Source organism: Ochotona curzoniae, unplaced genomic scaffold (genome assembly GCF_017591425.1).
Source record: "Ochotona curzoniae isolate NIBS_2020 unplaced genomic scaffold, NIBS_Ocur_1.0 contig_430, whole genome shotgun sequence".
Lineage (NCBI taxonomy): Eukaryota > Metazoa > Chordata > Mammalia > Lagomorpha > Ochotonidae > Ochotona > Ochotona curzoniae.
In genome coordinates this window covers 15,517,371-15,658,086 of record NW_024466219.1, presented here as the reverse complement: position 1 = coordinate 15,658,086, position 140,716 = coordinate 15,517,371, and the positions used below count along the sequence as shown (strand labels likewise).

The following is a 140,716-nucleotide window of genomic DNA, read 5'->3' as shown; positions in this document are numbered from 1 at the left end:
TAGCACTCTGATATGGGGTACCAGTGTCCACACATGGCGGCTTACTCCACACAGCCTGAAGCTGGCCATCTAGCCCAACAGGCGGCCATGCAAATAGGCCAGTGGGCCTAAAAGGTGCAGGGGTGGGAGGAGTTCAGGAGTGTGGTCTCTGGTCCTCTTCCACAGGGTCTCAGTCTCAGAGAAGGGCGCCCTTGACCTCATGCTGCAGGTGAACATGACTCCAGGCCACTCCTCAGCTCCCCCAAAAGAGACCAGCATTGGCATCCTGGCAGCTGCCCTCAGTCGGTGAGCAACTCCTGCCCCTCTGTGCCCAACCCAGCATGCAAGACCTGACACTGTCCTGTTTTGAGTTTGAGGGGGTCATGCCTCCTGGCTTGAAGCTATACTGTACCCAGGCAAGGGCTGAGCTCAGAAATGGATCCATCAGTGCATCCATCCAAGGCAGCCAAGGGCCAGGAAACAAAAGCTAGGTCTTGGGCAAGGAGCCCAGAGCCCAGACAAGCAGCCAGAACTTACAGGTTGGCAATGGCTGGTGGAGTTGTCCAAAGCCTCTGCCTCCCCTGGCCAACCTTCTCAAAATTTCCTCCTATCCCCCTCGTTCCTCCTCTTCGGGTCACTGGTGTTTGATTGGGGTTGGCTAAGTTCTAAGAGCTCCACTTCTCTTCCAGACTGGAACAGACACCAATGCCAAACCTGTTTGGGAGAGGGATATTGAAGATGACATTGCAGCAACTGGCAAATGAGGTATGGGCTCACATAGTGCTGGTCAGCTAAGGAAGAGGAGCAGGAGGGTGGCAAAGAAGTGATGGCTGAGCAGTAAAAGGGCCGACATGCTGCCCAGTGTCCTGCCCAGTCACTTCTGTTCCTGCTCAGTGGCTGAGCCATATTGCATGACTCTGGCTTATTGTCTGGAGCTACTGGGGCTATATGTGGGCCAAATATAAGACACACCCAGGTAATCTTGGGGAGCTAACTGTCACTCCTCAAGGTTGCTCAGCAAGTGTCAATCAGAGAAGCCCTGCCAGGCAGTCATTGCACCCAGCGCTCACCTCCTGGAAGAGACTGGTTTTGCCAAACTTGGTCTGCACTCCTCACAGCTGAGGCAGATCCAGAGAGGGCACGACCCAGGCCTCAGAAGCAAGGACCCTGTTGTGGTGATCTTGACTTTGTGTTTTTTTGTTTTTCAGTTTCCCTTCCCCCACAATATATTGTTGAGCAACCTATGGCTCTTCCAGCCCCTTGTAAGCAGGTAATGGACTAGCTTCCCTTCCTTGGCACCATGCATCCCCAACCTACCCGCTCCCTTGTCCCCTGTTCCTGGCTTAACTGTGCCATTCTCAGCCACCAAACGCTATATCTGGTGCTCTGACGAAGTCTCTAAGATCTCTAAAGTTCAGGGAAGTGAGTGATCCTTCCAGCCTTTTCTTTCTCACCAGTGGACGGTCCTGCCTAACATCTGACCTTAGTCCTCCTGCTGTAGGTTTTTGGAGAGAAATCCTATAACCAATGCGATGATCAGGACTACTACAGCTATCACTAAGTTCGAAGCAGGGATAAAGGTAATGACACCTGCTTCCTCCCACAACATCTTTTCCTTGTTGCCCTCTTGCCTCTGTGTCCTGGATCCTTTTCATTCCTCTACTTGCATTTGGAATAATGGGAAGGACCATTGCTAAACTGTCCTGGGCCATCAGTGGGGTCAACATCAACAGCAAGGGATCCAGCTGTCTGCAAGCCCTATGACTTGCTGGGCAAATCCATACGTGTGCATTTCAGTGAGGGGAGTCCATGACATTCTCAGATTCCTTGGGCTGCCAAAAGATCCAGCCATTACAGTGAGTGGGAAAGGGGGTTGGGAGATTTGAATTATTTTAATCTGTACCAATATATTTCACCTTTACCAAGCTCTGTCCCTATGAACTAAGAATTCAAACTTTTCTATGAATGAGTATCATTTTTTCTTTTCCATGTTTGAAAGATGTATCTTTTTAACAACCATTACGTGATTAATGTGTTTTCCTCAGGGTTCCGCTGAATTGAGAGAAAATCAGCTGCCATTTATAAAACCTATGATAAACAACACAGCAGCATTTGAAGTGAATGCACTGTCACCTTCCCAGAGCTACTAAAGATTGGGAAACAAAAATTAGCAAATATACATTTTTTAAAGACTCATTTAATTTATCTTAAAGGCAAAGTGACAGAAAAGGAGAAACCGAGAGAAAGAGATCTTCCATTTACTGATTCATTCCCCAAGTGGCCACAATAGCCAGAGCTGGGACAGGACCAAACCAAGAGCCAGGAATTCCATCCAGATCTCCTATGTGGGTGACAGGGGCCCAAACACGCAGGCCATCTTTCCCTGCTTTCCCAGTCACATTAGCAGGGAGCTGGACCAGAAATGAAGCATCTGGAACTCGAACCTATCCTCATTTGGGATGCTGAAGTTACAGGTGGTGGCTTAACACATTGTGCCACAGTGCCAGCCCCAAGCAAGCATGAATTCTATGTGAAATTTACTGTTATAGAAATAAGTTATACTTTGGTAAATTCAGACTTTGATAAATTCTTAATCCCAAGAATTGGGGTTAAAATAGGTCTACTTGGTGATGGCATGATAACCCAACAGGCTAATCTTCTGCCTGCAAACACAGGCATCCTATGTGGACATCAGTTTGTGTCCTGGCTGCTCCACTTCCCATCCAGCTCCCTGCTTGTGACCTCGAAAATCAGTGGAGGATGGCCCGAGTCCTTTGGACCCTGCACCGACGTGGGAGACGTAGGAGAGGCTCTGGCTTCTGGCTTCTGGCTTCAGATCAGCTGGCTATTGCAGCTATTTGGGGAATGAACCAACAGATGAAAGATATTTGTCTCTCCTTTCTGTAAATCTGTCTTTCCAATAAAAATAAATAATTTTTTAAAAGATTTTATTTTTATTTTTTTTTATTGGAAAGGCGGATATACAGAGAGGAGAGACAGAGAGGAAGATCTTCCGTCCGATGATTCACTCCCCAAGTGAGTGCAACGGCCAATACTATGCCAATCCGAAGCCAGGAGCCTCTTCCGGGTCTCCCACGCGGGTGCAAGGTCCCAAAGCTTTGGGCTGTCCTCGACTGCTTTCCCGGGCCACAGGCAGGGAGCTGGATGGGAAGTGGGGCTGCTGGGATAGAACTGGCACCTATATGGGATCCCAGGCGTGCAAGGCAAGGACCTTAACCACTTGCGCCACCGCGCCGGGCCCAAAAATAAATAAATCTTTAACCAAAAAAAAAATTGGTCTACATCCAGTTGGACTGGCCAGTAAGGGCATTTCTGTTCACTGGACCAAGCCCAGCCATGCTGCAGCATAGGCCTGTCTATAAGCTTTGTATGACCAACTCCAGAGGTGCCGTTCACCTGGAGTACAGTATGGCCTTATATGCAGCCAGACTGGATATGGCTACCTCAGAATCTGTGTTGCAGGTGTTACTAGCCAGAGTGCCCAGTGTACCCACTGGAGCCAAGCTACCTTCCCTCTCTTCCAACCCACATAATATCTTATCTTTGTATTTTGAATGACACTTTCATCTCCCCAGAAGAGGGTCACATTTGTTGTTCTGATTGCTCCTTCTAAGAGCCCTAGAAGTGTTTATTGCCCCAGCTGCCAGGAGAAGACACAAAGGCACAAGGAGATTGCAGTTATTTAAAATCCCACAGCCCATTAGTGCCAGCCTAGTTCTCCTGTCCCAAGTCCAGCTTTTTTTGGCAAGGGAAGGGGAGGATCACACAATTTTTAAGAAGAATACACAGGTAGAAAGACTCATCTCCTAGCTTCCAAGGGGAAAATCCTTTCATAGCCTAACTCTCCCCTCTAATAGTCATGGATTCTCCCTGGACAGGCCAAAAACAGAATCAGAGTTCATGTGGATGTGGAAACCACTGCCGCTGTCATCACCCTCAGAGTCACAGTTGCCTTGATGGGAGACTCTGGGGCTGCAGGGATGCCCTGGGCATCCCAGGAACCAAAATACAAGGCCCAAACAGATGTCTGGGCCATCACAGTGTCTTGCTACTGTGTCCTGCTCTGTGTCCTGCTCCAGGACCAACAAGTACAAAGACCTGGCCCGAAGCAGACACTCCTGTAGCCCTAAAGGTAACCCCAGGTCTGGGCCACAGAAGACAAGACTGAAACCATAGGTCCTTAAGGAGTCTGCTTCCTCCCATCCTGCTGCTAGATGGCATTTTCTGGACAGGGAGCAGCTGGGGGAAGACATGGGGTGAGCTCAGACCGGTGTTTGTGTTCCCTCCCCAGGGAAATGTCATCCCGCCCTTTGCCCAGGCCGTAGTCAACTTCCGAATTCACCATGCGCAGACAGTCCAAGAGGTACGTGCGTGTATTCCAGACAATTCATTCAGCCTCAAGGAGGTGTGGCTCTCAGGACCTGGCATCCACTAAAACCTGGGGCTAGCCCACTGTCATTTGTATAACCAACATATTTCAAAGGCAGCCTCTATAATTGATACTTGGCTGGGTTAGGAGCTCTCTGATTCGGAGGAACTTGGAGCCTGGGGGTAGGGAGAGATGGATACATAAAAATGATGGTAACAGTAGCAAGCACACTACATGGGTTCACAGTATGTTTGGCATCATTCTAAGGTCCACATAGGTATAAGTGCACAGGTGGGAACTGCATTCTCCTCTGGATACCCAGAGCTCCTGAGCAGCTAAGCTACTTAGCCATAACTGCACATCAGCCTGGCCAGAGACTGTGCATTGAGTCACAAAACTACACTGTGTGTGCAACCACTAGGGCCGGACAAATTACCATCCATTAGACTACAGAGAAGAGGACTGATTCTACTTCTGCCCATGAAAATGTGAGCTGGACCTTATACGGCAAATGGGACTTTACTAAATGTGTGCACCATGCATTGTGAATAAAGAGAAGGATAAACTGAGGAGAAACAGGAGTCAGTGAAAATGGATGAGGAGTTGTGGTTTGGATACCCAGACCTTTAGATACCAGTGCTGAGTTTGAGGGTTTTTTTTTTTTAAAGAACCAGAGTTACAGAGCCAGGAGAAGAGACAGAGAGGTCTTCCATCTGCTGGTTCACTCCCCAAATGGCCGCAACAGCTGGAGCTAGGTCAAAGCCAGGAGCCTGAAGCGTATGGATCTCCCATGTGGATGCATGGACCCAAGTACTGCAGCTATTCTCTGCTGCCTTCCCAACCACATTAGCAGGGAGCTAGATCTGAAATGGAGCAGCAAGGACTTGAACAGGCACCCATATGGAGTGCTGGCACTGCAGGTGGCGGCTTTACTTGCTGTGCCACAGCATTGACCCCAGAGTTTGGATTCTAATCCATTAATAGGAAGAAACAGGCCAACAGTACACTCAGGTTGGCTCTGAGGGAGAGAATGCTGCTGGCACAGAGAAGTGCTGAAGTTGAGACAGGAAGCCATTGCCACATCTCAGCACATGTGAGGGCTGAATCAAGGTCATGGCCATGGAGTAGTAGCAAAGAGGGCATCTACCTGTTAGAGATGTGAGTGTATGAAAGAGATGAATTCATCAGTACATGGTGTACTCGTGTACAATGGCTTAGAAGTTTGAGAATCTTCTGTCAACAGGCAGTTGTAAGTATGTCAGATCTGGACAGTGACATGAGTTAGAGATACAGGCTGGAGTGTTGGGAACATGAGACAAGCCCTCCCGAGTCCATTCACTGCCCGGGTAGGGTGTATAGAGGCAGGGGAGGAAGGAGTTAAGCCAGTGCCTCACAATATTTACTAAGGAACAGCAGGTTAAAAACGGTGCAGATCTGTAATGACAAATGGCGAGAGAGCCATGCTGAAAAGGAACTTGGTGCCATCAAAGATCACAACAAGTCACCAGACCTTGGCTGAGGCAGCCCGAAGCTGAGGGTGAGGGGAAGTGACAGAGAACAACGGGCACAGTGACAGCCTATTCAGACAGCAGCCTGAGCTGCAAAGAAGTCCAAAACCAAACCTGATCTTTTAAAAACTGATCCGAAAAGGCAGGGCAGCAAGCCTTGGAGGAGCAGTACTTCAGAGTCCTGCAGGTTCCACACCCCTGGGGTCCTTTCTCCTAGTTCTTCCCCCACAGAGACCCCCTTCTGTCCTCACGCAGGGAGGGAGAAGGCCTGCCAGGGAGCCACCAGCACGGGGTACAGCAGGAAGCTGGCCCTGTGTGAGCCCTGGGCCCTGCAGCTTTTCATCCAGTGCCAACCTTTGTCCCCTCCCTGGGGGGCTCCGGCAGCCAGGAAGTCGCTGAATTTGCCCTTCGTGAGCTGCTTTCCAGCAGGGTTTTTCCAGCCTTGTTCCCACTCCATGCCCTTTCCGAGGGCTGTTTTCCACCCGCCCCAGGGCTTTCATCTCCCCAGGTCCTGGCACTCGTCCCCTGCAATGGCCTGCTGTTCCTCTGCACCTGATGGAAGTGTCCCCACCATGCCCCTTCCTCGTGCCTGCAGTCCACATGCCAGGGATGCTCGCTGGGGATCTGCAGGTCGCTGATCCCACGGGAACATGGGCATCCTCTTGGTCTTCAGCTGCTCTCTCCCATGTTCCAGTGTGGGTGGGTCTCCAGCAGCCACCTGTGAGGAACAAAGCCCTTCAGAAAGTCCATCAGCCACCATGCAGAGAGGCAGGTTCCTTCTGAATGGGCCTCAGAGAGCAGAAATGAGGCCACAGGGGAGTGTGTTTCATGGAGTCTCCAGTCAGCCGTGCCCCTATGGGATGCTGGCGCTGCACGTGGAGGCTTTCCCTGTAGCACTGCTCCAAATAAGGTCCTTAAGGAAAAGTTTTGAATTGCACCATCTTGGACCTCAGAAAGGGCTCAGCTGGAGACGCCTTCCTTCCTTCATTTGTTCAGTCACTGTTGTCTTGAGTGGCTCCTAAGCACCGGGATGACAGTGAACCAGGTAGATCCCCCACTGCAATGATGTTTGTGCTGCAGAGGAAAGACACAGCAAGAAGCAGGGAATGACATAAATGAACTAGGTGATTCTGAAGTGACAGAGTCCCACAAGACAGCAGGTTGCTGTGACATAACATGAGTGTGGAGTGGGTGGAGGAGACAGTGATGCCCCCTCGGAGGGGGCATTTCCATTGAGACCAGGAAATGAGGGGGGCCCAGACAAGAGGTGGAAGTGCACACAGTGGGCAGGCATGGCACCCTCCAACTTGGTCAAGGTGAAGTTCTTGCCAGGTGTTGGCGATGTGCCAGCACTGCATCATACGTTATGGAGGATGTACGATGACAAGACAAGGGGATCAGTGTCATGGGAAGTCAAGTCGTAGTTCACTCTAGGGAAGATGGTCATACCCGAGTTGTCCATGGCTAAGGTGAGCTACAGCATGTGGTGGTGGTGAGCTTTTCACTGCCGGGAGTGCTAGGGGACAGCCTGTCGGGGATTCTCGAGTGAGCAGGCTTACAACAGGATAGAAATGGGACTCATTAGTCCTAAAAACCTTCCCAAGTTTTAGTATCCATTGTCCTTTTCCTCAACAAATGTAACACTCACGTGAGAGGAAAATAGTTCTTCCTATAAAATGGAAAACAATACAGTGGTGTGGGCATGTGCTGGAAGGAATGTTGGAGATCAGAGAAATAAAAAACCAGCATGCCCTAGAGTAACCTTTGAGGTTTCGCGCAGCAACGACAGATCCCTCTCCTCGTGCCAGCCTTGCGTTTCTCTGATCATTGCCCACAGTGCTCCCTGAAGTCTATTCGGGCAAGTTATAGTTGAGGTTTGTTGAGTGCTTGTTGTATGCCAGCACTAGCCTGACCCCACTGCATCTGTTTTCTGCGTGGTGTCATGGCCGCCTTTCAAGACAGGTGCTATTGTTGCCCCTTCAGCCCACTGAAGTCAGACTCCCCAGCCCCATCATGCTGACTTGTAGGAGCGTAGGTAAGTTCCCAAAGGAGACAGCTCCCATTGTTTTAGTCCGCTTACATCTTTCAAATCCCATGCATCCATCATAAAATACCTGTCTTTCAGGTGCCAAAGACTGGACATACAGGTCAGGGCCTGGCCCTGCAGGCTGGGCAACTTGGGCCCTGAAATCCAAACTGTTTGCCTTCATGTCTTGGCAGCAGGAACTTTTTTTTAAGCAACTCGTTACTTTTTTTTTTATTATTAACGTTTCATGTTGAAATAGTCATGTTTTAGGACAAACTGAATTCAAAATATTAAAAAAAATCAATTTAATCTGTTTCTTAGTACAGTTTTAAGTGTCTCTGGAAAATGTTACCTATGTGACTAGCATGTTTGGGCTTTTAAATTTTATTTTATGTTTTTTTACACTGCTTGTACTTTATTTTGCACATATTTCTTTAACTATTACTCAAATGTGAGGGCAACCCTTTTTAATTTTATTTTTAATGATGTTTATACACAGTTGCTTAGGGTGGGAAGGGTTGAGGAGTAGGGGACAGCAGGTGAGACCACCATTTCCACAACTTCCTTATCTTCTTCCTATATCTGAGGGGAAGGGAGCCGACAAGGAGAGAAGTCACACTCAGCCTCCCAACCATCTCAGTACCCAGGGATGGGGAATGGCTACCTAATGTTATCCCAGGGTCCCCCATGTGGAGGGTTCTGTTCAAGTGTTTTCGATAGTTCTGAAATGCTGTTGATCTCGCAGATCCAAGAATGAGGAAATCCTTCCAAGGTTCGTCGGTTGACACAGTCCACCCGAGTCTCAAATTCATCCAGAAATTTGGGCAGCAGGAACTTCTAAAAAACTTGAGAAGGGGTGGCCATGTGCATCCCTCATGGCTTTAGGAACTTGCAGAGGGTCAAGGCTATATCAGAGCTCTGCATTAATCTTTTTTAAAGATTTATTTATTTATTGGAAAGTCAGATATACAGAGAGGAAGATCTTCTGTCCGATGATTCACTCCTCAAGTGAGCACAACAGCCGATGCTATGCCGATCCAAAGCCAGGAGCCAGGAACTTCTTCCAGGCATCCCATACGGGTGCAGGGTCCCAAGGCTTTGGGCCGTCCTCAACTGCTTTCCCAGGCCACAAGCAGGGAGCTGGATGGGAAGTGGAGCTGCTGGGATTAGAACCAGCGCCCATATGGGATCCCGGCGTGTTCAAGGTGAGGACTTTAGCTGCTAGGCCACGCCGCCGGGCCCCATTAATCTTTACAGTTGAATATTCGGGTCATAATAGAACAAAAATCAACTCTGATGACCCCCTCACCCATCCAGCAGAAATTACTTGGTTGGACTCAAAAAACTAGCAGTGGGTCCCCTCCCTGCCTCTCTATCTCAGCTCCCATCCTGCTTCCAGGGAAAATGATCCTAAAGCGAGAACTTTTGAGAAAATGTCCTCAAGCCATTCAATAGGTTGAGACTAGTGCTGCTGCTTTGCTGGGGGGACTGGGTGGATTCCCAGCCTTCCATATGACCTAATGCCCAGGGTCTGGCCTGTATCCTTCCTGGGAGCAAGAATTTTTGCTGTTTTCCCTCTAATCACTTCATTTGGAAGTTTCTACACGTTCCATCAGTTTCCTTCCTGAGGAAAGGAGGCCAAGAGAGAAAACTTGAGCACTTAACATCCCAGTTCCTGGCTTGGGGTCTGTGTTGAGCTCATCTTCCTGGCCCCAGCGCAGTTGTTACAAACAGGAAGAGGGATGCCCAGAGAGCGGAAAGAGAAATGCATGACCCTCTCATCACCTGTCTGAAAGTCTCCCAGCAGGAGCAGTCATCAAGCACTCTGTCCTTCACCTGGGGCTGGCTGAGATTTCCCCTTCTACTCTCTTCATTCACATGTTCACCTAGCCTGGGGCTCACAATCCAAGGGAAAAGACATAACTGCCTGATTACCCAATTTCCCCACCCAACTCCAAGCTGTCAGAAACACTTCCCCAACACTGAGCCGCAATCCGTTGCTTTCCAGAAAAGGCCCAGTCATCACAGACACCCAGCCAAAACTGAGATTCCCAATGAGGAAGAAAAAAAAAAATGAGTAAAGCGCAAAACTCTGCTTGTAATACTCAATTGCCTATGACCCAGGAATAGAAGAAAAGTAAGAAATCTAATCCTTTCTGTTTCCTCTCTGGAGGTCTTTGAATTTGTCAAGAACACTGTGGCCGATGACCGGGTTCAGCTGCAGGTGCTCAGAGCCTTTGAGCCCCTGCCACTCAGCCCCTCTGACAGCCAGTCCCTGGGCTACCAGCTGCTCAGCCAGACCATCCAATCCGTCTTCCCGGAAGTCAACATTATCACCCCAGGTAATGACTTCATCATCCGGGGCTCGAGAGAGGTGGGGACTGGAACTGTTTCCTAGTCAGTATCTACTGCCCCGCACCCACCCCAGCTGCTCAGCCTGGAAACAGCTGGCTGCTTCCCCTCCTTCTGGGTTTGGACCTGTATTTTCCCTTCAGGGTGGAAGTGAGAAAGCAAACAGGAAAGGAGTACAAACAATTTGGTCAGAGAAGCCTGGGTCCTGACTTCACCCAGACCCAACTCCGGCTGAGGGAGGAGGCGTGACCTCCTCTTGGGGGGTGTTACAGGGGACAGTCAGATCCTCTTAGGTTGTGTCTGGTCCGTTCTAGAACAACAGCTCAGCAGAAGGGTTCAGAATCCTCAGCCCAGTCAAACTTCCTGGCCTATCTGGTCTCTACTAAGCCTATCTCAAACTTCCTGGCCTATCTGGTCTCTACTAAGCCTATCTACCTCTCCAGCCCAGCCTGGCCCGGCCCAGCCCAGCCCAGCCCACAACTCCTCTTCATGCCTCTCCCTCGAGTCTTCTAACAAAAGCATGCACGTCTATGCCAGGTCTGCTGTGCTTCTTAGACCTAAGAGTGGCAGAGAGGACTAGCACTGTGATGTTGCAGCTAAAATTGCCACCTGCAGCACTGGTGTCCCATATGGGCGCTACTTCAAGTCTCAGCTGCTCCACTTCCAGTCCAGCTCTGTGCTAATGTGCCTAGGAAAGCAGCTGAAAATGGCCCCAAGTGCTTGGGCCTCTGCACACACATGGGAACCCCTGAAGAAGCTTTGTTCTTGAATAAGCAGATGAAAAATCTCTCTCTCTCTCTTACTCTCATCTCTCTCTCTGTCTATGTGTGTGTATCTAAAACTATGGCTTTCAACTAAATAGTAAAAAAAAAATAGAGTGGGGTAGGTGCAATTCTTCAATGGCTAATTCCTCACCTTGTACGCACAGGGATCCCATTCCATACAGACACTGGTTCGTGTCCCAGTGCTCAACTCCCATCTAGCTGCCTGCTTATGGCCTGGGAAAGCAGTAGAGGGTGGCCCAAATCGTTGGGACCCTGCACCCACGTGGAAGACCCAGAAGAAGCTCCTGGTTCCTGGCTTCAGATCAGCTCAGTTCTGGCTGTTATGGCCATTTGGGGAGTAAACCAGTAGATGGAAGATCTTCGTTTTTTCTCTCTGTAAAATCTGACCTGCCTTTCCAATAAACAGAGTGATAGTTGTTAAAACTCAGACTGCTTGGGCCCACTCCTGTGAGTCAGTTCTGACTAGGATACTGGAATCTGCCTTCACTCGCAGCCCCAGGGAATTCTAACACAAGCTGCTGGTGAGCCCAGTTTTGGTGTTCTCCCTTCCATGAAGTGAGGGGTCAAGGCTCTATGAGTAAGGCCTGGATCCAGTTCCCTTCTTATTTAGGTATGATCATGGTTTCATCTAAAAAACCTGCCCACCCTCCCCAGTGCCCAACTCTCCTCTTTTGATTCTCAGATGTTCCCCCACATTACTCAATCCCTTGTAAGGCTTTTAAAGGAAAAAGATGGGCAGTGAGTGGCATCATGGTACAGTAGTTAAGCCACTGTTTGCGATACCAGTAACCCAAATCGGAGAGCTGGTTTGAGTCCCCACTGCTCCACTTCCAGTCCAGTTCCCTGCTAATGCACCTGGGAAGGCAGTGAATGATGGCCCATGTACTTGGGCCCTTGCCACCCATGTGGGAGACCTAAGTGGATACCTGGGTCCTGGTTTTTTGCTGGCCCAGCCCTGTCTGTTGCAGACATTTGGGGAGCAAACCAACAGACAAAGATCTCTTCCTCCCTCCCTCTGAGTCCTTATCTCTACCACTATCTTTCAAATAAATACAATAAAATAATCTTTAAAGGAAAAAAAAAGGTAGACAGAAACCAACTGGCAGGCCAGTATTGTGGTACAGCATGTTAAGCTGCCGCTTGTGACACTAGCATCCCACATCAGAGCGCCAGTTCAAGTGCAAGCTGCTCCATTTTTGATCCAGCTCCCTGCAAATGCACCCAGGAAGACAATGGATGATGACTAGATTACTTGGGCACTGGAGACCCAAATGGGGTTCCTGGTTCTTGGTTTTGGCCTAACCCATATGTGGCTGTTGTAGACATTTAAGGAATAAACTAGTAGATGGAAAATCTTTTGCCCTTCTTATTGCTCTGCATTTCAAACAAATAAATATACCTTAAAAGAAAAAAAAAAAAAAAAAACGGAAAAGGGAAGAAATCAATTGGCAGAAACCCACAAAGCAAGGATTTGTGAACAGCCTGGCTACCCATTCAAAACCAGGAGAGAAAAAGAACAAAACACAAATTTCCATCTCAGATCATCCGACTGCACTTGAACTCCAAAATGCCATTTCTGAAAGAAACACGTCTACCAGGGACGTGTCCCAGCCCCAACTGGGTGACGTGCTACTGCCTTGGGGTCGAGCAGGGGACAGGAGAATGTCCTGGGACTTTCCCAGCCCTAGATCAGATGCTTGGAAGATGGGGGCATCGTTCAGAGGATGAGAATAACAGGAAATTGTGTTCCACTTAGAAAGAATTGCATTCTACAGCAGTGACATCCCCAGAGGTAATAAGGTATAAACATCAAACAATGAAGAGATAATATCTAGATTTGTGGGTTCCAAACTAGCACAAGGCTGTAGCCATGGGTGTGAAATGAATATCATTGGTGGTCTGTGGTTGTCATGGAGAAAGGACGCTTAGCTTTGGGCCATTTGAGAATTAGTTCACCAGGGACCCTGGGGCAAAGTTCGTGTTTTCAGTTGAAAGGATATTTTTGTAACGTGTTGATAAGAATAAATAAATAAATAATATATATATATTACATGTAATTATATAATATATATTTTAACATGTTATTCTTATATATTAATTATATATTATGTATTAAGTATAATGTTATATGATTAGTTATAATTAATGTTAATATATAAATAATATTAATGTTATATAATATAATGGATTATATTAAACATATTGTATATTATATTTATTATGATGTAATAAAACATAAAATATAAATAATAAATGTAATTATGTGTATTGTATATAATGATATATTACATGTATATGATATATATATATATTTACATAGATAGATCTCATAGCCACAGCCCTTGGGCTCCTGATTCTCCAGCCATTCCACCTCCTTAGTTTGCTTGCATTAAGTCCCCTTTCCCTGATCCTTCCCTCTCCAGGCATTTGTATTGGCAACACAGATAGCCGACACTACACAAACCTTACCACCAGCATCTACCGCTTCAACCCTGTCCGTCTTCAGCCCCAGGGCTTCAGTGGGTGAGTGGAACAGGTCTGGGCAGCAAAGAGGAGATGCGTCTGACGTCCCCTCTTCCACCAGCCCCTACCCTACTCACACTCCTGATACTGCACACAGTAGAGGAATGCCAGGATTTAGTCATCCAGTGTGAGACCCTGTGAAATCAAGCCAGCCAGGTGTCCCCATTGCCAGAGTCTTGCCACCACCCAGCATTTGTGGGAGTTGACCCTGCTCCTCAAAGGAGATAATCGGGTGACTGGGGAGAACCTTGGAGAAGCAGGACCTTCAGGGAGGTCTCCCAGCCTTGATCGCTCTGGGAGAGTGCTCATTCAGTGCGACTCATGTTTCTGCACTTCCCGCATGAGGACACCCTGCAGCCTTCTCTGGAACATAAGCACACAGGAAGTAAAAAGTGAGCACATGTGTTTGACTTCTCAGAAGGAGGCACGGGGGAAACCCAAGACATGCCCAACAGTGGAATGTGTGGTGGGTAAATGACTGTTCGGTGATGTCTTCAGACCTTTGTTAACCCCAAGGCTTGGAAAGATCACTTCCTCCCGGCTCCCGATCACTTATCACAGCCAGACCACTAGCATCTGCCTGCCATGAATCACATGTAAACAGAATGCAAACATCTGAAAATGTTTCAGAAGAGGGATTTTCAATGGAAGGGTGTTGGGGAACTACTCTTTACTGCTTCCCACCTTTGGTACTCCACCTGTGGTTGCATTGCTATTTAATTGTGCTGGTTGTGTTGTGCCGTGCGGTGGGGCGCAGGTTGGTGGGTGTGAAACCTAATAGGAAAGTTCTCAGGGGAAGCAGAGAACCACACAGGTTCTTTGAATGGCTGCCTTTTCTAGAAGGTGACAGGTGGAGAACTGGCTTAGAGTTAAGTCTGGCTGAGAACTCTGTCCTAAGAAAGATTTAGAATCACAGCTTTCTGGTATCCAACCCACTGCTCTTTGCCGTGATGGCCCACATGTCATATGTAACTTCACAAATGGCCTCTCCCACCTTGCCCACGTTCTACAGCAAAATGCCAAAAGCCAAGAGTATAAGGGGATGGTGAAAAGAGTATGGAGAATGCTCTGTATTAAGTCCTTTGTTATACAGCACGTGGCCTTCCTTCACATACTTAAATGCATCTCTTTCCCTCAGCATCCACGGATTCAACGAGAAAATCTCAGTCCAAGACTATGAGACCCAGGTGAAATTCATCTTTGAGCTGATCCAGAACGCTGACTCATACAAGAAACCAGCTCATCACCTGCATGAACTGTGAGGGCAAGGAGCCAGCTGGGCCAGGGATGCCCAGCCCTGGGCCAGGACTAACCCAAGGGAGAAAGCTGATGATTGTGAAGCTTTTGGTCAAAATTTCATTTTAAGACATTACCCCAATCCCTTGCCTTGCTCACTGCTAGGTTTACCCAGAAATAGGGCCAGAAGGTAAAAGATCTGCAGAAATCTGGCTTGTCCATCCTCCCAGAGTGTGCGTCACTGGCACTCACTGCCTTCTTGTTCCTCCTAGCTCAGGAGCTCTTGGCTTTGCCCATCTTACTTTGGTTGTTGAACTGCTCCACCCTCTGGGTCTGACCTAACAAATGCAGATTGGAAAAACCTCAAGTAGGCTTCACCTGATAGCAGTGTCTAACCGAGGGTGTCCTTGCTGGGACACCTGTCCCAGGGCTAATATATTTCTTCTCACTGCAGTTTCCTTTCTTATTTGTCCCTTCTGTTCTCAGGCTCAGAGCTGTCTCTCCATCTCTCCTGTCTTGCCCTTGCCCTTTACACTGCACCTGGACAAGATCTGATCAACCTATGATGCTACCATTGGTCAAATAAAGGAATCTGGGCACCACAAGCCAGTCTCTGAGGGGTAAAACTGAGAAACCGGAGCTTTGGAGGACCCTCAGAACTCTGGTTCCAGAAGTTTAGGCCTGGAGAAGAAAGCCTGTGCCCTTGGAATCATCCCTGAGGCTCCCCGAGCTTTGCTGGCTCCCCTGCCCAGTTTCTGCCACCTGCTGCTGCTGCCCCATTGCAGAAGAACTGGCCCAAGAAGCATTTCCCTGGCATATCCTACAGGCTGTGCTCCCAAGGGAAGGACACTGTCTGGGGAGCCTAGCCCTGGCATCATATCCTGGTTCACAATGATCAAGGGAACATGGAGGAGATGAGGGGAGAGGGGCATGATTTGAGGAGCTCTGGCTTGGCTAGCAGAGGGAGAAGGGGCCAGCTGTCCTTCACTGTGGGACAGAAGGTCTCCTTTCCTTTTTAAGATTTATTTTCTTTTTATTTGAAAGGCAGATTTACAGAGAGAAGGAGAGAAAAATCTTCCATCCACTAATTCATTCCCCCAAATGACCTAGAGCTGAGTTGAGCTGAAGTTGGTAGCCAGGAGCCTCTTCTGCATCTCCCATGTGGATACAGGGTCCCAAGGGCTTGGGCTTTCCTCTGCTGCTTTTTCTAGGCCACAGGCAGGGAGCTGGATGGGAAGTGGAGCAGCCACAAAATGAACTGATGCACGTATGGGATACTGGTGCCACAGGGTGGAGGATTAGCCCATTGAGCCATGGGACCAGCCCAGGCTCTGGTCCTTTTTCTCTCCACTCCAACCTGAGTGTGTTAGAGCCTGCTCAGTAGTTGCTGAGTAGGGGGCACTGGAAGGCAGCATTTCTTGGCTGAGGAATAGGAGCTGTGCTTTGGGAATCACAAGGCAGTTGGGGTCACAGAGGGAGAGAAGAGAGAGGGAAGTGGCTCCCTTCCCCGGCTCATCAGGCAAGGACCTTCCATGCCTCTCTGGGGTGTCACAGCATCAGGCCTCCTTTCCCTCTCTTCCCAGTGCCCTTGCCCTTCTCACGCCCCCAGTCCCGGTACCTCCCTCCTCCTGGTAGCACAGGCTGAGCAGTGTTAAAACCACAGCGTGGGGATTATTTAAGTTTTGTTGCTACACCCCCTAAGATTCACATTCTTTTCCTCTCTCACTCCTTTGTTTTCAGCAAGCAGAGACCACAGCCTCACCACAGCGCCTGCAGAGCTGAGCAAAGTGCTTTCAGAAGCCTGACCTCAGCTGAGCCCCCAGGGACCTTGGGGAGGGGCTACTGCTCCCTGACTCACAGGGGAGGGGTCGCTCTCCCACCCCAGCCCCACAGGGTCTGGTCCTAAACTCCCTGCTTCTCAGTTGTCACATTGTAAATGAACAGTGAAAGTGGCATCCCATCAATTACTGTATTTATCCCCCACAGCAACAGATGTGTCTCCAGGAATTAACCTGTTGCAAACCTGATTCAATGTCATGTCAATGGGACACCACATGGGGTTAAGAAGTCATTAGGGTGATGTGATGTCATTGTGATGGTAGTTTTTAAGAAGGAAACAAGTACACCCCTTGTCTCTTGCCATGTGACATCAATGCCACCTCAGGACCCTGCCAGTAAGCAGGCTATCACTGGAAGCCAAACCAATGCCCTTGCACCCAGACTACTCTCTCACACATGACCTTTGACCCTCCAGAACCATGAGCCAGAAGAAACTTTTCTTTACAATTTACCCCATCTGTCCTGTGATTAGCAACAGAAAACAGACCACTACAACAACTGTAAGGTGTTACTGCCAAAGGTAATTTACTCCAAGGTTGTCTAAGATCATACAGGATACAGGTCATAGGTCATAGGGCAGAGTGTAACTAAAGCCAAGGCCTGTGCTATTTATACTGAAGGAAAAAGGGAGACTCAAGAAAGTCATTTACCCAAGGTGACACAGGGTTTTTTGTTTTGTTTTGTTTTGTTAATTTGTAAAGCAGAGTTACAGTGAAAGACAGAGATATCTTTCACTTGCTGGCTCACTATCCTAATGGCCACAACAGCTAGGGATGGGTCAGGTTAAAGCCATGAGCTTCATTTAGATCTCCCATGTGGATGGCAGGGACCCAAGTACTTGGGGACATCTTCCACTGCTTTCTCAGACCATTGGCAGGGAGCTAGATTGGAAATGGAGCAGTTGACACTCAAACTGGTGTTCATATGGGATGCCAGCATTGCAAATAGCAGCTTAATCCGCTGTGGCATGGCACCAGCTTAATAACGATTCTTAAAGGGCCACTCTGGAGTGGTGTGAGCCCAAAGTCCCTAGGCAAGATGGGGCAATGACTCAGGGATATTTCCCCAGCCATCTACTACTACCCAAGTCCATCTTGAAAGAGCTTCAGTGGGGGCTGGTACAATAGCTCAACTGGCTAATCCTCTAATCCTCCTCCTTACTGCATGGCATCCCATATGGGCAGTGGTTCAAGTCCCAGCTACTCCACTTCCAGTTCAGCTCCCTGCTACAGAAGGCAGTAGAGGATGGCCCAACTCTTTGGGCCCCTGTGTCTACATGGGAGATGCAAAAGTTCCTGGCTTCTGGCTTTGGATTGATAGAGCTTCAGCCATCGTACCCATTTGGGGAGTGAGCCAGAAGATGGAGGATGGATCAGTCTATCTATCCAGTTATCTATCTCTTTTTCTCTCTATAACTCTGCCTTGAAAATAAAAATCTAAATCTATCTATCTATATGTATATATGCATATATATAAAAAATCTAAATATATATATGCACATATATATATACAAAAATCAGACTATTTGTAATTCTAGTGTCCAGACCATAGGCACTAATATTACAAAAATGACACTAATTTCTGGAGCTCTCTGAAACCAGACCTTAGAACTTGGAGATAAGTGAGAAAATGGACACTTGGCACTGCTTGGCCATACCATGTCACACACAACTCTGGTAGTCTTGTAGTCTTGGAAGAGGGAGGCCTTATCAAACTCATTTTATTTTCCAGCAAAGCAAAGCTGACAGTGACACAACCCACAAACCCCAGGACACTAAGACACAGTCACCTGTCTTTCTGAAGAACTATGGATGCTTGCTTCTACAGCACATGAAACGGACTAATACAGAGAAGATGGGCACAGCCCCTGAGTGAGGCCAATGTGGTAACCTGTGAAATGTCCCAGGCTCCTAGTATGCATTTCAAACCATGTTGTACACGATAAGCATACACTACTTTTATTTCTTTGAAATGCAGAGATGGAGAAGTTCCATCTGCTTATTCACTCCCCAAATGCCCACAATAGCTGGGGCCGGACAAAGGCTGGAGTCCAGAACTCCATCCGGGTCTCCCACATGGGTGGTAGGGACCCAAGTACTTGAGCCATCACCTACTGCCTTCCAAGGTACACATTAGCAGGAAGCTAGAATCTGAAGCAGAGTTGGTTCTCAAACCAGGCATCTCAAGCAGCATCTTAATTGCTGCACCAAATGTCCACACACTCCTTCTTACCAATTTTTTTAAAGATTTACTTTATTTTTATTTGAAAAGCAGGATTACACAGAGAAGGAAAGACAGATAGCAAGAACCAGATGACCTCAATGGCTGGAGCTGAGCTGATCCCACGTGGGCCTCCCACGTGGGTGTAGAGATCCAAGGACTTGAGCCATCCTTCACTGCTTTCACAGGTGATAAGCAAGGAGCCAGATGGGAGTTGAGCAGCTGGGACACGAACTGGCACCCACACGGAATGGTGACACTTGTAGGTAGAGAATTAACCTGTTGAACCACTGCACTAGCCCCATCCAATCTGAGTAAATGAGACATAGGGGTAAGACACAGAGAAGACTTTTCCTGGGGCATGAATTACTTGTAGTCTCAAGAACGTATTCAGGAGGCTTGTGTTGTTGCATAACAAATTAAGCCATTGCTTGCAGCGTCAGCAACCCAGATGAGCAGCAGATCAAAACTGACTGCTCTGCTTCTGCTAATGTGCCTGAGAAATCAGTGGACGATGGCCCAGGCACTTAGGCCCCTGCCTCTTATGTGGGAAACCCAAATGGAGTTCTGGCTGCCGGCTTCATCCCAACCCAACACTGGCTAGTGTGGCCATTTTGGATGCATGTCAGCGTATGGAAAATCTCTTTCCTTGTCTCTTTCTGTGTCTCACCTTTAAATATTTTTTAAAAGAATGTGCTCAGGGTTACAGGCTGCTCTATGCCAGCACCAAGTGCCAAACTCCAAGTGACCTCTTGTAGGCTTGACTTCTTTTCTGGATTCAGAAGGATCAAGGAAAAATGAAATCAAAAGATAAGTTTAATGGGCCTGGCGGCGTGGCCTAGCGGCTAAAGTCCTCACCTTGAATGCGCCAGGATCCCTTATGGGTGCAGGTTCTAATCCCAGCAGCTCCACTTCCCATCCAGCTCTCTGCTTGTGGCCTGGGAAAGCAGTCAATGATGGCCCAAAGCTTTGGGACCCTGCACTCCACGTGGGAGACCTGGAGGAAGTTTCTGGCTCCTGGCTTCGGATCGGCACAGCAGCAGCTGTTGTGCTCAGTTAGGGAGTGAATCATAGGACAGAAGATCTTTCTCTCTGTCTCTCCTCTCTGTATATCTGACTTTGTAATAAAAATAAATAAATCTTTAAAAAATTTTTTTAAAACCAAAAGATAAGTTTACTTTGTAGTCCAAAAAACATGAAATCTTTGCAGTTTATAAGATGCATCTTCCATGAACTTTTAGAAACCCCTCATGGTAACTTCTAAAGCAGGAAGCCCAGGGTACAGAGATGTCTTACACAGGACTTGGAGATAACATCATATATATATAATTGTGCTTGATCTGAGAAATCAAGAAGTCCTCTGTGAGGAAGAGGGCAGAATTGGGGCTGGCATTGCAGCGTAGCTGCTTATGATCCTGGCATCCCATATGGGCGTGTTAGTTCAAGTCCCAGCTGCTCCACTCCCATCCAGCTCCCTGCTAATGCACTTAGGGAAGCAATGGAGGATGACTCAAGTTCTTGGGTCCCTGCATCCAGTGGGAGACTTGGAGGAATCTCCTGGCTCCTGATTTCAGCCTGGCACAGCCCAGGCTCTTTGCAGCCTTTTGGGGAGTGAACTAGCATATGCAAGATCTCTCTCTCATATTCTTTCTCTTTCTCTCTTTCTTTTTCCCTCTCCTCTGTAGCTCTGCCTTTCAAATAAATAAATCTTTAAAGAGAGAGAAATGAAGAGAGCTGTTTTTTAAAAAAAAGAGGTCAGAATTTAAGCTAAGGGTTCAAGGTTGAGAGTTAACTGAGCACAGAGCTGGTGCAAAAGGGTCATTATGTCAGCAAGAATAGAGTGAACAAAGACCGTGGCCCAATGAGAAATCATCCACCGAATTCTCAGGAACCTGGCATGGTTCTGGTTTGCACCTTGAAAGGTTGGAGAAGTATTCTGGATTACACTTAAGGACAATAGGAAAAGGAAGTGGAGTTAAGAAGCCCTTTCTTCCTCCCCTCTTTCCTTCCCTTAATTCCTTCTTTCTAACACAGTATTTACTCTATGCTGGCAACTGTTGCTGTACATTCACATAATCCTAGTAATTACTGTATAAAGAAAGCTATTATGGCGTAACAGATGGAAAATGAAGTCAGTGAATTGGAGAAAGGTAGGTAAACCTAAAAGGCTATTTAGGTTCATTATTTGGGAAATGCAAATCAAAACTACAGTGGGGCACCACTCTAAATTGGCCATCATTAAAAAATGGAAAATAACAAATATTGGCAAGAATGTGGAGAGTTGGGCACCCTTGTACATTTGCTGGTGGGAATGGAAAATCATGCAACAGCTGTGGAAAACAGTTTGGCGTTGCCTCGGAAGTTTAAACTTAGAATTTTTGTATCGCCCAGCCATTCCACTTCTAAGTATATGATCAATAAAAATGCAAAACAAAATGTGTTCTGACAAAAGCTCAGAAGCCCTGTTTGCAGTAGCTACAAGATGAAAACAATCCGAATGTCCATAGATGGATGGATCGACGAGTTAACAAAATGCATTCTTTCCCAAAACGGAATATCACCCAACCATTAAGTAAAAGAAATAAAGTAGTGATGCATGATACAATGTGAATTAACCTTGAAAACATGTCGAGAGAAGAAACCAATGACAAAGAGTCACATGTTTCATGATTCCACTTAAATGAAGTATCCTAAATAAGGAAATCCATAGAGAACAGAAGGCTGACTAGTGGTTGCCAGGAGCTAGAGGATGAGTGAGTGGAGAGTGATTCTAACGGGCGCAAGATTTCCTTTGTGCGAAATGCAAGTGTCTGGAAACTGATTGGACAACATCCCAAGTATCCTAAGCACCAGTGACTTGTACACTTGAAATGCTCAATTTTACATGAATTTAATTAAACCTGATTTAAAAAATAATTCTACAAGAGGAAAAAAGAAAAAAAAAAATCTATGTAGAAAGTGGAGTTGATGAATGACACAGGATGACTCACAGTGGTTGGGGAGGTGAAGAAGCACAGGAAGAGGTGAAGAATGTATCTCAGGTGCTGACCCAAGCAAACTGAAGTGGGCGGGAGCTCCGTTTACTGGAATAGAGAAGACTGGAGAAGCAGCAGTTCTTGAAAAGGTCGAGCTCCATTCTGGATGTAATAAGCTGGAAGTCCTGTGATGCCCTAGCCTGGAGCACAGACAAGAAATTGGAGACACAGCTACTTATAGAGATGTAAGACCTAAGCTTGTAAATCTAAATTAAAATGCTTCAGCAAGGGCCCGGCATAGTAGTGTAGTGACTAAAGTCCTTGCCTTGCACATACCAGTCCTAATCCTGGCAGCCCCGGAGGACAACCCAAAGCCTTGGAACCCTGCATCCACGTGGGAGACCTGGCAGAGACTCCTGGCTCCTGGCTTTGGATCAGCTTAGCTCCAGCTGTTGCAGCCACTTGAGGAATGAATCAGTGGATGGAAGATCTTCCTCTCTGTCTCTCCTCCTCTCTGTGTATCTGACTTTCCAATTACAATAAAAATAAATAGTAATAAAAATTTTTAAAAAATGCTTCATCAAATATTACGTATAAATCCATTAACAAAAAGAGTATGCATTTTAATGTATAAAACTTCGGTGCTTGGTGTGATTTGGTCTGAAAGCCAAGATGCCAGTCACAATGCTCACCTCCCATACCGCAGTGACTGGGTTCAGGTCCCAGCTTCCAGCTTCACCCCTGGCTCCAGCTTCCTGCTAATGCACACCCTGGGAAGCAGCAAGTGATGCTTCAAGTAACTGGGCCCCTGCTATCCACATGAGAAACCGGATTGAGTTTTCTGCTCTTGGCTTTGGCCTGGCCCAGTCCCAATCGATTTGGGGAGAAAGCCAGCAGATGGGAGCTCTTTCTCTTTCTCTCTACCTCTCAAATTTAGAAAAGGAGAGAGGTTGTAGCATAGCACATTGGGCCACCATTTGGGACACCTACATCCCCTATAGGAGTGATGGTTTAAGTCTCAGCTACCGCACTTCCAGTACAGCTTCTTGCTAACAGATCCTGGGAGACAGCAAACAATGGCTCAAGTGCAGAGGCTCCGATACTCCTAGCTGGAGTTCTGGACTCCTGACTTCAGCCTGGTTCAGCCCTGGTTGTTGTGGGTGTTTGGGAAGATATCTCTGTCTTAAATAGAAGAAAACAAACAAAAAAATCTGTGTCCAAGAACGTTGGTAATCTAGTTAGGGAAGCAAAATTGAAACATAAAGCAGTAACTTAATATAAAGGAAGTCTTTTTATTTTATTTATTTTTTTTTATTGGAAAAGCAGATTTACAGAGAGAAGGAGAGATGGAGAAAGATCTTCCAAATACTGGTTTACTCCCCAGTGGCCGCAATGGCCAGACCTGAGCTGATCTGAAGATAGTAGCCAGGAACCTCTTCTGTATATCCTATGTGAGTGCAGGATCCCAAGGCTTTGGGCCATCCTCTGCTGCTTTTCCAAATGCATTGGCATGGAGCTGGATGGGAAGTAGAGCATCCAGGACACGAACCAGAGCCCATATGGGATGCTGTACTTTGAGGTAGAGGATTAGCCAATTGTTTTGTTTTTTAATGGCCAACCTAGAATATGTGGTGTGGTATCTATCTCATCATGGTCTTAAATGGCCTTTCCCTAAAGACCAAGACAAATAACTATAATTTACAACCTCCTTAGCTCCACTTTTAAAAGAAAAGATTTATTTTTTTATTTGAAAGGCAGACTTACATGGAGAAGGAGATAGAGAAATCTTCCATCTACTAGTTTATTCCCCAAATGACCACAGCAGTCAGAGCTAAGCCAGGAGCCAGGAACTTCCCCCTGGCTGCCCACATGGGTACAGAAGCCCAAACACCTGGGCCATCTTCCACTGCTTTCCCAGGTCATTAGCAGGGAGCTGGATTGTAACTGGGGTAGCCTGGACATGAACCAGTGTCCGTAGGGGATACTGGCACTGCAGGCAGAGGGTCAGCCTGCTACAAGGCTGTGCAGGCCCCAATTATCTCCATAGGGTAATTACAAGGACCAAATGTGTTCATTTATTAACCCACCCTGTCAAGGTCAGCCGAAGCACATCCATGTCTCTGAGGAAGTCCTGAGCCTTCCCAGGCAGGAATCCATGTGTCCTCCATGACCACTGTGTCCCTTTGGTAAAGTTCCCTAAGGTTCTAGTAGGCGGCCAAGCCTGAGAACCAGGAGAGTGACTGGGAATTTCATCAAAGGGTGGATGTCCTTTGACCATCTTCCTCTGGAATTGCATGAAGTCTGGAAATCTCTGTTTCAGGAAAAGTACCCACAGGGGGATTTCTATGACCAGAGCAGTTAAGGAATACCTGGACTAGGGCATAAGCACCACGTTTGCAACCAGGAAATCTGGTATGTAAGATACTTGTTGCATCCTGGCTCTTGCAAGATCAAGTCTACCCATCTTTGGTTCTTGACCCACTGCAGAGACACTGCCCCAATTAGCCCCCACCAACATCCACATGCTGTAACTGTCTAGCTCTAACCCTTTATGATGAATCACACCCACACGATCTGTGGTGCCTAGAACTCACTGTGAGGCCCAGACGGGCCTCAGCTGCCCCGCTTCCACTAGTCTATCTGTGGCTCTTCCTCTGCCCAAATCCTAACCTTGTGTAGGGCAGGTGCCAGACGCTGCCAGCCACCTGAGACAGAGAGCTGTGTCTCCTTTTTATGGATGTGTCTCAGGCCATCCAGGAACTTAGCCAAAGTCACACACCTCATAGTTAGTTTTGCACAAGTGGTGCATCCCACTTGACAACACATCTCAAAGATTGCTTCTCCATCCCCATGCAGTTCAACAAAGTATGCTGCTTACTGCTAAACTATAGTAATCTCAGAACTTTAGCTCCAAAACAGCTGCAACCATATCTGCTGGAGGAATCCCAGGATGGGTAACCTGGGAAAGACAAGTTCAGCTAGAGCAAAGCAGAGGGAACAGAGATGACATTCAGCTCTGAGCAGATGTTCCAACTTCCCATCTCACCCCCCTCACTGCATCCGCCTTGAACTAAATGAAGCCGGAATGGGATGTCACCTTGGCTCTGCAGAGCAGGAAAGAAGTTGACCTCTGGTAGGGAGAGAGCAGGGGAAGGGTTACAGACAGGGAAAAATGAAAAGGGTGGCCTTGCCCCAGAAGAATAAAAATCAGAAAGTTTCCAGCCATGTCAAGCTAGTCTTGTGACTGAACCACACTGGTAAAGGGGGGCGGTGGTTGTATAGGGCTGTGGAATTTTCTAATGTTTCGGGATGAGTATTCAGGTGTGTTCCATGGAGAAGCCATTGGCAAGCAGCAGCTATAAGGGAAGGCAAAGGATGGAGTCCGGAGGACCTCAGGATAGGGGCTAAGTGAACTAAATACTGGGACAGGCTGCTTTGCAGAAGCTAATCTCTAAAGGGCTCCTCCACAGGTTTTAGTAGCTCCCAACTCTCCCCTGTCACAGCTACCCAGTAAACCCTTCCTGGGAATGAAAACCCCATGTTTGCTCCATAAACACCATTTCACCACAAGTCACCTTGTCCTTCTGTACCTAGGCTGCTGTCCAAACTCATCCTCTAAAGAAAGTTCTAGAGCCATGATGCACCTCTGTGTAAGTGCCACCATGTCTTCTGAGGGAGTTGAGAGAGGGCACTGGGAGATTATTAGAGCAACTCTATCCCTTTCACTGCACTGGAAGGCCCCTAAGCAGACCCATTCTTGGCACTGTTGCTGGAGGAGAAAGAAAGAGAGGCCATAGAATGCAGCGGGCCTGTGGGGTTGAAGGCACAGGCGCTGGCTTAATGGCCTTGCTTCTTCAGAGCAGACATCACAGGCCATAGGAAGGTAAAGCCAGATCTGGAGAAGAATCTCCCCCAGGGCAAACAGGAACAATCCCAGACAACAGAACTCTTCCAGGGCCACCTTTGAGAGTTGGAGTTCAGCCCATGGAGCAGACAAGCTCTGAGCATCTGAGCAGGCGTGTCTTGAGACAGGGGAGAGCCTGCGTGACTTTTGGGGACTCTTGCCATACAAAGATCAACCAGGATGCTTGGAGAGCTTCACAAGCGCCTCTTTGTGTGCCACGTGGCTGGCTTGCTACCTGCTGCTAGTTTCAGTAGTGATCAAGAAAGAGACAGAGATGTATTGTCTTGTCCTAGTGACCCTTTTGCTTCAGAAGTTTCTAAAACTGAGGACTTCTGTACTTGTATAATCACAGGAACATGTGTAATTTCTATAACCAACAAAGAACTCATATGTAAGATATATGAGGAACTACAAAGCAGCAAGACAGGAAGCTCCCCAGAAAACAGAAACAGTATTTGAGCAGAAAGGCCAGTGTTGTGGCACATCAGATTAAGCCACCAATTGCAATGCCACCAAACTTTATTGGAGCACCTATTTGAGTTCCAGTCACTTCACTGCTAATCTACTTCCCAGCTAATGTACCTGGGAAAGTAGAAGCCCAAGTGCTCGGGACCTTGCCACTTACAGGGAGATCTGGATGGGGTTCCCAGCGCCTGGTTACAGCCTTGCCCAGCCCAGGCCATGCAGCCATTTGCAAAATGAATCAGTAGATTAAAGATCTCTAACTTTCACTCTGTCATTTTACCTTTAAATAAATGTTTTTTCTTAAAATTTTATTTATTTTTATTGGAAAGTCAGATTTACAGAGGAAAGTAGACAGAAAAATCTTCCATCCACTGATTCACACCCCAAGTGGCTGCAGTGGCCAGAGTTAAGCTGATCCAAAGCCAGGAGCCAGAAGTTTCTTCCTGGTCTCCCGTATGGGTATAGGGTCCCAAGGTTTTGGATCATCCTCTACTGCCTTCCCAGGCCGCAAACTGGATGGGAAGTAGAGCAGGTGGGACACAAACCTGTGCCCATTTGGGATCCTGGTACATACAAGGTGAAGATTTAGCCACTAGGCTATTGTGTTGGGCCCTAAATAAATATTTTAAAAGAATGTTTAAAAACATTCTTGGAAAGTCACTGGCCTTTCTGCTCAACTTGAAGAGATAGCCAAATGATGAGAAAGAGGTTCACAGTCCAGCCTCATTGGCTAACTGATTTTAAACCACAATGTACCCACCAGAATGACTAACATTTTTTACCGTTCAGATTGATCAATTTAAGTGTTGGAAAGAATATAGAGCAAGTGGAACTCAAAGACACTACTGGTAGGAGTATAAATTAGTATGAACACATTGGAGAATTAAAAAAAAAAAGCATTCACTAAAGTAAACAAATGCCTGTCCTTTGACCAAGTAATTCTGTTCCTAGGTGTATGTCCAATAGGAGCACAAACAAAAGGGTACCAACTACTCATAAGAACCCCAATCTGGTAACAACCCAAATGTCTGTGAATACAGTGAGTGGCCAGGTGTGGCTCATTCCAGTAATGCATCCTGTACAGCGAAAATGAACAAGTTTACTGTTATACATATCACGGATTTCATTTCATAAACAATGTTGGGTGAGATGAGTCAGACACAAAATTGGCTGCAGGTGTAGAAAGTTCACAGGCAGGTAAAACCAGCCTGAAGTGTAAGACAGTGGTCACTTTTGAGGCCAGTGCCTTGGCTCAACTGACTATCCTCCACCTCCAAATGTGGTATCCCAGACGGGCACTGGCTCATGTCTCAGTTGCTGTAATTCCCATCTAGTTCTCTGCTTGTAGCCAGGGAAAGCAGTGGAGGATGACCCAAGTCCTTGGACCCCTGAACCCACAAGGAGACCTGGAAGGAGGCTTCTGGTTCCTGGCTTCAGATCAGCTCAGCTCCAGCCTATATGGCCAATTGGAAAGTGAAACAATAGATGGAAGATCTTTCTCTCTGTCTCTTTTCTCTGAAATCTGCCTTTCCACAAAATAGATAAATAAATCTTTTAATATATATAGTGTTTACCTTTAAGAAAAGGAGGTGGAGGCCAGGATCCAGGAGCTTCTTCTGGGTCTTTCTCATGGGTGCAGGAGCCCAAGCATTTGGCCCATCCCCTGCTGCTTTCCCTGTTAGTAGGGAGCTGGAACAAAGTGGAACAGCCAGGACTCCAACCAGTGCCATATAGATGCTAGCACCACAGGTGGAGGCTTAGTCTATATGCCAGTGTCCGCTTCCAGCTCATTCCTGAGCAGGCAGAGGTGCTGTGGGGGTGTCACTGGGGTGGCTTACTCATCTGTACATGTAAATTTCTAGTCAGGTTCCCACACAGTAGGATAATTCCTTAAAAAAAAAAAAAAAGCAAACAGACCCATGAGGAGAAACTGTTTTCAGGTGGGTACAAAAAGGAAAGAGGGAAGGAGATGGGAGGGAAATCAACATTTTATGCACAGGCAGCTTGTGCCGTGGCGAGATTAAACGGGGGGGGGGGGGAAAGGGGCCGGCTGGAGGGAGCAGGACTGAACTATCCCCAGATAGGTCGACCTTCAGGTCTCTAGTCCTACAGCTGCTGGTTACAAACCTGATTCTTCTGTGCCTACCCAGGGCTTCCCAGTCTAGTAAATACTTGTCTCCAGGTGGAACTGGAAAGGCCGGAGGGGCGCTGGTGTCCTGCAGGGTGCAGGGTGGGGCCATGTAAATACACGTAAATGTAAATACATGTAAATATTGGATCTGCTTAGGTGGCAGTGTGAGCGTGTGTGTGTGTGTGTGTGTGTGTGTGTGTGAGCGTGTGTGTGTGTGTGTGTGCGCGCGCGCGCAGCCCTAATACAGGGGTCTCTCTCTAGAGTCCAGCTGGGCTCCAAATCTCCCTCAAGGGTCTGGGGTCTGCTCCAACGCTCCCTGGGCCACCTTCCGGGCGGAAAGGGGCAGGAAGGAAATCCCTGGGCACAAGTTCCACCGGCAAGAGGGGAAACCCTGGGGGAGGGGGTTCCTTTGTGGGAGGAGGTCACACACACCCCCACCCCTCACCCCTCACAAAAACATCCCACAGAGCGTTGGTCTACAGAGGTGGAGACAGCCTGGAGCGGAAGTGCGAAGGGCCGGCTTGGGAACACCCCCTCTGATCGCACGAGATGCGTCAGGGAAAGTTGGGTTTCACTGAGACGGGGATGGAGGCTCACTCTCGTCTCACACGGCCACCAGGCTCGCCTCCGCCCCTGACCCGAGTGCGCGCGGGGGACCCCAGCCGCGAGGCCGACCCCTGCCCCCCGCGCGCCCGCCCTTCCCCACCCCTTTCAAGGCCGGGACTTTATTAAGGCCGGATTCGTCAGCGCCGAGCCATTTTGCTCAGAGGCCGCGGAATCTCACGGAAGCGCGAGGTGTCGGGCCAGCTAGGGAGCAGCTGGGTCCAAGAGCGAGGTGGGTTCGGTTCTGCCTGGGCTGCGGGCGGCCGCCGCGGGATCAGGGCCGGCGCGCGCGGGTTCCACAGGGATGCTCGCTGGTCCCCCTTCCAGTCCAGGGCATCCATCAAGGGATGAGCTCCAAAAACGGGATGGCGCCCGCGCCGTCCGAGGGCTGCGGGCGCTGGGGCGCGGCAAGCCAGCTTCCCCGGGTCCTCAGCCGGTGGGCGCTGGGACCCGCGACCGCGCTCCGGAACCGGCTCCCTGTCCCCGTCCTTCCCGGCACCGCGTCCCTCGTGCCCCACCTCCTGAGCCCCGAGCGAAGGAAAGGGGCGGGACCAGGCCCGCCCCCTCTGCCGTTGCCGGTTGGCTGTGGCGGACGTCCGTCTGGAATCTATTTTGATGGAGGCGAAGGGGGGGTGCCACCCAGTCTGCCCCAGATCACGTTTGCCAGCAACAGCCAACCAGTCTGGCCCAGTCTGCGGGCCAGAAGCGATTGGGGGCTAGTGAGCTCGTCCCCGCCACACACACCAGGCCCAGTCCGGGTCTTCGCTACCCGGCCGCCCTGTCCCTCGTGGAAGTGGAGCGGCGGCCTCCTGAAACGCAGAAGCGAAATGTAGCCAGCCGGGGTAAGGGGGTGTCGCGGTTGGACGCTCACCTTGGCTGCGGGTGAGGAGAGGAGGGGGCGCACGCCGGGGCCGAGACGACCACCGAGGAGGAGGAGGAGTGATGAGAAGAGGGGGAACCCTGCGTCCCCCGAGACCGCGGGCCCCTGCTGCCACTCGTCCGGTGCCCCCCTTCCGCCCAAGCGAGGGGCAGGTCAGTCCTGGCGGGGCCGGGGAATGGTGGGGGGAGTCCTGGCGCACGGCGCATTTGCTGAACCCGGGTAGTGGAGGGCTGGGGATGGCTGTTCCCGCTCACTGGGGCTGAGAATTCTGAAACGAATCCTTGTTCTGGTCCCAGCTTGGGAAGAGGGGGCTCTCTGGTGCTTCTTTGGTCCCAGGGCCTCAGCCCATGCGAATACTCTCCCCTGGTGGAGTGGGTGAGGGGCTGGCTGGCTGCGAGCCCCCTTCCAGGTTCAGTGGCCTGCAGTAAGGACGGAAGGAGCTGGGGCGCCGGGTTTGAGTGGACCCAGAAACTTTTTCAGTGTGGGAGCAGTGGACTTGGGGGCTGGCACATGGATCTGTGGGGAGGGTCTTTGGAAGGAGAGCAGGCAGGTACAGACGTAGGCTGAAAAAGAGAGAGGTGGTAAGTGACTTGTGGATGGAAAGGGAGACACTTCTATGGGCCAGCAACTGCCTTTCCCAGGCTGAAGCTACTGAGGTGTGTTAGGAATACTTAAGGACCTGTCTGTCCTACCTGGTCAGCGTGTGTGTGTGTGTGTGTGTGTGTGTGTTTCTTACTTGAAAGAAATGGAATCCAGGCCTGGGGATCCCCTGGGGCAAGGGAGATGGGAGCATTTCATCTAGACACTGGCATTTGGGAACAAATGTCTCTTGGCATATGGGACTTAGCATTGGGGTTTGCCCTCCTTTTTTTTTTTTTTTAATTGCTGCTTTTATTTGTTCGGTTTCATTTTGTTTTTGAGAATTCCTCTGTAAGCCACCCTTGGTAACCCCGGAGAACTCAGGGGGAGCCCAGAGAGCTGAAGTGGGTGCCTAGTAACTCCCAACAGTACCCTCCGTACCTTCTCACAGAGATAACTCCCCTGGCCTATCGGAGGCTCTCCTAGCGCCAAGCTCCCTGCAGGGAGAGAAGTAGACACCAAGGGCTGGATCTTGGTCAGCGGCTGAGCTTTCTGTAACACTGTTGACTCTCAAGGGCAGGAGTGGGTAGGTCTCTGGCTCTTGGCCGTGGGCTGGCAGGCTTGCAGCACTGCCCAGCCAGTCTTCCTACTCCTTCACTTCTCAGGGCCTAGGGCCTTAAATCATCCTGGGTCCTTACTGAACATTCAGGAAGGGAGCTCCCTGATGGTGCCCCGCCTACCCTAGGGTGCTGAGAGGACAGTGGGTGGGGCAGCACCTTTGCAGTCCCAGGCTGGTCACATCTCACAGCTGTTGACCATAGCGGCCAGCCCTGTGGTTGCCGGTTCAGAGAGTAGTGGGGCGCACACCTGCTGGGCCTCCAGATGGAACAACCCAGAATGGAGTTGAGTAAATGAAGTGGAAACAGCAGCAGAGAACAAGCTCTGTAAAGACACTTGTGTCATCAACTCACAGCTGCTTTGAGAAGTCTCCCACTATGAGTTCTATGTGGCTGTGTCATGACATTCCGTTTTCCTTTTTCTTCCTGCCCATGTAAGGTGTTCCACACAGATTCTCGTGATTTTAAGGACCAGAGCTTCAGGGAGGCACGAGGCCTTCCCAGGAAAGGAGCAGATTTCTGGAAGGGCCTAGAAGGCCAACAGACCCTGCTGTGGGAGCAGCCGTGTCCAGAGAACCGTAGGGAGCCAACGGAGCCAAGTGCTGCGAGTGGGCAAGAGCCCCAGCCCCAAGCTGTGGCTGTATTCTGAAAGATTGCAACTCAAGCTCTTGTCACGCAAGAGGGGCCACTTCCCAGGGCACCCCCTTATCTCTGGATGCCCTGTGTTCTAACCTGCTGCTGAGAACCAAAGAAGAAATCAGGCACCAGGCTGGGCAGCGGGACTTGGGCCTCTGCACCCCTAGAGGGTGGCTGGGGACTCTGGCCGGAGGGACTCTCACTTCCCATCACCTTGCGGCCTCAGTACTTGATGGGGCCGCCTGTTGGCGGAGCAGTTTTTGCACTGCCTTGTAGGAGCCAAGAGCCTGGGGGAGAGGTCCTGTGGTGCTCAAGCCTGAGGTCACCCCAAGACTAAGCCTTTCTCCAAGTCAAGAAGAAGGAAAGCAACAAAAAGGCGCGTTCTCTCCATTCCCCCATCCCTCCTGCCTGTCATGTCCACTAAGCCAGAAGCCAAGGACACCCACCAGCGCAACGGGACTGGCCCGCCCCCCTCTCCCTGCTCTTCTGATGGTCCAGGGCCCTTGGCCGCTGGGCCTTCGGAGTTCCTGGGGCCTGACGGGGCCGGGGTGGAGGTGGTGGTGATTGAATCTCGGGCTAATGCCAAGGGGGTTCGAGAGGAGGATGCTCTGCTGGAGAATGGGAGCCAGAGCAACGACAGTGATGATGTCAGCACGGACCACGGCCCTGCGCCACCCTCGCCACTCAAGGAGACCTCCTTCTCTATCGGCCTGCAAGTGCTCTTTCCCTTCCTCCTGGCGGGCTTCGGGACCGTGGCTGCTGGCATGGTGCTGGACATCGTGCAGGTAGGAGCAGCTAGGATGGGGTATCCCAGGACCATCTGTGCCTCCCAGGCATCTCCCCTCCACCTGCCTGTGGGACATAGCTCCTGCGGCTACTTCCTAGAAGGCAGCTTCCCTTTGGAGCACTGCCGAGGCTGCTTTTCGGGCCAGTCGCATTCTGCAGAAGGTTCGAGGGAGCCCAGTGGCCCCAGGGCAGTTGTGGGTGCTGGGGAGTGCTGGTTAGGAAATGGAATGAGTTCCAGAGTTCGAACTGGCAGAGGTGAGAGGGCTCAGAGTTGCCACTTGCCATGCCTCCTGGGCATTCCTGCCGGGACCAGCCCGACTGGAGACCTTCAGCTGGGCTCTTCTCTCCCTGCCTCACTCCCTTCTCCTCCCTTTTATGTGGGATTTCAAAGATGCCCCTGTAGCCAAATGATCAGTTTCAGGCCTCTCCTCCATCCCCCTGCTGGGCAGGAATTTGTTCAGCTGCCAAGAGGGTCTCAAATTAAGTGAGAAGGCTCCTAAAGGTATTTTGTGTTGCTTTTTCTTCCTATAGCAGGTCTCCCTAGGAAGTTGCGGGGTGGGCACGTGCCATCTGATGTGTGATTTCGAGTCGGCAGAACAGGCCTGAAAGTGCTCGCTGTGTGCCATGGGTGAGAACAAGATGAAGCCTGGGCAGTTCTGGGCAGCACTGTCTCTCATCTGCTCCTCACATGCCTTTCTGAAGCCTGCCCTGAGTAAAGGGAGCTCCTTCCGAAGTTACTGCAGAGGATGGAAGCTCAGAGTTGGCAAGACCCAGGAGCCAGGGACATGTCCTACCAGCAGCTCACTGTGAGCTGGGGCTTACCCAGCACCTCCAGCTTGGCAAGAGATCAACTCTTGTTGCTCGATAAAAGGTTTTGAAGCCCAGGAAGGCACACAGAGCTCTCTAAAGGTGCTGGGTCTGTCTGAATTGTCAGCATGCCAAGTGCTAGTCTCTGTCCTCAGGACTTAGAGAAGAAGTACTGGAGGGGAAGGCTGATCTTTGCCCTTTGAGGTCCCCCCTGTGTGGCTTGACCCTGGCATCTCTCAAAGAACTGGCGCTCAGGGCCAGCTGCCAGTGTCAAGCCACCGTACCCACTAATGTAATGAGCCTGGCCAGCTGCTGTCCCCATGCCCACAGCCCGCAGGGACTGAAGATGGGTGGTGCTGGATGGTTCCTTCAGTATGTCCACTTGGGCTACTTGGATGTGAGCCCTCCTGGAGAGTCCTATCCCTATGGTTGCTAATGGGAGTGGTGTCTGTGCAAGCACAATGCCTTTGTGCTGCCTCTGTCCTGGAACCTGTTAATGTGAAGATTGTTCCTACCCTGAGATTAAGAAGCTGCCTGGAGCTCCTGCTTCCTCTCCTTCCCAGTGACCCCTCTTCCAAGGACAGTGAGTGCGGGGGAAGGAGGAGCAGAGAAATGGAGATGCAGGGGTAGCATTTCCACCTGTCCCCTCATTCCCTGTGGCCTTGCTTCTCATTTTTAAACTTTTAGAGTTCTGGTTTGGTGTCTACAGAGGGGTGAAAGATCAAATCCAGCTGTGACCCAAGAGCAGGTGCCTTATTTTGTAGACAATGGGAGTGTCGTTGGGGAGTACTTGGGCAGCTGCTCTGTCGCCTGTGAGAGAGGAGCTTTGTAGATAAGAAACCCATGGTGCAGACAGATTAGGTGACTTGTCCCTAGAGCCTGGGCTGCTAACTTCTGGGGCCTTTGCCACAGTCAAACTTCTCCAGTTGAAGATTCTGAAGAGTCAGTTTGCTTTGCCTCCCCTTGCAGAGCAGGGTGGACTGGAATCTGTAACAGGCGGGGTTTTCTTCTGAAGTGAGCAAAAACAAAACTTCTCAATGAGCGAGCTACAGAACCCCTCCCCACAACCACCACTACTCACCCACCAACAGCACTCACACAAGGATTCGAGCCAGAAAAACTCTGCCATCTTGCCCCACCCCTACTCCATTCCCATGTCCCTAAGACATGGGGAGTTCTCTGTAGGAGAACCTCAAGGTTGCCCACCCTGCCCACAGTGGGCCAGCCTTGCCCTCTGCATGGCCACTTGGGGCTCTCTGCAGGGCTGCGTCCAGGTGGTGTAGATAACAACGGCCGCTTTGTCTTCATTCTCCTCCCCTGGTTGGTTTTCACACCACAGCTGGGCTGCAGCAGGCTCCACAGCAGCCTAGTCAGGGGAAGGGGCTGTGTACAGAAGAACCAACTCCAGGGGGAGTGCAAGGGGTTGACCAGCAATCTCAGCTTCAGAAAGCACGGGATGATTTCTAAGAATTCATACCTGCTTTCTCCCTTCTCAAGTCTACATTGGCCCTGGCTCAGGTGCCTGTCTGGTCCAGGGCCCCAAGCAGTCCCGCTGCTGGAAAAGACTCACCCTTAGAGACCTACTGCTGCCACCTCTCCATGTGGGCCACAGCTTGCACAGGGCAGTCAAGCTGCTGGCATGCAAATCACAGGCAGGACAAGGAGGAGTGGACCTCTGTCTGCTGCAACTGCCCTAGCGTGGCACTAGGCAGGGAAGGAGGCCTGGGCCTCCTGGTGAGATGAGAACAGCCTACACACTGCAGGTGCTGCGGTTCTAGGCTACCAGGGCATCTCACTCAAGGGGGTTTGTGGGGAGACATCAAAAAGTGATGTGCCTGCCTTCAGGGTCTGCATGGGAATTCCCAGGTAGGTGGGGGCAGGTGAAGGCTTGCAAGTCCTTATTTTAATTTGCTATGGATCTGTAAAGATTGTTAAAATAAAAAATATATAATAATAATAATAAAAATTGCTATGGATCCCCAGGAAATTGGCCCCACTTCAAATACAACCTCAATTTGACTTCTGTGTCATGCTGTACATACTGCAAATATGGAAGTGGATGACCAATGTGACCTCAGGGAAGTGGAGCAGGAACGAAGCATTCCTTGTTCCTTCTTCCCTTGTGGCTGGCCTGTTCCTGGGCAGAATGTTCAGATTCAGTCTCACCTGAGCACCCTGTCCGCCCTTCTGCCTGAGGTCATGGTCCCATTTGCATTTCCTGTTCTCTCTTTATCCCTATGTGTGTCCAGGTATGGTCCTCCTTGGACACTAGGGGAGGCCTCTGGGAATATCCTCAAGCAGGTGAAGACTGGTAGAAGTGGGTGCTTTAATTGCCTCTCCAGTCATCGCCCTCCAAGGTCAACTGTAGCCTAGCTTGCTAGGCTCTGCTGCAACCTGGCGCCTGGAGCTTGTGCTGGGAAGCCTAGGAATCCCTGGCTGACTCTGTCCCCTGCTGATGCCCTTCTCCTGGAGCAGATACAAGCTGAAGGCAGCACATTGGAGGGTATGAGGCCAGAGGAGGTGAGGGATGGAAGAGGCAGGTGATGAGAAAGAGGTACTGGCAGGGCCACTGAGGATGGAGACTTGAGAGTGACAACTCCGAAGCAGGATCCTCCTTAAGTGTACAGGAAGCAGCCACATCCCTCCCCTCCAGAATATCAGGGATCCCTGAGCCACCCACCCCAAGATGGAGAAAAACAGTAAGCAGTGAATGTCTGCAGATGTGTCTTCCACCTCCAACCTGGGCAACCTGGACCCTCTCCCAATGCACAAATGGGCTGGAAGGTGCGGAAGGCAGCCAGGCCCCAGCTGGGCTGACTGATTTGACTTCCGATGGCAGACACTCCCAGCCAGGCAGAACAAGATGGACCAGGGGAGGGAGAAGAGCCACTCCCTCTGTGCCTCAGCCTGCTCACACCTAACTTCAGGCCATCCCACTTCCCTGGGCTGTCCATACCACCACCTTCACGTGCCTCTTCCCAGAGGCCTGTGTGAGCCTGCATGGCAGATGTGCCCAGCTTACGCCACGTCTGAGATGGTGTAGGAACTGGCTGCTCCAACCCAAGGAGTTGCTTCTGGATAGGTGGAGCTAACAGGTCCTGGGGGTTGCCTTCTCTCTTCAGGCCCTGGAGGTGCCAATGGGGGGGATCTCCCCTTCATTTGTCCTCAGAGAGGGACTCCCCTAAGGAAGGTGCTGGGTCCTCAAGGGCATATTCTAACTCTGGATGGAAGTGTCCCTTGTCTGGAATGGTGCTGTGCCCTCTACTCATGCATACAAACAGGACACCAGTAGGAAAGAAGTCTTTGCTTTGTAGAACCACCTCTAGCTCTTTACCCTGGCCCCAGACCCCTCTGATAGCCTTGGCCTTCTTTCTTTTTTATGTTTTCGTAATTATCTTTTTTTTTATGATATATACACAGTTGATTAAGGTGATAAGGGTCAAGGGCTACAAGAAGGTGGGTGAGACCATTATTTCCACATTCTGTTTTTTCCTTCCTATAACTGGGGGAAGAGGGGAGAAGGGGAGAAGCCACACTCAGCCTCCTGAACACGTTTGTACCCCAGGATGGAGGACAACCACATGACACTGCCCCAATGTCCTCAGTGTGGGGCATGCTCCTAAGGTCTTGTTCAAGAGGTTTTGATAGCTCAGTGGTTCTGAATTACTGCTGATCTTGCCACTCCAAGCACAATGAAATCTCTCCAGAATCCACTTGTTGACACTGTCCAACTTAGAGTCTCCATTTGCCCAGATATTCAATGCCAACATCTGGCTGGGGTAGTTAATTAATTTGTTCTGTCCTTTGTCCTCTGTTGTGGTACCTACCAGGTGTCCTCTGCAGACTCCAATGTACTGCCTTATCTTCCTAGTGCACCTGGATATGCTGTCTTCTGCATCTAAGCCACTGAGGAGCTGGGCCCTCTTCTTTGTAGTAGTTTTAAATATATATATATGTCACCATCTTAGCCACTATGAATACACCATTCAGTGGTGCTAAGTCCATTCACATTACATGCAGCACGTCTTCTATACCCAGTATAGAATACCCTGTTTCCCCTTCTGCCCAGCCCCTGACCACTCTCTCATATGACTACAGTCATGCAGAACCTGTCCTTTTTTGACTGGCTTCATTGTGCCATGTCTTCAAGGTCCCTCCAAGCTGTAGCGTGTGGCAGGGTGTCTTTCCTGTTGAAGGTTGGATCATATTCCACTGCATTTGATTTATATACAACTGCATTTTGTGTATCTACTTGTCTGGCCAGGATCACTTAGGTAGCTTCTACCTCTTGCCTGTTGTGCATGGTGCAGCTGTGCCCATGGGTATGTGAACATTGCAGACACCTACTCTCAGTTCTTATGGATAACCACCCAGGAGTGGGAGAGCTGGATGAATCAGTTGTTCTTTGCATTTGAAAATTTATTTATTTGAACGGCAAAGTGACAGCTAAGGAGAGAAAGAGAGAGTCTTCTGTCTACTAGTTCACTCCCCAAATAGCAAAAACAGCCAGGTATTTGCCAGGCCAGAGCCAGGAGCCACAAACCACCATCCAGATCTCCCATAGGGATGGCAGGGACCCAAGCACTTTGACCAGCTTCTGCTGCCTTCCCAGCAGGGAGCAGGGTGAGAAGTGGAGCAGTTGGCACTCTTATGGGATGACCAGTGTATCAGTGGCACCACAGCATGGGACATGGTGGTTCTGTTTTTAACTTCTTAAGGAACTGCCACATGATTTTCCATACAAGTTGGGCCACTTTACTATCCCAGCAGCAGTATGCATGTGTTCCAGTCTAGGTCTGGTCTGGGTCCTGGCCAGCATGTGTAACTCCCTGGTTTTTGTCACGGTAGCCATCTTAACAGGTGTGTGATGGTATATCACTGTCCTGTTGATTTGCAGCCTTGCTCATCTTGTTGAAATTGCCTTTAAGGGATTGTCTGATCAGACTACTGAATTGGACACTTGTCAGGCAGGAGCTTGAGGCCCTGTGGCTTGTCTGAAGTCCCCAGCTGGTATACATAAGGAGGCATGTGGGGAGATAGCATGAGGCCCCTCGCAGCAGTCTTACAGGAGACATGAAGCTTGGAGTCCAATGCCCTGGACCTTGCAATGATGTGCCCACAGTCGTGATGGTACCCACACCAGCCAGGGCAAGCCTCCTGTCCCCATCTGCCTCTCCAGACCCAGAAGTTTTCCATTCTTAAAACAAAGAACAAATAAAACCTGCTTGTCCCAGCACACAGAAAGGGAGCTACAGTCCCAGCCTCATGTGCAAGTCTGCAGTACCAGTTACAAGCAGAGGAACTTACAGATAGCCAATCCCAGCTCTTACATCTTTTCCCTCTTACACTAACCGAAAACAATGTTCTGTGAACCTGTTTGCTCATCTGCACCATAGGGATAAAGATAACCCATACTTCATTGGGTGACTGAGGTGATGAAATGAGAAAATACACATAGGGACCCAACCTGGTGTATAGCCAATACCTAGTAAAAATTAGGCTAAGAAGCTGATGGGGTTACTGCAGCTGGTGGGCTGGCAACCAAAACCCAACTGTGTGGACATCAGCTCTGGACTCTTCTTATGGAGGTATACTTGCATTTTCTCTCTGAGAGGCTGGGGCAGTTGTGTGGGGTAAGGGAGTGCAAAGGAGGCATAGAAAGGCTCTGGCTGGGTAGTAGGCAGAGGATTAGGGGCCACCGAGCCCTTCCAAATGAGGGCTGCTGTGACTGCGGCCAAAGCTCGGGGAGATAGAAACCAAACAAAGTGTAAACTCCTTGGCCCCAGCCCTGCAGCTGACACAACACCACTCAAGGCTGAGGCTGCAGAGGACCTGGACTGAAGGCAAAGGCTGGGGCATGCAATGTCATGGGGGTTACAGAGAAATCTAGAGTGTAAGCCAGCCCATGGGGGTCCACTACTCTTCCCACCCCTGGCTCTGGGAATACAGGCAGAGGAAGTAGAGCCCAGGCAGGGTCCTAGCTGTTACTGTTTCCTCCCCAAGCCCCTTGTCTCCAACTATCTGCTGGATGTCCCTACCCATGCTTTGGGCACTATAATGCCTAGCTTCTCTTTTCACCTTCTAGCACTGGGAAGTCTTCCAGAAGGTGACGGAAGTCTTCATCCTGGTGCCTGCACTGCTGGGACTCAAGGGGAACCTGGAAATGACCCTGGCCTCTAGGCTGTCCACGGCAGTGAGTATCCTGGCCAAGAGGAGAGGGCCCAGAAAGGGCCCCTGGGCAACACAGAGGTGCCCCACGAGGGATCCTGGCAGGCCCCCTCCACAAGCCCCACCCCCTGTGGGAGCATGGAGTCAGGGTAGCAGCAGGAGGGCCTGGCTGGATTTGGTGTCCTGCTATAGGCAGGGGCTTCCTGCCCAAGGTGATTCCCAGACTTGCTTTCTGGATGTGCCTGCGTCCATGGACTGCTACCCCACCCCCCTACTTTACAACCCACCTCGTGACTGTTTGTGCAGCTTTGACAGGCGGGCATCCTGCTGCTCTGTCCAGCCGCACAGATGGGGGCCTCCTCTGATCTCCAGCCCTGCTCTGCAGCTGGCCAGGAGCAGGGCCAGGGCCCCCCCAACCCTCTCAGCCCATTCCCTGTCTCCGTGGCCAGTTGCTCTTTAAAGGGCTAGAGACAGAGAAGGGGCTGCTCTTCATTCCTTACTCTCCATTCCCAACCCCTGAGATCTCCCCTAATGCAGTGATTCAGTCACATATAGAGTTCTGGGGTACGAGGTCAGGAGTGATATAATTCAGGAAACCACAGGTGTTCCTGCTTGGCCAAGGGCGGAGAAGATGGTGGAGAAACATCCCCCTGACTTGCACTACCCCTCCTGGTCCCTACCACCCGTGCCTTCCCAAACACTCTTGTGGCCCTGGTCCCATGCCAGCTGTTGACCTGTCCTCCCCTAGGAAAGCAAACTGGCTTCAGGGCCAGGGAGTGGGCCATTGTAATCCATTTAGGGAAGGGCTACCCAGCTTAGCAGGGCAGCCAAGGGCCTCTTCTGCCCAACAGGACAGCTATGAGAGAAAAAGAGGTGGGTGCCCTGGAGGCGCCTCACCTGTTCCCCTCTCACCCCAGTTCCCCTGATCCTACCCTACTCCCTCTGGTGGTCGTGTCTGTCCCCTTATCCAGGGAGGGGCCTGTTTCAGCTGTCAACTTTTTTTGGTCGGTAACTCCAGCCCCTTGCCCTTTCTCTCCCAGGCCAACATTGGACACATGGACACGCCCAAGGAACTCTGGCGGATGATCACGGGGAACATGGCCCTCATCCAGGTAAGAGGGCAGGGCAGACAGGGTGGGCCAAGTTCCCTGCTCCCCCAAGTCAGGAGTCTCTGAGAGCTCCTGAATGAAGCTCCAACACCCCACTGAGCTGGTGTCCCCCAGGGACACTCTAGAAAGTTGCCCAGAAAACAGCCAGCAGGTGGTACAAGGGCTGAGTCTCCACAGATCTGGCAGTGGGAGCAGACTTGGATTCTCACGTGTCCTGGGCCACAGTCAAGTCTTCCAGGCCTTGACTCTGATTTCAAGACCTAACCCCGTGGACCCCTCCCCTCACACCCATTCAGTCAGTGACATGCCCCGGGACCCCCACCGAGTGCATGGCTTAGTTCTAGTGTCTGGTGTGAAACTAAACAAACACACATCCTTCCAGCTGGGGCGGGAGGTGGGGGCTAACTGGACAGTGCTGTCCTGCCTGCCCCCTGGGACTGCTGAGGGCCAGGAAGGCAGTCAGCCTAAGAGCTCTGTGACCTCCGTTGAGAAGCACTGCACTCCTGGGTGGTCACCACTCCTCCCGACAGGTGCAGGCAACAGTCGTCGGCTTCCTGGCATCCATTGCCGCCGTTGTCTTTGGCTGGATCCCTGATGGCCATTTCAGCATCCCACATGCCTTCCTGCTCTGTGCCAGCAGTGTGGCCACAGCCTTCATTGCCTCGCTGGTGCTGGGTAAGCAAGGGAAGAGGATGGGGGTAAGGAGGGCTGCCCCAGAGGGGTCACCTGCACCCGGCCCCTCCTGCCTCTCCTTTGGTTTATTGGTGAAACTCCTTTAACCCTTCTTGCCTTACTTGGCCCACCTCCTTTTCTTCACCAGGTATGATCATGATTGGGGTCATCATTGGCTCTCGCAAGATTGGAATCAATCCAGATAATGTGGCCACACCCATTGCTGCCAGCCTGGGGGACCTCATCACCTTAGCGCTGCTGTCGGGCATCAGCTGGGGACTCTACCTGGAACTGAGTGAGTCTGTAGTCCGCGGGAGGGGGCCTCAGGTGGACCCATTGGGTGGGATCTGGAGAGATGGAGTCACTTTGCAAGAGTACAATAACTTCTGTGTTCTTAACTGCTTTAATTTAGTTTGTTTAAACCAATCAGAGAGAGATGAGGCTAAAAAGGTCTCATCCCAGAATCAAGCAGGCAGCAGGGGCAGAGGCAAAAGTACCAGAAATATCCTCCTGCTTGGTCCTGTGGATCCTTGCTTCCCTTGGAAGGGGTTGTGGAGAGCGTGAAGGAATGGAGTCTGCTTGCATGATGAGGACAGGATGGGAGATGAGGATTTCTGAGTTAGATCAAGAGCCTAGATGGCTCTCTGCTTGGCCGCCTTGACCTTGGAGCCGATGGGGCTGGCCTCACCCACCTGTTGGGCTTACTGCGAGAGTCCACTGAGACTGGGTGTTCATGAGCATTGTACAGAGATGCCATTGACCATGCAGCTGAGCCAGATGGGAAGCTGGGAGAAGGGGCCAAAATGCTCAACACCTTTTGCTCTCTGCCCTTTCAGATCATTGGCGATACATCTACCCGCTGGTGTGTGCCTTCTTCGTGGCCCTGCTGCCTGTCTGGGTGGTGCTGGCCCGACGCAGCCCAGCCACAAGGGAGGTGTTGTACTCAGGCTGGGAGCCTGTCATCATTGCAATGGCCATCAGCAGGTGGGCCTGGTCCCAGAGCATAGCTTCCTCCACTCCCCTTCCACCCTGCCCCAGACTACTATTTAAGCCCCAAAGCAAGAAGGTAGGAGTCTAGTCTTAGAAATATGTTCAGTAGTTAGTGGAGCAGGCACGTGGTGTTTTGTATCAGGTGATAGAAACCAGCTTGATCCAGTTCCCTCCCAAAGTAGCTGCGTTGGCCTCGAGACCTAAATAGGCACCGCTGGACTCTGGGTCATGCATCATAGCATCTGGGCCCCAGGACTCTGCATTTCTCAGCTCTGTTTTCTTCTGGGAAGGCCCACAGTCCCATTTACATTTTGCTTATTCCCACCAGTTCCAGAGAAAACAGTGGAGATCAGTCTCACACACACATCCACATGCAGTTTCACAGAGTCCCAAAACAGAGTTTCCTTAGTTCTCATGTGGTCAGCTGACTATGCCTGGGCCATCATTGAAGCAGTGTCACCTGAACCTGTTCCTGGAGCTCAGTGCCATTGCCAGAAGGGAAAACAAATGCTGGGTAGGCAGATCAGAGACCTTCCCTGGCAGGTTGTCCTGTGAGTGGCTCCTGGAGCCAAACAGAGGGCAGGGACAACATCACCGGCTCATTCTGGAGCTACCAAATCAGGTCAGGATGCTGGGGGCAAGTGGTTCTGGCAAAGGAGGCACAGACTGCCAGTGGAGGGACTCCTGGAACCCACCATGCTTTGCTTTGTCCCCAAGGCAGGTTGGGCCTGTGCCTGTCGTCTCGGGAGCAGAGCCCACCAGCAGCCTTGGTGTCATTGTGTGTTTGTGCCCCTGCAGTGTGGGAGGCCTCATCTTGGACAAGACTGTCTCAGACCCCAACTTCGCAGGGATGGCTGTCTTCACACCCGTCATCAATGGTGAGGCCTCAACAGCAGTTGCTGGGAGGGAAGGGGCAAGAAGAGAAAAGAGTTTGGGGGTTTGGCACTTGTGTCAGTGAGGGTTCCCCAGGCAAGAGAATCCACACAGTTTCAGTTTTCATAAAGGGAAGTGGGGCAGGGAAAAAAGGAACAAGAGATGTTGAGGTACCTGAAGCTCATGGCAGTGGGAAGCGCAAGTCCTGAAGACTCACGGGGAGGAACCCAGTGAGGGCTGCTCTCCTCAGGAGGAGGGAATGTGGGAGGGATGACCTCTTTTGTTCTCTGTTCCTCTGATCCAGCTCCAGGAAGGGAGGTGGGGTGAGGCGCAATGAGGGGCAGGCTCTGATGCTCGGCCTCCAGGGCTCAGGGCAGGGGCAAGGTAGGGGTGCAAGGGCTAACAGGAACAAGTGCAGTTTCTGGAGAGGCTCCTGACCCCAGGGTTTGGAGCTCAAACCTGGAGCTTCAAGCGCCACTGCATCCAGCTCATGAGCATCACGTGTCCAGAGCTGCTCGGAGCGCAGGGAGGGGTGGGGCAAGGCTGCACCTGCAGAGAAAGCAGGCTCTTTAAATCTACAGCTCCTCCTGTGTCCTTTCCAGCCCTCTCACAGACCCGCCAGACCTATGGCACTGCCACACGTTCATGGAGGAGCCCAGGAGACTTCCTTGTTTTTCCTTCTCAGAGTCTCGCTGTTTTCTTGGGGACCAGGAATGGGGGTGGTACCCACTAATCCCCAAGCCTAAGACAGGGACAGAGCCGCTCCAGATGAAAGATAACAGGAGGATCGCTTCTTGCCTGCTCTTCCCCAGCACTTCACAGTCTAAGCCCCTGTGTGCCCCTGCAGGCGTCGGGGGCAATCTGGTGGCAGTGCAGGCCAGCCGCATCTCCACCTTCCTGCACATGAATGGGATGCCAGGGGAGAACTCAGAGCAAGCCCCGCGTCGCTGTCCCAGTCCTTGCACCACCTTCTTCAGTCCTGGTAATGATGGCTTGTTAGCCTCCTTGGAGGGAGGGAACCTGCAATAAGCATCACCACAAGAGCTGGGCCTGCGTCTACCTGTCCTGTGCTAGGCTGTACCTGTTGTCATGGACAGGAGCCCAGCCAGGCAGGCTCTCTTCCTGGGATACCCCGAGGGCCAGAGACGAGAGGAGAAAGGCAGTCAGTGGTCTTTGCCCTGGGTGGGGTGGGGAGAGGATTCCCTCCTAAGTTGAAGGGGCCTTCTGGAGAGGGTTTCTCCCCTGTCCTCCTCCTCCTCTTCATGCCCTCTCCCCTCTTCCCTGTCCAGATGTGAATTCCCGCTCTGCTCGGGTCCTCTTCCTCCTCGTGGTCCCAGGGCACCTGGTGTTCCTGTACACCATCAGCTGTATGCAGGGTGGGCACACCACCCTCACCCTCATCTTCATCATCTTCTACATGACAGCTGCACTGCTCCAGGTATGATCTGCCAGAGGCAAGGACACAGGAAGGGCTTCCCCGGGCCCAAGTGGGAGTAAACTCAGGCTAGACCCATCAGACACTCTGCCCCCTCTGCTCCAAGGCCCAGCAGCCCACCCACACAGGGCTGGGCTCGGGAGAGCAAGCTGTAATTCCACCTGAGTCACACTGGTGGTCTTGGCCCAGTTGTCGCTGCTTGAGGCCCAGCGCTGCCTTGTAAAGTGAGGGGAATGGACCAATAGGTGGCCGTTTTTCAGGCAGGTGACCAGAAGCTGAGCAGATAGAACCCACTCCCTCTAGCCTAGTCCCCCATGTGGCTCTATTCTGCATGTTGGGCTTTCTTTAGGAATGTCCTTCGAATGTAGAGTTCTACAGCTTAAAAGAATAAGGACCACTACACTAAGTAATCTGTAGGGCTCCATCCATCCCTGCCATCCCAAGCTGCTATGACTCATTCTCCTTTATTGTATTATTATTAACTTTTTAAAACTTTTTGTTCTGGAACAACTCTATAGTCATAAGAAGCCCCTCACCAAAAAATGTGCAGGGAGATCTTATATCCCTTTATGCCTGGCAACAGCTGTATGACTGTGGTACAGAATCTAGGGGCTGGCACTATGGCTAATAGGCAAATCCTTTACCTTCAATTGCTGGCATCCATATTTCTTAGCTGTTCCATGCCGATCCAGCTCCCTGTTTGTGGACTGGGAAAGCAGCAGAGGATGACTCACATCCTTGGTATAGAATCCAAACCAGGGACTTGGCCTTGGTAAATCCATAGTCCTTATTCTGATCATCGCAGGTTGACATGGAATGCATGTGTATCATGTCATGTGAATATTTGTATGTGTATACATACACATGTGCTCTTTAATTCTCTCTTTTATCACAAGTACAAATTTACTACCATAATCAAGATATAGACAGAACTACGTGCTAACCACAAGGCTCTCAAGCCACTTATAACAGCCTTACTAAATCTTTAAATTTTTTGTAGATGTGTTTTTTGAATAGCTAGCAGTCACATATTGTAGAAGTTTACGTAGGTTCATAGTGCAACCTGAAAGAAAGGCTTTTTGTACCTTCTTCCCAGACTTCAGTTCTCCCCTCCACGGGCCTTTGGTGTCATCCATTCCTTATTTATCCATCCTCCAAACCCTTTCCTTTGTTTATACAGGCAAACTTAGATCTTTTCCTCAAGTGCCTCCATGGTTTGAACACATGTAATCTACAGTATACCCTGCCTGTACCTGCTCTTTGCATTTAACAGTTTCTCTAGAGAGCATCATATGCCAGTGTGCAAAGCGAAGGGTGCCCTGATTCTCTTCTCTTATATGGAGGTACTGTTACTCCATTGAGCCAGTCCCTAGGCAAGCAACACCCTCTCCAGTGCCCCCACCCCCCAGCTTGAGGATGTTTGCATTGAGAAGCACTCTTGCAAGGGCTGTGCTGAAAATCAGCCTTGTGCTGTTCTCTGGTAGCACTTTCCAAGACTAGGGGTCAGGTGCAGCCCCTAGGGGAAAGGGGAGGGAGTGGAGTTTTGCAATTCATCCCTGGGCCTAGGTGAGAAGCGTAAGCTTCAAGTCTCTTATCCATCCTAATGGTACCCTAGCTGGTACCATTAGCTCTTCTACAGCTGCTGGAAAGGATATAAGATTTTGTACCTTGATCTCCACCCAAGGCTCCAAGCCACAGAATCAAGGCAGCTAGCTGTGTGTGGAGTCAAGGCAGGGGAGGGATGAGATGGGGGTTCTAGACCTATATCCCCCTTGGCGTCTTCGCACAGAGGACAAGAGAACAACTGAGTTGGAGTCGTGTAGAAATAGATATCGGGCTCTGGTTCCTGTCTGGATCCCTTAGGACAGAATTCTCCTTCTGTAGCATTTGCAAAGCACAGTTGAGAATAAATCTCCCCCCCCCCCCCACCAATGACTGGTAGAACTTAGCCCTCTCATTCTCCCACAGCTGCAGGCATGAGGAGCATTGTGCAAAGTATCTGCAAGACCCAGGCCAGCCTCTGCATAGAGTTCTAGGTCAAGTGCTCCCCCAGCTTCAGAGTGCACACACATCTTGTTGAAATGCAGGTTCAGATTGCGAATGACCTGTGGTTCCGCACTTCTTAACCAGCCAAGGTTGATGCCACTGGACCCACCAGCAAGACTGGAATATAAATCATTCTTTTTCTAAGATTTATTTCAAAGTCAAAGTTACACTGAGAGAAGGGAAGCCAGAGATAACTCTTCCATCCACTGCTTTACTCCCCAGATAGCCACAATAGGCAGCACTGGGCCAGGCCAAAGTTAGGTGTCAGGGCCTTCTTCTGCATCTCCCACATGGGTCACAGGGGTTCAAGTACTTTCCACAAGTACTTTCCGCTGATTTTCTCAGACATAAGCAGGGAACTGGATCAGAAGTGCACAACTGGGACACAAACTGGTGCCCATATGGGCTGCCAGCACTACAGGCATCAGCTTTATTTACTGTGTCTGAGCATGGCCCCCGTACATCATCTGTGGTAAAATAGAGTAAGCCAGGGTACCAACAGATGAGAGTAGCAGGTGGGAGCAGGTGCTTAGCTTCACAGTTTAGCTGTCACTTGGCTTGCCCATGGCCCCTGTCAGAGTGCCAGGGTTTGAGCTGTACCCCTGCTGTCCCTTCCAGCTTCATGCCAATGCACATCCTAGGAGGCAGTAAGTGATGGCTCAAGTACATGGGTCCCTGTCACCCACATAGGAAGCCCAGGTTAAGTTCCTGGCTCCTGTCTTTAGCCTGGCCCAGTCCTAGCTGCCGTGGCCTTTTGGGAAGTACACCAGCAAGTAGCAACTCTCTAACTTGCTGCCATTCCAATAAATAATTTAGAAACAGAAGGTTTGTTTATTTGAAAAGCAATGAAACAGAGAGGAGACAGAGGAAGAGATCTTCCATCCTCCTGAAATGACAAGGGCCCAACAGTTGGATTGTCTTTTGCTACTTTCTCTCTTTAGCAAGGAGCTGAATCAGAAGCAGAGCGGCAGGCCTGGCGCAATAGTGTAGCGGTTAAGGTCCTCGCCTTGAACGCACCAAGATCCCTTGTGGGCACCTGTTCTAATCCCGGCGGCCTCACTTCCCACCCAGCTCCCTGCTTGTGGCCTGGGAAAGCAGTCGAGGACGGTCCAAGACTTTGGGACCCTGCACCTGCATGGGAGACCTGGAGGAGGCTCCTGGCTTCAGATTGACTCAGCATCGGCCATTGTGGCCGCTTGGGAAGTGATCTATCAAACGGAAGATCTTCCTCTCTGTCTCTCATCTCTATATATCCGCCTTTCCAATAATAAATAAATAAATCTTAAAAAAAAAAAAAAGCAGAGCAGCCAGGACTCTAGCTGATGCCCTGACAGGAGATGCTGTCATAGCAGGCAGCAACTTAACCCACTGTGCCACAACACCAGCCCCAGAAATAAATGTGGAAAAAAAGTAGCAAATAATCCAAAATGTATTTTGATTTAGTATGCATTGTCTGCTTTATATTTAGTTTTCAATATGATTGATTTTCAGTTTAACTCTGCCAGGACTAATAATTAAACTTGGATATACAACAGCAGAATAGAAGGGGTCAGGAGAAGGCTGCTTAGAATAATCACCTGTTAAGCTGATAGCTGTGCTGTAGTCAGCAACCTCAAACACTGTCCTTACACTGTTCTGCCCAGAGAAGGAATCCTGTAAGAAAAGCTAGCTGTACCTGCTAGTCCCCACCGGCTGGTAGTCAGGCCAACATGGCAGGAATTGACATGAGCTGAGAATAGGATAACAAAGAATGAAGAGGCAGGGGAGGCCGAATGCCTGTAGCCCACAGAATGCAGTTGAGGAAGCTGCTTGCTGAGTGCTGCACTGAGGCAGCTGAGCCCATGCAGCAGCACCCTCCTTCCTGCCTGTGGGTAAGTGTAGGGTGCCGGAACACAGGCTGGCAGCATGGGAGCATGGGAAGAGAACTGTCCCCATGTGAGGATGGCTGCAGGTGGGCCCTTGTGTCTCTGCAGGTGCTGATTCTCCTGTACTTCGCAGACTGGATGGTGCACTGGATGTGGGGCCGGGGCCTGGACCCAGACAACTTCTCCATCCCGTACTTGACTGCCCTCGGGGACCTGCTTGGCACGGGGCTCCTAGCACTCAGCTTCCATGTCCTGTGGCTCATTGGGGACCGAGACACGGATGTCGGGGACTAGCTTTGATCACTCCACCATCTCCTCCTCCCTCTGCACTTTCTATGTGAATTTGTTTTTTCTTTGATTCTCCTGTTCTTACTCCCCACACCACACTCCCACCTCTTTCTAGGACTTCACTTTGATATCAAATTCTCATTATTTTCAATGGGAATTTTTATACATTGAGCCAAGTTTGGATAGCAAGAATTCAGGAAGGGTAGATGGACGGAGATAGGCGTCCAAGGAGCTTTTTGAGACAATCACCAAGTGCAATTTCATGGTGGGTGCCTCCAGGTGATGGGGGATTGGGGCAGGGGGCAGTTCTGTTTTTGATCTGAGATCATTTGGTTTGCCTTTAGCAAACTTCCTTCTTGACCCTAATGAGAAACCATTTGTGAGTAGGTTCTGGCCTTTTATTTTGGGAGATTGATTTGTTTGTTGTTATGGTTCTTTTCTTTCTTTTGCCTTTTTTTTTTTTTTTGGTTGAACAGAAGGATAAGTAACACTTCCTGCCACTCAATCCACTTGTGTAGAAATGGACCAACTTCGGAACACTGAGTAGGAAACAGTTGCTTCAGGCTCCCTGGAATCCCTGCCCCCCTGGACCCAACCCCTGCTGCTCTCAGAAGGAGTGAGGCAAGCAGACTGGTAGGTTTGTGCACATGCTCCAGGCCTGACTGTCCAAGTGACGTCACGACCCCTCCCCACCGAACATTCTCCACTTGTATGTCACCTCCAGGAAGAAATGAGCAGTGTCCACCCCTACCCTGCTCAAGACCCACTTCCCTAGGGGCACAGAGGATGGAATCTATCCCGTTCAGCCCTTACCCTCAACTCATCTTTAAGCACTCCCATGCCAGAGGCCATTGGAGGGCACTGGGTTGGGATGGGAGACTGGGGACAGAGCACGGGTGCGTGGCAAATGGCTTGGAGGAAGAGGAGGACAACCAGCAGTACTGCAGGGCTGCTCTTTCTCCTGAGGACATCATCCTGAGGTCACCTTGGCTCCTGTCCTTTTCTAAAATCACTCATTCTATTCCTCCTGCCTGCCAGCATCCGTTCACTCATTCAGCAAACACATGGCCTTCCCAAGGCAAGTACTGTGGCAGGCATGGTTTGAAGCATCTCATTGAGCAGTGTGGACCGAGCACTTGCCATGTGCTAGGTACTGCCCAAGGCACTTCGTAGCCAGCTGTGAGGGTATCCTAACACTCATCAGCTCACCCCCCTACCAGTCTGGCCGAGAAAACTTCTTCACTGGACAGTTGTGTTTCTGTCTGCTGCACCAATAATATTCAGCCTCCTTCTGGAATGCTGACCACAGCCAGAGCCCCCAGCCCCAGTGCTCAAACAGTGTTGGTGCTCCTCAGCTGCCCTTTCTCCCCTCCCCTTCCCTCCCCTCCACCTGCCTTGGCCACACAGCTAGAAAGAGAAAACCCTGCCAGTTTGGAGACAGCTTTTCTCTGCCTAGCACAACCCTGGGAGGAGACTGGAGCTGCTGTCTCTGCCGCTGTGTCTTATCCCCAGAAGTTGCCCTAGACCTCCAGACGCTGGCTTTCCTCTCCCTCCATTGCCACCCATCTGGAATCCTGGCACCTTAGAACTGGAAGGAATCCTAGAGGTTATGCAGTGGAAGTTGCATCCAACAGTTCATTATTAACACCAGCCTGAGCTTGTTTCTGCTCATCCCTCTGGCCGTCTTTCATCTCAAAGCACACTTGCATGTGGACTCCTCTTGTACAGGCACCAAACCCAACCCCTGCCCTGAGGCTCTGCCCCCTGTGACCTCCAGCCACCCCTGCCCCAGCCACTCACCACTCCCTCATCTCAAGTTCAGCCAGGCTGTTCAGGAGGCCTCTGGAGTGTCCTCCTTGGCCTGAGAGGTAGAAAGGGAGATGCACCCCGGGCCCTGAGTGTGTCAGCATAAAGGGGAGAAAATGAAGTTTCTTTTCGTAGAAGACTCACTTCTGATCCCCAGATTGTATCAAGTTCATGTACTCTTGGCCTGGCTGCAAGGAGCGATACTGGTTTACTCTTGTATCCTTAAAAAGTTGCAGAATTGTGTCTTAAAAGAGAATTATTTATAGTTACTATAACTGAATTGACAGATGTCAACTTAACTGATAAATTATATTTGGTAAAATAAAGAGGATGTTTATTTAGATGGCTGGTGTTTTCTTTGTGTGTCATCAAAGGGCAGCTGCATCCCCCCCGCTTTATTTTTCCTTCTTGGCCTCCCACTGCCAACCCTGTGGTCCCTGCTCACTCAGGAATAGAAAGGGGCCAAATGGAACAGAGAGCGAGCATTTCTGCAGTACAGAGCTTGTGTCATAGGAAACACACAGCAGTCATTGACTGAGAACACTCGGGGGGCTCTGGGATATACTCCCCAAGCCGAGTGCACAGTCCTTACTCTCAAGGTCACACTTGGGTCTGATTGCATTAACCCACCTCCACTGGGGGAGCTGCACTAAAGGTGTTAGCACTTGTGGGTTTGATTCATTCCCCGCAAACACTTATAATCTGGTCAGATAAAATAATAATAGCTGCTATTTGTTGAGTACTTAACTGAGCTCAGCCCTGTAAACTGTTAGAAATTTACAATTAGGGAGTTGATGCCATGGCATAACAAGCTAATCCTCTGCCTGTGGTACCGGCATCCAGTATGAGCACCAGTTTGAATCTCAGCTGCTCTGAGTCAGCTCCCTGCTAATGCACACAGGAGAGCAGTAGAAGATGACTCAAGTTCTTGGGCCCTCCCACTCCTGTGGGAGATCTGGATAGTTTCAGGCTCTTGTCCTCAGTCTGGCCCAGCCTCAGAGTTTGAGGCCATTTGGGGATTGAACCGGCAAATGGAAGATTCTCTAGGTTTCTATCATTGTCTCTCCAACTTTCAAATAAATTATTAAAAAAAAAAAAAGACATTTATAATGGGTTGCAATGGGCTTTTGGTTTCAGACAGGGCTGAGGTGGAATGGCAACTGTCTGCTTGTATTTGTGTGACCCTGGGCATAAGGAACCCAAAAATACTAAACAGTATTAAAATGAGGCTGACTGGCCAACAGTGTGCTGGACTAGTATATGGCCTCAGGGATAAGTTGAGTATGGCTAAGGACACGGGAAGTTGGGAAGTGCACCTAAACAAGTCCTGGGGGTCAGGGAAGTTAAATCTTGGAAGAGACTGAAGTAGACTAGAAAGTGGGAAGAGGAAGGTGACCTGCAGGGGGACCAGTGAGCTAGGCTGCAAGAGAGCTCAACGCCATTGGGAGCAGCAAATCACGCCTGAAGCCTGGAGTTGGACAGAGGGCGATAGCACCACCTTACGGGACACAGAGAATAGCGACCAAGCAGTTCTAAGATGGCAGCTATAGTGGGGTAGAGACAGAGGACAATCTCAGCCCAGTCTGACTGCAAAGCCTCTGCTGGGAATCCTGCCCAGCAAGTACCTACCTCCCAAAGGATCCAACCCTCTAGCAATTTAAAGCAGCAGCTGGACACCTGCTGGTCTCAAATATCAGCCTTGGCTGACAGTCCTGTGTTTCAGTGTCATATTAATAAGGCCATTCAGGGTTCCACAGTGTGTTACCACATAACATGCTCTCACAGCTTCAGTAGGATTTCTAATTACCACAGGATAAGCATCAGTGCTGTTTTAAAGGAAAAGCTAAGACTCTTGGAGAAGTTAAATCTTTAGCCCAGGGTCACATGTTCACACCCAGGTGTCTTCCAGCCCCATGCCTTCCTACCAGGCTTGGAACTAGAAGCTCTTTGCACAAGGAACCCAAAATTTGCTGAAATGATCCCCCAGTAATGGTGTGCTAGCTTGGCTTTGCTCACGAAACAGCCCACATCACTGCACAAAATGGACTCTACGGAAATAAACAGCATCTTCCAATGGACATTGAAAGCTCACCTCGCAGATGCCAGCCTATCTCTTATGATATTTTTATAGCATAATTACAGGCATTAGGAGCAATCCTGCCTTCATCAGCTGACAGTCTCCTGAAGTCAATTGCCTCCTGCAGCCAAAATTCACAAACTGAATAATGCATGGGGCCCTGCCTCTTTTGATACTATCTAAATAGAAAATCTAGTTACGCTTCCCAGAAAATATATGGCTTGGAATATCAAGAAAAGGAGAACAAAACAAACCCTAAGGGAAAAAAAATGTAGGATGGCAAGAAAAAGATCACTTAAAAGGTTTTATGGCTATATGCATCTTTAGCTCAGTGTGGGTGACTAACACCCTTTAGCTAATGGTAAGTTTTTAACATTTGTCATGGAAAATAAGTTTAAATATTATGTCATGTTCAGACATCCATTCAAGACCAGTTTGCTTACTTTGAACATAAACTCTTTTTATTATGTTCAAATGCTGAAGCAGGATGCAGTGCACACTGCCGTGAGCCTGTCTAGGACACCCACATTCATCTGTCCTTGATTTAGCCATCATGTGCATATGTTCAAGCATATGACCTAGGCTGTTGACTATTTCTCGGGCTACTTAGAAATGGAGTGTTTGCTTTTTAGAAATCAGAAATCTCCGGAGCAAGGTGCATTGTGGCATGCAGCAAGAGTAAGCCTCCTAGGGATCTTATCTGTATCAGAGTGCCTTGGGTCAAGTCCTGACTACTCCATGCTTCTAATCCAGCTTCCTGCTAATATTCCTGAGAGACAAACAGATGATGGCTCAAGTGCTTGCGTCCCTGCCACCTGGAGAGACTTGGATAGAGTTCCTGGCTCCTGGCTTTGGCCTAACCAGTGGGCGCAGCCCTGACTGTTGGGGGGCACTTAGGGAACCAGCAAATGAAGCCCTTTCTCTGTAGCTCCCTACCACCCCCACCCTGCCACTCACCCATCATTTTGCTTTCCCAATAAAAGATTTCTGACCTGTCCCAGGTGTCAAAGATAGAAAGTTTGCTATAGTCTCCTGATTGGCCAGGCAAAACCCAAATTCCCTTGGTGACTTGTCTGGGAAGTTGAGAGATGTCACTGTTTCCCAAGAGATTTTGGGGGACCCACCCTGGGGCCAGTCAGGAGTGCAGTCACTGCTCTTTGTCCATGTCATTCCCAAGCTGTGAGACAGAGAGCCTATCACGTGCCCCTCACGCATCTACGTTCCGTGTCTCTGCTCCCTAGCCTAACATCTAAATTATCCTTTTCCCACCTCAGGGTCAGAAAACTATCCTTTTCCCACCACCAGAGAATCCTCTGGGATGCACCAGGGCCAACCTAGAATTTTCTAGGTTAGGCTATAGCAGCCCCTGTTGATCTTCAAAATGTGACCATAATGCCTTGCTGTGGAGTTGCTGGGCACATGGAAGATTCAGTTAACAGAAACCTTGCTGCTGCTGATGATGACAGTGATGATGCACGCTGGGTTGAACTGGTGGTGGTAGCGAAATGAGATGAGAAAAACTCAGACTGTTCTAAGAAAGGAGGAAGCTGACCGAGCTGGAGCTTCCCAAGACCTTACTCAGCTGTAATCTGGGGAAAAATGAAGTGCGGCTCAGCCATGCAGAGACAAGGTCCAGCATCCTGTGCAGAGAAGGTGTGACTGTCCCTTTTGACAATCCAAAGGGGCTGCATGTTGACAAGCTGAGAGCGTGGCCACCCAAACGCGTATCTGTCCACCTCTGATGACTCCTGCTTTGGGCTTTATGTGTGCTCACAGAGGTTTCTGGTAGACAGGACCTCAGGGGTGTGTGTCACATGATACAAAGTCTGGCTCATTCTGCAAAGCTCAGAAACCAGGCCTATCTGGAAAGAATCTCATGTAGAGTGGCGAGCATAGACCCACAAACCCAGAGGCTCGTGTTCAGACTGGATGCCACTGGTGCATGCGCAGGACAGACATATCTGCCTGACCAGGATGCCTGCTCCTTGGAAGCGAGCTGGTGGGAATGCAGGTGACAGAAGTTGGATCCTAACAGAGATGTTAGCCTGAGCCCGAGGTGGGAGGACACAGGAAAGGAGAGCAGAAATCATCTCATGATTGGGTGGGGAGCTCTTCACCCAGTGTCAGGCTGATGGTGGGGACCACTCGCTCAGGCCTTTAAAACCCGAAGTTTCTCTCCAACTTCCTTCCTTCCCATCTTCTTCTTCTTCTTCTTTTTTTTTTTTTTTAAGATTTTTATTGGAAAGTCAGATATACAAAGAGGAGGAGAGACAGAGAGGAAGATCTTCCATCCGATGGCTCACTCCGCAAGTAGCTGCAACAGCTGGAGCTGACCTGATCTGAAGAGCTAGGAGCCAGGAATTTCCTCCAGGTCTCCCATGAGGGTGCAGGGTCCCAAGGCTTTGGGCCATCCTTGACTGCTTTCCCAGGCCACATGCAGGGAGCTAGATGGGAGGCAGGGCCACTGGAACATAAACTGACACCCATATAGGATCCTGGCATGTGCAAGGTGAGGACTTTAGCTACTAGGCTACTGCACCAGGCCCTTCCCATCTTCTTTCCCAGGTCCTTGTTTTGTATGAAAGGGAGAGAAGCAATTAAGGCAACCAAAGCAGGAGAAACTATTATTCAGTATTGTCCCTACAGACTCCCAGCCTCCAAACCAGCTGTGAACTGGACCTGAGCCAGTGGAGGAGCGATGAACTTGTCGGCCGCCCTCTGGAGGGCTGACTACTGAGCTGGGTCACAATCACCAAACTGCCTTCCCCTCCTCCAGAGCAATGCCCACACCTTGAGATCATCGCACTGGGCTTGCAGTTTGGAGCGGAGTTTGAACAGTAAAACACACAGCCTCAGCTTTCTCTGTGTAGGCTTCACTGCTCCACACTGCTGGGCCACTTGCTATGCCCCTCAGTCCTCATGCCACAAACCTTTTTTTCCACGCTGTTCCCTGGGTGGGGGTGGAGGCTGTGCAGATTCTATCAATTCAGTCTTTCCTGGTTGATGTCAATTCCCCAGTCCTCGGGAGATTGTCTGGCACCAGCTGATTTCAACAAGTGTGTATCGATTGCCTACTGCAGCATCACTCATTGCAAACTGATGGTGAGGTACCAAGATGTGCCTGACACACTCTCCTTAGAGCTCCTGCCAGGGACACTTCTCCTGAGCCAGACAATCCAACTGGCCTGGACTCCTTAAAGAGAAAGCCAAGGTTGTACAAAGCTGAAGAGGAAATAGGCTCCCAGCCTAGCAGCTAAGATACCACGGAGGATACCACCATCCCATCTCAGAGCGTCAAGGTTCACTTGATACCTGCTTTGCTCCTGACTTTATCTTCCTGCCAATGTGAACCCCGGGAGGCGGTGATGATGCCTTAAATAAATGGGTCCCTGCTACCTTCAGGGGAAACACGGATTGAATCCTCAGTTCTTAGCTTCCACTTCACCCAAACCCAGGAGTGGCAGGTATGTGGGGAACAAGGAGACAGAAGTTCTCCTTGTCTTTACTTATCTCTATCCCTACTTGTCCCCTCTCTTTCTGTCTCTCTACCCCTCAAGTAATTTTTAAAAGAAGAAAAGAAAAAAGCAGGGCCTGGCGCGATAGCCTAGTGGTAAAAGTCCTTGCCTTGCACGCACCAGGATCCCATATGGGCATCGGTTCTAATCCCAGCGGCCCTGCTTCCCATCCAGCTCCCTGCTTGTGGCCTGGGAAAGCAGTCAAGGACAGCCCAAAACCTTGGGACTCTGCACTCACGTGGGAGACCTGGAAGAGTTCCTGGCTCCTGGCTTCGGATTGGCTCAGCTCCGGCCGTTGTGGTCACTTGGGGACTGAACCATTGGACAGAAGATCTTCCTCTCTGTCTCTCCTCCTCTCTGTTTATCTGCCTTTCCAATAAAAATAAGTAAATCTTTTAAAAAAAAAAAGTTAAAAAAAGAAAAAAGCAAATGAGAGACCAGCATTGTGACACAACAGGTTAAGGTGTTCTCTGTGATGCTAGCATTCCATGTAAGAACCAATTAAAGTCTGAGTTGCTCCACTTCCAAGCCAACTCCCTGCTATTATGCCTGGGAAAACAATGGAGAATGGCCCGAGTGCCTGGGCTCTTGCTATCCACATGGGAGACCTGGATGGAGTTCCAGGATCCTGGCTTTGGCCTGGCCATCCCCAGCCATTGTGGCCATTTGAGAAATGAACCAGAGGGTGCAAGCTCACGCTCTCTCTCTGTTTCTCTCTCATTCTGCCTTTTAAATAAATAAATAAATAAATAAACTGTTTTAAAAATGTTCAGGGTCCAACATGGTGGCCTAGTGGCTGGGGTCCTCTCCTTGAATGCACTTGAATTCCATATGGACACCAGTTCTGATCCCAGCGGCTCCACTTTCCATCCAACTCCCTGCATGTGGCCTGGGAAAGCAGTCAAGGATGGCCTAAAGCCTTGGGACTCTGCGCTCACGTGGGAGACCTGGAGGAAGTTTCTGGGTCCTTGCTTTGGATCAGCGCAGCACCAGCCATTGCAGTCACTTGGGGAGTGAACCATTGGATGGAAGATCTTCCTCTCTGTTTTTCCTCCTCTCTGTATATCTGACTTTTCAAAAAAAATCTTGTAAAAAAATGTTCAGGGCCCGGCAAGGTGGCCTAGCGGCTGAAGTTCTCGCCTTGAATGAGCCAGAATCCCATATGGGCACTGGTTCTAATCCTGGCAGCTCCACTTCCCATCCAGCTCCCTGCCTGTGGCCTGGGAAAGCAGTTGAGGATGGCCCAAAGCTTTGGGACCCTTCACCCGTGTGTGAGACCTGGAAGAAGTTCCTGGCTCCTGGCTTTGGATCAGCATAGCATCAGCCGTTGCGCTTACTTGGGAAGTGAATCATTGGATGGAAGATCTTCCTCTCTGTCTCTCCTCCTCTCTGTATATCTGACTTTCCAATAAATAAATAAATCTTTAAAAAAATGTTGAGGGGGAAAAGAATAAAGAAAAGTTGAGGAGAGTGACATTGTGGTATAGTGGTAAAGCCACCATCTGCAACACTGGCATTACATATGGGTGCTGGTGTGAGTCCCGATGCTGCATTTCTGATTCAACTCCTTGGTAATGCAGATGGGAAGGCATTGAAGGACGTTCCAAGTGCTTGGACCTTTGTACCCACTAGGGAGATCGGAAGAAGCTCCTGGCTCCTGGCTTCAGGCTGGCCCAGCTCCAACCTTTGTGGTCATTTGGGGAAATGAACAAATGGATGCAATATCTCTGTTTCTCTGTGTCACTTTGCCTTTCAAATATATGCGTACATACATACATATGTGTGTGTATATATATATACTTTTTCAAGAGCGAGACTAAGAAACAGAGTAACCAAATGTTATGCATGAACTCTGATTGTCTTCCACATCAGAGGCCGCGGGCAGGATGATGGGAAAGCACCTGGGACTGACAGTGAGGTTTAAATGGCTTGTATTAAATGGCAAGTTTGAACTGAGGTTCGTTTTCATGGGTGTGACCGTGGTGTTTCGGTTTTGTAGGAGCATTTCATTATAGGAGTTGTATGCGGAAGTGTTTGAGGTAGCAGTGTCAGCCACCTACTTTCAGGTGGTTCAAGAAGTGACAAAACGCTAGTCACTGACAACCCCAGCTCCCAGGCAGGTGGGTGGGCACTGAGCTCCTGTATTACCTCCTCTATGGTTTGAAAATTTTCAAATGAAAAAAAAAAAAAAAGTGGGAAGTAAGAAGTAAAACCAAGAGAGGCAGATGGCCCTGGGAAACTTGCTGATGGTAATCCAGTAGGGCCAAGCACTTTGCAGCTTCTGGGGAAATGGCTCCCGACGTGCTCCCCACGTGCTCCTGATGTGCCCTCAGCATTCAGGCAATCAGGCTGGAAGGGGAGGGTGGAAAGGTAGGCAGGGTGGGGGGCGGGGAAGGTGTTGCTGTGAATATTGTGCCTCTTCCCAGGCACAGGGCTCCAGATGCGCCCTCAGGAATCATGCAATCAGGTAGGTGTGTGTGTGTGTGTGTTGCTCTGAGTGTTGTCCCTCCTGCTGAGTGACAGCTGTTCCCCTGGGGTTTGCTCAGAATTGCTGCTTTGTGGTGAAGGAGCACATTTTTCAGCCACCAAAAGAGTGGGTGGCTCCTGTGATAGAAACTCTGTGACTTGGGGAGAGTACCAGAAACTTCCTTCTTCAGTCTCTATCCCCACCTTGCTAGTCTGGGAAACTAAGAGCAGTTCCTCTCACAGAGGCCCAGGGACAAGGTCAAAACTGTGAGTGCTGCTTCCTTCACAATGTGCTGATCCCTTAGAAGTTCGATAACTATAAATCAGTCATATGGTGAAGTGACCAGAAGTCAAACAGAAGGTAGATGCCACAAGTCTCCAATGAGGCCTGCAAGCGTGAGGGACACAATCATAAATGAGTTGATATTTCAATCTGGCCCAGAAGTACCATTTTCCAAGTGGAATCTGGCCTAGGGGTCACATGATTAGTTGCCAAAAATGCAGGTTGCCTTTGGTTCTACCCCAGCCCTGGAGAATCACAGTGGTATATTTAACAAGGAGCCCTACATGAGTGTTGCACACACTAGAGCTTGAAAACTTAACAGTGTGGTAAGATTTAGAAAGATAGAATGACATCTAAAGAGTATTCTGAAAGGTAAACCATCCTGGACAGAGATACAAAATCAAAAGTGAAAGTGAGAGGGCCCAGTGATGTAGCATAGTAGGTAACCCACACCAATGATGCCGGCATCACTGTTAAGTCCTGGCTGCTCCATTTCCGACCCAATTCCCTACTGATTGGCTTGGAAAAGAAGTGAAAGATGGTCCCAGTGGTTGGGCTTCTGCATCCATGAGGGGGCCCCAGAGGAAGCTCCTGGCTTCTGGCTTCAGCCTGGCTCAGCCCCATCATGAGCAACAAATAGACAAGGATTCCTGGCAAACACCAATTAGTCATCTCAAACAATAGTTACAAGCAGTATGACCAGAACTGGGATTGTGCGGTCTAAGCGAGAAACTCTTCACTGTGATGGTTAGGATTTTTTTTTTAAGATTCATTTATTTTTATTGGAAAATCAGCTATATAGAGAAGAGGAGAGACAGAGAAAAAGATCTTCTGTCCAATGGTTTACTCCCCAAACGGCTGCAATGTCTGGAGCTGAGCCAATCCAAAGCCAGAAGCCCTTCCGTGTCTCCCAAGTGGGTTCAGGGCCCCAAGGCTTTGGGCCGTCCTCAACTGCTTCCCTAGGCCACAGGCAGGGAGCTGGATGAGAAGCAGGGCTGCTGGGATTAGAACCGACGCCCATATGGGATCCTGGTGCGTGCAAGGCGAGGACTTTAACCACTAGGCCACCGCACCGGCCCGGTTAGAATTTTTTTAAGATTTTTTTTATCTGAAAGTCAGAGAGTGAGAGGGAGACAGAGGGAGTCCTTCCACCCACCGGTTGACTCCTTCAAATGGCCACAACTGCCTAGTGCAAAGAGCCGCAGGGGGCCTGGAACATCCTGGACTCCCACATGGGTGACAGGGGCACAAGCACTTGGGCCATCTCTCGCTGCTTCCCAGGGTCATTAGCAGGAAACTGGCTTCCAAGATGGTTGTGGATGTTGCAGGCAGTAACTTAACTCACTACACCACAATGCCAGTCCCAGGCCTAGGCTTTTCCAAGGATTGGTCTGCTCTATTAGGACAGGTTTTCCTGAATTTTCCTGGCACTGGGTCATATGGAAAATATGAATCAGGATCACAAGGTTCCATACTTCTCCCTTCGAAGGGATCGGAAATGCTTGGAACATTATGGATGAGACGCAAGTTTTCATTAAAGGAACAATTTTTAACCTTAACTCCATGAAACCTTTAATGATTTGAGATAACTATCTAGGGATGAAATCGGGCAGGTGATACGTAGAACAAGCCTCCTCTGACGGGGTCTTTCCCCTTGTTTGAACGCCTTGAAAACTTCGCGCAGCTTTTTCCCTCCCGACACATAGTGGAAAAAACAACATTTCCCAGATGGCGCTACGGGCGGCTGTCTGCACTCGGCTTGTTCTCTTGGCCATGAGGCACGATGGGAAATGTAGTGCGCCACGGAGCCCGGCGCGTGACGCCCGCGGAGGAAGCCAAGGGACGGTGCGCCCGGGGCGGGACGGGGTGTAGGGGGATCGAGGTGTGGACGACTCCTTCCCTTCAACCTGATTCGTGCAGTGGGGGCAGGGCGCGCACCTCCTGGCCCCGGCTGCGTAATGAGTGGCCTCGGGTGGGGGAAGTCCCGGTGGGTGAGGCCCCTGGGTGCCTGGTCCCTTTCTCGGCAGTCGGGTGGGGCAGGGGAGAAGGTGCGAGCTGCGGGGGGCTAAGCCAGCGCCCTGCGCCCCACCCAGGCTGCGGCCGCGCGAGGGGGAGGAAGCGCGTACAAGTTTAAGTGCCAAGTTTCCTTTTCTGTTTTCTCATCGGAGCAGCTTCAAAGGGCGGCCAGCGAGCATGTCTAACTTCAGTGCGAAGGGGGCCCGGAGCCTAAGGGATTAAAACTAGTGACCCCCCCACTTCCCGCTTCCCTGCGCCGCTGCACACCTCGCTGGGCCATGAGTAGCCGCGATCACCTGTTCAAGGTGCTGGTGGTAGGGGACGCCGCGGTGGGCAAGACGTCGCTGGTGCAGCGATACTCCCAGGACAGCTTCAGCAAACACTACAAGTCCACGGTGGGAGGTGAGACGTCACGGGGCGTCGGGGGACTCACGGCGGGCGGGAGGGCTGCCCTGGGGTCTTTGGCCGGCTCGGGAAGTAGGCGTCTGGCGTCCTGGCCAAGTGGAGGTCTGGGGGTGGTGGGAGCGCTGCCCTGCACGCCAGTCTCGCAGTACCCGGCTCGGTTTCCCCCAGCCTTGAGCCCTCTACCTGCGCTACAAGGCGAGCAAACGTGTTGAAGGGAACGGACAGGGTGGCGTTGGCCACTAGCCGCGGACGCCGGGGGGGCAAAGTCGGGCCGGCACAGCCAGAGCCTGGGGAAGCTCTCTCTGGAGCTAGGGACTTCTGTGCAGGAAGGGCTGGGTGTGTAACCTTAGCCCTGCGGGGATGAACCTCGGAAGCGGAACTGGTCTCGGGGACCCTGGCTTTGTTATATGGGGATGTGGGTGGCCCTGGGAACACCAAAGCCCCTACTAGCCCCTTGGCCACACACCCTCAGACGCCTGTTGGGGGCCCGGAGAGCTGTGTTTTGGTCCACAAATGGCTTAATTAAGGTGACCCAGGTTCTTCGAGGAACGTGAATTGCACCACTTCCCCGACCTCTGCCCTCGGCTCTCCCCGCACTGGGGAAGGGAGAGAACCCACAGGTGATTCCTTTCTTCCCCGGTTGCGGCCTTTGGACTGTTTTTCCAGAAGCAGAGAAACCTTTCTGTTCTTAGAAGCTGTTTAGAAAGAGCTGCTGGGGGGAGGAAGTCCCTTCAAAGGTATTCATGCTCAAATGAGCTTTTAAAGGGGAAAAACCTGCACTCGTGCATTTTGAAAACATGCGCTGGTGTCCACATGGGAGCTTCTCGTTTTGTTTGTTTTTTAACTAAAGACATTTATTGGTGCTGGTGTAATGGCTTAGTAGGCTGATTTCAGCCTTGCAGCGCTGGCATCCCATATAGGCGCCTCGGTCCAGTCCCAGCAGCTGCTCCACTTCCCCAGCTCCCTGCTTATGACTTCACAAAGCAACCGAGGATGGCCCAAGTCCTTAGGACCTGGTACCCACGTTTCCCTGGAGACTTGGAAGAAGTTCCTGGCTCTGGCCTTCTGATAGCACAGTTGCAGTCATTTGAGGAATGAAACATTAAGATCTCTTTGTCCTCTCTCTGTAAATCTTTCTTTCATAATTAAAAAAAAAAAAAGATTTATTTTTATTTGAAAGGCAGATTTCACAGAGAGGGAGAGAAAGTTTTTTTTTTAAAGAGGGGACCATTGGCAGTTTAAATATTTTCTTCAAGAGCATCCAACAAAATTGAGGGTTTATATTTTTAGAGAGTATCCCCAGCCCTCTGCCCCCCTCACTCCTACCTAACAGGAGGATCCCTGTTCCCTAGATTGGAGTTTAAAGGGTCCTACTAATTCATTTTCAGCCATTGTTCTGGTTTCCCTTTAGCAAAGAATATGACTAACCTCATGTCTTTTAGTCAGGTTAGTCCTTCATAACTCCTGTTTTTTGTGCTGTTACATGTGAGGAGAGGCTTATTTCCAGACCTTGAACACTTTTGTTTCTGTGCTTATCGGAAAGCTTCCCCCGCCACCTGACCCAACTCCACAACAACACTCCCATAGCCTTCACTTGTGAGGCTGCAAGGCTGCACCTGGAGGCCTGGGGGGTGGAGTCTCACACAGCTCTTCCAGCATCCGCAAACACTAACTTCTTCCTGGCAATCCTCTTGGTATAGTGGGACAGGCAGGGAGTTGGAGGGCTAAGGATGGCAACATCTGAGCCACGTGGTCGTGCATACCATCCAGATCCCATCACCTTCCCTACAGACCCGTCTTGGGATCAAGCTGGAACCTTCTCCAGGTATCCCATTACAGTCCGAGATCATTCTCACAGCCAGGGGGTGTTCCCCATCGCACGGCTAGATTGGAAACTGACAGTAAAACTGAATGTAGATGATACAATCACCCTTGCCTCTTTTCCCCCATTACCTCTGAGAAAATCCCCTAAATCTCCCAGAAACTGTTGAACTTCAGAGTAGCAGGTTTTTTCCAAATTACTCCTGCCCTTTTGTGCCTTCCTTTGGAGACCAGTAGCATCAAATAGTTTGGGCAAGAAAGTAAAAGGCCGTATCACTTTGGAAGGTAGGAGCTCTATTTCTGCGCACACACTTAGTACATAAATGTGGGTTCATCTCAGCCTATTGAGGGCTTGAAATTAAATAACTAATTTTGGAATTGTGCATCCTCATGGTTGTAAACTGCTTATTGGATCAGAGTTTATCCCTGGGCTTTTTAAAAATAAATTCTGGGGCCTGATGCAATGGCTGAATGGCTAAATCCTCACCTTGCAAGCACCAGGATACCATATAGGTGCCACTTTGTATCCTAGCTGCTGCTCTGCTTCCCATTAGGCTCCCTGCTTGTGACTTGGAGAAGCAGTTAGAGGATGGCCTTGTTGCCAAGTGTGAGAGAAATCATGCCAGACAAGTCTAGGATGTATTAAGGAGTCTTTATTAACCAAGCTTGGTAATGGCAGTACCCATTAAAAATTAGCAGATGAAGTCACCATGACAATCTAGTCTGAATCAAAACCCTGAGAGGAACAAATGGTCATTACCATGAAACCTACCTGTTAACCTGAGACCTGTGTTCCAGCTTCCCCAGCTATATAAATTATCATAAGAGACATGCAGCAAATAATCTGGAGATATTTACAAAACTGCAGACATTCACCTTTCCCTGGCTTCTCTGTCCATATTCTATTACTGCTAGGCCTAACCTCTCCTGGAACTCTTGAAAGTATACAAATTAGAAATACAAAACATCTTAACATTTGCATCATCACTGTCCCACCCAAGCAATGAACAGAGGGTGAAGAATATAGACAGGGGCCATGCTCAGGGAATACTTGTCCTCAGAGTCTGCGGGAAGCCAGAGAGCAAGCAGGCCCTGGGAAGGCCAAGAGTCAAGTGCAAGAGCAGGCTGTAAAAACACACGATCCAGAGAGTCTCTCTTCATCACGGGCCTTTAGGGGGGCTTGTGCGGGGAGTGGTTACCCGACAACACAACACCGCCCCCTCTCAGGTTCCAGAAGATGATAGGTGAGCATCACAGGTGGGCAGAAAGAACCACATAGGTGGGAGAGGAGTGAAATCCACGCTCGTGACCCTGAACTAGCTGCCTAAGACAATAACAACCCAAAGCCTCTGGATCCTGCACCCTTGTGGGAGATCCAGAAGAAGCTCCTGGTTCCTGGCTTCAAATCAGCTCAGCTCTGGCCATTGCAGCCATTTGGGGAGTGAACCAGCAGATGGAAGATCTTTCTCTCTTTCTCTCCTTCTCTTTGTAAATATGATCTGCCTTTCCCATAAAAAAAAAAAACGTGAAATCTTAATAATAAAAATTGAGGGCGGGGCATTGTGGCACAGCAGGTTGAGCCTCCATTTGGGATGCGCACATCCCATATTGGAGTGCCTACCTCCAGTTCTGACTGGCGTGCTCCCTTCTTGTGCTTATTGGAGGAGGCAGCAGATGATGACTGGGTCCTTGTCACCAACATGAGGTACCCTTACAGAGCTGCAGGTTCCTGGCTTCAGCCTGGACCAGCCCAGGCTCACAGACTACACCATCAACAGATGGGAAGATCTCTTTCGCTCACTGGCTCTGCTTTCAAGTGGATGAAAATAAACAGACCAAATTTTTTTTTAAGATTTATTCATTTTTATTACAAAATCAGATATACAGAGAGGAGGAGAGACAGAAAGGAAGATCTTCCATCCGATGATTCACTCCCCAAGTGAGCCGCAACGGCCAATGCTATGCTGATCTGAATCCAGGATCCAGGAACTTCTTCCGGGTCTCCCACGCGGGTGCAGGGTCCCAAAGCCCTGGGCCATCCTCAGCTGCTTTCCCAGGCCACAAGCAGGGAGCTAGATGGGAAGTGGGGCCACCAGGATTAGAACCGGCGCCCATATGGGATCCTGGCGTGTTCAAGGCGAGGACTTGCCGCTAGGCCACCTTGCCGGGCCCAACAGACCAAATCTTTAAGTGTTACTAAAGTACAACCTGCATTTGTTGTAGTTGACTTTGCGCTGAAGGTTTTGCAGTGGTCCGATTCCGAGATGGTGCGGCTCCAGCTGTGGGACATTGCAGGTGAGCTGGGAAGGCACGGGAGAAGTGAGGGAAGACCTTTCGGTTCAGCCAGTGTTCAGAACTGAAGTGGAACAAGGACCCTAGACATGTTTTTCGGAAGCTGGAATGGTTGGGCTGCTCTGAGGACAGGAGCTGAGTAGACATGCAGTTTGGGCAGGTGTGCTGCCCTGGGTGGGGGTGCAGCCAGCAAGGCGGTAGGTGTTCCCACAGGAGGACCTTGAGGAGAAAGGTGGTAATCCCAAAGTAGAGAGGACAATAATAGTGGGACTTTACTACACCTTGCTGAGGATTTAAAATTCACTTCCTAAAAGACAGGGGAGGGACGAGGATGGGCAGGAGATTGGGTAATAAAAGAGAAAAAATATTTTTTAAAGATGTATTTTTTATTTGAAAGGCAAATTTACAGAGAAGAGAGACAGAGAATCTTTAACAATCCCCCACCAAAAAATAAATATGGTCTTAATGGCTGGAACTGGTCCACTTCAAAGCCAGAAGCTAGGAGCTTCTTTGGGTCTCCCACATGAGTGCACTTGGGCCCTCTTTCACTGCTTTCCCAGGCACATTAGCAGGGAACTGATCAGCAGGAAGTGGAACAGCTGGGACTCAAATCAGTATCCATCTGGGATGCCATCACCACAGACAGAGGCTTAACCTCCTGTGCTGCTGCTTCAGCTTTAGGGACAAGGACTTGGCTCAGTACTTTAGATGCCTCCCTTAGAATTGCATCTGAGTGTCCATCAGAGTCCCAACTGTGCTTCTGACTCCAGTTTCCTGCTTATGGGTATCCTGAGAGTAGCAAATGATGGCTTGAAATCTGGGGTCCAGTCCTGGCATGGTAGCCTAATGGCTAAGTCCTCGCCTTGCATCTGCCAGGATCTCATACGGGTGCCGGTTGCAATCGCAACTGCCCCACTTCCCATCCAGCTCTCTGTGGCCTGGGAAAGCAGTTGAGGATGGGTCAAAACCTTGGACCCTGCATCCATGTGGGAGACCCAGAGGAGCCTCCTGGCTCCTGACTTCGGATCAGTGTAGCTCCAACCATTGCTGCCACTTGGGGGAGTAAACCAGTATCTCTCTGAATTTCTCTCTGCATCTCCTTCTCTCTGTAAACCTAAATTTCTAATGAAAAACTAAATGAATATTTTTTTTAAAAAGACAAGAAAGAGAAAAACTTGGGTCCCTGCTGCCCACCTGGGAGACCCAGACTCAGCTCTTAGTGTCTGTCTTTGCTTAGCCTGGTCAGCCCTGGCAGATGCAGAGTGAATCAATAATGAAAAAAACAAAAAACAAAACAAAAAAAACACTCCTCTATCTCTTTACCTTTTGAATATGCAAAATGAATACATAAAACTTTAGTAAAGGAAGTGATAGGTCATGGTTTTTCATAGCACAGGAGGATGGTTATAGCTCACAGTAAGGTCAGGTGAGGGGCTGGTAGGCTCCATACATAAGGAAATGGGAGTATTGATGGCCTGATTTGACCAGTTTACATTGCTCACAAACGCTAAAATACTGATTGGTATTCCATCAGAGCAGGTAAAGCTGCTGCCTATGACACTGACATTCCATATAGGCACCAGTTCCAGCTGCTCCACTTCTGATCCAGCTACCTGCTAACAACCTGGGAAAAGCAGTGGAAGATGGCCCAAGTGTTTGGACATCTGCACGCATGTGGTAGACCTGGATGAAGCTCCTAGCTCACTGCTTCAGACTGGCCCAATGCTAACCATTGGGGCCTTCTGGGAAATGAACCAGCAGATCTCCTTTCTCTCTCTTTCTCTCTCTGACTCTTCTCCTACCTCTGTAACTCTTTAAAATAAATTAATAATAATCATAATAAAAGGTGTAAGTGTTACATGTTCATAAAAGCTTTATAGATCTTTTTTTAATTCAATGACTCATTAATCCTTACAACAACCCTATCATAAAAACTGGAATTTATTTATTTATTTATTTGAAATACAGAATGACAGAGAGAGACAAAGACAGAGAAAGAGATCACCCACACACTGCTTCATTTCCCAAATGGCCATAATAGCCAGGTCTGGACTAGGCTGGATGCAGGAGCCTGGACCTCCATTCTGTTCTATATCAGGAGGCCAAGCACTTGGGGCATCCTCTGCTGCTTTCCCAGGAACATTCATAGAGAGCTGGATCAGAAGCAGAGCTGCCAGGACTCAAACTGGCATTCCAGTCTGGGAAGCAAGTGTTACAAAGGGCAGCTTAGCTCACTGTGTCACAATACCAGCCCCAAAGCTACTGCTTTGGACTTTATTTTACACATGCGAAATCAGAACCACTTGCTTTACTCAAAGTCATATAAACAGCAGAAAATTGAGCAGGGATCTAGACTTGGAACAGTGGGTACAGAATTGGCCTTGGGATAATAGGGTTTAGTAACTCTTTATAGGTCAGAAAGAAAACCAAGAAAAACAAGAAGGTCCCTGTGCTGTGTACGCATAAGGGCTCTTCCCACAACAAGTGAGTAGGGTTGAGGGAGTGAGCAGGTGCCAGTATGCTGGCCCTGGGTCACCTTCTCGGGGTCACCCTCCCTCCCCAGGGCAGGAACGCTTCACCTCGATGACAAGGCTGTACTACCGGGATGCCTCAGCCTGTGTCATTATGTTTGACGTTACCAACGCCACCACTTTCAGCAACAGTCAGAGGTGGAAGCAGGACCTGGACAGCAAGCTCACCCTGCCCAACGGAGAGCCCGTGCCCTGCCTGCTCTTGGCCAACAAGGTCTGTGACCACTCTGAGAAAGTAACCCCTGTCTCTTGTCTGGAGCCAGAGAGCAAGCGTCTGTAGAATGTTCTCTGCAGGGGAGGCCCTTTTTCCTAGTGGTGAAGCAGTCACATAGTGGCTCAGTACATGACTGTGAGTCTGCTTCACCCCCAATTCCGGTTTCCTGCTCAGCCATACCCTGGGAGGCAGGAGGTGAAGACTCAGGAGAACTGGCTTGAACTCCTGGTTTCTGATTGCAGCTTGGTCTAGCTCTAAATGTTATGGGCTTCTGAGGCGTGGCCCAGGAAAGAAGAACTCACACATACTCTCTTTCTCTTTCTCTCTCTCAGTGTCTGTGTGTTTCTCTGTGTGTGTGAAGAGAGAGAGAGAATGTGATCATGGATTTTAATTGCTAGTGTTTATTGCCCTTGGTGGAGAAAGGTTTTAAGTCAGCAGGTGTCTGAGCTGTGGTCCCATTCCCAGGAAGGTTATGATGTGGCCTTTCATTTATTGTCTTTGCCAGTGTGATCTGTCCCCTTGGGCAGTGAGCAAGGACCAGATTGACCGGTTCAGTAGAGAAAATGGTTTCACAGGTTGGACAGAAACATCAGTCAAGGAGAACAAAAACATCAATGAAGCCATGAGGTGAGTTGCTTGTATTTTTCTGAAGGTAGATGCATAGATGTGTCCATCCTATGCTGGGACACCAGGAATTCCACCTTCTGATTTCTGAGGGAACAAGAACAGATGGGAGTCCCTGGAATGCCTGGCTCTGAAAGTCAGGGATCTTTCTCCTCATTCAAGATGGCTGGGGGCTAAAGTGCACTAAAGTGGCTGTCTGGTAGTAAGACAGGTAGTGTCTGCGGTTTCTTCCCTTCCTCCATTCAGCTTCTCGAGCTTATGTTGATTTGCTTTTCAGAGTCCTTATTGAAAAAATGATGAACAACTCCAAAGAAGAGGCCATATCTTTGTCCACCCAAGGGAACTACATCAATCTGCAAAGCAAGTCCTCCTCCAGCTGGACCTGCTGCTAGTAGAGCCGGCTTCTTTCCCATCCCACCCTGGTGGTGCTTGTCCAGCTGTCACTTGTGCTCTGAACCTTGGACTTGTCTTCTGCTGGACTGTCCAGGAAAGAGCATTGCCATCCCTATGGACTCCTGGGACCCATGTGCCTCTCTGTACCTCCTAGAAGTTGACTCTGACCTGTTGCTGACTGTTGGTGCCTTTTGTGTAGCAAACATCATCTCATTCCTCCAACAGTGACCTGGCATGTCATGGGAAGGATCAGAAATCAGCATCCGTATTTTAAAGATCATAAATCTCATCTACTCTTGGAACTTACTTTTCCATTTTTATGTATGTTGGCATCTTCAGTTTGGGAAGAAAATGAGATCAAATGTCATTGTCCAAATTACTTCCAAATTGTCTTGGACTTAGCATTTGAACTTCGGATTCTGGGATGCAGGAGGGGAGTCGGATTTCTGAGGGTTTGGCCACCCAGAAATCACTGTGATTTTGAAACTTAAAAGAGTCATATTTAATGTTTCTCTAGTCTTGGCTTCAAGAATAGTCAAGCTTTTCAACTACCTGTCTTGTGCAGTGAGAGCATTTCTTTCCACAAGGAACTTTAACTTCACACTAGAGTTTTCTAGGATTTCTGTACTAGTAGAGTAGGGACAGGGCCTTAAGTTTTTGGGTTGATGTCTTGAGGTAGTTAGCGGTGGTGCTCCAAAAATAGGTCTGTTCCTCTCACTTTGGGAATATGGATGGAAGAACAAAAGGCAGAGAAATTCACAGAACAGCATCTAGCTGAGCCACCTTCTGAGCTCTGTGGGCGGCTCACACTGAACAGCCTGGGCCTTAGGGAGAATGGATAGACAGAAAATCACTAGCCCATTGAGTTCTAAATTAGGCAGGGTTTTAGAAACACATCAATTCTGGACAGTTTAATTTATTAAATTTGCTCTTGAATGGTGATGTGTAACCGCCCCCAAGGTCATGAATATTTTAGGGAACTCCCTGAGAATTTGCGAAAATGTTTAGATGTTTTTGAGGGTTTTGGTTCCTAGTCTCAAACCTACTGGACGGAAATTTCCAAAGGTGAAGCCTGAGAAGGAATTCTTTTCTAAGCAGACAATTCCAATGAACCTTTTTTGGGACTTGGTGCTGGGGAACTTGATAAAGAGGCAAAGACCCAGGCCATTTCTCTTCAATGTCCAGGGTCTCCCACATGCTCTGTGAGTACTCTAGGTCATCTGCCACATGTCAGGTTTGAAAGCCACTGTCCCGCAGAATGAAAGGCCACCTGCCAGAAGGAACAGGGAGCCACACCTCCAATCTTTCATTGTTGGTTTTAATACCAATGATTATAACTTGAATACTCTTTTAAGTCCTTAAAGTGTTCTTTTGTATTACTATTTCCTGGTAGGGTTTGGATCAGAGTGATTCTACAAAGAATTGTAGAATAATAAATTATATTTATAGGAAAATAATATTGACTTTGAATCACTGATATCAGCCCCTGAAAACTCTTGAATAAATATGAACTGAATCTTGTATTCATGTCAGTGATTGGCCTTTTGTGTGAAATTTTTTAAAGGTTTGTTTATTTTACTTGAAAGTAAAGAGAAAGAGAAATCTTCCATCCACTAATTTACTTCTTTAATGGCCACAATGGCTGGAACTGAGCTGATCCAAGGCTAGGAGCCAGGAGCTTCTTCCTTGTCTCCCACAGTGATGTAGGGTCCCAAAACATTGGGCCATCCTCTGTTGCTTTCCCAGGCCATTAGCAGGGAGCTGGATGGGAAGTGGAGTAGCAAAGACTTGAACCAGCACCCATTTGGGATACCAGTGTTTGCAGGTAGAAGATTAGGTCGAACTGGCATTTTGTGCTAATTTTTAAGTGTTATTTTATACTACTAGTTCAAGAGTATTGTAAAGTAAGTATGCCTTCTTTTAAAATGAAATAAATGTTTTTATCTGTTAATTTGCTAGTACCAGTTGCTTAGAGCCTGTCGCCTTGTATTGATTCAATACTCTTTGTTACATGCTATAGACTACCTGCAGAGGTGACCATCTAGAAAACTGGCTGGGCCTGCTCTGCTTCCCCCCTCCCCCCCCCACTGACTCAGGACTCATCTGCCTTGTCAAGCATTGCCAGAGGCTGCCTTCCAGCCCTTCTGCATTTTTCTCTCCCAACTGGGTAAACATTTCAGGCCTGAAACTAGTAAAAAAGAACTTGAGAGAGAATGATATCCTCTTAAAGATCCTAATCTCCAAGAAATGCGAAATAGTTAAGAAGAGGAAGAAAAACATATTTACCTGGATAGAAATAAACATGATTACATTAAAAATAATTAGATCCCAGCATTTGGATGTCACTTTTTCTTTAAATTTATTTGTTTTTATTCGAAAGGCAGATTTAAAGAGAAGGAAATACAGAAAGGGAAAGCTCTTCCACCCACTAGTTAACTCTCCAAATGGCCACAATGGCTGGATCTGAGCCAATCTGAAGCCAGGAGCCAGGAGCTTTTTCCAGATCTCCCATGTATGTGCAGGGTCCCAAGGCCTTGGGTCATCCTCTGTTGCTTTCCCAGGCCACAAGCAGGTAGCTGAATGAGAAGTGGAGCAACCAGGACATAAACAAGTGCCAGTACTTTAAGGTGGAGGATTAGTCTACAAAGCCATGGCGCCAACCCCAATGGATGCCACCTTTTTGATAAAATTGTTGGGAATGTGGGCACTGTTGTAACCTCCACTGCACCCCAACATGCTTCCGTATGAGGTTTCTCTAACCCCTCAGCCTGCCTTCGGCCAAGAGGGGAATCTAAGCAATTCCTACAGTGTGTCCTGAGATCAAGCTGTGGCTGCCATGGCTTTTTAATATGAACAACATATCTGAGTGACCAAGTAAATAGAGGGGAAAAGATCATAGGTCAGCAGAAGCCTTTGCACAGCAACTGCTGACTTCCTGTCACTGCCAATGAGCCCCAGTGGTACTGAGATGATTTCTCTTCCTTTCCTGTCATCGTGATTGCTAAGGTTTAATTGTGTTTCTCATTTTTGTCCGACTATCTTTGACTTTAATTTTATGCTTCAGGTGTCTGTCTTGTCCTATGCACTGTTCCAACTTGACACTCTTCATGCCTGTCCTTATCTGTCTGCACTTGACATGATCAGTGGCATGGCTGGGGATGTCCAAATCTCCATGGAAGTTTGTAGAATGTGCTGGCCACAGGAACCAGCCTCAGGGCCATTCCCTCTCTGCCCGTGTGGTTTTGCTGTGTATAGGAACATGACTCGTCTGTTAATGGCAAATAATGCCCAAAGTTTCAGGTGGTCTTGGTAGGACATCAGTAGAAAAATGACATATGTTGGAAAGAACTGTGTGTGTATTTTTGACTCAGCCATAAATATGCGAGACTCCAGAATATTGCCATGCTTGACGGCTGCTGTCTAGCCCTTCGTTTTCAATCATGGTCTGAAATTGCTGCAGTTTTGTCCACAGAATTTCAGAATGAAAATGGGTATTGTCCTGGTATTAAGGTTCGCTGGGGAGAGAAAACTAATGGGGGAAAAATAGATAGACAGGTACAAATATAAATAGACATAAAAATAGAGAGGTGGCTTTAGAGAGATAAATAGACCTTATTTATTATTGGGAATTGTCTCACATGTATGAAGTCCAGTAAGTCCCGAATCAGTGAAGCCTTGGCTGAAGTTCAAGTCCGAAGACTGCTAGGCTACAAGAGCCACAACAGCCAGAGCTGGGCCAGGCTGAGGTCAGCAGCTAAAAGCTCAGTCTCAAGTCTCCATGCAGGTAGCAGAGGGTTAAGCACGTGGGTCACGGTCTACTGCCTCCGAAGGTGCACGGTAGCAGATTCGAGAATGGAGTCAGGACTTAAAACCAGACTCAGATATGCAATGTAGGCATCCCAAGTGACACTATAATCACTGGATCAAGTGCCTGCCCCAGACTTAGTTATTTTATGGATTTATCATGATAACCCAGTAGAGTTTGTGTAGAGTTCTTAAAAAACTTCAGGGTAGGACTGGCATTGTGGCACCAGTCCCATATGAGCACCTGTTCAAGTTCCAACTATTCCACTTCCAATCTAGCTTCCTGCTTAGTGTACCTGGGAAGGCAGCTGGACTCCTATGACCAGCACAGGAGATCTGGATGAAGTATGCACTTTCCATGAACTTTTTAAAAATCTCTCTTATGCATGGACTTAAATTTTTTTTGCATTGAAACATTTGACTTTTAATTCCATTTTCAACAAGTTTTCAAACTATCTTGGATCTATCTTATAAGCCATCTTTGAAATACAGTGAACAATCCTTCCCGTTTTCTGTTTGAGGGAACAAATGTCCCAAAATTTGACGGAGAAGCAGCCGGCTGCATTTGTCAGAAAGCCAAGCATGACTGCAAGTCTTCTGATTGCCTGTCTCCATTCTGTCATTGAGGTTTCTGGGAAACATTTGGCCTGAAAAAAAAAATCTATTTTAGAAAAGAAGCCCAGACATTTAGAGAAACAAAGCTGAATCCTTTGGGACCTGAAATTTGGTTTGTGATAGAAGGTTTTGTTTATGTGTAGGACACAGACATATGTATAATGCAGTTTGAGACTATCTAAGGTAGACGTTGAATAGCATGCCTCGCAGAAGTGTCCTGAGATATTTTGTGAATAAGGTCCACTTACTAACATGAGTTGGCCAAGCTCATAGAGTAGAGAACATCAGCTTTCTTTTTTGTTAGTAGCAGGGTTGGTTTTTTTGTTGTTGTTTGTTTTGTTTTTCAATAATTTATGTATTTATTTGAAAATCAGCATTACCAGGAGAGGAGAGATAGGAAGAGCGAGAGCTTCCATTTGCTGATTCACTCCCAAACGGCCACGAGGGCTAGAGCTGGCATCAGGGTCTCCCATATGAATGAAGGGGCCTACCTGCTTAGGCTATCCTCCACAACTTACTTTCTTTTTTTTTTTTTTTTTTAAAGATTTATTTATTTTTATTGGAAAGGTGAATATACAGAGAGGAAGAGAGACAGAGAGGAAGATCTTCCTTTCGAGGGTTCACTCCCCAAGCAGCCACAATGGCTGGAGCTGAGCCAATCCAAAGCCAGGAGACAGGGGCTCTTCCGGGTCTCCCATGCGGGTGCAGGGTCCCAAGGCTTTGGGCCATCCTTGACTGCTTTCCCAGGGCACAAGCAGGGAGCTGGATGGGAAGAAGGGCCGGGTTTAGAACTGGCATCCATATGGGATCCCGGCGCACACAAAGCGAGGACCTTAATCACTACACTATCGCACCAGGCCCTATCCTCTGCAACTTTCACAGGCACATTAGTAGGAAGCTAGATCAAAGTGGAGCAGCCAGGTCTTGAACCAGCACACATAAGAGATGTCAGCGCTACAGGCAGCAGCTTTATCTGGTACACCATGGCAATGGCTACAAGCACAAGGATTTTTAAGAGCCATTCCATTTTCAACTGTTACTGCTAGTAAGTAATGCTAATCTGAGAATCTTCTACAAACCAAGAAATCTCCTGAACACTTCCCACTGACTGCATTTCCACAATGACCCAAAAGAGATAAGGGGAAAGGAGACTGAGGCACAACAAATAGAGACTTGCCTGGAGGCTACAAGGCCACAGGCGGGAAAACTGTCATTTTAATCCTGAGCAGTGTGACCCCAGAAACCGCAGGCTTTCCTACAGGACAACTCTTCCTCTTCTCTATGTGTGTGTTCTGGTGGTGGTATCCTTGGTTTCTGTTTAACAAGCTTTCAGCATGGTGGAAACAAAGAGTAATTTGCTTAGTGGGAATACAAACTTTCCATTACATTTCTAATGAAAGATTGTAAACCTGCTCATTAAGGAAAATGAAGAAAAGTCTAAACCACTCTCAGTGCCACAACCCAACCCAATCTCTATTTACATTTCCATAAGGTAGCTTTCAATCAACTTTTTATTTTTTTTAAAGATTTCTTTTTTATTTTTATTGGAAAGTCAGATATACAGAGAGGAAGAGAGATAGAGAGGAAGATCTTCTGTCCGATGATTCACTCCCCAAGTGAGTGCAACGGGCCCTCAATCCACTTCTTATGCTAAGATATTTTTCACAGCATTGTATTCACATGTAAACCAAACATTTGCAATTGCACACCATGTTTGTATGCAGTACTGTGGCTAGCATTGTATGGGTTATAAAGACCTATGGCACAGAAATATAAAGAGGCCAAGAGAGTTACCTTTTTTAAAAATATATTTTTTAGGGTCCGGTGGCATGGCCCAGCGGCTAAAGTCCTCCCCTTAAACACGCCAGGATCCCATATGGGCGCCGGTTCTACTCCTGGCAGCTCCACTTCCCATCCAGCTCCCTGCTTGTGGCCTGGGAAAGCAGTCGAGGACGGCCCAAAGTTTTGGGACCCTGCACCCGTGTGGGAGACCAGAAAGAGGTTCCAGGTTCCCGGCTTCGAATCGGCACAGTACTGGCCGTTGTGCTCACTTGGGGAGGGAATCATCGGACGGAAGATCTTCCTCTCTGTCTCTCCTCCTCTCTGTATATCTGACTTTGTAATAAAAATAAATAAATTTTAAATATATATATATATTATTTATTTGAAAGAATTACAGAGAGAGAGCAAGACCTTCAGTCTGCTGGTTCATTCTCCAAATAGCCACAAGACTGGGACTAGGCCAGGCTGGAGCCAACAGCCCAGAGCTTCTTCTACATGTGGCTGCAGGGGCCCAAGCACTTGGGCCATCTTGTGATGCTTCCCCATGTATATTTGCAGGGAACTGGATCTGAAGTGGAGCAGTCAGTGGAGGATGCTCGCATCCCAAGTGGCAGCTTAACCCTCTGAACCACAACAATGGCCCCCACATCTTCTAACATTGATGGAGAAGCAGGAAGATGTCAGGAAAAGCCATGTGGCCAGGCCCAGCGCCATGGTCTAGTGGCTAAAGTCTTCACCTTTAATGCACCAGGATCCCATATAGGTGCCAATTCTAATCCCAACAGCCCCACTTCCTATCCAGCTCCCTGCCTGTGGTCTGGAAAAGCAGTCAAGGATGGCCCAATGCCTTGGGACCCTGCATATGTGTGGGAGACCCGGAAGAAGTTCCTGGTTCCTGGCTTTGGATCAGTGCAGCTCTGACTGTTGCGGTCACCTGTGGAGTGAAACATTGGACAGAAGATCTTCCTCTCTGTCTCACCTCCTCTTTCTATATCTGACTTTGCAATAAATATAAATAAATCTTTAAAAAAAAAAAAAGCCATGTGGCTGAGAAGGCAGCAGATATGGATCAGAGTTGTCAAGTGAGGGGTGACCAAAGATGCATTTCAGATAGGGAGAAGGCAGGGAGTTACCCTTGAGAGTGAGAACAGAGGAGTGCCACAGTTTAGGAAGATAGGATTTTCTCTTATCTGCCATAGATTATAGACAAAGGAGAGAGGGAAAGCGGCTGCCATCTTGCTATGTGTAAATGGTATCAGTGACAATGGCAGCCAGTGTGGTTTATATGTGGCCTCTCCCCCAAAGTCTGTGTGCTAGGAACATGGTTCCCAACACAACAGTGCTGGAAGGAGGTGGGAGTTGGGGTGATGAGGTCATGGGGCATTGCCCTCACACATAGATTGATATGTTTTTTAAGAGACCAGATTGGTTACTGCAAGAGTGAGCTGTCATAAAGGGAGGCCAACTCCCTGGCCTCTAGTGCAGATGTTCCTCCGCATGCATCCCTGGTGCTTTTCCTCTGTAGGCTGGCACAGTCTTGGCTCTTCAGCAGAAGCCCACAGATGCCCTTGGGTTTACAGAGCTGTGAACGGAACAAACTTTTTTTTTAAAGACTTATTTATTTTTATTGCAAAGTCAGATATATAGAGAGAAGAGGAGAGACAGAGAGTAAGATCTTTCATCTGATGATGCACTCCCCAAGTGATCACAACGACCAGAGCTATGCCAATCTGAAGCCAGGAGCAAGGAGCTCTTCTAGGTCTCCCACACATGTGCAGGGTCCCAAGGCTTTGGGCTGTCCTCCACTGCTTTCCCAGGCCACAAGAAGGGAGCTGGATGGGAAGTCGAGCTGCCGGGATTAGAACTGGCATTCATATAGGATCTTGACACATTCAAGGTGAAGATTTTAGCTGCTAGACCACGGCACTGGGCCCTGAACAAACTTCTTAACAGCAATGGAAAATGGACTAAGACAACAAGTGAAGAAAAAAAAAGAACTTACAGTTAAGGAGGAAGCCAGAGTTCTCCATGCTGACTGGCAGTGAGGCATGGGAGTGGCATCAGCAGCACCAGGACATGAGTGAGGGTGGGGTGGGAGAACGAGGACACTCCACAGCTGAGGCAACGGGATGAAGAGGGCCAGAGAAGGGCAGAATCCTTTACAGGCAGTGAGAAGGGTTAATGCCCCGAACACGGGAGGAACTCGTAAAGCTCAGTCTCTCTCTTTCTCCCTCTCTCCCTCTCTCTTTCTCACACACACACCCCAGTCAGAAATGGGCAAAGGACCCAGATAGTTATTTTTCCAAAGAAGACCTACAAATGGAGAACAAGAATATGAAAATGTGCTCAATAGCATCCATCATCAGTGGAATGCAAATAAAAACCACAATGGCCTGTCAGGATGGCCACTGCCAAAAAACCAAAAGATAACAAAAGTTGGTGAGGATGTGGAGAGGAGACCCTTCTACACTGCTGGTGAGACAGCCAATATGGAAAACCACTGTAGATTTCTCCTATAAGTAAGTAAATAAAAATAGAACCATCATATGACCCAGCATTTTCCTTCTGGATGTACATTTCAAGGAAATAAAATCAGGGTCTCTGAGAAGCGTCCGTAATTCCATGTTCATCACAGCTTATTCACAACTGCCAAGATCTGCACCCAACCTTAGTGTCTGTGGATGGATGAGAGAAATCGCTGAAGTATCACACTGCACCCCATGCATAGGGACACTTACAGATCACAAATACAGGGTTTTGGAGGCTATTTGAGAAGATGGAAATGCTAATTCAGCTGCTTTGCCCATCACATACTGAAGACATGTATTCTCAATCAAATGATCTTTAGAAAAGAAATGGAGGACTCAGGAAAACAAACGGAGAAAGAAGCCTCCTCATTTGGCACAGAGAAGCAAGCCTGGGACAGCCAAGTTGGGGGGATGTCTGCTGGGGACACTGAACTAGGACAGCAAGGAGGCTGCCACACTGGTGGCCATATCATCACATCTGAAGCATCTAAGTCCTCCTAGGAGTGAGCATGTGGAAGTGGAGGGCGATAGACACATGTGGACACTTACAGTGCTGACTGCCATCACTCCTGTTACCCTGGCTCCATCTGTGAGCTGGGCCGGTCCTTGACAACTGCGTTCCCCAGGTCAGCAAAACCTGTGTTCCATCACAGAAACCGACTTGCTGTTAGCAAGGGGTGGAAGGGAGGTTCCTTTATTGCTTTCTTGAGGGCAGTGTGGTTGATCCCATTCTAGCTTCCACAGTACATAAGTCACTTTCCTCCATGAGTGTCCTAGGAGTCTTACTGGAGTCCAGCAAAGAAGCAAGTATTGGCCTTCTGACCTTTTTTCTTCAATTTAAAATCCAACTGCAGGGGCGTAATGTTGTGGGACAGTGGATGGAACTGCTGCTTGTGAAGCTTGCAGCCAAGTGCTGGTTCCCATCCCCGCTCAGTCTCTCAGGCTGCTAGAGCCTAGCTCTTGAGGAACAGGGTTTTTCAAGAGGGCTATGGAAGAAGCCTACGTCCTACCAGCCCAGCATGGCCGCTTCTCACGGCCACGGTCATGTGCAGAGGAGACAAGACATGCTGTTTCATTAAGTATTACAGAAATCATAGTGGGGATTCAGCATTGAGCTTAACAGGCCATGGCTTTCACTTCCAGGCCAAATAAACGATTCTATCTTTTCTGTCACCAAGCCTTTAAAAAAACAATTTATTTTAGGGCCTGGCAAAGTGGCCTAGTGGCTAAAATCCTCACCTTTAATGCACTGGGAACCCATATGGTCCCAGTTCTAGTCCCGGCAGCTCCACTTCCCACCCAGCTCCCTGTCTGTGGCCTGGGAAAGCAGTCGAGGATGGCCCAAGGTCTTGGGACCCTGCACCCGTGTGGGAGACCTGGAGGAGGTTCCTGGTTCCTGGCTTCGGATCAGCATAGCACCAGCCATTGTGGTCACTTGGGAAGTGAATCAATGGACAGATCATCTTCCTCTCTGTCTCTCCTTTCTGTAAATATGACTTTGCAATAAAAATAAAATAAATTAAAAAAATTTATTTTAGCTTCTCCCTTTACCTCCCCCTTTACTGCATATACAGGAAAAAAATGTGGAAATAATAGTCTTACCCACTTTTCTGTAGCCCTTGAACCTTTGTGCTCTAACTACATAAACATTGTCAAAAATAAAAGAAAAAACGGAAAAAAAATTATTTTACTCTTATTTACTTTATTTTACTCTTTTTACTTTATTTTTATATTATACGATGGCTACCGCAGTAACCAGAGAAGGGCGGAGTTTGCCTCCAACCAAACCCAGAATGGATGGCAGAATTCTGGCGGGCCCCTCAGGCTGTGAGACCACTGTTGCACCAATGAGGGGCACAAAGCCATATCCCCCCACCAATAGGGGTCAAGGTGCCCCCCAATTGGCTTCCGTGTCAAAGAGAATTTAAAAAGCCCCTTCCTTGTCTCTTCCGTGCTCTTCTTCCTCTGCAGCCCATTCCTTAATGTCTGTCTGCTGCACGGGAAGGGAAGCCCGTGACCGTGGTTCCCTGAAATAAAGGCCATCTAAATTCTTTTCATATATTCGGCTGAGTTATTCTTTCCCTGGTGGTCAGCGAATCTAACATTTTGGCAAGCAGTGAATCTGACATTATATTTTATTGATACTATTTACATTTATTTGTATTCATTTGATTATTTTTATCTTAGTTACTTCATTTTTAAGTTTTATAGTGCTTTAATTTTATATTCCATCTTTTAATTTTTGCATTATATTTTACATTTTTACTTTTTGTTTTTTAAAGATTAATTTATGTGTTGGAAAGTCAGATATACAGAGAGGAGGAGAGACAGAGAAGAAGATCTTCCATCCAATGATTCACTCCCCAAGTGACCACAACAGCGGGATAGAACCGGCACCCATATGGGATCCCCGCACGTTCAAGCCAGGACCCTAGCCACTAGGCCACGCCGCCGGGCCCACTACATTATATTTTTAAAGGCACTCTTAGGAGACAGTTAGGAGCAGCGCAGACCAGCCCAGGTACTCAGTCTAAGCACCGCTGGTGAAATAGTGCCATTCTCCTTCCTTCACAGACTTCCCAGAGGCCCTCAGTGGTCTGAAGTTTCTGATGCCCTCTGGGGACTGTATCTTCAGTCTATTTATAAGGTGGCTCCGCTGCAGCCATTTCCACAGGGATCTTGGGCTCTACCTTTCAGAGATTTACGCCTGCAGCAAATGTTCATGGACGTCAATGGAGCCACCTGGGTCACCATGGGTGGCATGCCTTGAAGCTGGCACTACTCCCCTCTAACCAGTGATGAGGCCATCTTTCAAAAAGCACAGAGCACTAACTGCGGCCAGAAACTATCTTCACAGCTCCTCACACATGAACCCACTTAATCCCAATAACCTAAAAGGGGGAATAGCATTGCTTCCCATTTCACAGATGGGAAAACTGAGGTACACAGAGGGGAAAGTTACACGGTTCTTAGACCGTGGACCAGGGACGCCCACTCACACACTCTGTGGTCTTGCGGTCCACGTTCCTCATCATGACATTCCGAAACGCTCAAGTCCAAGACAGCTACTTGGCTGACCCTGAAGTGGACCTCCCGGCCTGGAATGGAGAATGGAAACTGAGGGCAAAGGTATTCCTTGATTATGATCCTGCTCTTCTACTCCAGCAGGATGGGCTGGAGTCCGGAGAGCTAACTGATGGAGCCGGAGTAAGAGGGGTTGCGGGTTTAAGGTCAAATTTTTTGAATCGAAGGAGTTTCCCTCCAATTCTGTAGCAGCCCCTTGGTGACGAATCTGCTGCCTATCTCACGAGTATTGCTATCACCCGATTTTCCAGGGTACCCAAGCAGGCGAGACGAAATACCGTGACAGTAATCCTGAGCGACGTCGGATCCTCTACCAATCTTTTTTCCTAGTCATTCTGAAGAAAACCCCGAGACGAATCTGCAACTCCGGACTGGCAGCCAGGGGGCGGGCTGAACAGCCACCATTTTTGTTTTGCGGCCGTGCGCTCTCAGAGCATCTTGACTACCAGGACCCCCACGGGGGAGGTGGAGCCTATCAGAGCGCGGGGCGGGGTCTCAGCGACGTGATGATTCAAACGGACTAATGATCTGCGCGCATCTGGCATAAGTCGCCAATGAGCGGGCGTGTCTGGGCGGAGCGCCCAAACCCCACTGGGTTTGGTTGTCCGGTGGCTTTGGCGCATTTTCGGCTGGTTTGATTCATCCATTTTGAAGAGACGGGGGAACGGGGGGTTCGTCGGATCCAGAGCCCCAGACTCCAGGAGCAGCGGAGTTTTTGAGAAGCCGGCAGCTCGGGGTTCGGCGGCAGCGGTCGCAGCGGCCGAAGCTCGGGGGGGGTGGGGCGCCGAGCGCGCGGGGTGGGGGGGGTCCCGGGCTTTGGCTTCTCGACTCGGTCCCGTTTCGACAGCGAACATGTCTCGGCCTGTCAGGTCAGTGCGGAGTCCGAGGCCTGGAGCGGGGTGGCGGGGGCTGGGGTGGTGGCGGGGTGGCGGGGGGGGAAGGAACGGCGCCCGGAGTGGGCCCTCCCCGGAGCCACGCGCGGCGGCCTCCGCCCTGGGTCGGGGCCCGCGCGCGCCCTGGAGCGTGGGGGGCCTCGCGGGGCGCGCGGCGCGCGGGGCTGCGCGGGGGCGGCGGCGTGCCCGTGCGCGCGCCCTGCCCGCCCCGAGCCGCCGCCGCCGAGGCAGCCTCCCCCACCCGGCGCCCTGGAGCGGGCGGGGTGTCCCCGAACCCGCCCTGGGCCCGAGGGGGAGGCCGTGTGGAGTCGGCGCCCCGACGCAGGCCTGGAGCTCGGTGCGGACGGGACGCTCCTCATCCCGCGCGTCTTGCCCCCCTTTCCCGCACGTCGGACGGTCGTGGGGGCGCCGAGGGTCCCCCCCGAGGCGGGATAGGGGGTGTTGCCCTTGCAGCGGGCGGGGCGTTGGCCCCGCCTCCGGGGCCGGGCGTGGGCGGGACCCGCTTTTTTTCTCTCCCACCCCCCCTTTGGGCCAGAGTTCGGGACTGGACCCCACAAATAAGAGCCTGCGACTTTCCCCCCCACCTCTGAGTTGGGAGAGAGGGAACCCCTAAAGTTGGCTCTTTGGTCCCCGGCTGGAAGTGGCCTGGCGCGGGGACATGGCCCAGGGAGGTGCGGGTTAACGGCGCGACCTAAATCCCGTGAGGTTCTCGTTCCACGCGTACACGTCGCCCGCTATTTTTGTCACCCCGTCCTTCCCCCTCTGCGAGCGACTTTAACGATCCTGGGGCTTCGAGCACTAAACGCTCGGACTCGTCTCTGGATTCCGACGGGTTGGCGCGGCCCCCGCGGCCATGGACGCGCCCAGCGCAGCCCGGGGCCGCGGGGTGGAATGCGCCCGTTCGCGGGGGTGTGGCCTCGGCGCCGGCACGCGGGCTCGGCCAGCACGGGCCGCTTTGAATGGACGGCGCTGGGCGCTCCGCGGAGTATTTTCTAAAGAGCTACAAGGTTTCTTTCGACACTAGTTGAACAGTTGTCGCTTCCCTGTCGTCATTCCAAGTGTTGTGGAAATGGAAGTTCCTTAGGAGTTTGGGAGCCCGGGAAGTTTTAGTCCTCACGGTTCTGTCCCCTGACTGTCGTGCAAGGTGGCGGCGGTGGTTTGCGACTTGAAAAGCTGCGCTGGGGTGGGGTAAGGGGAGAGAGCCGGCTCCTCCTGCCTTTCTCCAGCCCCTTGGATAACTTGGCCATCTCCCGAGAAAGGTGTCGTTGGCAACGGCATGCCTGTCTCCTGTTAGGGTGTACACTCGCTCGTGGCACTGAGAACGCACAATTGTATCCAGTCGTTTTCTTTAGGGTCGGTAAAAATGACTCTTGCAATAAAGATTTCTTTTCTCTGGATTGGCTGTTTGGTCTCCTGGGAGCAATTACTGTATGGGGAAATTGTTTTTCTCTACCTTTGGGACTCAAGTTTTGACTTATTTTACTGTAGTGACTTTCTTATTTTCGTTATTCATTTATGTTCCCAGGTTGAGACTGGAACATGGACAGAACTTTTTGCTGTAAAACGTGGATTTTAAAAGGCAAATAATGTGGAAGAATCTTTTAATAAATAAATGCTAGCCATTTTTTGGAGACAGTAGGGTTTCTGCACAATTTTAAAAATGTTAATTTTAACCTTGTTTGTTGCCTCTAATTGAAGGATGAAGTTAATTTCAGTGCAACTTGGTTCCTGATTATATTTTAGTGATGATGAAGTTTCTGTAACTAATTTTTTAGTCTTTTTTATATACTCGTGACCAATAATAAAATCAGAAATGATTAAACTTGAGTTTGGTGTTTTGTTAAATTTTGCAATAAAAAGACCTGGCTCCTTAGGAAAACGGTGTTTCAGAGTGGAATTGAAGAGTCTGTGTTACCAAGAGGGTTTTAACACCCAAAAAAAAGACATTGGCTTGATTTTTGGAATAATGAGCTTGTTTGTTTAATGTCTGTATGAAAGGTAGAGAGCTCTTCCATCCGCTGGTTCACTCCCCTTGTGCTCCCAACAGCTGGATTTCGGCCAGACCTCAGCCCAGAGCCTGGAACTCCCACGTGGGTGGCAGGGATCCAGGAGTTTGTGCCGTCATCCACTGCCTGCAGGTGCTTGAGAGGAAAGCTGGATTGGAAGCCAAGTAATCAGGACTTAAGCAGGCCCTCCAGCGCAACACGTAGGCCTCCCAGGCAGCAGCTTAGCTTGCTGTGCCACAGCCCCGCTGATCAGTTTTTCAGGAACAAATATGTTGGAAAATGCCAGTGTTGCGGCAGTAGTTCTAAGGTATTTTTCTGTTCTTAGACCTGTATATAGTTTTTCAGTTTCACTGATATCCAATTTTACCATAAATATTTATTTTTGTGTTACAAGGAATTTGAAAATTCAAAGGGTGTTTTTGAAATGTACTAATGATACCTGCAGACCAAGCTCCAGGTGAATCCTGTGATGGAGCAGTTGGTTGCAGCGCAGTTTCCCCTAGCCCTGGGCCTAGCATGTTAGTTACTTCATTAATTTCTTAGTAAGGCAGACTCACAGAGAAGAGACAGAGAAAGGTCTTCCATCCGCTGATTTGCTCCCCAAATGGCCACAGATGGCTGTGGCCAGGAGCCGCCTTTGGGTCTGCCACACAAGCACAGGGACCTGGATGGGAAGTGGAGCAGCCAGGACACAAACTGGTACCAATATGGGATCCTGGCCCTTGCGAGGGGAGAATTAACCTATTGAGCCGCTGTACTGGGCCCTAGCATGTTGTTTTTTTTTCCTAGCATGTTCTTCTTAAGTAACTGTCTTTAGCTTTTATAGTTCCTGACTTATGAGAGCTGAAATACCTTAGGCCTTGGATTCAAATTAATAGTATAAAATTATAGTCTTGGAGCTAGAGGAAATTTAGGCAGACTTGCTTCACAGAAGACTTAATAGGGGCCTGGGTATGAGAAGTGCCTTGCATCACACAGTACCAAGTATACCACGATTGGGTCTAAACTAGAGGAGTTTGTTTAAAGATTTATTTTTATTTGAAAGGCAGATTTTAGAGGGAAGAGATGGTAGAACAGGTCTTTCATCCTCTGGCTAACTCCCCAACTGGCCACAATGCCAGAGCTGACCCAATCAGGAGCTTCTTGTAGATCTCACACATGGGTGCAGGGTCCCAAGTACTTGAGTCATCCTCCACTACCTTCCCAGGCCTAAAACAGGGAGCTGGATCGGAAGTGAGGCAGTCAGAGCACAAACCATCGCCCATATTGGATACTGGGGTCACAGGGCAAAGATTAGCACGCTGCACCACTGTACTGGGCCCTTAGATTTCTTATTCCAGTCCTCGTCCTATTCTCCCAACTCATAACCCTTTACTTTCTGTCTGGGAAGTATTTTCAGGGTTGAACAAATCGCACACAGTGTGGCATTTCTACCTTGTCAGAATTTGCTCAGACCTCAGGAAAGGAAGCAAGCCTGGGGAACTGACTGGCTTGCCCAAACTAACTAGAAACCAGTTTTCTTGGAATCTCACCTGGTGTAGTCAGATCCTTTCCCTTACTTGGAGCGATCCAAGTCACATCCATCTAGCGCTCCTCTTCTTCGTACCTTGCAGGTGCTTGGTAGCTTGTTTTTCGTGTAATACTTGAGACTGCAAGGAACTTGTGCTGTTGAAAGGAGGGTGATGGGAGATTAGACATGTTTTTGTGAGAATAAACAGCTTTCCGAAGAGTCCACATTGCTTTCTTTCAAATAACTGTATGCTGTTGTCTCTAGACTAAAACTTAACTACCGAACACTTTCAAAAGTCAACAGTTAAAGGGCAAAGTCAGAAACCCCTGGGCATTCAGGGTAGTGCAAGGAGACATGCTTAGTTTCCTAGGAAATAGAGTTATGGCTCAGCCTGGCTCCTTTATATTTCTTAAATTTTCAGTACATTTTAATATTTACATGTCAAGTTCCTCTAGAAAGAATCCCTTTTGTGGACTTGGCCTTCAAAGACATGCTACCAAAGATAACACGCAGTAATTTATAAAGTGAATAATGGCAGGGAGTTGATTTTGTGAAAACCTTAAAGCATTCACCTTTTGTTGACCTTCATGTAATTAGCTATGCTAAATAGAGTGCTTAAAACGCAGTTTTCAGAGTAGCATACCAAACATCTTTAAAGAAAATTCAGTGAATTTGTGAAATTCTATGTTTGGGACTTTTTTTTTTTTTTACATCTGTATAACATTTAAAAATGGAGCTTAAAGAATATGTTTAGAAGTTATACACATAAAAGGTGTGAACCGGATTTCCCGAGTGCAAAGCTAGCCTTCGTTCACAGTGCCATGCTTGCTTAATCTTTGGCATGAAGATGGCTAAGTGTTTGCTCATTTAGCAGTTTATACAGTGGCGAGTACATTCTTTATGTACATGTTTCTATGGAAAATATCTTAGAACACCCAGACCAAAAGGTTTCCTGAGCACTTTTGTCCAATGTTTAAAGTCATTGGAGATAACTTTTTAAAAATGATTTATTTTTTATTGGAATGTCAGATATACAGCGAGGAAAAGAGACATAGAAGAAGATCCTCTGTTGATTCATTCCCTAAGCGGCCGCAACGGCCAGAGCTGAGGCAAGTCAGGAGCCTGGAGCTTCTGTGACTCCCACTCCACGGCAGGTAACATGTTGGGCAGCGAGGCTGCCAATATTAGAACCAGCACCCATATGGGATCCCGGCGCATTCAAGTAGCCAGCGAATCCCGGTAGCCACTAGGCTACCACACCAGGCCCAAAGATAACTTTTTAAATGGAAAGTATTACATAAAGGGCCCAGTGCTATGGCCTACTAGCAAAATCCTCGCCTTATACAGGATCCCACGTAGGTGGTCGGTTCATGTCCCAGCTGCTTCATTTCCCATTCAGCTCCCTGCTTGTGGCTTCTGAGGGCAGCAGAGGATGGCCCAAAGCTTTTGGACCCTGGCTAACTTAGGAGACCTGTAGGAAGCTCCTAACTTTGGATCAACTCAGCTCCAGGCATTTTGGCCACTTGGGGAGTTAACAAGTAAACAGAAGATCTTTCTGTAAATCTGTCTTTCCAATAAAAACAAATAAATCATTTTAAAGTGTTAAGTTAAAAACAGCTTCAGAGGTTAATTCTGGGTTTCTGAGTTTACCAGTAATAACTTTGAATCCAACGAACCAAAGTAGAGGTAATAGGAGGCTGGAATTGAGAGTGCAGTGTTGGCCCCTCTCCTGTCCTTCAGATCCATGGAGACTTTTCCAGTCTCTTACGGGTCCACATCCCTAGTTTTGAACCTAGTTCAAGAACTTAAGGTGCAAATATAGCGTATGCTAGTGTGCCATATAGGCATATGACATGTGCAGTATGTAATCTTGTAATCAGTCATGTTAGTATCAAATGCATTTTCACACTAAGGTAATGAAAAGAAAAGGTTTCACACATAGGTCAAGTTTTGCCATCATCACGCAAAGGGCCTGCAAAAAGTTCTGGAAAATGCATATTATGAAAATTAAGTTGATTTTGACTTTTTTTTTAAAAAGATTTTATTTATTTTTATTACAAAGTCAGATATAGAGAGAGGAGGAGAGACAGAGAAGATCCTGCATCCGATGATTCACTCCCCAAGTGAGCACAATGGTGCTGCGCCGGTCCAAAGCCAGGAGCCAGGAACTTTTTTCCCAGTCTCCCATGCGGGCGCAGGGTCCCAAGGCTTTGGGCCATCCTCGACTGCTTTCCCAGGCCACAAGCAGGGAGCTGGATGGGAAGCGGAGCTGCCGGGATTAGAACTGGTGCCCATATGGGATCCCAGTGGGTTCAAGGTGAGGACTTTAGCGCTAGGCCACGCCACTGGGCCCTGATTTTGACTTTTTTTGCACCAAAGCATCTTTTCTGCTTTCAACAGACTTGTTGAAATACCTTTGGATGAAATAGGGAAAAAGGTTTATTTTCAGAACTTTATAGATTCCCAAATTGGTATTTGAGATTGTACACCTTGGCATACAAGCGTTAATTAAAATCTCCAGAATCACTAGGCCTGTCACTTAGGGACTGTTCGCTTCCAACAACTCGGGCAGGTTTTCACATGTGTGTTTCACAATCAGGCATTAACTGTTCAAGGAAGGTCACCATGGCCTCATTTTCGTGAGACCTGAGATTTTTCTGAATTAGTTTTCATGGCTCGCCAGTGAGAGAAGCAGGCATTTAATACAAATGTGAGTATCTTGAAGAGCTGGCGTGGTCTTCCCCAGGTGTGTGATGTCTCACTGTTACTCTTTCTTTATTTAAAGATTTTTCTTTTTTTAAATTTTTATTGTAAAGTTAGATACACAGAGAGGAAGATCTGTTTAAATCAATAGTCCTCATGCTCTTGGCTTCCAGGGAAGTTATCTTAACATTTGATTCCATTTTGTTTTTAAAACAAGTGATTTTGGAGATAAGCAGGTTTCTTTAATGCAAAACTTACTGCTAATCATGCTTTATCATTCCTGTACATATTAAACAGGTTTATTTTAACGTGAACTTATAAGACAGTTTACTTTTCTTGTAAAATGCTTTCAGTTTAAAAACTCTTCTTGGGCCCGGCGGCATGGCCTAGCAGCTCAAGTCCTCACCTCGAATGCACTGGGATCCCATATGGGCGCCAGTTCCAATCCCGGCAGCTCCACTTCCCATCCAGCTCCCTGCTTGTGGCCTGGGAAAGCAGTTGAGGACAGCCCAAAGCTTTGAGACCCTGCACCTGTATGGGAGACCAGGAAGAAGTTTCTGGACCCTGGCTTTGGATCGGCATAGCATTGGCTGTTGTGCTCACTTGAGGAGTGAATCATTGGATGCAGGAAGATCTCTGTCTCTCCTCCTCTCTGTATATCTGACTTTCCAATAAGTAAATAAATCTTTAAAATATATATATATAGAGAGAGACTTATTTTATTGGAAAGGCAAAGTTGCAGAGAGAAAAGATCTTCTGTTCGCTTGTTAACTTCCCAAATGGCCACAACAGCCAGAGCTGAGCCAGTCTGAACCCAGGAGCCAGGAGCTTCTTCCGGGTCACAAGGCTTTGGGCCATCCTCTGCTGCTCTCCCAGGCTACAAGCAGGGAGCTTGATAGGAAGTGGAGCAGCCAGGACATGAACTGGCATTCATATGGGATGCCATGCTTGGAGGTGGAGAATTAGCCATTGAGCCAATGTGCTAGCCCCTCAACTAAGTAATTTTTACAAAATATTTTTTAAAGCGTTTTAACTTCATTCATGTAATGAAATTTTATGTTGGCCTCCCTGTTCTTGTTAGTGATACTTGCTTTATTCTAAAGAGCTATTGTGCTTTGATATTTGATATTTAAGCAGTGATGTTTTGAGAAATATAGTGTGTTTTCTGTTAAAAATGAAGCTTTCTGTGCATGGGGCTTAAAAATATTAAGTGCTGAGCCTTTATCCTAGTATATCTTTGCAATTTCCAATTTTGCTAGCAACATGTTCATTTTTAAAAATCTATTTGAACCGTAAATAAGGCACATCTTTTAAACATAACCCTCATTTTATGATACAAAAATCAGCAATGTTTTTTCAGTTTGCTATTGGTTCAGTCCATGGATACCTTAACCCACAGATTGGAAGGGCTGACTTTGTAGAACTAGAGTGCTATTTAGGGTGAGTGTTAGAAGGAAGGCAATAATATAGGAAATGAACCAACTTACTGTCAAGCATTATATGAATTAGTGCAAATGACTCTCGTTTTGTGTAGATGACTGTGTTTTTGACTAGTTACCCTGAGGACAGTTTCTATACTCACACTTTAGTTTTGACATTATGCAAGGAGTTCTGATCATTCTGGTTATTGTCAAACCTTGAAAGTTAAAATATTTGCTGATTCAAAGGAAGAAATGAACTTCAGTTTAAAATTGAAATATACTTTTTTACATAAATTGGCCAATGTAGGATTTCTTTACTTGTGTTGAAAAGTCTCTATTGAGTAGTATTTTTAATCTTATTAAATTTAAAGTAGCAAAGTGTCTCTATAGAAGAAAGGAATTCTTTGTCCTGAGAGTTATCAGTTAGACTGTGGAAGTACCTGTGTTCTAGCCCTTCTCCTTGCCTTGTAGCCTTTTCCTCACTGTTCTTCAGCCAGGGCTAAGTTGCTGCTCCATTAGCTTCATTTCTTGGGTTCAGTAACCCTGTAAGGAAGCAACAATCCCTTGGCCACAAAAGGCACACTTTACCTGAGCAGACATGAAAAATGGGTAATTATAGATTATTAGTAAAGAACTCAGGTTACTTAGGGGCTGAGGTGTCTGATCTGAGAGGAAGTGATGTGGACAGCACTCTAGGATAGGGAACAGCAGGACCAGATGGTTACCAACAGAAAGACTAAAGGAATTATAAATGTCCTGGGTTGCTTGGGTAAGTGGCTACAAGACTAATGGGAGATTGGGCATTAATTCTTTTAAAAATTAAGCTTCTACATAACTTGGCCCTAAGAACATTCAAGTGCCTACTTTACCTCATTCTGTACCAGAACTGTGGCTGTAAGTAAAACATGATTATTTTGTCATGGTACTTGGGTCTGTGACCCCAAAAATGGTATAGGGGTAAGTGGGAGGTGTGTGCAAGGAGTGCTGTTTACAGTAGGAAATACAGTATTTGGGGCTCAATGTGATAACCTAATAGCTAAATCCTCACCTTGCAACCACTAGTATCAGATATTTGTGTCCTGGCTGCTCCACTTCTCATCCAGCTCCCTGCCTGGGAAAGCAGTCGAGGATGGTCCAAAGCTTTGGGACCCTGCACCCGTGTGAAAGAGCTAGAAGAAGCTCCCGGCTTTTGGCCGCTTAGGGACTGAACCAGCTGATGGAAGAGCTTTCATTCTGTATATCCTTCTCTGTAATTCTGGCTTTCCAATAAAAATAAATCTTTTTAAAAATACAATATTTTCCATTAGTAAATTTTGTAGAATTTTTTTAGATCTGTTAGGCAGCTTAGTTTGTTGATTCCAGCAGGAATGACCTAGTACCAGCACCCAAGATTCCAAGTTACCCAAGTTTCCATATTTATTACTGCATTATACCTTTGTGAAGTGTTCCCAGTGATAGTCTAAGAAAAAGCCATCATGAACAAACAAAAATGTTTTGTTTTAAGACATATTTTTATTTGAAAGAGGGAGAGGAAGAGAAATCTTTCTTCTGCTAGTTCTTCTGCTCCTCACATGGCCACAACAGCTTGAACTGTGCCAGTCGGAAGCCAGGAGTCCAGGAGCTTCTTCTGAGTCTTCCATGGGGGTGCAGAGGTCCCAGGAACCTAAGCTCCCTGCCAATGTTTTCCCAGGCTATCTACAGAGCTGATCTAAGTGGAATAGCCTAAACCCCAACTGGTGTTCATATAGGATTTCAATGGCACCACCACACTGGCCTCCTGTCTTATCCATTTGTAACTGCCTCCTAATCTACCCAGCTCTTTCTACTCTAGGTCCTTTATGAAAGTAGAATTAATAGTCATGTTTTTAAAATGGGCTTTCTTACTGGTATATCTGTATTGGTTTCTTGTGAGAGTATGTTTCAAAGTTTTGTTAGGCTATAGGAAATAATGCAAAATCCCTTAAAAAAATTCCCCTTATAAAACAGATGGTGTCACTATACCTTCTACTACTACATCTAAGACCCAAGCCACATGTTCAGAATTCCTTTCCCCATCTGTTGTCCTGGCATACTGAGCTGGAAGATGGGACTGTGGCTTGCATTCTGGCTTCCCTGTTTGATATTAGTGGTATCTTCCATAAGCTGTACAACCAGGAGTATTCTGCTCAGGTGTAAAAGGAGATGGTGGCATATATCTCTGTATCATATATTTTTTTAAAAGATTTTGTTTATTGTAAAGTCAGATATACAGAGAGGAGGACAGACAGACAGGAAGATTTTCCGTCCGATGATTCACTCCCCAAGTGACTGCAATGGTCAGTGCTGAGCTGATCCGAAACCAGGAGCCAGGAACTTCCTTCAGGTCTCCCACGCAGTTGCAGGATCCCACAGTTTTGTCCCGTCCTCGACTGACTGCTTTCCCAGGCCAAAGCAGGGAACCGGATGGGAAGCAGGGCTGCTGGGACTAGAACTGGCACCCATATGGGGATCCCGGCGCATTCATGGAGAGGACTTTAGCTGCTAGGCCATTGCGCCGAGCCTTGTTTCATATATATATATATGTATATATGTATGTGTGTGTGTGTATATATATATTTTTTTAATGAAAAAGTATTTTTGTTTTTTTCATGTATATTCAGTATATTTTTTATGTAAGGTTTTTGCAAGGATACTATCATGGAAATTTTTTGTTTGTTTCCAAAGGAGAGATTTTTAAGATGAATACAAAATTAGAATTGGAAAAATTTTTTTCAAGATACTAGTAGATGCCTTCCTGTAGGAAATACTTCAGGTCATCTTAAGTCTATGAGGTTTTCATATCTTTAGTTATATATTACATTTAAAAAATGTTTTGATGGGACTGTTTTTTGTTTCCTTTGTAAGACTTTGTGCAATTACAATTTTTGTGCATTATTATTTAACTATCTACAAGTATCTCTTACCTTGAAAAGATATTAGTAATACTTACCAGATCTACGTGTATATATATATATATATAGCAGTATGATTAAAATAATGCTTATAACTTTGGCTTGTAAATGTGTCTAATGGATGTGGCATTTGGTTCATTTTGCTGATTTGTGTGTATTATTGGGGAGGTGATTTTTGTGCGGAAAATAGTATTTGAGTTATCACTGAGAATCAATATGAGGACTGTAGCTCAAAACACTTTAGATTTAAGCTCTCCTTTCCTACAAGTGTGAAGTGTGAAGTGCTTTGACTGAAGTGGAAACTATGAAAAAAAAGTAATCCTCAGAGGCCAGTGTCCATCCTTATGGTGAAAATGCCAGCTGGGCTGCTCATGCGCCATGTCGGAGTGCCTGAGAGGCTGGCCCCGCTCCTCCTCATGCCCTCTTGGAAGGTAGCCGGAGCTGGCAGCTCCAGGGGCCGCAGTTTCAGGGGCTGTAGCCCCACCCCGCGGGGGAGGCCTGTGTGCAGTTCTTGGATCCTGGCTCCACCTGACCTAGTCCTGGGTGTTTGAAGAGTGAGCTTAGTGGATAGAATCTTGTTCTCCTTTGTGTCTCAAGTGATTCCTAAGATAATTTTTTTCAATGTTCTAATTCTGTTTATAAAACAAAGTTGTTCTGATAGAAAAAGCCTACATTTTAAAAGTTGTAATTAAAATCTCTTCTTTTTACAGAAATAGGAAGGTTGTTGACTATTCGCAGTTTCAGGAGTCTGATGATGCAGGTAAGTTTTGTGATTTGAACAAATGTTAAGTTTGATCAGTAGAAGAATTGCCAGCTTGTGTAGTTTGTTCAGTGTGCTTTAGGAATAAGGTTTGTTTTTTTAACTCTTAGAATATTTTCTAAGCTGTATCAGTGTACACAAAAAGATATAAACTATGTGGATTTTAATTTGTCCTTAATAAATTGTTGATAATAAATACACTTAAGTGATTTTTTTCTTACCTTATTTTGGATTGTAAAATTTAAATAGCCAGGATCCAGCACAATGGCCTAGTGGCTAAATCCTGGCTTTGCAACCACTGGGATCACGTATGGGTTTCTGTTTGTGTCCTGGCTGCTCCACTTCCCATCTAGCTCCCTGCTTGTGGCCTGGGAAAGCAGTTGAGGATGGCCTAAATCCTTGAGACCTTGCACCCATGTAGGAGACCTGGAAGAAGCTTTAGATTGGCTCAGCTGTGGCCACCGCAGTCACTTGAGGAATGAACCAGTGGATGGAAGATCTTTCTATCTCCTTGTCTCTATATATCTGCATTTCCAATAAAATAAATTTAAAAATAAATAAATTTTAAAACAAAAGAAAATGTAGTTGAAGGTCTGCTGTAGTCTTATCCTTTACTCTGTAATATTTTTGATTTATTTGTATCATGTTACTAAAAATTAATTGAGAAATCCCTTCTAATGGTTATGATATTCCACAATTAAACTTATGTTGTGTCCAGATGTTTAGTAATAGCTGAGGCTCCAGGCTACTTCCAGTTATTTTCTATATTAGCATAGTACATGGTTTTGAAAATAATCAGCTTGTAAGATAATTTTCTTTTAGGTTTATAGGACTTTAAAATTTTTGTTTGTTTGTTTGTTTATTTATTTTTGTTTTTAAAGAGAATAGAGAGAGATTTCTATCTGCTATTTTGCTTCCCCAAAGGCCACAATGGCCAGGGCTGATCCAGGTCTAAGTCAGGAGCCCAGGAGCTTCATCTGGGTGTCTCTTGTGGATGGCAGGGGCCCATATACTTGTATTAATCTCTGCTGCTTTCCCAGAAAGGTTAGCAGGGAGCTGTGACAGAACGGAATAGCCAAGACTTCAACTGGTACTTGTACTTCTGTGTGGGATCTTGGTGTTGAAGCTAGCGGCTTAGTTTACTGTGCAGTAGTGCTAACCCCTTGTTTTGCTTTTGAAGCATAGTATTCTCAAAAGCCAGAGTTTACAAAGTATGTATTTAATACTTAATTTAGAATGAATTTCCTTGATAACAGTAATTATAAAGTTGAACTTTTATAATTATAAAAGTTTACAATTATAAATTTTCACAATAATAGGAGTTGAACTTGTTTAAAACATGCTGGTAATCCATTACTGTAGTAATTTCACATATGTTGGAACATATGGAATTTTTATGAAGCTACGGAATGATAAGAGATGCTTGCTGATATATAAATTAATATAATGCAGATTGGAAGGTAATATACAGGAGCAGAGGTTAAATAGTAGGACTGCAGTGGAAAATAATCTGAAATAGTGAAAGGGGCTGGCGTTTGGCATAGTGATTACTCTGATTGGGATACCCACAGAGCCCATTTCAGAGTGTGTGGTTCAAGTACTGGCCCTTCCTCTCAACCACCTGCCTACTAATGTGCAGCCTGGGAGGACTGTCTGGGTCTCCATCCGCCTGCATCTGTGTTTCTCTGCCTTTCACATAAAGTACAAATGAATAAATGCTTTATTAAAATGAAAGAAGCAAATCTTGCTCTTCTGACCTTTTGTTGTTGTTTGTTTATTCATAGTATACAGTGCCAGATATTCTCTGCTGATTCAGCCTCCAAGTGCCCCAACAGCCAGTTATGATTTTTAACATCTCAGAATTAAATATAGAAAATTTATTTTTTTTAATGTTCCATTTAGATGAAGATTATGGAAGAGATTCAGGCCCTCCTGCTAAGAAAATTCGATCATCTCCCCGAGAAGCTAAAAATAAGAGGCGATCTGGAAAGAATTCACAAGAAGATAGGTAAGAGGCATTGTTTTATCTTTCTGTTTTCACTGTTATTACACTGAAATGAGGGCAGTCCATGATCTCTAAATTGGTAGAATCTAAACATGCATTTGGGAAATACTAGCCCATTTAACATCTGGCATTTCTCATATTCTCAGGCTGTGCTTCTGGTCTAGAAGTGTGTTTGGATTTAATTGATCCAAGTGGTCTGCAAGAAGGCCTTTGTTACTGCCTCACACTTCTCTGAACATAACAGAAAAATGACTTAAATATGTCCTTTGTTACCTCATTATTCTGCTCTGTTTAATAATGTAATCATGTAATCTTTTTTAAAGTAACTTCATGTTATAGGCTACAGTGTGACACATCAGTGCATATATATAGCGTGTACTGATTAAAACAATCAGCATTTCCCTTTCTCTGACATTACTTATGATCTGAGGATCTAAGATTGCTGCTTCTGTTTGTTAATATAATATATGTGACTTGTCTCCCCGGTGTGCTGGGTAACACTAGGAACTTTTCTGTTGATCTAACACTGATGTTCTGTGTGCATTGTCCCATCCTCCTCCCTCTCCATCATCCCCTTCCAGCCTGTAGTAATTACCATCTAGGTGCAGGGGTTTTTGGTTTCATAAAGATTTTTATTTGCTTCAAAGGCAGTTATAATGAAGGGAAAGAGAAATCTGTTGGTTCTCTTCCAAAATAGCTGCAGTGGCCGGGACTACGCCAAGCTGAAGCTGGGAGCCTGGAGCTCCATGCAAGTCTCCCATGTGAGGGTAGGACTATCTTGTGCTGCTCTCCCAAGGAGCTGAATCGGAAACAGACTTGCCAGAACTTGAACCGGTGCCCGTGTGGGATATGGCTCAACACTGCACCACCACTCTGGCATCTCCTCCTTACCGCTGAATAATATCCCAGTTTATTTTTTCATTCATAGCACTGCCAAAAAAAGGTGGTGTAACTGGTGCCTCTTTGACACAAATGATTGTCTTTTGGATGTACCCATAGTAAGATTGCTGGATCATATGGAAGCCCTGTTTCTAGTTTTGTAAGGAGTTTCCATACTTTTTTCCATCGTGGTTAAGCTAATTCACATTTTCACCAGCAGCACATGATACTCCCTTTTTCCATATCCTTGCCTGCATTTGTTCTTTGCCTTTTAATAGTAAACATTCTAACAGATGAGGTAGCATCTCATTGTAGTTTTCTGTTGGTTTACAAACAGATTTTACAAAATGAGCTGTAATTTTAATGTCATTATGCCTTGTGTGACCAGATTTTTTCATTTGTGCCAGTGTGTTTAAAGCTTTGCACACATTTGTTATATTTTGTGTGGCATTGTTCCAGAGATTTTGGTGATGGTGAGGATGGTAAGCAGTGCCAGCGGCTTCCTTTATGTCATTGCTAAGTTCTCAGAACACCTCCGTTAGGTTAGGCGTTGTTGGGGAATTTTTGTGATTTAACCAAGGCTACCCAGCAGATAGACAAATAGATTTTGAAATCATGTCTGTTGGACCTCAAAGTCCATTTTCTAAATATTAGGTTATGCCACTTCTAAAATAATGGTGCCACAAATGAGCAGTTCAAAGAAATGAACTTTTATTTCTCAGCAGTTCGTCTCAGAAGTTTGGCACTTAGAAATCACGATAAAATATGTGCATTTATCTAGTATGTTTTATTTGCTTTTATTACTAATCTCTAATATTTTCTTAGCTAGAATGTTTTAAAAATGTGCTTTTGAGAAAAATAATACAGTACTATGCTGTTAGGAATTAAGTCTTCCAGAATTCCATTGTATATCTTTTCTGATTTTAATGGTAGTTTTTATTGAGTTCATTTACTATATTTCTCCTTGGAATGAGCTGCTTCATGATTTATTATAATATAATGTCTCCTTGATTTTATTATTCTCTTCTAAATGTGGGAATGATTGAGATGAGTGCACTTTTTATTGCCACCTGTATTTAAGTGCCTTTGGTGTTTCTTCAGAATAGTGCTGTGTTGATTTTCCTATTAGTCTTTTTATTTAAAAGAATTATTTATTTTTATTACAAAGTCAGATATACAGAGAGGAGGAGAGACAGACAGGGAGATCTTCTGTCAATGATTCACTCCCCAAGTGAGTGCAACGGCTGGTGCTGTGCCAATCTGAAGCCAGGAGGCAGGAACTTCTTTCCAGGTCTCCCATGCAGCTGAAGGGTCCCAAGGCTTTGGGCTGTCCTCAACTGCTTTCCCAGGCTTGTGACAAGCAGGGAGCTGGATGGGAAGTGAAGCTGCTGGGATTAGAACTGGCACCCATATGGGATTTTTGTGCTTTAAAGGCGAGGACCTTAACCATTAACACTATCATGCCGGGCCCAAGATAAATAAATCTTGTGATAAAAAAAAAAAGTGCCTTGGAATCAGATTGCTGATAAATAAGTTTACTTAATTTTGGGGTTTAGTAATTTGTCCTCTGAGTTTATGGGGAATACCTAAACATTATTTATAGGACTTGTTGTGTAAGCAAGAAAATACAGTTTTTAATCGTGAGTGAGTTTGACTTCAAAAACCTGACTTTGGGGGCCCAAGGTAGTAGCATGGTAAGCTGATCCTCACCCCGTGGTGGGAGTGGCCAGTTCACGTCCTGGCTGTTCCACCTCCGGTCTTGTTCTTTGCTTATGGCCTTAAGCAGCAGCGGATGGCCTGAGTCCTTGGGCCCCTGCACCTAACTGGCAGGCTGGGAAGAGGGTTTTGGCTCCCAGCTTCAAAGCAACTCAGTTTCGGCAGTTGTGGCCACCTGGGGGGTAAATTAGTGGATGGTAGACCCCCTCCTTCTGTCTCTCCTTTCTCTGCAAAATCTGCCTTTCAATTAAGTGTGACTAAATCTTTAAAAAAAAAAAAGAAAAGAAAGATATCTTGAATGTCAAAGCTTCTTAAAACCTTCAGGAGCAATCCTGAGCTCCCTTTAAAAAATCTTCTTCGTGGTACAAGGCACATTTGTATGTTCATGCTTCTAACATTGGGGAAAGAAATTTTTAGGAGATGATTGCTTTACTTTGGTTTTGTTTTTGTGTGTTTGTGTGTGTATTTTTATACTCTGCCTTATCAGTAGTAGACATTTTTTCAAATTTGTTTTACTAGAAAGAGTTATACCCTAACTTGCAACCTTGTATGGTAACCAACTTCTCTCACAGCAGTTTGGATGACCCAGACCATCACTCTGGATCCCACACCTCCAGGGGCTCCTTTACTGGAACGACGCCCCATTTCAACAGGAAGTAGCTAGAAGACCCCTACAGAAGTAGAATGTGGGATTCCAAGAGTGAGGTCTGAGACAGTCCAAGCCTGCTGAAATCTTGGCCACACCTGCAAGTGTGCACAAGCATTGCCCATCCATTTCCTAACTGGTTAAGAGGCCACCGATTGAGAACCTTTTACCTGTAGCTTGCCACCCAACAGGGAGAACTCAGGGAATGATTAAAATCCCAGACCTTTTTTCAAACCTTTGGTGTCTCTCCCTCTCTGCTTTCAAGAGGCACCCCACCTCCCAGCTCTCTCTGGAAGGTGGTTTCCCAGCTCAGGTTGTCAGTTTGCTAATAAAACTTCTCTAGGAGGAAGGAAGGAAGGAAGGAAGAAAGAAGGAAAGAAAGAAGGAAAGGAGGAAAGAAAGAATTACAGAGAAATCTTCATCCTCTGATTCAGTCCCCAAATGGCCACTGTGGCAAGAACTGAGCCGATCCAAAGCCAGGAGTCAGGAATTTCTTCAGGTTTCCCACGTGGATGCAGGGACCCAAGGACTTAGGCCATCTTTCACTGTTTTCCTAGGAAATAGCAGAGATCTGAATCAGAAAGGGAACAACTAAGACTAGAACCCATATCTATACGAGATGCTGGCACCAAAGGTGGAAAATTGTGTGCTGTACCACCATGCTGGTTGCTAGAAATTTTTTTCTTTTTAATATTCTTGTGATGTAAAAAAGCTTTAGTCCATGTTTAGATAGATTCTTTTTTTTCCTTTGAGTGTTTAGAAGCAATTTCATTTGGCATCTGCTTGAGCATGTTGTAAGTAAATAGAGAAATAAAAACTATTTTCCATGTTCTTAATCAGACATTAGATACGTATCTTCACTTAGACTTTAAGTAGCATTTACTTTTTTTCTTCACTTTACAGTGAGGATTCGGAAGAAAAAGACGTGAAGACCAAGAAGGACGATTCTCCCTCAGCAGGTAGTAAACTGTCACGAGACAGGCATAATTCTCTTCACATTTATTCTTTAGCTAGTAGGGCAGGTTGTTGATGTGCCAAGCACTGTTCGTCAACACTGTCTTCAAAGAGCCCAGTGATTCTCGCCAGTTTTGTCTTAGGGCTTATTATAGTCACCTGTGAAGCTTCTGAAAACACGTGTTCTGGGTCCTGCCCAAGAAGCCAGCTCAGGAAGTCTAGGTGGGATGTTGTGCTCTGGCTTTAGCTCCAGATCATCTCAGGTGTAGTCCAAACTCAGAGCCATTTACATGAATAAATACGAGGCATCAGATGAGTAGGACAGCATGTCTATCTCTGTGTGACCTAACACCAACAGATATGGAAGTAGTGACCAATGCAAGCAAGAAACGCAAATGTAGGTTGCTTTCAGTCCCATTCTTTTTAGCTGGGAAGTGGTTTTTTTTGAAATAACCACAGAAAAAGCTTTCTCACAAGAATTGTAATGTAGAAAATGAATGTGAATTAATGAGGAGTCTCTATAGCCAAATCCATCCTGATGTCGTTATGCACTGTAGTGGATTCTGGAATGTCATTTTCAAAAGTCAAAGAATTTGAGTCCATGTGGCTCCCGGCCACTTCATATTTGGACTGTGGTCCCCTAATTGCCTTCCTCACACTACCTTTTTGACTCAAATGTAGGGTTAAAAGAATTTCTGCTACATGTAAGACTCCGAACCGCTTTGCATTATCCTCTTTAGGCATGCAGTCTGTGTGTAAACAAGATGGTGGTGACCGTTTTCAGTAGTTAGTGAACTTGCAGTACCTGACTAACGCTGTAATTTGCCTTGTGTGCACAGATTTGCATCTCACGTGTCTGAGCTTTTTGAGCTCCTCAAGGTGACTAACTACTAATATTAAGCGCAGCCCTTAGCCAGGGAGGTTTGGGGTTATTAGATCTGCCAAGGTCAGCATTATTTGTGTGTAGAGGAGGTATGTGGCAGTAGAAGTAATGAACACTGACTAGGAATGTCTTTTGACGAGTGATAGCTAAACTTAATAGAACAACAAACCAGAAAGTCTAGCAGCCTGCCCTTTAGCCAAATTTATTCACAAATACAATTCTGTGTTGAAAGCTTTTTAAATTGGCTATAAAATATGTGAAAGTAATTTTTAAAGGTTATTTATTTGAAAGGGAGAGACAGAGAAGAAAATAATCTCTGCCCACTGATTCACTCCCCAAATGCCTGCAATAACCTGGGCTGGGCCGCACTAAAGCCAGGAGCTAGGAACTCGTGTACTTGGGCCTTTATCTGCTGCCTTTGAAGGTGCATTAGCAGGAAGCTGGATCAGAAATGAGAGTATCTAGGATTCAAACCAGAATTCCCATTTGGAATGCAGGTGTTTCAAGTGGCAGCTTCACCCACTGTGCTGCAAGGGCTGCCCCCAGATTAATTTTTCTTAAAAAATTGCTGAGGGGTGTTTAGTTAATTGTCCTAAACATGTGCTTTAGAGACTTTCCTCAGTTCTCTTCCAATTGAAATAGTTGTAGCTCAATCATTGTGAAGGGTAGTAGTTTGAAATTATTTAAGGGTTTACGTGTTTTATGTCTTGGAATAAGATCAACAGAAGGGGTTTAGCGTGGTAGCCTAGCGGCATAAAGTCCTTACCTTGCATGCACTGGGATCCCATATGGGCTCTGGTTCATGTCATGGTGGCCTTGTTTTCCATCCAGCTCTCTGTTTGTGGCCTGGGAGAGCATTGGAGGACAGCCCAGAGCCTTGAAATCCTTCACCCGCATGGGAGGCCCTAAAGATCCTGGCTTTGGATCGGCTCAGGTCCAGCCTTTATGGCCTTTTGGAGAGTGAACCAACAAATGGAAGATCTCTGTCTCTCTTCCTCTGTGTATCTGACTTACCAATAAAAAACAAACAAATTTTTCAAAAATAATTTTTGAAAGATCAATGAAAGACATTCTTTCTATTTTTAAAAAATAATTTATTTAAAAGGCAAATCATTAGAGAGGGAGAGAAGTCTGTCCTGGTTCAGACCCTAGGACTAGACCAGGCAAGAGCCGGGAGCCAGGAGCTTCATCTGGGTTACCCCCGTGAGTGGCATGGCCCCACCTGGGCCATACTCTGTGCCTTTTCTGATATATGAAGGAGCTGCACATGGAGGAAGAATAGCTGATATTTGAACCAGTACTTCAGGGTGGAATGCCAAATGTCACAAGCATCACATTAACTTGTTGTACCACATTACCAGCCCCTACTCTTTCTGCTTGCAAATATTTTTCAACTTTAACTATTGCAAAGACCATAATTTTGAAAGTAATTGAAAAATTTAGGGTGAAGTAATTTCTGAAGTTTAAAGTATGTTAGGGAACCTGTCTTCATACTTTTTCATCATTCCTCTTGCTTAAAACTACGTGCCTAAGTTTTATGTGTAATGGATAGAGTCTTACTCGAGTTTCTTTTCTGTGAACTTGAGCTGTGGTGATTGTTAAGGCTAGAGTTTATTTATTACTCTTGTAGGATGAAGTAAAGCCTCAGCTTATAGTCTGTACTTGCTACTGGGCTGGCTTTATAGATAGCTGTCAAATGCAAAATGCTTTGATCATTGCATCAAGATAACTTTGATATTACAGAGGACAGTGAAGATGAAAAAGAAGACCACAAAAATGTGCGCCAGCAGCGGCAGGCAGCATCAAAAGCAGCTTCTAAACAGAGAGAAATGCTCCTGGAAGATGTTGGCAGTGAGGAAGAGCCAGAGGAGGAAGATGAGGCACCATTCCAGGAGAGTACGTGCAGCTGGCCTATGTATTCTGATTGTTTGTGATTGCCGTTTGCAGTTCTTGGTCTTCAGGCATTTTCTAGGATGCTAAATGTTACAACCAGTACCTGAAGTGCTGATGCCCATTAGTAATTTAGGAGGGTCGGAGAGTCTCTGGATTGTTGGCGGTTCATGGAGGTTGCGTTCTAGTTGATGACATCTGTGTTCAAACACAAAATGAACAGTTAATTATTATTAGAGTTAAAATTATGCTGAGTGCTGTAATGGGGATTTGTATTGTTAACCTGCCTCCCACAAAAGAAAATAATGACAACAAAATTTAGGTGTTCCATGGATTTAGCTTAGTTATATCTGTTTTGCTTTGTGTGCAAATTTATTGTTTCATTCATTCAAAACTGGTACAAAAATCCAGTTCAGGTCAAGATGAGTTTCGTTTGGTCCTAACCAGTACTACCACATGGAACTGAAAGTTTAAGTACAAGTTATTTGGTGGATTTAGTTTTGATCCAGATTGTCTCACCTTTTTGTTTTCACGTACTCTCTGAATCAATTGGTAACTGAACCCTCACATAAGGTGAGTGCTGGAGGCAATTTGTGAATAGGCTTTGGGACAGCTCCAGCTATACTGGCGGCTCAGCTACAAATAGAATCCAGTAGTGTTTGACTCTGAAGTCTCATCCTCCCACCATTCTTAGCGCTCTTTCCCTTTGTTCACTTGGAAGGATGTATACATTAAGTTGGACGTTGAAATTCTTCTTTCCTCTCAGAAGATTCCGGCAGTGATGAAGATTTCCTAATGGAAGACGATGATGACAGTGACTATGGCAGTTCAAAAAAGAAAAACAAAAAGATGGTTAAGAAGTCCAAACCTGAGAGAAAAGAAAAGAAAATGCCCAAACCCAGACTAAAGGCCACAGGTAAGCTTTGCAGAAGTGAAATCGAATTCCTGCTTTCACGCGGATGTTGAGGCACAAGATGTGAGGCTACTGCATGGGATGGATGCCCACATTCCTATCGGAGTGCCAGTGCAATTCCTGGATTCTCTGGTTTTGATCAAGCTTCCTTCCTACCAGTGCGCCAAAGAGGCTGTAGATGGTGACTTAGGTTTTGGGTCACTACGTAAGGGAGACCTAGATAGAGTTTCTGACTCCTGGTTTCAGCCTGACCTTGCCCTGGCTGTTACAGGCATTTATGTGAGTAAACCAGCAGTTGGAAGATCTGTGTCTTTCTATCTTTGTCATTCTGCCATTTCAAATAAATAAAAATGAAATAAATTGCTGTTTTAAAAATTTCAAGAGCCAGGGCCTAGCGTGATGGCTCAGTGGCTGAATCCTCACATTTAGAGTGCCAGGATCTAATATGGGCACTGGTTTGTGTCCTGGCTGTTCCATTTCCCATCCAACTCCTATTTTTGTTGGACTTTTTCTCTTGCCTTCCCCAAAATCTTTTCCTTTTTTTCCTTTCAGTGACACCAAGTCCAGTGAAAGGCAAAGGGAAAGTGGGCCGCCCCACAGCTTCAAAGGCATCAAAGGAAAAGACTCCTTCTCCCAAAGAAGAAGATGAGGAACCAGAAAGCCCCCCTGAGAAGAAAACATCAGCAAGCCCCCCACCCGAGAAGTCAGGGGATGAAGGGTCTGAAGATGAAGCCCAGTCTGGGGAAGATTAAAAGTGATGGTGGTTGGGGGAGAGATTTTATTAAAAAAGAAAAAAGAAAAAAAAGATAAAGAGAGGGGGGAAGAGAACCTACTTAAGAAAACGTGGTTTTGGCAATGGCTTGACTCTTGGGCTTTCATGCTTTCCTCCATGTGGTGGAATTCTCAGTCTCTTTTTCTCCCTTCTTTCTAAGAAAACCATTGTATGTTTAAGTTACCTTTTGATCTATGGGTTTTCTCTTTGCCACTCTGCCCCTTTCCAATGAAAGCCATGTCAAATTAATCACTGGATTGACTGCTTCATCTTTTTATTTTTAAAGGAAGGTTTGTCACAGTTGTAAAGCAATAAGATTTGAGATAAACACTATGGAAACTGCTTTTTCTAAACTATCTGAAGTTGAACATAAACAAAAAAAAGGTTCAAGTGAAAAATGATGGACTTTTCAAAACATCAGCTGTCATCTATTCGAAGATGGTGTGTCTGTGAAAACAAGTATGATTGTCTTGGAAATCATGACTTGACATGTCCCCTGATGAGGCAGGGATGAGATAAAGATGAATTCTGAATTATTACTAAAAGTACTCCTATTTTTTACCTTGGGGCGGGGGGAGGGAAATGGACTTCCCTGGCCTTATTTGAGGGTGTGGGTTTTCTTTTTTATTCCATCATTAGTAATCTCGAAGAGACATGGAGCCAGTGATCCTTTGAGCTCGCTCTAGTCCTTAGGGAGCTTAAATTATGAAATCAGGGGCCGCCAAAACTGAAATCACTCTTGATTTCTTATTTCATTCTCTAGTTCATGTTTTAAAAATATATATGTATTCTTTTTAAAAAAAAATAAATTTTAACCAAGGATCAAAAGAAAACCCCACCCTAGAATTTAAATGGCAGAATGAATCTATATTAATTTCTTCTCAAACTGACGGTATTTAGGTTTCAAGCAAATAAAATTCCAGTTAATGTGAAACTCGGTCACAAAGAAATGAGATTTTTTTCCCCCTTTTTTAAGCTCTAAGTGTATGCTCAGACTCCATGAGAGCCATGCTCTGTTTTTATTTGGGGATGAACATTTTCCTTTTCATACCCTTGCCTTCCTAGATAGAAACATGGGAAGTACATCTAGCTTCCTGCTGCTATGTAACACACTGCGCTCACTCCCCCAGTGCCTCCCAGCCCCACTCCAGGACGCAGTTCTCCTGACTCTGCTCTCCTGTTACTTCCTACCCTTTCCTTGATGGGAGTGTGTTAAATGCTGCTTCCACGTTACTCAGTTTGCTCGCATCCTTTTTACCCTGCTTACTGCTCACATTGCTTAAAGCAGAAGACTGGGCCTCACCAGAACGAAAAGAATGAAGCGTTTTAGGAGGCTGACATGCAGTGGATAACACAATGTACATGCCTTAGGAAAATGGGATGGATCTGTAGGGTTAGCCCTCCACATCCTAATGCCATAAGCAGGTAGAAGAAAGGTTTAGGGGTCCTGGTATGCTAAGAAGTGGATAAGTTAGTGACGATTTACTTACGCATTTTTCCTGCCCTTTTAATCTAGCTTTGTTTCCTTACTACCCTATTTGTGTGATTTTTTTTTTTTCTCCTATCTTAAGTGACAGCATGTTTTTCTCAGACAACATGGATTTCTTGCAGATTTTGCTAGATGAAGGGTGATTGTTTCTGGAATATTTTTACCCTGGTTTTAAGACACTTTCAGAAACATTGTTACTTTTAACTCCTCTTCATTGATAAGAGTGAATAGCGAGCTTTTTAGTCACATAGCCAAAAAATACAGGATTTGAGCCCGGGTAGTGGTGGGTCTGTTATCTTTCCTGGTGGTTCAGTTTGCAGCAGTGGACTTTGTCATGAGGGTGTTGTAGATTGTTCTGTTTGCTCTAGTGGGTTTGCCTAAGTTTCCAGTTTTAACAGGTTTGTGTCGATAGAGTAAAAATAATTCCCAGTGTTTCCACCATGCACTTCTTTTTTCTTCCCCCCTTTTTCTTTTTTTAGGGGCTTATAACGTCTTACATTCCTATTAATATTTGGGCTTTTGTTAGGTTTTAGTTTATGAAGATTGAAAGGGAGGGCTGTTTTAAAATTTTAGCGTGTGTGTATGTAACAGCCTCTTTATATCCTGCTCTGACATTTCTCATTGTCATATGTACACATATGTACAGGTAATTCTATCTTCTAGGTTACCTATACATTGGATTAGTCTTTTTTAGGACTCCTTTAAAAATTAATTCATTAAATGGATGAATGTGTCATGTTTCTAGTAGGCTGGACAGATATATCTGCCTCCGTGTGAAGCAGTCTCCAAATGACTTTGGTGTTCTCCAGTTTTTATGGGTGATTTCAAATCTAGTCTTCCCCTCAAATCTTTTTTGCAGACAGGAAGATAGTTGTGACTCAACTGGAAATAGGTGCTCAGTAGTCGGGCTTGGTAGTGATGTCAGGACACACTTTAGCTGGAAGCCTGTAGTGACTGGCCAGGCCCTGGGCACCGCCCTTGACTGACCTTCCCCATGTTGTCTAGTGTGCCTATGGTGAACTAATGGTAGCACTCACTGTCTTTGCAATGCTCAGGTTGGGGGACATTCAGTTTGAAGGTGCTTGTTTGTGTTACCAGAATTCCCTAGGTTGACCTTGACAAAAGTCTGGGCATCTGTGCTGACTGACACTACATTTTGGTTCTTGCGCCTCTTTTTTCATACCCCTACCCGCCTCTACAGATTTGGGTAGCTTCTCTCTCAGCTGATCCTGCTGCTGCTCCTGGCTCTCATCTCAGAATTGTTGGGGGCTTTGCGGGAGGCACAAAGGATTGTTTTCATTTTTTTCGTGATGGGTTTGTCTTGTTTTCTTGCCTCCTTAAAATATCTCTACGCCATCTTGATTCCATAAAGGACAGTGATTGGTTGTCATTCTTGGGGAGTGATGAACGGAAATCTTTACATCTCGTAAAGTAGTAGTTCAGTTCCCTTGAAGGAGCTTTGGTGGTGAATTTCTTTTTCACAATAACTGGTTTACCTAGTTCAAAATCATAAATGACATACTTTTGTGACAGATTCAGATAGCATTTTATTACAGATAACAAATCAAGAGTGGAATTTAAGGTTATAAATCTAGTAAAGGTGTTTGACATTCTTGTGGATTTAATCAGCTAAACTGATGAATTTTTTTCTTTTTTAAATCTGTGATCTCTCAAGCGAACTAGTTTCTCTTAGAAGACACTTTGAGAGCTGTAGAGAGCAAGAGTAGAATTGGATCCCACAAGCAAATGGGAAAGCTTTAAAAAGAGACCACAGCTTCTGTTGCTGTTGTAATGAGGCACGGGCCCTTTGCTGGCATTCTCAGAGGCTGTGCTGAGAACAAATGACCACCCTAGGAGTTGGGGAAGAAGATGCCGAGGTCATGGGCTTTGTGATGTTTAGACTGAGATACTTACCTAGAACAAGTAATAATCTATTTCCTGCCTGCTCTCGAGGGTTTAAAATTGTCTCTCTCTGTGGATGAAGCTGCATTTGTTTGAAGCAAAGAGTAGATTTATTGAATATTGGGACATCAAGCTGTCTATAGCTAAGTTTCAATCTTGACCTGTTTCCCCCTTGTCTTGGGTATACTCAATACAACATGATTCTATTTTAATCCCAAGTCCATAAATTACACTTTTTTCATAGCCTAATTCACAAATTCACAGTGGTGCTGACTGTGTAATAACCACTATTGGGAAAAATCCCATAAACCTGCCTGTTGCCATGCCAATGGAGCGACTAAACTGGTGACATCTGTGTGAGCATGCTTTGTGTGGCGGATAGAATGCCACCATTGTGCATACACTTTGTACATCGGGGTGAAGGGAGGGTTTTCTAGATTATGGGGGGAGGGTAAAATTGGGTTGCTTTTGTCCCTTTTTTTGATGGATGTGGGTATAGTATTCAGTTTATACCCTAAAATAATATGTATAACCCGCCCCGAAATATTGTTTGTGTGAGTATGTGTGTGGGGGTGTGTGTTTGTATATGTCTGGCTGTTAAACCTTTGTCTTACGGAAATTGGTGAATTCCTTTCTTTTTTTTCCCCCTCCAGAAGTATTTGTTACAAGATTTGTAAATAAGAGCTCTACTTAGTTTGTTTACCATGAATGTGTTGCAGCAAAGCTTACCTGATTCCTGTAAGATGTACGGAGACTCTTAAGACTTGCCAGGTTAGGCAGCAGCCAAGTTCTCAATAATTGTTCACCTTGCTTTGTCTCTCAGACTTTGATTTGCCAGCTCTAAAACTCCCAGTCTTCCTTGATTTTAGTCTTTGATCTTTTGTGTTCTGAGCAGGAAGGGTAAAAAAGAGGAAGAGGGACCTGCTGAAGCGTATTAACAAATGAGATCGACCTTTCTTCGCACTGCAGTGTTGTTAGCCGGGTGATCAGACACCAGAGGGTTGGGCATTCTTGCAATACCTTAACAGTGCTGAAATCTGCAGCATGGTACTAAGGAGGTTAAAGTTTGAATGTAACCACTTTATTTAAAAGTTATTTTCCTTTAATTTAAATGAGATGGGGTTGAAGTGAACATGATTTGTTGACCATGTTCGTGAATTATAGATACAACATGCATTGGTAGAATCGTGTGATGGTCTTTTGTGATACTTAATTTTTACATATCCCAGTCTCTGTAGGTATCTGCATAGACAAAGAAAAACAAACCCCCGCTTCGCTTTTACGGAAGGGTTTCCAGGGCTGCGTGTCTGCTCCTGTGCTCTGTTAAGTACGTGTATCCTTTGCTTGTATTTTGTATTAAAAAATAAGAAAAAGAACCTTTACTGTTGAGCATGTTGGCATTGTCCCCCTTTATTTTTTTCTCTTTTGGGGACATTTTGAAGCAAGTTATTCTTTTTCTGTTCTTTTTTTTCCTTTTGTAAACTTTTTTTTGGTTTTGTTTAAAAATGGCTTTATAAAAGGGCTTTTACAACCCAGATGTGTGCTCTGTGTACTTCTTGTAATATTTGAAAGCAGATAACACCAGCCTGCACAGCTGATGCCCTTGGCTCATCAGCTCCCTGTCCTCTCCCGACTCTGAGGGGGGACCTGATTCCCGAACAGGTTATGTAGAAATTGTAACGGTGGCCACCCTGTTGTAGGTAAAGGAAGAGGACAGAGAGCATGGAATCAAGGAACAGTGATGCGCTAATTTTAAATGAATTGAGGAAGCACAGGACTGTGGGGATTCCCAATCAGTGTCTGTTCCCATGCTCATGGCCACGGTTACAAAATACAGCTTCAACAATCGTGTAACAAGAAGGTAGCAAATACTTAATACTGACAGGACAGACATTTGTATTCAGTTTTAAATACCCTTAAGAACTACACCAAATCTTCTTGCAGTTGAAAATTAAATGTTAGATGGAGACTGTGGTGTAGGATCTCATCTTAAGACCCAGACTGCTGTGATCTGTGAGGCTTTTCCTCTGTTTCAACCTTTCCCCTTGTTTACATACTTGCCTTGTCAGCGAAATACTGTGATTGACAGGCAAACTCATGGTGGCTTTGAAATGAGATGCTTTGTACACTCCGTTATCTGTCCGTGACAGCTAGCTTTACACTTATGTCTTGTTTGTCCCAGGTCAAAGTTGACTTGGGAAGACCATTAGCCTTTCGCTTTTCCTCAGCACCTGCAATTGTCCAGTTGCAGTGTAGCACTGAACAGACTGGTTTAAGGGATTTTAGTAGCAATCAAATGGATAAGCACCAGATGTGTGCAGGTATAGTGGCTGTTGCATACCTCGACCCCTTTCCGTGAGCATTGGTATATAGGTGCTAAGTTAATGGCACTGTGCAGCTTATCTATGTGTTACCTCTCTCACTTGCTGTACAACTGAGATTGACCGGATGTTTGTGTTCTTCCTGTAGACAGTAAACTGGTTCAGGGTAGGATGAGATTTGATGTACCAACAGGTGGTACAAGGATTTGTGCTGTGTACAGCAAGTTGCCACAGATGTTAGCTATTTTTTTTTTAAGATATTTGAAAAATAGTTACACAGAGGGAGAAAAAGGACTTCTGGTTCCCTCACCAACTGGCTGCAATGACTGGGGCTGAGCCAGACCAGATCAGGAACCCCCATGGCTGCAGGGGCCCAAGGACTTGGACCATCCTCTGCTGCTCTCCCAGGTGTATCATTAGGGAACCGGATGGGAAATGGAGGAGCCAGGCCTCAAGCTGGTTCCCATGTGTTTATTTTTGATGATTTTTATATAGATGAATAGGGTGGAAAGAGTCAAGGGCTACAGGAAAGTGGGTGAGACCATTGTTTTTACATTTTTTGGGGGGTTTTTCCCTGCCTGTGGGGGAAGGAGGGAGACAACGAGAGAAGCCACATCCTCCTCCCAAACACCTCTGTACCCTGAGATGAAGGATAGCCACCAAATGCCATCCCAGAGTCCCCAATGTCGGGAGAGCTCCAAGGGTCCTGCTCAAGAAGTTTTGATAATTCCTCAGTTCTGAATTATTGCCGACCTTGCCACTCCAAGCGTGATGAAATCTTTCCAGAATCCATTGGTTGACATAGTTCACCTCTGAGTTTCATTTGCCCAGATGTTTACTGCCAACACTTGGTTGCGGTAGTTGATCAATTTGTTCTGTCTTCTTATGGTACCAGATGTCCTCTGCAGGCTCCAATATACTGCCATATTCCCCATGTGCACCTGGATGTGCTGTCCACTGCTCCATCTAAGCCACTGAGGAGGCCCAGCTCTGATACATACACTCCATGGTCAGACCATGGAACCTGCAGTTGTCTCCATGGTTGGGTTCTGAGTCCAGCGATTCAGTTGCGGGGGGGATCCTCACAAATACTTCATCTGAGGTGATCTCAGACCTGACTATTGTGTGCTTGCCAATAGTGGGTCTGGCATGTCTGTTGCACACACTAGTAGTAGCAAATACTGGTTCAAATTCTGTCTCCAGCCCTGTTTCCTATGCAAACCAATGAGTGTGAAGCCCATCCTGATCCTGTCCAGCGCACACTCAGCCCTCATGCAAACCAGTGGGAACTGAAGGCTAGTCGGAGTGACCCGCAATAATCCCTACCAAGCCTGCCCCTTGCCCTGGTTCCTGTGCTTGCCAGTATGTACAGCAAACTGGTCCAGTCTGTCTCCCATCCTGTTCAGCTCTCATACATGTCAGTAGGCACTGAAGCCCAGTTCAACCCAACGAGCCCCACTATCCAGCCCATACATGTGCCTGCAGGTGCCACTCTGTCTAGTCATTCCTGCCCCAGTCCTGGTTTTCATGCTCACCAGTTGGAGTGGCAACCCGAGAGGGATATACCACTATTTCCTTAATGCTCCAATATAGTTGCTCTAAGCCTTGCTCCCTACGTGTCCCCCAACCCTCCTTCCTGGTGCTGAGTTGTGGAGCCTTATGTTGTTAAGATTTTATTTTTATTGGAAAGATTTACAGAGCAGAGAAAGATCCACCCACTTATTAACTTCCCAAGTGGCCCCAGTGGCTGGAGCCTGAGGCAATTGGAAGCCAGGAGCCAGGAGCCAGGAGCTTCTTCCAGGTCTCCCACAGGGGTGCAGAGTCCCAAGGTTTTAAGCCATTATCCACCTCCCATCCGGACCACAAGCAGGGAGCTGGATGGGAAGTGGAGTAGCCAGGGCATAAACTGGTGCTCATATGGGATCCTGGGGGATGCAAAGCAGAGGCTTTAGCCAATAGGCTATCATGCTGGCCCCAGATCTAAAATTTAATGGGAACACTTAACAAACTGAGTTTTTTTCATTAAATGCTAAAGGTTACTGGAAACCCTGTGGCCTCCACACACAGGCTCAAAAAAGTATGGAGAAGTTTTTATTTTCTGGTTCGTGTTGACCCACTATAGTTCTCTTGACTATAGTATGCGCTCTTGGCCAGTAGAGGGCAGTGGTTGACCTCTATAGCCTTCACTCTCCCCATCATTTAGGGCTCAGGGTGTCAGGATGAAGATAATGGGTGTGTAGTGATGAGGGCACCCACTGGGTGTCCTAATACATGTGAGCAACAACTTGTGGATTATAAGATGGAAAACATGATCTCTGATTCAGGCACAACTAGCCTCTTGAGCCAACTAGCAGATCTGTGTGGATAACATCCCTTAATCAAAGTGTATGTGGAGATTGCAAAACACAGCTGTGAGCCCTTGACCCTCGTTTGAAAATAGCTTTCAATGTTTGATGGCTCTCCAACTTAAAATCCTGTTTCTGGCACAAATGGCACTGAAATGTGTTCACACACAAGAAGGTTTTCAAGGTCATACCACTCATTTTCTGCACTATGTGAATAGAGTAGACAGGTCCTCATTTTGACATGCTTTGGCCAGGTCAGCACCAGGAGAAATCAGTGTTATGGGAGTGCCTCCTGTTTCAATAGTAAAGTCCTGGACAAATATTGTGAAATAGATGCTGTGTTAATTCTGAGGTCAGGGAGTGAGAGGGTACAGCCAGAGTTTCCATCCTAGTAAAGCAAATAGTTACTTAAACATATGATAACAAAGTATTGGAAGTGATTGTTTGCCATGATTGAGTGCTAAGCTAGTACCAAGACATGATTGTAGAAATTAATTTGAGGGACAGGTAGACCAGAGGGTATATATACACATGCAGAGAAAATATATATTATTGAGAATGCTTTATCTATTAAGCTGGATATACACATAAAAGCCCTTTCATTAGAATGTGTGAGACCTCTTTTTCTGATACAAGTCACACGTCTAACAGCCTTTTTCCAATTTGGGTAGAAACAAGAATATGTAGCAGGGGCCTTCCTAACTGAGCAATTAGGGTATGTGAGTTCACTGAGTCAGAAGGAGATGGAAAATCACTGACTGAAGAAAAATGGTGGCCTAAAGTTTTTAATAAAGCAACTACCAATTTGTTAACCCTAACTGATTAGTTATATGATAAGAAGTAACGTGATTAACCAAAAATAGGTGATAAAACATTTGTCTACATTAGAAAGTATAGAGATGAATCCTTGCTTTTCACAAGTGGTAATGATGGGGTTTTTATTGTAAGACACTAAATAAGTTTCTTGGATCAGAAAAGACATTGTTTAGCTCTTGGAACATCATCTGGGTTCCATGGGCTACTTTCATGTCTAATGCATGCCACATCTCAATTTCAAGCCACAGGCACCCCCTGGTTTCTTCTCTTCCACCTGCCTCTGACCTACTTTACCTTGCTCCCCCTTGTTCCTCACTTGTGAATAAACCTCTGGTTTCCATGGAGTTAGTGTTTTTGAGGCAGGTGTAGTGTTTCTATATAGGCCAGGTAGCCCTAGAGGTGAACGGGAACCAGCAGTCCCATGGAGAGCTGTGCTGTTGGCCCCAATACAATGTCAATAGCATTTCTTGGTAAGCCTGAGATGAGGCAGCGCTTAGATTCCAAAGCTCTATTGTAGGGACTGCTGGTGTGACTTGGGTACACAGGATATGGACAGTATCTGATTCAAGAGAGTGCTTATTGTGCTAGACCTTACACAATAAGCCAGTCTCAGGTCATCGGCAAAGCACGTTGTTCCTCTGTCCTGCCTTCCCTCTTTCTACGCAATCTGGTGGTAAATCCTTAGCTTACAGACTCCCTCCAGGCCTTTTAGTAGCTACTGAGAAGCAGTTACCCCCATCTGCACTTCACACCCCTGTTACTTGGAGATGCTTGGTAGCAGGTTGTGGATAAAACTAGATCAATTTACAAGGTGATCTGAGTTAAGTTTTCTACTCAGTGTCCATTCTCTTGTTCTTATGCACTGAAGAGATGAAGGGCCCGCTGCTTTTCTGCTTCAAAGAAACAAACCTAGGGGCTGGAGTCCTTACCTTGCATCCTCCAGGATCCCATATGGGCACCAGTTCGTGCTCTGGCAGCTCCACTTCCCATTCAGCTCCCTGCTTGTGGCCAAGGAAAGCAGTGGAGGACGGCCCAAAGCCTTGGGACCCTGCACCTGTGTGGGAGACCCGCAAGAAACTCTGGACTCCTGGTGACAGATTAGTTCAGCTCTAGCCATTATGGCTACTTGGGGAATGAACCAGTGGACAGAAAATCTTTCTGTCACTCCTCTGTATATCTGCCTTTTCAAGAAAAATAAATGTTTAAAAAGAGAGATTGAGAATGAGAGGCTAGGGAAAATGGCTCCTGTGTGGCCCCAGCTTGTGGTTGTAGACTCACCAGCCTGCAGACCACCGTGCTGCTCCTGCTTTGTCTCTTAAGCAGAAATGAGTGATTTATTAGGACACACAGAAAGGTAATCCTTAGTAATCCACAACACAGCATGGCTGGGGAGGGAGAGACTGATAGTAACTCCCAGATCACCTGCCCAGGTCAACATCCCTCATTCCCACCCCAGTGTAAGCCCTAACTCATGCTGTCCACAGGAGCCCGAATGTAGACAGGAAGTAGTTTTATTCAATGGTTTCCAACTGTCCTAGTGGTGGGACATTATTTTAAGTTTGGACAGGGAAATTGGTTAGCTGCTCTTATCAGCTGCATATTTTTGCGTATGAAATCATATTTTTGTGTCCTTTGTCTTTCAAGTTTAATGCCAGAAAGGAAGCCACAAAATGACCCTGCTGGGGGCAGGGGAAATCGGAGACAGACCCCCAGGGCTCTTGTGAGCTGAAGGGTGGGAGGTGGGGGTGGTGAGGCAAGTTGTCCTCAGACCCTTTTGTAGATGGGGAAGGAAAGTCAGAGTCGTAGGAGGGCTGCTGGGCTACTGGAACTCAGACACCAGCTGCAAACTGCCCTTCCCTCCCCCCTGCAAATTCTCTTCAGTCTTGGGGGAGAAACGCCTGCTTCAACAGATATTTGAGAGGCCTTCAAAAAAAGTTTGATTTACATAAGTTGAGTAACGGCCAAACTGCATAAACACAGCAACTTGGGTCAGAGCCTGTCATCTTGTAACCCTCTTCCATCAGATGGCTTCGGACGTCATCTGGGCTTCTCAACCAGATAAGATAACTCCCTCAAGCTAAAACTCTCTGGTCACATTCATTCTCTCTCTCTCTCTCTCTCTCATAATGACCTGTGGAAGTGGAACATCTCCACCCAGTGCAACGTTTACCAATGTGGATGCATTGTGTATTGTTCTGTCCCGGTTATCTTTCTGCCAGAGGTAGGACTGCAGTCAGACTTTCACTTTTTTCAACTCCCTGATTGTCCCTGAGTTCTGCTGATGCGCATGACACAGGCTCCCCCCTCATTAGGCACTTTGGACAAGTGTCAGCCCTTAAGGTCGTGAGAACTGGAGTTGTGTTCCCGCTTAAGCGTGTAGTTGGAAGAAAGCTGAACTGAGAGCTCACATAGCATTCCTTCCCCTGCTCAAGCCTCACAGCGTTCCTGGAGAGTCCAGAGCTTCTCCTTGGGAAGGTGTCCAGTGGGGAAGACTGCAGGGAGAGGTCGGGCACAAATCTGACCTCCTCATGCCAACCAGACCCTAAAAGTGACTTCTGTGTGTTTTTTTTTTTTTCCTATTTTCAGCATTAAAAAATTTTTTTTAATTTATTTAAAGTCTTTTAATGGCAGAGCTAGAGAGAGAGAGATACAGAGACAGATCTTCCATCCACTAGTTCCCCTCAAAATGGCCACAACTGCCTAGCTGGGCCACTCCGAAGCCAGGAGCCAGAGCTGCTTCTAGGGCTCCCATGTGGGTATGGGGACCCAAGTACTTGAACTGTCTTCCATTGATTTCCCAGGCATATTAGCAGGATTGGAAAGTGGAGTGGCTGGGACTTGAACTGGCACCCATATGGGATGTCAGCACTGTAGGTAGTGGCTTTACCCACTATGCTACAGTGCCAGCCCCTTAGCATAAAATTTTGAAAAATATACATCTTCAATTTCCAATTGATGTGACGGAAAAGAGCAGAGGGGCCAATGACTAAGTGCAGAAGTCCTAAGTATTAGAAAGCAAGGAATTCAGCATTCTGAGATTTGCTATTTGGCTGCCCAAAGAAAGTACCTTCAGTCAGTGATTCCTGAATGGTAGTCTGCCAGGGCAGGTGCTGTGGTATAGCACGTTAGGCCGCTGCTTGGGGCAGCAGCATCTCGCAAGTGCTAGAGTCCTGGTTACTCTGCTTCAGGTCCAGCTCCCTGCAGATGCACCTGGGAGGCAGCACATGATGGCCCAATCCACATGGAAAACCCAGATGGAGTTCCTAACACCTAGCTTTGGTCTGACCTAGCACCAGATGTGCTCTCATTTTCTCTCTCTCCCTCTCTCTCTCTCTCTCTCTCTCATTTTGTCTTCCAGAGAAATGAATAAATTTTTTAAAGCAAATTTTGGTTTGAAAGGCAGATTTAAACAGAAAAAGACAAATCTACCCACTGGTTTACTCCCCAGTGGGCTGAGCCAGTCTGAAGCCAGGAGACAGGAACTTTCTCCTGCTCTTCCACATGGGTGCAGTGGTCCAAGCACTTTGGCCATCCTCCACTGCAGGGTGAAGCCCCCTGCCACAGCCCTCCCTGGCACCTCCACTTTCCCCAACTGTGGCTGAGAATCCTCTCTGCTTCCTCTAGATGCTGGACTCAGGTTTGTCTTGGCTTGGCTTTTCTCCATCCTCTTCCTGGAATGACAACTGAACTCTGAAAATGTCTTTGACAAACCACAGATGTTCATGTTCAAGGGCGGAGCAGAGAACAAACATGGAGGCATCCTTGAGGACCCTGTCCCTCTCCTTTGGCAAATTTCTGGTTTCACTTCTTCCGCCATCAGGTCTTTATAGTTAACAGCCGCTCCTGTTTATAGAGGGCTTTACCATGCCCCAGGTGTCTTCTGAAGGATCCGTCACGCCTTCTGTCAATGTGTCCTCGCTGCAGTCCCACAAGATGCTGGCCAAGTGGCTACCCCTAGGTTAATAGAGGAAGAAGCAGAAGCCCAGAGCTGGTTAAACAGTGTAACTCGAGTCCCGTGGGCCAAGAACCACAACAGTCTGCGGGCTCTTTATTGACTGAGGTCAACTCCTGTTCAATGTCTTTTGGTTCCCTTCACTTGCTTTCCAGAAGCCTCAGGGAGAGGAAGGAATTGACCAACAGCAGATGAAAAGAAAGATCTGGAAAAACTACAGACAACCAAGGTGGGGTAGGGGACTGGGTTTGAGTGCTGGTTCAACACTACCTGCCGTTTCCACCCGCCCTATTCCCTACCCCAGGAATCTTTGTTTCTAAGCCTGGCTATGTCACATCTATTTGTCATAGTGATGACACTGCCTCCCCAGGGGGACCGAGATGCTAACAACCCAGCAGCTGCCTACAGCCCCTGGCAGTGCCTTGTATTCTGGCATAGGACTTTGCTGGCTGTTTGGAGGCTGGCATGACAGCCTGGGCTACGTGAATAAGGAACCTGTAGCTGCCTCCACCTCCCTGTGGGCCCTGCTTGAGACCCAGCCTGTTTATTTACACTCATCCTGCAAACCTGGACAAACAAGGCACAGCTTATTTCCATCTTGATAGTAGTGGACCAAGCCCAGACAGAACTCTCTGTTGGAAGACTACGTGGGCTGGCTTCACAACTTCCACGTGGCTGGTGGGATCTTCCTGGTGGGGAGGTGAGGGCTGGGTGCATCTGACGGCCATGCTAGGTGGCCTTAAGAAGTGCTGAAGATGGACGATCTGCTCAGGGATCAGGACTCCACAAATAAGGAAGAGGATGGGTGGGCTCCCACTTAGCCCTTCCCCTATTTTTTCAAAAATATTTATTTATTTATTTATTTATTTATTTATTTATTTATTTATTTATTTGAAAGAGTCACAGGAAGACATAGAAGCAGAGAAAGAGGGAAAAGAAGGATCTTCCAACCCCTGGTTTACTCCCTAAATGGCTGCAACAGCCAGGCCTGGGCCAGAATGAAGCCAGGAGCTTCTGAGTCTCCCATATGGGTGTAGGGACCCAAGAATTTGAGCCATTTTCTGCTTTCTTAGGTGCATTAGCAGAGAGCTGGATCCAAAATGGAGAAACCAGGACATAAATCATTGTCCATAAGGAACACTAACATTGCAGGCAGTTTTACTCATTGTGCCACAAGTGCCCCTCACTCCGGCTTGTGTCTTTAACAAATAAATTGCAAGAGGAAAAATAAAAATTGAGGAGGTAGAATGGGTGTATGGTGTTGCTTGGGATGTTAGCATGCTGTATCAGAGTGCTGGGATGGAGGCCTGCCTCCACCTCCACTTCCAGTCCACCTTCCTGCTCATGTGCCCAGGAGGCAGTAGGTGATGACTTAGTGCTGAGATCCTGTTACAGAGGGTAAGGGAGACTCAGAAATCACCACTGCAGGTAGCAGCTTGACCCACTTAGCCACTGTACCACATTGCTGGCCTTGGCCCTCCCTTTTTAAAAGGAGGGAGGGAGAGGGCATTTGGCATAACAGTTAAAGGGCTTGATATGTCCACATTCCCATATTGGAATACCTGGATTCAAATCCCAGCTCCATTAAAAAAAAAAAAATCCAGCTCCACTTCCTGATGATGTTCAGATAACACGCACTTGATTCCCTGCCTCTCATGAGGGAGATGCAGATTAGGTTCTGGGCTCCCGGCTTTGATGGGGTCCAGTGTTGGCTGCCATAGGCATTGGGGGAATGAACAAGTGACTAGATCTCAATCATCTATATGTAGACTTGTGTGCCTTTCAAATGAAAATAAATAATCATTTAAGTAAATAAATAGAAAAGAAGGAGGGGCTGATGTGGCATAACCAGGTAAACAACTGCTTGTGACACCCACAGTCCACAGGGTGCTGATTCAAGTCCTGGCTGCCCCACTTCCAATCTAGCTCCTTGCCTAGACAAGCAGCTGAAGGTGGCCCAAGTGCCTGGGCTACTACCACTCATGTGGGAGGCCCAGAAGCAGTTTTGGCTTCTTCCTGGATAAACCCTGACCATTGAGGTCACCAGGGGACTGAACCAGCAGATGGAAGAGCTCTCTCCCTTTCTCTTTGTCATCTGCCTTTCAAATCAATAAATTCTTCGTTCTAATTTTAGTATATGTGCTGCCAAAGCAAACACAATCAATAAATCGTTAAACACAGCTCTCAGTTGCCCTCTCCCATGCTCCACTGGAGCAGATGGCTTGACTGTTTCTGCGCCTTGGGGAAAGCTCCCATCAAGCCAGCTTTAGTGTGCCTTTCCCTTCCTCTGGGGGCTCCCACATGGGAGACCCAGATAGAGTTTCCAGGCTCCCAGCTTCCACCAGGCCCAACCCTGACTGTTTCAGGAGCCTGGGGAGTAAACCAGAGGCTGGGGATGGGTAGATTCCCCTTTGATCAGTCTTTAAAATAAAAAGGTTCAAATAGTTGGCTATGAGGCAGAAACCTTCAGAGGTAAGAGCCAAAGTCCTGGTTCTGAGATCAGGTGAGCGTGGACAGCTCCGTGTAGACCTGTGGATGCACGACAGGTGTGACCTCACAGAAGCAGTTAAGCGGGAGGCACAGGAAGGCTGGCCAGGGTCCCCCTGACCTCTCTGTGCAGTGACCATTCCTCCTCCATCCCCCACAGTGGGACAGGACCCCTCAAGAAAGGTAGAATCAGCTCTAGCACAGGAAAGGAGGGGGCGGGGTTCGTGTCACTGTTTTAGTTTGCATGGCAGGTCTGAGGGGAGAAAAGAGCTCTAGTTTCTGTGCCCTATGGAGTCCAGGTTCCAACAGGGCGAGAGGAGCATGGGAGGAAGGGGGAGCGTTGAGAGACTTGGGGTCAGAGAAAGATTCAGCTTCTGAGGCCTTGTCTTTGAGTATTGTCTGAGCCCGCTCTGCTCTGCTCTGCTCTGCTCTGCTCTGCAGAGACATGGGGAGAGAGAGGCAGAGGCAGAGGCGGAGCATGAAGTTCTGTGTGTCTGGGAGGGGTGGGAGAGAGCTGCTTGTCAATCTGAACCCCAGGAGGTAGCTCTCCAGGGCCCTGTCTCCTCGCCCCACCCCCACGCGGGCTAATTACACGCCTCTTGGGGGGCAGGAAGTAGCTTCACAGCTGAGCTGGGAAACCCAAGTCCCTTTGCCCCCTCCTAGTGCGTATCAAGGGAAGACTAAGAAAGCAAGCAGCTGCTGTACTCTGGGGCCTCCCCACCCCTTCCAGGGGTGCCTAGCCCAGCCCCTTCTGTCAGCAGATGCCTCTCCCCAGCCTGTGGCTTTGAGCCAAGCCCTGCATGGTGTGAGAGGAGGTGATGAGACAAGGCTGGGTGTCCTCAAGGCCTCCGGAGGATGTGGAGGCTTGTACTCCTAGCTTCTCAGCGGCGGCTGCCAGCGCCAGTGAGTGTGACTATCCCACTCCTGCTGGGACAGCTACCAAGGACAGGCCACTTCTCACTAGGCTGCAGCAGGGACCCAGTGGGCAGGTGGTGTGTGAGGCGGGAGCATTGGCTGGTGTCCCAGGTCAGGGTGAGATCTTGCTCTTCCACTCCCCACCCCTACCTCCAGGGCCTCCCCGCCCCCACAGGCCCTGGTAGCTAGCTTCAGCACGACATCCCTGGGGGACCACAGGTGAGGGGGGCAGGAAGCAGCTGCCTACCACTTCCCCAGCTCTCTGGGGAAGCCTATTACTCATGAAGCCTATTCCGGGATGGGAGGGTGATGGGCACCCTTCCTCTTTCCACTGCTGGACAGCAATGTAGGGAGGGTGGGGGCATTCCCGGCGACTAGGCCTGCTCTTCAACACCTGCAGCAACGGCACACTGGCCAGGGTGTGTGAAATCACACCAGCCCAAGCCTCTCTGGGGCTTTTAATTATTATTATTGTTTCTTTTCATTTTTAAACATTTATTTCTTTTTATTGGAAAGGCAGGTCAGATTTACAGAGAGAAGGAGAGACAGAGAGAAAAATCTTCCATCTGGGTCTCCCACATGGGTGCAAGAGGTCCCAAGGACCTGAGCCATCCTTGGCTATTTTCTCAGGCCATGATCAGGTAACCGGATTGGAAATGGAGTAGTCAGAACTACAATCAGCACCCTTATGGGATGCTGATGCCTGGACGTGGAGGATTAGTCAGTTTAAACCACAGCGCTGGCCCCCTCTTGCTTCTTTTAAAAATTTTTATTTATTCAATTTGAGACAGACATTTTCTTTTCTTTTTTTTTTTAAGGTTTATTTTATTTTTATTGGAAAGGCGGATATACAGAGAGAAGAGACAGAGAGGAAGATCTTCCATCTGATGATTCACTCTCCAAGTGAGCGCAATGGCCAATGCTATGCCAATCCGAAGCCAGGAGCCTCTTCCAGGTCTCCCACGCAGGTGCAGGGTCCCAAAGCCTTGGGCCGTCCTCGAATGCCTTCCCAGGCCACAGGCAGTGAGCTGGATGGGAAGCAGGGCTGCCGGGACTAGAACCGGCGCCCATATGGGATCCCGGGCGTGCAAGGTGAGGACTTTAACCACTGCGCCACCGTGCCGGGCCCAAGACAGACATTTTCCATCTGCTGGTTCACTCCCCAAATGCCTAAAGCAGCCAGAGCTGGGCCAGGCTAAGCCAGGAACCAGGAACTCCATGTGGGCATCCTGCGTGGATGGGAAAGGCCCAAGCACTTGGCCGTCACTCCTGCTTCAAAGGGTGTGCATCAGCAGGAGGATGGATCAGAACCTGAGTCAGTATTCTGTTATAGATGCAGGCTAACTCCTGTGCCAAGAACCTGCTCACTGCTCCCCCTCTGGCCCCTCTTGCTTCATCTTTCTGATTGCAGGGCTACCCAGAGTTCTAAATGCCCTCCAACTCCCAAATCTCCTTTTAAACAGTAAAACACTGGGGCCCAGAATGCTAGCCTAGTGGCTAGAGTCCTTGCTTTGCATCCTACAGGATCCCATATGGACACCAGTTCGTGTCCTGGCTGCTCTGCTTCCCATCCATCTCCTTGCTTATGGCCGAGAAAGCAGTGGGGGACGACCCAAATCCTTGGGACCCTGAGCCCACATGGGAGACCTGGAGGAAGCTCCTGGCTTTGGATCAGCTCAGCTCTAGTCATTGAAGCCACTTGGGGGTAAATCCTCTCTGTAAATCTGCATTTCCAATGGAAATAAATAAATCTTTAAAAAAAAATGTTAGGAATGGCACTGTGGTGCACAGAATAAGCTGCCACTCAGGACACCAGCATCCCAGTCCTGGATGTTCTACTTCCAGTCCAGCTCCCTGCTAGTGCACCTTGGGAAGGCAGCAGAGGATGGCCCAATTATTATGGATGCTTACTAGTTCCGTAAGAGACTCTGATGCAGGTCCTGGCTCCTGGCTTCTGTCTGGCCCTGCTCTGGTTGTTGTGGCCATTTGGAGAGTGAACCAGCAGAGGGAAGAGCTCTCAATCTCTTTCTGTCACTCTGTCTTGAAATGAATAAATACAACTCAGAAAGTAAAATGTCAACTAAAAGGAGACTGGAATAAGATCAGAAGAAGCCATGAAGATCAACTTGAACTTATGAGTCTTTACTGGCACCTGGTAATGGTCCTAGCACTGGCCTGGTACAGCCCGTCAACTCATCTACCTTCCTGTGTTTCTTGAACCACAGAAAGAGAGAGAGAGTCCAGGGACTGTATCATGCTGGGCTCACAGTAGACCCTGAGCCCGGGGTTCCTTGGTGCTAACTGAGGTCAGTCTGCCCCTGCACTTCAGGGTAGATAGAGATAGAGCTAAATGAGGGAGAAGGCAAGGATGATGACAGCAGTAAGCAACAATGACCCAGAAAGCAAAACATAGTCTGAAGAAAGAGTCATTGAGGTGCACACACAGGCATCATTAGCCTCCAGCAGTTGTGACCACAGGGAATGAAATTTGGGCTCAGCACACAAGTGCCGAGAGTGATGGCTGAAATGACACATGTGACAGGCAGGAAACAGCTCACCAGGGGGCTGCAGGCAGGCAGAGACTGCGATGGCAGTGCTATGCTTGGAAGGCGCACCTGGTCCCAGCCCTGCCCCCTGTCTTCCCAAATATGCATTCAGGTGTTTTCTCTCTGAGACGCTATACCCTCATTATAGCATCAGGACCATCTCCTTCTCCTAAAAAGCACAGGGTTGCAGAACACAGCCCACAGAAAGTGAGGGACCTCAGTGTCTTTCTTCACCTCCATAACCTGCCCCCCAACACTCCCACCAATCAGAATAGCTTTCTGAAAAGAAGGTGGGTTTAAAGCAAGCTGGTAGAGGGGCTCAGTGGCCTGGGTTAGCCTTATGTGGGCCCTGCATTCAAGGCAAGTCTCTTCCTGCCTTATGAAACAGCCTGAGATGGATAGCAGGTGTCTCTTTGGGAGGATTACTATAAAACCTGGGCAGGATGCACACAGCCCAGCACATGCAAGCAAACCAGCCAGAGAGCAGACCACCCTCCCATCAGATTCCCAGCCCTTGGTGTCTCTAACGCCTTCCAGAAAGTGCCCACCGAGCCTCTCACGCCCTCCTGTACAGCTGTCTTGAATCTGACAGAAATGCTTAGCCTTTTGACCTTATCATAGGCCTGGCCCCAGTCCCAGGGCCCTGGAGAGGAGGGAGTAGAAACCCCTCTTTTTGTTCCCACCCTCATTTCTTTAGAACCAGGACAACATCCTTTGGGGTCCCTTTGGAAGAGAATCAGGCCACAAGTCTCCTAACATTCCTTGGTCTCACTCTTCCCGCATTTCTTGCCACCCCCCTCCATTTCCCAACTTTCTCTTAATCCCAGCTGGAGCCTTCGTAGCCGGGACAACCACCCAAATGCCTCAGCCTTTCCCCCCACGTTCCCCAGTTCCCTCTGCTCTGGGACTTGGCTCTTGACTCCAAAAATGTAGGGAGGAGGCAGGAGGACGGACACAGGGTTCCCCCCAGCCTCCTCAGGACCCAGTGAGCTGTCCTGTGGCCACAGCCCACTTCCTGTTCAGTTCCAGCAGCAGCAGCATCATCATCACTTGTTCCACTGTACTCACCGATATCGCTCCCTGCCAAACTCCTCAGCACTCCCAGCACTCTCTAAAACACAGACCATGCCCTGGCCACCCCTGGGCTTCCCTGTGTTGGGCTGCTCACCTGTGCCTTCCTGTTTGGGACCATGGAATCCTCACCACTCTGGTCTGCCCACCTCTCTGACTCCAGTGCTTCCTCCCTTACTCATGAGACTTCCATTCCTCCCAGCACTCCATTCCCTGCAGCCTGTCCAGTGCCTGCACATTTGCAGTTCTACCTTCCTGCTCCTTCCTTCCAGTAGCAGGCTCAGGACCACCTCCTTCCTTTTTTTTTTTTTTTAATTTTTATTACAAACTCAGATATATAGAGAGGAGGAGAGACAGAGAGGAAGATCTTTCATCCTATGATTCATTCCCCAAGTGACCACAACGGCCAGTGCTGCACCGATCCGAAGCTGGCAACCAAGAGCTTCTTCCAGGTCTCCCACACAGGTGCAGTGTCCCAAGGATTTGGGCTGTCCTCGACTGCTTTCCCAGGCCACAAGCAGGGAGCTGGATGGGAAGTGGGGCTGCTGGGATTAGAACTGGTGCCCATATGGGATCCTGGCACGTTCAAGGTGAGGACTTTAGCCACTAGGGTACGCCATTGGGCCCGACCACCTCCTTCCTTGATGGCACCACCCATCCCAGCCCCGTGTCCCTTCTCTCTTGGCTTTACTTCGTTCAAGGCCATCTGACATGAGGTCTGTCATCTCTCTACTGGATCCCTTCCAGGTGGTAGAGACACCCCCACCCTGTGCTGTCTCACTGGGTATGTCCAATCTCCAGGAGAACCTGACCAAATCTGAGGGCACTGTTTAAAAAATTCATGGCAAATGCCATTAATAACCCAAGTTCCTGTCAATGCCATAACAATTGATATCTGTGTGTATGAGGTGTCTTCAAGGGGTTCCTGGAAACATGTGCTAAGGAAGAACTGTGCTTGGATTTCAAAAATATTTTGAGGGCTGCAAATTGCAAAAATGTTTTGAGAGTGTTGCTGTGCAGTAGGTTAAAGCCATCTCCTACAGAACCGACATCCCATGTGAGTGCAGATTCAAGTCCTGGCTGCTCTACTTCAAGTTCAGCTCCTTGCTAATGCGCCTGGGAAAGCAACAGAAGATGGCCCAGGTACTTGGGCCTCTGCCATATGAGAGACCCAGTGGAAGAAGTTCCATGCTCCTGGCTTCAGCCTGGTCATTGTGGCCATTTAGGGAGTGAACCAGCAGTTGGAAGACATCTTTCTCTCTGTCTCTCTTTCCTTACCTATTATTCTGCCTTTCAGTGATAAATGATCAAATATTTTTTTTTTTACAAAAATTTACAGCAAAAATAGACATCTTTTTGAAATTTTTAATTGTTTTAAGAGATAGGGGTGGGGAAGAAGAGAGTTCCCATCTTCTGGTTCATTCCTCAAATACCCAGAATGGATGAGACTGAGCCAGGCTGAAGCTGGGAGCCAGGAACTCAATCCAGGTCTCTCCCATAGATGGCAGGAATCCAAAGACTTGAACCATCGCCATGGCCTCACAGAGATTGCAGTAACGGGAAGCTGGAGCTGGGTATGGAACGCAGGCATGTCAACATGGGATAAGAGCATCTAAACTACAATGCTAAATATACACTCCCTCAGCTCATCTCCTTACCTCACTTTTCCATGAACTTTTTCAAATATTCACACAGCTTGCTGGGTAACAAACAACAGCCGTCCCCCACCCCCGGGAGTTGTCATGGGAACAGGAAGACCCAGGATGCAGCTAAAACACCAGGCTCGCAAAGCAGAAAGCTAAGCATGGTTCTGCATCCATGGTGGCCACTTGGGAGCCAGGTGGCCCCAGACGAGTCATTTCTGTGTATTTAATTTCCCTCATCTGTCAGACAGCCGTGCAACCATGCAGCTTCATAAGATTGTGGTGAGGATGAGAGAATTACATGAAAGCACAAAATAGATATGCAATAAGCCCTGGTTTAAAAATAAACCCACGTGGTTATCCAAAGATAGCAAAACAGAGGCTAGTGCTGCTGCCCGCTAACCTCGTCTACACGCCTTCAATCAACCGTGTCACGCTTTTCATGTCAGGAGGCAGCTGCAATGGAGGGCTGAACACCCAACAACCGCCCGCAACCCCAACCCAGGTTACTGCCAGTTTGCCTGGGGGCTCTGGGGGATGACTGCTGTCTACATCTTTGTGTGATTGAAGGAAGTGGAGACAGTTTCGTCATATGTGAACGTTTTGTGAAATTCGAACTTCAGTGCCCATAACTAAAGTACCCCTATCACACAGCTTGTGCATGGGTTTTGCCAGTGAGTGTGGGCTGGAGGAGTTGCACTGACACACCCTGTAACCCCTAAAACACCCATTCTCCGGCCCTTTGCAGGAAGAGTGAAAACCCCTGGTGAATTCTAAGAAGCAAGGGGCTTATTTAAGCAGCTGTATTGTGGCAGAGGACAGAACAACCTCTGCGGGACAGATCCCTTGTCACCTGGCTGCAGGGGCAGTGCCAGCCACTGCCTAGAGTCCCTGGGGAGCCTGGAAAGCTGCTCAGCTCCTGAGCCTTAGCGGAGGGGCCCCAGGGTGGTACACCTGCTGCAGGACCTCCCCTCTCTCTGGGCCTGGTTTTCTCCAGCAGGAAGTGGGTGGGTGGTTGAATTGGCAGCTCTTTGGGACATCAGCTTTCCAAGATAAAGGTAATTCACCCAGGGGAGAAACTGGGAGCTCCAAACCACCCCTGCCCACACGCCACCCCCCCCTTGTCTCCTCAGAGCGGCTATTGCACATCCGCCAGCCAAATGTAGGAGGGCAGACTGCACGAGCCCCACCAGATTATTCTTAGGAAAACCAGGAGAGCTCGCGGCTTCAGGGAGGTGGGAAGTCTGCTGCTAATGACAGGCCTCTGTCCCTCCAGGGAGTTTATAATCACCCTTCATGTGGCACAGACGCCAGGCCTGCTGGAGCCCATGACACACGGAGAGAGGCTGCTGGGCTGCCTTGGGGGCAAGCTGTTCTGCACATTTTTGGGGTGTGGAGGGAAGGACGAACATCAGATGCAGAAGCCGGCATGCTGGGGATGATCAGAAGGCTGGGAGCAGGAGGTGAGGGTTCCAAACAGAGGTCCTGCAGCCATGCAGCCAAGTCCTTCCTCTATTATCCTGGGGTGGGCGGGCAACCACACAGGACCAGAGCTAAGATGCCAGCACTGCCCTGCTCCTTCTGAGCAAGCAAAGACCCCTAAGATTTCCCAGGCACCAGGGACATTGCATTATCCCAGATTACTCTGCAAGCACCCAGTGACCTCTGCTGCCTTGGGCCACCTTTCTTAGAAGGAGACCCAGTCTGAGACTAGAAATCAAGAGCAGGTGCCAGTGGTGAGTGGCTTTGCAGCCCTGGCCAGCACCAACTCCTCAAGGTTTGCTTTCCCCTCCTATAATAACACCTGTCTGCCATGGTTACTGTGAGGGCCAAATGAAACAGTGCACACTGTGGAAGCCTTAACGTCCAGGAAGGTACCTTGTTGGAAGCAAGCCATGAGCTTTGTGCCCACTCCAACCCGATGGAGAACAAGAGTCTCCCCTGTACACTGTGTGGTCCCAGGTCCCAAGTGGCTGGGTGCTGTGGAAGTCGCCTAAGCATGCCACGTTCCTGGCAGGAGGAAAGAGTTGGAGGGGTGAATGGCTGTGTCTCTAAGATGTCACCTAGAGGGTGTGATCCAGGGGCTCCCAGGGCCGGGACCACAGAGATGCTATCACATTCCATATGATGTGCTGTGTCACGCACAATGCCATCTGCACATCACAGTCAGCCCCATTGTGGTCTGATCACATCTTCCTGATGAGGCCCTGCCTTACTACCTCCCCACTGGCCGTTAACGGGGAGATAGGGCTGTGCTCTATCAGGGTGGGGCTGCCCTCTGCAGCTTTCTACTCAGGCTGGGAGAGCTCAGGGGGTACCTCTTGGAGGGATGGGTGATGTCCTCGAGATATCTGTGTGTTGGGGCACAGACTCTGAGTTCCAGTTCAGCCTAGCCTTAGCTAACTCACTTGCTCTCCATGCTATATCCTCGTATCTGAAATGGGTGACTGGGAGCCTTCCTGTACACTTCTTGGACTGGTGAGGAGCATGTGGGAGCTCGTTGTGTGGTGCCTGTTCAATGGCACCATTCAGGGGCCAGTGTGGGGCACAGCTGATTAAGCCACTGCTGCTCTGCTTCTGATCCAGCTCCCTGCCGTTGCACTTGGGACAGCAGAAGAGCATGGCCAAAGTACTCAGGCCCCTGCCACCATGAGAAAACTTGGATGGAGTTTTAGGCTCCTGCTTCTGGCCTGGCCCAGCCTTAATCATAGAACTCAGTTGGAGTAGTAGAAGCAGTAGATGAAATATTTCTTTATCTCTGTCTCTCCTTCTCTCTATGTCATTCTGCTCTTCAAACAAATGAAATAGTTTTTTAAAAGGATACTGTTTGGGGCTGGTGTCATAGTGTAGTAGGCTAAGCTTCCATGTACAGCACAAACATCATATATGGGTGCTGGCTCAAGTCCTGGCTGCTCCACTTCTGATCCAGCTCCCTGCTTATAGCCTGGGAAAGCAATGGAGGATGACTCAAGATTTTGGGCCCCCACCATTACTCATGTAGAAGATCTGGACGCTCCTGGCTCTGACCTGAGAATGGCTCACCTCTGGCAGTTGCAGCCATTTGGGGTGGTACCAGGAGATGGAAGATCTTTCTCCCTGTCTCTCTCTATCATTTCACCTTTCAAATAAAAATAAAATCTTTTTAAAAAACGATACCATTTATAGTGCTGTGCAGGGTACATGCAAAGGACTGGGATTCTTATGGAGTAGGGAATGGGGAAACAGAATGGAAAGGCAGGATAAAGGGGAAAGAACCCATGGCTGGGCAGATCTGGCAGAGGAAAAAGGAAAAGGAAGAGAGAACAATTACTTAGTGCTCTGTGCCAGGTACTAAGCTAAGCACTTTCAGATCTTTTCAAGCCCCGGGAATCCATTCTTTTCTTTTCTTTTTTTTCCCCCTGCAATTTAATGGTTTTCTGCTTTCATCACTGTGGTATTTGAGTGACAACTGTCATAATCAAGACTCCAAAAAATTTTTTTGCACATTTTCTTCTTCCTGTATCTGGAAAAAAGGCTAGTTACAATGGGAAGGACAACACCCAGCCTCCCAGTACCCAGTGTCATCCCAGGATCCCCATTGTGGAGCATGTTCTGAAGGTTATGCTCAAGTGATTTTGATAGTTCTGAGATGCTGTTAATATCACTACTCCAAGGATGAGAAAATCCTTTCAAAGTCAATTGGCTGACATCGTCTACCTCAGAGTCTCCATTCGCTCAGAAGTTTGCTGTCAAGTTTCACTGGGGTAGTTGATCAGTTTGTTCTGCCTTCCTTCTTCTGAAAAACCAGTGGGTATGGCAGCCCAGCCTAACCCTGCCTACCACATGCTCAGCAGCCCTCATGTACCACAGAGGGAGCCATGGCCCAGTCAGAGTGACACTGAATAACGCTGACTGTACTGGCCCCCAGCTCTGGTTTTTGTGCCTACCAGCATGTGTAGTGGACTGGGTCCAGTTGTACACATCTTTGGGCACTGAAGCCTAACTCACTCAGCCTTACTGACCTCACCCCAGCCCACACTCACGCCAGCAGGTGCCACCACCTGTCCAGCCAGGCCTGCCCTCAGTCCCAGTTCCCATGCTCACCATTGGGAGTTGCAGTCCATCAGAGGAGTGCCCACAGCCTCCCCAGTGGACCCACTCCCTGCCCCAGATCTTACACACTTCAGGTGGTTCTGCAGTCTAGCTCAACAGGACTTGCCTCCAGTTCTAGCACTTGTCAGCTGATGCTGCAGCAAAGCCCAACCTGCCTGTCCTTACTCCGGCTCATACCTATACCAGTGGATATAATCGGTTAGTCCAGCCTGGCTCTCTCCATAACCCAGTTCACATGTAGGCTAACAGGTGTTGCAGCACTGCCCAGGCTGGTCTGTCTCCAATCCCAGCTCTCATGCTTACAAGCAGGAGCAGTGGCCCGCAGGGGAATCCCTACATCTTCCCTCATCTTGCATGTGCTGGTGGGTGCTGTGGCCTGGTCTGGCATGGAGGATAAGAGAAAAGAGGAAGCAGAAATGTGGGAGGAGCATGGCACGATTGCTTAGTGGCTAAATCCTCGCCTTGCATCTTCCTGGATCCCATATGATTACAGGTTCATATTCTGGTTGCTCTACTTCCCATTCAGCTCCCTGTTTGTGGTCTGGGAAAGCAGTTGAGGACTACTTTGACCCTGCAGCTTGACCTTGACCCTGCACCTGTATGGGAGACCCAGAAGAAGCTCCTAGCTCCTGGCTTTGGATCAGCTCAGCTCCAGCAGTTGTGGCTACTTGGGGAATAAACCAGTGCATGGAAGATCTTTCTCTCTGTCTCTCCTTCTCTCTGCATATCTGCCTTTATAATAATAATGATGGTAATAATAATAAAATGTAGGAGAAATGTACAAATGGGAGAGGCATCAAAAGGGAATTTCAAGCTAAGCAGGGATGCAGAGGGAGCACATTCTCTGATCGTTCCAAATCTAGACTAGATGCCTTCTGCTGGACTCTTTATCGCCTTCCCAGTGCACCTGCTGAGCACACCTAGGGATGATTGCTGAAGTGCTGTTGCACCTGCAGGACCATGGGGCTTGCGCAGGCAGTTCTATTACTCCCTCCACTTCCCCAAACCAGAGGAGCCATCTTTGGCTCCAGGGCACTCAGCCAGGGCTCATGACCACTTCCCCTCCCTTTCCGGATTCCAGAGCCCAGCAAAGGGGCCCCACTCTGCTCCCTCCCCCACCAATTCTTTGAGTCTGGGGCTGGCATCATTGCTCTGGCACAGGGATCCAAGTTGGTGCCAGGCCTGGAGAAGGATTGTGCAAAACGAGCAGCAGACCCTGAGGCAAGAGACTAGTTCCTGATCCAGTTATTAATGACCCTCTTGCTCATTATCTGGAGTATTGCATCAGGACCGTGAGAATGGCTTTACAGCTTTGCAGATCAGTATCAGCTCCCAACCCCCACCTAGGCTCCCTAGGCACACATGAGGCCAGGGACAGCAATCAATTCTGACCAAAGTCACTCCAACCCCAGTCTCCCACAACTCCTGGCACATACAGGTTCATCTTGCACAATGGGAAAAGCTACTAAGCAAGTAGGATTACCAACATCATTAGATCCCCAAGATGGGGCCAGCCATGGGCCATCTTGTCCTGTCCCTCCCTTATTCCTGAGCTGTGTTGCACTGGACTCAGAAAGCTTCAGGCCAGACCCTCAGGGGAGAGGATTAGGGATGCCCTGGCAAGTACCTCCTCTAGTCTGTCTCTCATTCTTCTTGCTTTAGCTACAGTGGTTTTTTTTTTCCCCCTTCTTGAGCTCTCCCAGCCAGGCTTTGAGTAAATATTGTGAAGAAACTCAATGGTGGGTGTTGAAGGCACCTCATCTTTTTATTCCTGCTATCCACTCAGAGTCCTGGAGGGTGAAGGAGTGTGACCACAGGGCTTCTCCCCCCCGCATGTTCCTGGATGTACCTTTTGTTTTTGGAGCCATAGCTGGCAACCCCAGCAATCCCCCTCAAAGCTCCTCAGCCTCTGGTCCAGGCTCTGGCTGGGCTCTGCTAGCGAGTGAGATGGGGAGCTGAGATGGAAACCAGCAGCCCACTCCTGTGCTGTGTGGCCACAGCTCAGGGCTCACTCAGCACTCTCAGGTGTGGGGAGGAGGCCCTCCCTCACTTGCTCCTGCTACCACCTTGGGCAAGTAACTTGACTTCAGGTTCCCCATCTGTAAAAGGAGGAGGGACCTTCCTACCTTGGAGGTGCTTTTGAGACTCAACTCCGCCAATAAGTGCGAAAGTGCTTTGTCAGCTGCTCATCACAGCACAGGAACAACTAATTTATTATGTACCCTGACCTCAACTCTCCCACCCTCTTCATTCCACCCAGCTCTCCTCTAAGTCAGTTTGTGGCCTTAAGCACATCTTTCTCCATATACAGCGCCCTGCCCCCCTTCCCTGCAGCAATACCCTAAGGATTCCAAACAGCAGACAGAATGAACAAACAGAACGTGTGTGGAGACATCCCCTGAGTCCTGCGTTTACACGGTAGCTTGCATTCTTTCCCCAGATGCTTTCTCCATGAAAATGGAGGCCTGGAGGTGAAATGACTTGCTGGTAGGCACCAAGTCACTCATCCCTAACCAAGTGGGTCTGATTTGTAATTTCTGCTCAGTAAATGCGGATGCACGACTGGACGCACGGTGAATGGCACTGGGTCTATCTGATTCTAGAACCCATACTTTTCCACTGAAGCGTGCAGCCTTCATGGGGGTGGGGGTGGGGATGGGAATCGGTTAGCAGGTGAAAGATCTATGCCCCACAGCGGGAGGGGTGAGTGGGGAGTTGGCATGGTGGCGCTGCCTGTCACCTCAGGCACAGCTCTGTCGCCTCTGGCAGTGCCTCCTTCTCCTCCCCCACCCCCAGCCCATGGTTAGCCCCCCCAGGAGGTCTGTGCTCCCGACTAGAATTCCTGGCATTGGAAGCTACATAATCACCTCCTGCTGCAGGCGTTTCAGAAGCCAGCCCAGTTAATGCAGCGTCTTTCCCACTCAGAGACTCACACAGGAGGCTTGTCTTGTTCGCTCCTGAGGCCCTTAGGGGGATGGAGATAGCATTGCTTTTTATGCCTCTGCCCACGGCCTTGACTGGGTCCCAATAAGCATCCAGCCCAGCCTTCATCCACCACTGCCATTTCCAAAAAGGGAGACGCGGTGGCTCCAGGGCTCAGGCTTCCTGGCTGTGCATTTTCCCCTAAACCCTGAGAGGTTTAAAGACTCCTCCCTGGCCTTTCAGAGGAGGTTGGGTGGGCTGAAGGGACTATTGTGTAAGTCCAGCCTCGCCCCATACCTGGTGCCCAAAAGCCTTACAATGTCCCTGTTGTGTTTTCTGTCTGCTTAATGCCACTCGGGACCCCTTAGGCGAACTTACACCTCTCTTCTCAGACCGCATTTCTTATCTTGAGCTGTGATCAGAGCTCCTGGAGACTGTCTTATCTAGACTTGCCCCCTGAAGCCACTTCTTTTCTACACTGACTGTACAGAAAGCCCTAGTCCTCCCACGTAAGAACAGACTCAGCCTCTGCACACCTCTGCCCTCTGCCTTCAAGGTCTTTTTGCCCTTTGCCCTGATTCCCCCAGATCTGGCTGGGAAAGTGGGGAAACCCTGAAGAAAGTTCAGCTTCAAAGGAAAATTCTGCTCGTAGAAGGATGTCTGTTTACTGGCCAAAGGACTTTTCCCGAAGAAAGTGCTCTTGAAGACCAGGTTTGTTGTGATTCTAAAATCTTCCCTGCATGGGGCGCCACTTGCACAGTGCAGTAACAGGCTCATTTGTCAGCAACTCTAAGGCTTCCGGGTCCTGTGATAGCAGGCAGGGTGGGGCACAGGTGACTTCAGAAACCCAGGCCACAGTCATTCTCAAACACTGGATTGGAGGTGGTTCTAATTTTCTCCTTTTTTGTTCACACAAAATACCTAAGTGCTTAGAGGGGCTGGTGCTTGTAGAAATGGTATCCAAATGGGAACTAGAAGATATGTTTAGGGGCAGGCATTTTGGGTAACAATTAAGAAAACTGCACTCTATTGGGGAGTGCTTGGGTCCCATAGCAACATCCAGCTGCTGACCCCGGCTGGCTGCCAGTGCAGACTCTGGGAGGCAGCAGGGATGGCCCAAGTCAAACCACTTGAAATCTCTCCAGCATAAAAGCCTTTGGGCTTGCTTCTCCCAGTGGCTTCCTGAGCTGCTAGTTCCCTAACTCACCGGATGGAGGTGAGGAGTAGGAGGTCTACAAGGAAGAAAATCACAGTGGGGGCGGGGGGGGAGTCTCTGCTTTCTTTCTCCTTTATTTTATTCTTGTCCATTAGAGGGGGCATAGCTATACACACACACACACACACACACACACACACACATCATTTATTTGAAAACCAGTTACAGAGGGAGAGAGGGAGAATATACGTGTGTGTGTGTGTGTGTGTGTGAGACACACACAGAGAGAGAGAGAGAGAGAGAGAGAGAGAGAGAGGAAGAGAGAGAGAGAGATGTTTCATTCCCCCAAGTTCCTGCAGCATCCAGAGCTGGGTCAGAATGAAAGCAGCAGCCGGGAACACCGTCCATCCAGGTGGCAGCGACTCAAGTGCCTGGACCATCTTCTGCTGTTTTCCCAGGCACATCAACTGGGAGCTGGATCAGAATTGGAATAGCAAAACTTGAACTGACACTTTGATACACACTTAACCCGTTGGGCCATGACTCTCACCCCTCACTATTCTTTCTGACAGTGGAAAGTTAGAAACTTTTTTTTTTAATTCATTTTTTTTTTTTTTACTTATTTGAAAGGCAGAGTTATTGAAAGAGGAAGATAGACAGAAAATCTCCAATTGATTTGTTCCCTCCCTAAAGGGTCACAACGAGCAGGGTTGGGCCAGGCCAAAGCCAGGGCCCCAGAAACAGTCAAACAATAAACCATGGACTAAGCAAATTATGGTGAACACACACACAATACAATACTGCTACCATTAAAAATGGTGACATAGGTGACTTCTGGCTGACTGGAGGAATGTCTATGATATATTACCAAGGGAATAAAGCCAGCTACAAAATGGAATGCACAGCTGAATACATATCTTATAAGATGACATAAATACTAAGGCAAAGTGAAAAGACCTTGGAGCAGAAAAAAAGACATTAGTGGAAAGCTGGAATGTCAGTGAAGTCTGTCTGTAAGTAAACAGTTCCCCAGTAGTATTCCTCTCTCAGTTTGGATAACTGCCCTGTAGTTCGGTGAGATACTTAGATTAGGGAAAACTAGTGAGGGCCCAAGGCAACTCAGTAACATTTGCAACTTTCTGTAACTCGAAAATGATTCCCAAATAAAACATGTATACATTACTTATAGATCTTCAGAGGAGAAATGATGACAAGACATAACCAAAAGGTGAATACTGTTTTTTTTTTTTTTTCAGTGAATGGAAATGAAAGTTTTGCTTTAGGGGAGGGACAAGAGGGATTTTCAGTTTCTCCAAGTTCGCTATGTGGATCAGAAAGTTGTAAACAGGAAGAAAAGAAACATTAAATGTTATTTGCTAGCAGCTTGTCTCGCCATGCAGTAGGTTAAGGTGTCACCTATGATGCCACAATCTCATAGGAGCCCTGGTTTGAGTCCCAGTTATTCCACTTCCGATCCAGCTCCCTGGAAATACACCTAGGAAAAACAGTACAGGATGGCCCACATATGTGGGTTCCTGCCACCAACGTGGGAGACCCAAATGGAATTCTCGGCTCTTAGCTTTGGCATGGCCCAGCCCTTATAACTGCAGTCATTTGGACTCAGCATGGCAGCTTAGGGGCTAAAGTCTTTGCCTTGCATCTGTTGGGATCCCATATGGATGCTGGCTCCTGGCCCAGCTGCTCTACTTCCCTTCCAGCTCCCTGCTTGTGGCCTGGGAAATCAGGGGAGGAAGGTCCAAACCCTTGGGACCTGGCACCCATGTGACAGACCCAGAAGAAGGTCCTGGCTCCAGGCTTTGGATTGGCTCAGCTCCAGTTGTGGTGGCCACTTGGGGAGTGAACCAGTGGATAGAGGATCTTTCTTTCTGTCTCTCCTTCTCTGTATGTCTGCCTTTCCAATAAAAATAAATCTTTAAAAAAATAACAATTGTACTCATTTGTCACTCTGCTATTCAAATATATACTTTACAAAAATGATGAGATGACTTGTCTCTATCTCTAGTACACATATCTGATATGGTTTTGCCAGAAGAAAAATCCTGGAAATAGAACTGCTGTGTGCAGGGGACCATGCTTTCATGTCTACAGCCAGGATTTGGCCCTGCTGGTGGCTCTCACTCTTAGTGGCTACCCTGCCTCTCCCTCCCCACTCCCCCAAGGTGGGTAGGGGAGACTCAGAAGTTTCATGGTGGACCACACCCTGGTAATGGAAACGGCAGGCCCATCTCTATTCGGGTCAGGCAGACACTACATAGAACAGACAACACTAAGGGAACACATGAGCCTTCGTGGCTTCTCAGCCTTCTGCAAGACCCAGCAGCCCCTGCTTAGCTTATCTATCTCTGCAGAAGGAAGGGGATGCTTGCTTAGAGCCCAAGTATGATGGGTGGGTGGAGGTCTGGGGGTAGGGGTAGGGGTGGGGGTGGGGCGGAGGCTGCTAATGCATTTTGCCAGCATCTTTGGCTTCTCCAATATCCAACCCGACTATTAGCAGTTCCCTAAGGATGGCCTTGCTGCTCACATCATCCCCCATTTCCTATAAATGGGAAGTGGCTAGGGAGTAGGGTGTGTGTGTGTGTGTGTGGTGGGGAGGGAGAAGGGAAGATGGGAAAGGGGCATGGTGGTTTTCTGACAGTTGATTTAGTGGAAAGCCAAGGCCTTGAGGTATGGTTATTCGCCAAGGAGCGCACAGTAGCCTGGGGGCAGTAGCACAGGTATTGGGATGTTTTCTAAGATTGAGTTTGCTGGCCCGGCTATAGTGAAGAATTTCTGTCCCAGTTGGAGCCCATGTTTGTGTGCATGTGGCTGCAGTGTGGGGAGCTGTAGCTGAAGAATTGCCTCAGTTGCTGTCCCTGAAAATGGTCCCCATCTCTTGGGTTGTCCTAAGGCTTGGAAGTGTTAATACACAAACACTGACAGTGGTATATAACCTATAGTGACCAGGTGTCATTAGTACAGGGGGAACCTCAGCAGAAGAGAGGGTGTTTAGGGCAGAGGGGCCCGCAGCACCCTGTGCTGGGTGTGGCCTGGAGAGAGTAGCTACCTGGGCAGGTATAAGGAAGTCACCTGTTACCTGAGTTGGGAAGGCCTGGGCAGGCTGCCCACTTTCTCCTCTCCTCTTCCCAAAGGGCTTAGGGCACCCAGGCCTGGGCAAGAAAAGAGGGCAGCTCCTACTTCCCTGAGGTGGGACAATGTTTCTGCACCCACTTTTTTTTTTCCCCCCTTTCTTTCTTTTTTTTTTTCCAAGTCTGGAAAATACCACTGTCCTCTGTAATTTTCCAGCTGACCTGGAATTCCCCCTTGACTCCTGCTCTCTTCCTGGGGCAGAGGGGACTCCAATCCAAGGGCCAAGGACTCCACCCTTGTCTCTGCTGGCCACGGAGGGAAGCCGCAAGGATTTCAGAAAGCCAGGGTTCCAGGCTGCAGGTGTGTGTGCTCTAAGGGAGGCTTTGGGGCAGGGAAGTGATTTCCCAAGGGAAGCTTGTTCAGTGATCCAGAAAGTGGGTTCATGCTGGTTTCCCTCTTGTTCTCCTGTAGTCACTGTCCCGCCTTGCCAATACCAGAGGTGGCTCTTCTGCCCTTCTCGGGCTCTTCTGCGCCCCAGGTGCAGGTGCCCTTGAAGATCATCTAACTGCCTCTCTCAGAAGCCCTGAACAGGCTACGTCACGCAGCCAGCCGACACACAGCCAGTGCTGGAACCCAGAGCTCTCATGCCAAAGTCAGGCATAAGGCCAAGCAGGTCCTCACCCTCAAGGACAGCCATCTGCCTGGGCTTCTGTGGAAGAGTTGTCTTTCAGTGTCCATGGCAGGGCTGGGTCCAGGAAGCTTCAAATAGTCAAGCCTATAGCTGCTCTGTTTGTGTATAATCTATAGAGGCAGTCCTTCTGCATACTTTAATCATTGCCAGCTTCCTTATAATACTCAATACAATGGAGATGCAATGTCAATAGTTGCTACACTGTCCTGGAGGGTACAGGGAGCAAAGTCTGCACATGCTCAGAGACAACCACCATAGCACCCTTCCACAGCATACAGCTGGGCCATCCCAGCCACAAGGTAACACTGGAATTACTTTTAAAGCAATAACGTTAAAAACATGTGTTACCATGGTTCAATTAGCTGTGCATACCCCTCTGTCAACAATTTGCCTACCTTGTATTTCTCACCACCTTTGGAAGAAAAAAAGACACAAGAGCTCACACCCACATCACACCCCCAGGGCAGGGGTTGGGGAGGAGAGCGGAGCCTTGGACTCCTGAGACCCGCCTCCCACCTGCAGCTGCGCTCTTGTCCAGGGCATGCTGGGCGCCTGATGGGTTAGGACCTTGCTCCCCAGTGTGCCCACCTGACCCAGAGAATGGCCACTTTCAGCCCACGCACCTCCCAAAGGAGGAAAAGAACAGGAAAATGTGTCTTCTGTATGCAGAAAGAGGGGCTGGGTGGACCGCTAGGAGGCTGGGGACGGGCAAACAGTGGCAGGGGCAGCTGGGGAGAACGTGGCATCTCCCTCCCTTCAAGCCACAGTCCCCCTGATAGGTAGGTGCAGCTCTGCGGGGAATCCGGGGCCGGCCAGAAGGACACGTGCGGGCAGTGCTGGTCCCGTAGTACCGAGGAGAGGGAGGAGTGGGGGCCTCCTAGAAGACGGGTAGCTTTCCCTCCATCCTACCCCACCCTACCCCACCCCACCGCACAGCACCGCACCCAGGGGTCTGGGCGGCAAGCGGCAGAGGTGGCGGCGCTCTGCCCGGCTAATGACAGGGCCGTCTGGGAGCCACGCGGGGGCTGCGCGTCGCGGCCGCGGCTACAAAGACCGCGGCGAGACCTCCCGCTCGCTCTCCGCGGGTCCGGGCCCCACCCCGCCAGCCCCCGCGCCGCACCCCCGCCGCCGCCGGGCCTCGCCCCGCCTCCCTCCCGCAGCCCAGCGCGCATGCTCTTTCCCCCCTCCCCGCCGGGTAACCTGGAGATTTAAAAGCCGCCGGCTGGCGCGCGTGGGGCGAGTAGAGGGACGAGCTCGCGCGTGCCGGCCCCGGGTGACAGCCGCACGCCGTGGCCAGGTAGGGGCGAGGGCCCCGGCGCGCGGAAGGAGGGGAACGGGGCTTGCAGAACCTCGTGGTGACGCCTGTTTGGCGTCCCGCGGGACCGGGGCCGTCCGGGGTGCTGCGCACCGGGCCCCGCGCGGATCCCGCAGGAGACCCCTTGGGGGCGCGACTTCGCTCCGCGGCGGCCCGGTGCGCAGTGCCGGCGCCCGCTCGGGTGCCCTCGGAGCTGAGCTTTCTGCGCGCAGGGTGGGCTGGGCTCAAGGCGCGCGGGTCCCCCAACTCGGCTGTCCCAGGCCGGGGCGCGGTGGGCGGGGAGCAGCCCCTCCCCAGAGCTCCGGGCCGGCCAGCCGCCTGGCGCGCCGCTCGCGTCCCGGTGCAGCCTCCCGCGTCAGAGTTTTCTTTGGAAAGTTGCATTTATTTTCTTCCCTTGTCTGGGCTTCACCGGAAAGGGGCAGGATGAGTCACTGCGGCGGGCGCGCACGGTCCGGGACTTGGGGGAGCCGGGAAAGGGGCCCAAAGTCGGGGCGCCGCGGGTGCTCAGGCTTCGGGACACTTCCTGGGCGGGGGTGGGGTGGGGTAAGGAAGAATTAGAAAGATGGGGCTAGAAGCAGGGAAAGCGGATGAGTTCGTTTGCATGTAGGTGCCAGGGCAAAGTGGAAGCTGGGGTGCGTGTTCCCGGGCTCTCTGCTTGGTTCCCTTTCTCCTGCGGACCCGGGGGAGGAAGCAGCCCCGAGGCTCTGAGAGAGGATGAAGAGTCGACCCGGCAGCACACATGTGTGAGGTGGCTGTAATTGGGCCTTGCACTTGGTCTTTTAGGGCTTGGCATCCTTAAGCTTTCTCTTGTCTCCCTTGGAACACCGGAGTCATTGGGTGGCTCCTGTCCAATCAGGGTCCTTCCTGAGAGGGACCCAGCTCTGCCCCCCTCCCCTTTCCCCTAAGGAGCTAGGCAGAGTCGGGCCAGGGTGAGGTTTGGCCTGATGGGTACCTGGTGAAGACTGGTCCTTCAGTTTCAATCCAGAACTGATCCCTAGCACCTGTGCTGTCCTGGAAACCTTGACCAGATGTTGCCAGGTGACCTGTACTGAAAAATTTGCCTCAGGTGTGGAGCTGAGGTCCTGGGGTTCTGGCTCTTACTCCCCAAAGCACTTAGCGCATCACCCTTCTGGGCTCCAAGGTGTGAGGAAGAGGCTGGTGTGGAGGTGAGATGCACAAGACTTGAAGTTCTGGACTGTGTGGGACGCTGGGGGAAGTCCACAGAGCAAGCCTCCCAAGCAGTCCGTGAGCCACACTCTGAGGTCACAGGCTCTTGTGCTAGCTGGGCCCATCTGCATGTTCCTCCCTTATCTCCTCTCTCAGCCCTGTGCTGGAGTTAGGACTCGGCTCTAAAAGTGCCCAGAAAATGGAACTGCGCTCAGCAGGATGAGCCTGAAGATGCCGTCACAGCTGTAGCTAAATGTGCAGCTGTGCAGCCACAGCCGCACTTGGTGGGTGTGTGCTGGCAGGGGTTCCTGTGCTTGTGCAGGGCTGGAGGCATCGCTTCTGCCCACCCTGGCTCCCTGGAGGAGGCTAAGGAGCTGGACCATGATCCTCCCAGGGTGGAGGAGGATGGGGGTGGTTGTTGGGGGGAGGGCTCTCTGCAGCTCTCCCCTTACCTAAGCCAGAGCTGTTGGTTGAAGCAGAACTCTTGGGAAAATAGGCAAGGATGGTCCAAAAACTGGATGTGCAGTTAAGAACTGTCAAGTGGACCTGCAGAGTTTCATAATGAGATTGTGGATAAGAATCCAGACTGTCAGAAGGGTAGACTTTATACATTGGCTGCTTGTCTACTTATTTACTTCTAAGCCCTAACGTAGGGATGATAATGATGATGATACCTACTGCTAAGCGTAGCTAGTTCCTAAACTAGAACAAATATAAATGATACACATAAAAATGGTACACATTTAAAATATGAATGGTACACATAAAATCGTGTCTAAAAGTCTTGTTAAAGGATGTGTACAAAGCACTCCACTGTGTGTCCAAGCTATGCTAAGTGCTCAATAAAAGTTCACTCTCCATAACTATGTATCCAACACCTGTGACCAGTGGACAGATGTGCCCAACCTGGAACTCTCTTCTTGGCCCTGCTCTTAAGAAAGAAGCATGTTGATTTCTTTGGGAGCAAAGTCTTCG

At 48.1% G+C, this 140,716-nt stretch overlaps 5 protein-coding genes across 11 annotated transcripts in view; all 5 read left to right on the top strand.

Moving 5' to 3' along the window:
- The window catches only part of PM20D1 (peptidase M20 domain containing 1), a 22,866-nt gene extending 7,470 nt beyond the window's left edge, over window positions 1-15,396 (top strand). The window contains exons 6-13 of the mRNA XM_040985545.1: window positions 166-285; window positions 669-744; window positions 1,188-1,249; window positions 1,481-1,559; window positions 4,292-4,363; window positions 10,077-10,245; window positions 13,464-13,563; window positions 14,702-15,396. Of these exons, the coding sequence (XP_040841479.1) occupies window positions 166-285; window positions 669-744; window positions 1,188-1,249; window positions 1,481-1,559; window positions 4,292-4,363; window positions 10,077-10,245; window positions 13,464-13,563; window positions 14,702-14,825 (802 nt within the window). The 3' untranslated portion in view covers window positions 14,826-15,396. The remainder of the gene's footprint in view (window positions 1-165; window positions 286-668; window positions 745-1,187; window positions 1,250-1,480; window positions 1,560-4,291; window positions 4,364-10,076; window positions 10,246-13,463; window positions 13,564-14,701) is intronic.
- Window positions 15,397-28,891: 13,495 nt separating this feature from the next.
- On the top strand, window positions 28,892-50,178 carry SLC41A1 (solute carrier family 41 member 1). 4 transcript variants are annotated; one of them, XM_040985541.1, is made up of 11 exons: window positions 28,892-29,168; window positions 31,452-32,433; window positions 39,327-39,434; window positions 40,450-40,521; window positions 41,049-41,193; window positions 41,339-41,485; window positions 42,027-42,174; window positions 42,979-43,058; window positions 43,901-44,035; window positions 44,343-44,491; window positions 48,508-50,178. In XM_040985541.1, exons 2-11 carry the CDS (start codon window positions 32,062-32,064, stop codon window positions 48,691-48,693), a joined length of 1,542 nt encoding a protein of 513 aa, XP_040841475.1. In that variant the 5' UTR covers window positions 28,892-29,168; window positions 31,452-32,061; the 3' UTR covers window positions 48,694-50,178. The 4 variants fall into 4 exon arrangements, with proteins under 4 accessions (XP_040841475.1, XP_040841478.1, XP_040841474.1 ...); XM_040985540.1 differs by lacking the exon at window positions 28,892-29,168 and adding an exon at window positions 29,558-29,968; XM_040985544.1 differs by lacking the exons at window positions 28,892-29,168; window positions 43,901-44,035 and adding an exon at window positions 29,556-29,968.
- A 10,230-nt stretch (window positions 50,179-60,408) lies between these two features.
- RAB29 (RAB29, member RAS oncogene family) lies at window positions 60,409-70,650 on the top strand. Of its 3 annotated transcripts, XM_040985537.1 has the most exons (5): window positions 60,409-61,252; window positions 65,300-65,371; window positions 67,932-68,113; window positions 68,619-68,740; window positions 69,015-70,650. In XM_040985537.1, the coding sequence occupies exons 1-5, from the start codon at window positions 61,129-61,131 to the stop codon at window positions 69,127-69,129; spliced, it is 615 nt and encodes a 204-aa protein (XP_040841471.1). In that variant the 5' UTR covers window positions 60,409-61,128; the 3' UTR covers window positions 69,130-70,650. The 3 variants fall into 3 exon arrangements, with proteins under 3 accessions (XP_040841471.1, XP_040841472.1, XP_040841473.1); XM_040985538.1 differs by lacking the exon at window positions 65,300-65,371; XM_040985539.1 differs by lacking the exon at window positions 60,409-61,252 and having other exon boundaries at window positions 65,205-65,371; window positions 67,937-68,113.
- A 10,911-nt stretch (window positions 70,651-81,561) lies between these two features.
- Window positions 81,562-104,369, top strand: NUCKS1 (nuclear casein kinase and cyclin dependent kinase substrate 1). 2 transcript variants are annotated; one of them, XM_040985535.1, is made up of 7 exons: window positions 81,562-81,812; window positions 93,117-93,166; window positions 95,069-95,174; window positions 99,316-99,371; window positions 101,993-102,145; window positions 102,906-103,055; window positions 103,605-104,369. In XM_040985535.1, the coding sequence occupies exons 1-7, from the start codon at window positions 81,796-81,798 to the stop codon at window positions 103,802-103,804; spliced, it is 732 nt and encodes a 243-aa protein (XP_040841469.1). In that variant the 5' UTR covers window positions 81,562-81,795; the 3' UTR covers window positions 103,805-104,369. The 2 variants fall into 2 exon arrangements, with proteins under 2 accessions (XP_040841469.1, XP_040841470.1); XM_040985536.1 differs by having other exon boundaries at window positions 81,581-81,812; window positions 102,909-103,055.
- A 34,126-nt stretch (window positions 104,370-138,495) lies between these two features.
- The window catches only part of SLC45A3 (solute carrier family 45 member 3), a 16,905-nt gene continuing 14,684 nt past the window's right edge, over window positions 138,496-140,716 (top strand). The window contains exon 1 of the mRNA XM_040985534.1: window positions 138,496-138,556. The gene's annotated coding sequence lies outside the window, so the exon portion shown is untranslated. The remainder of the gene's footprint in view (window positions 138,557-140,716) is intronic.

Excerpts from the sequence above, each read along its gene's own strand:
- SLC41A1 (XM_040985541.1), top strand. The coding sequence starts at position 32,062 with ATGTCCACTAAGCCAGAAGCCAAGGACACCCACCAGCGCAACGGGACT. Across the intron at positions 41,194-41,338 it reads CATTGCCTCGCTGGTGCTGG|GTATGATCATGATTGGGGTC; the intron begins GTAAGCAAGGGA and ends TTTCTTCACCAG. Across the intron at positions 42,175-42,978 it reads ATTGCAATGGCCATCAGCAG|TGTGGGAGGCCTCATCTTGG; the intron begins GTGGGCCTGGTC and ends GTGCCCCTGCAG.
- NUCKS1 (XM_040985535.1), top strand. Across the intron at positions 93,167-95,068 it reads TCAGGAGTCTGATGATGCAG|ATGAAGATTATGGAAGAGAT; the intron begins GTAAGTTTTGTG and ends TGTTCCATTTAG. Across the intron at positions 99,372-101,992 it reads GGACGATTCTCCCTCAGCAG|AGGACAGTGAAGATGAAAAA; the intron begins GTAGTAAACTGT and ends TTGATATTACAG.
- RAB29 (XM_040985537.1), top strand. The coding sequence starts at position 61,129 with ATGAGTAGCCGCGATCACCTGTTCAAGGTGCTGGTGGTAGGGGACGCC. Across the intron at positions 61,253-65,299 it reads CTACAAGTCCACGGTGGGAG|TTGACTTTGCGCTGAAGGTT; the intron begins GTGAGACGTCAC and ends CATTTGTTGTAG. Across the intron at positions 65,372-67,931 it reads CCAGCTGTGGGACATTGCAG|GGCAGGAACGCTTCACCTCG; the intron begins GTGAGCTGGGAA and ends CTCCCTCCCCAG.